This window comes from Urocitellus parryii, unplaced genomic scaffold (assembly GCF_045843805.1).
Source record: "Urocitellus parryii isolate mUroPar1 unplaced genomic scaffold, mUroPar1.hap1 Scaffold_45, whole genome shotgun sequence".
Taxonomy (NCBI): Eukaryota; Metazoa; Chordata; class Mammalia; order Rodentia; family Sciuridae; genus Urocitellus; species Urocitellus parryii.
In genome coordinates, this window is record NW_027554016.1 from 4,594,205 (window position 1) to 4,738,383 (window position 144,179).

At 34.3% G+C, this 144,179-nt stretch overlaps 1 protein-coding gene across 1 annotated transcript; it reads left to right on the forward strand.

The window, feature by feature from the left end:
• The first annotated feature begins 6,281 nt into the window (after window positions 1-6,281).
• On the forward strand, window positions 6,282-82,874 carry LOC144252525 (tubulointerstitial nephritis antigen-like). Its single transcript, XM_077794794.1, has 11 exons — window positions 6,282-6,636; window positions 17,839-17,902; window positions 18,597-18,686; window positions 23,638-23,752; window positions 32,585-32,708; window positions 37,289-37,439; window positions 39,574-39,758; window positions 40,792-40,836; window positions 42,837-42,960; window positions 65,297-65,342; window positions 82,746-82,874. The coding sequence occupies exons 1-11, from the start codon at window positions 6,282-6,284 to the stop codon at window positions 82,872-82,874; spliced, it is 1,428 nt and encodes a 475-aa protein (XP_077650920.1).
• Window positions 82,875-144,179: the final 61,305 nt, after the last annotated feature.

The following is a 144,179-nucleotide window of genomic DNA, read 5'->3' on the forward strand; positions in this document are numbered from 1 at the left end:
AATTATAATGCATATACTCCCTTAGGATCCCTCAGCAGCTTAATCCAAAGACAAATACATCTTACAGCTAAAAAGCTTTCTTTAATCCCATTGAAATCTTTTCATCTAAAATTTGAATTAACCCAGTGGAATTGAAATAAGATGGCAGCTTGAAATAAAAATTGACAGCTGGATGTATAAGGAAAGATCCCTGTGCTTTTTCAAGTCTTCTCTAAATTTGCCCTTTCCCTGCTGTCCCCATTGGCCCCCACCACATTATGAGACCATCCTAGACCTCTCACAGTGAAAGGATTGGGCCCTTAATTTTAAGAATGAGTTACTGTTACTCAAATTTCCTCAACAAAGAGCACTTAACTATCAAACAGAATTTTTGCCTTCTCTATAATTCAAAGTAATTCATCTTTAATGACAGAATTTAAGACAACCAAATAAATTATTTTTAACAAGCCTACCTTCTTATTCTGTCTCTCTCTTCTCTTCTAAGACTTTGTTCCACATTGATAAAAGGGACAATTCCATTTCCGAGCAAAAACACAGATTAGGGAGAGTGGTTTTGGTAGAATACAATATAATCCCTTTTGAGTTCATATTATATAGGTTTAAATATATCTAAAAGCTGACAGTTGAAGACAAAATTAGAATTTCTACTGTCCATTTTGTTTTCATGGCATCTAGCTAAGACCTTGTGGTAGGAGATCATTGCATTAACTTTATTCTTCTCCAGGTGAAAACAGGAGGCTACTGATCACCTCCATGGTTCCTTGTGCAATGAAGATAGTAAAAAAATAAAATAAGAAGCATAGCAGCTCTTTTCTTATCATCTAAAATGTGGCTCATCCAAGAAGAATGATTAGTTCTTTAGTACATTTTGACTTGTATAAGTCAGGATTTATCAGCAATAACATTATTACCATTTGAGGTCAGATAATTTTGTTGTTGTTGTTGTTAAGGTTATTTCCTGCACATTCCAGAATGGTGAGCAGCCTCCCTGTCCTCTGCTCACTGAATACCAGTAGCGCATCCCCAGTCGGAGTAATAAAATTGTAAAATCCTGAAGGGGGACAAAACCACCCCATGGAGAACCACTGGTCTAAGGGAATCCAGAAGTTGTAAAACTTGTGTCAAATATGTCACTTTTAATGTGAAATTTCTTTACAGGGGTTTTTTCAAAGCTTTTTTTTTAATCTTTCAGTTTTGAGAGGGCAAAATAGATAAAGCAAGGTATGGTAATCACTACATACAACTCACAGGGCACTGGGGAATGGAAGTATTAACTAGGTGCTATAAACAAGTGAGTAGGATGGTACTGTCATCTCTCTCACTATAGAACCCTCACTATTACCACAGGATATGTGCTATATAGATGTGTGGGTCGGAGACAACCCATCCAAGGGCAGGGGAAGTTTGGTAGCTATATGCCAACTTTTAAGGCATTGTTTATAAAGGCTACTTCTGAAAAGCTCCATGATATTGACACTGGTCTCAGCAATTCTTTTTTTCTTTCTTTTTTTTTTGCCTATGCAAAAACACAGGCAGCAAAAGCAAAACTTGACAAACTGGAGTATATTACACTGAAAAGCTTCTGCATATCAGAAGAAATAAGTGACAGAGAGAAAACACAACCTATAGAACAGGCGAAAATATTTGCAAACTATAAATCTGAGAAGGGGTTAATATTTAATTATATAAAAATTCAAATAATTCAGTAACAAGAAAACAATTAACCCCATTTAAATAGACATCTCTCAATAGAAGACAAACAAGTGACCAACAAGTATATGAGAAAATGTTCAACCTCACAAACCATCAGAAAAATACTCATAAAAATTCCAATGAATAATCACCTCAGATCTGTTAGGATGGGGTAATCAAATGGACAAGAGAAAACAAGTGTTGGTTGGGGTATGGGGACAAGGGAACCCTCGGACACATGCTGTGGGGTTGTAAGTTAGAACAGCCATTATGGAAAACAGTGTGGAGGCTTCTTAAAAAATTAAAAATACAATTAGCAGATGGTCTATTGATCCCACTTTGAAGAATGTGTGTGTGTGTGTGTGTGCGTGTGTGTGTGGTGTGTTTATATTCATAGGTGAAGAGGACAGCAAGTGCAAAGGTTCTAAGACAGGGGCTGCCTGGCATATGTACTTCAAAGGATACGAAGTCACTATGTTCAGGAGAAATCTGCACTCCCATGTTTATTGCAGCACTATTCACAATAGCCAACATACAAGAATCCACCCAAGTGCCATCAGAAGATGAAAAGATAAAGAAAATATTGCATACATACACAGTGGACTACTATACAGCCTTTGTAAAGAAGGAAGTTTTGTTATTTGTGACAACCTGGTTGATACTGAAGATATTGTATTAATAATCCAAGCACACAAAGGAAAAGGAAAGAGATTGAAGACATGTGGGAACTAGGAGGCAAGGGAAGGAATCAGATAAATGGTGTTAGACTAAAGTCATGGATGGAGGAATTATCTGGCACGTGGATATCACCTTAACCTTCTGAGTCTGGAAAGAAGATGGGAAGGATGGCTACAAAGTAGATAGGCTTATGAGTTTGATGATAGGAAGGTGTGGGACTAACTTTTCTTTGTTTTCTTTATAACTTCTGAGAGAAGCACATCTCTAGAAAATGAGGGAGTGGGTTAGAAAATCAAGTAGATTTATAATAGTTGCTAAGAAAAAGGAGAGAAAGTTTATAGCAGTACAATTCACAATAGTTAAGTTATGGAGACAACATAGGTGCCCTTACACAGATGAGTGGATAAAGAAATATATATATATATATATATATATATATATATATATATATATATAATATATTACTCAGCCATTAAGAATGTCATAAAGTCATAATATATTACTCAGCCATTAAGATATAATATATGAAGATGAAACCAATATAGTAATTTATAATATATATATTACTATATAGGTTTCATCTTCATATATTTTATCTTATATATTATATAGTAATATATATATATATGTGTATATATATATATATATATATATATATATATATATATATACACATATCTCAGCCATTAAGAATGACTTTATGCCATTTGCCAGTAAATGGATGGATCTGGAGACTAACATATTGACTAAAATAAGACAATCCCAAAAAACAAAAGGTTGAATGTTTTCTGTGGAAATTAAACAACAAAAAAGAATCAGGGTGAATAAAACAAGTTCAGTTGATTAGACAAAGAAGAATGGAGGGAATGGGAGAAAGATAGGAATAGGTAAGGTAAGACAGTGCAATGGATCTGATATAATTTTCCTATGTACATATAGAAAAAATACCTAAGTGAATCCCACCATCATATAGATCCACAAGAATGGAGTTTTCATTAGAGTAATATATAACCTATGTTTGTATAATTTTATCAAAATGGAATCTACTGTCATGTATAACTAAAAAGAAACAGTAAAAAAAGAAAGGTTAGACATATTAAAGAAATGTGAGCAGCATTTAAGAACTCAGATAAGATATAACCACCCCACCAAAAAAAATTGTAATGGTGCCAGTTCTGTGGTCTAGTAAATCATTTTCAATAGTACTCAATAGATTGGTTATCTGAGATTACAGGGTAAAAAATAGAAATTGTGAGATTTATTTGCTTATTAAATAAATATTTATTGAACACCTATTGAGTACCAGGCACAGTTGTAGATGCTAGAGTTAAAGGAATTAACAGAATAGACAAAATTTTATAACATTCAGATCTTACTATCTGGAGAGGAAATGCAGAAAATAATAAAACCAACAAATAAAATTATAATGTATTAGTGGCAAATAGAAAACTGGAAATGGGAGCACTGGGTCAGAAAAATGGTTGTCCTTTTCTATAAGGAGTGTGGGTGAGTCCTCTCTGAGAAGGTGCCATTTTCAAAATGAGAGAGAGGTGAGCTGTGGAACTATGTGAGTACCTGAGAAGGCATTCAGTAGGCAAGTGTAAAGGTCCTAAGATAGGAGAGTGCCAGGCATGTTGGGGGAATGGCAAGAACCCTAATATGAAGATGAAACCAATATAAGGAAGTGGTAAAGTGGTATGAGTGGAAGTCAGGAAATCAGGTTGAGGACTCGTCTTGCACAGGGTCTTGTGGCCCGTGGATTTTAAATGGATCCAGTGCTAGAAATTTGAGGGAATATAAAGTGTGGGGGCTGGTGGGGCAGGGAGGGTTGAGGTGGTTACTTAAAGCATATTTCTAATGATCATTGAGGATGGAAGGAAATGGACCCAAGAGCAAGCTGGTCAATTGAGAGCCTTATGAAGAACTAGATGAGAATCAGGAGAGAATGAAATCAAAGAAAACAAAGGAGGAAAGTTTCTACGTGAAAGATAGACAATAATGACTAACTGATTTTGTAATCTCGACATGTGATGTGTGAAGTATTTTATATTATTTCATTTAAATTTCCCATGCACTGCACCTACAATATTGTCCAAATGATATTATTACTCTAATTTTACCGATGAGGAAACTGACCCATTGGGGTAGTTGTCACCAAAGACATGCTGCCAGTAGGTGGAAAGACTTGAATTAAAGAATTTGAATTCCTTTAGGATAACACTTAGGCAACCTGTTTTGGTCCCCCAGATTGAGGTGTAATCAACAAATAAAAATAGTATATATTTAAAGTGCACAACTTTGTGTTTTGATGGACATTGTAAAATAATCACCATGATCAAGGTAATGAACATCCATCACCTCACACAATTACTATTTTTCTCCCTCCCAGTCTCGTTCGTCTCTTCTCTCCTTTTCTCCTTATCCCCCTCTCTTTCTCCCTTCCTCCTTTTCTCCTTCTCTCCTTCTTTCTTTTTCTTTCGGAGTACACTTAAGATGTAAACTTTTAGAATGCTGTAAAAGATTCATGCATCATAAAGATGATGTGGGGCAATAGGAATTGGGTATTAAGACATCATTAGTGGAAGTATTTGGCAATATAATACTTTGCAGTAATTTAGCGGCTTCCTGAGTGGCAAGGGGGTAGAAGCAGCATTTCTTGGGTTGAAGAGATAGGGGAATAATGGATAGTGACAGCAAGATGCAAAGCTAAAAAAAAAAAAGACACTTGTTTATATTCTGAGAAGGAAGTATCAGAAAAAAAGTAGCACATTGAGGATTATAAAAGTGAGTTGAATAAAATGTGAAGCCAGAAGTTTGAAGGATTAGAATTATGAAATAGCCTTAGAGAGGGAGACCCTTGTTTTATAGAAAAATAACTGAGGGCCAAAGAGGTAAGCGGTTATCCCAAGGTCATAGAGCCAATTAAACAGTAGCTTGGGGACCAGCGTCCAGGTTTCTCATTGCCAAGACAGCTCCTTTCCATGAGTCCACCCAGCCACTCTTGCTGAATCATCGTCTCCTGGTTACTTATCCCAAAGCCAAGTTATTATAGTTAATGAATAAATACAGTTTAGCAAAATCCACTGTAAATGCACAGCTCTACAGAAAGACTAAAGACATCGTGACCTTTGAGCTTCTTTTACAACTCCCCTCCTCCACAGCTGTCTAGCAGAGAATACTAAATTTTCTTGGTTATGAATTGCCTTACAGATACTGCAAGTTTCCCTTAATGCTAAGTAGGGATACCGGTGGGAAGAAATAAGGTCACCCTCAGGGAATTTCTAGATGAATCAGGCTCCACTAAGCCTTGAAATCAAAATGCTTTTGGTGTAAATGGTGTGCAGATGGAAAATCAAGCCAGTGTGGGACTAGGCATGATTTAGAGCAACTGTAACTGATATGACAGATCCTAGCAGGCAACTTCATGAGAGCCTGGATTTTAGATACAGTGCAAATAGGTGAAATGAATAACTGCATTTTTGACTTTTGAAATTCTTACACCTTGCCAGTAGCATTACAGCCATAATTTGGGCCATGGACATACCATAGAGGTTTTGACTTAAGACTCTAGACTTATTAGGGGCAAGCAATCTTCAATGTACCATTTATGCATAAGAATTTAGGTTTTATTTTGAGGGTAATATCAATCTTTGACATTATATGAAATATAAATTTTTAACTTTGTTATAATTATAATAGTCTATGTCTAACATTTGTATTATCTTGGGCAAACATTGAAATTCCTGATTAATATTTAACTATAGGAAGTATACTTGGTTCACATGAAGACTCAGTTTCAGGGGTTAGGCTGAGGTGTCTTGATAATCAGAGTTCATACTCCAAGGAGAAGCCCCCAAGACCAACAGTATCGGATATAATTGAAAGAGGAAGTGCTCCTCAACCTCCAGAGAATGTGGACCGGATATAAGATCTTAATCTTTTCTTACCTGACTACAGAAATCTGGATGGAAAGTCGTTATTTATCTCGAAGAGAAGTGGACCTAGGAGACTATTTCACAAGGAATCACAGCATTTTGGAAGGTACTCGATTCAAAAGGGCCATTTTCCAGGGGAAGTACTGTAGAACTTTTGGTTGTTGTGAAGACAGAGATGATGGCTGTGTTACTGAGTTCTATGAAGCAAATGCATTGTGTTACTGTGATAAATTCTGTGAAAGGGAAAATTCTGATTGCTGTCCTGATTACAAGTCCTTTTGCCAGGAAGAGAAAGAATGGCCTCCTCATACACAGCCTTGGTACCCAGAAGGTAGGTTTTGGGGATGTGATTACGCATTGTCTTAGTGCATGATAAGATTTGACAATCTTTTCTTTCTTCCTTTCCTTTTTCCCCCCTTTCTCTCCCCTCCTTCCCTCTTACCCTCCTCTTTCTTTTCCTCCTTCCTTTCCATTCTTCCTTTTTTTTTTCCTTCAATTAAGTAAACATAAACATTATGAATGCCGGGATATATTTCTTTGGATTATTAAAGTGCTTTGATTCAGTCGCAGGACATCTGCATCATACTGGCACTTTCAGAAAAGTTCTGGTCCGAGGGAAGTGAGTGCTGATCTGTCTCCAGTTTTGGTACTCTTCTTTCTTTCTTTATAAAATGTGCTGACGTTAGAACTCTCAAGCTTTATTGAGCATAACCTCCAGGAGACTCTCACATACCTGATCATCCACAGATTCATGTAACATTTTTCTTATTATTTCCTGGGCCAAATGGATCCTTAGCATTAGAATCTGTGGTATTAAAAATGCTGTCAAAACCAGGAAAAAAGCAAAATAAAGTCAGTCACTCTCCTTACCTAAGTAATACCAAGTAAATTCTTCATATGTATTTTTGTTTTGCCCGTGTGGGGCTTTTTAGATCATTAAAAGAAAAGAGAGCTTCATATAGAGTAGTGAATGCATAATATTGAATGGATAAGTGAACATGACCCACAAAGAGAATAGTGGAATTTACTGTACTACTCTAATTATATGAGAATAGCTAGTGATTTTGAGTAATTGATATAATTAAGCTCTGGGACAAATATACTACATATATACTTAGATCTGAGCCTCTCTCTCTGTCTCTTGTTGTATCAGATCTCCTCAGCAAAAGATCAGGGTTAATTAGAATTCTGTCATACTACTAAGTGGGTGCTCATGATGACAAAGTTTAGTTGGAACATAACATATATAAATCAGGGACTTGATATCCTTACTTAAAAACCCAGATCTCATTTTAAAATCCAAATGCAATTACTTTATTTTCAGTGATGTCAAATTGAAAAAAAACCAAAAAACTCCTTTTTTAAACCATATTTTTGTGCTTAAAATTTTCCATAGAGTTGCCTTTGTCTTAGACTTTGCATTTTATCAATAGACAGCAGCTCAGCAAACATTTATTTCATCCTATAAAGAGGCAGATACTCTACTAAGAATGGGAGAACTAGTCCTTCATCAACAATTATTCATTCAGTATCTGTGCTGTGGTAGGCAATGTGCTTGGTGCTGGTGACACCAAGCAGGAAATAATAATAATGAAAAGAGACAAAAATCTTAGTCTCTTGGAAGTCACAGTCAAGTTGGGGGCATGTGTAAGATACTTATTAAATTTGCTGTACAACTGCCAGTTGTGATAAATTCCCTGAAGAAAATATTTAGGGTGTTCTGAGAAGGTATAACACAATATAACATTAAGATGTAACATAATGTATAACATTTACCTGACTGGGGAGTCACCGAGGGAAAACATTTAAGCTGACAGGCAAGGAATAGGAATGAGGTGAACAGGAGAGCAGTTGATAAGAGTGTTGCAGATCTGAGAGAGAGGAACTTCTCATGGTCTTGGAACTGGACAACATCCATTGTTTCCAGAGAGTAATGAGGAGGAGAGGTGAACCGAGATGAGGTTTGAGAAGTGAGTAGAGGTCATATTGTGACAGGACTTTCTGACCATGTTAGGGATTAGAGGTTTTATTTGGTGGTGAGAAATCTTTGAAAGATGTTAAGCCAGAATAGGGTTGCCTCCTTAGATGTATAACATGCAATCACAGAAGACACCTGTGCTCACAGGCAACCTATGCTGGGTCTAATTCTCTGAAGTTACCATCTTAAAATTCTTAATAATTTTTGGACAAGAGTCCAAATTTTACTTTTTCACTTGTCCCCACATATTACATCTATATTGCATTTTGAGCAATATTGTTGAGGAGGAGAAAATAAAGTGGTGTGGACTAGTTTTGTAGCAATTATAGACTCAGATGGCACTAAAGTGGAAACTTCATAAGTTGTGGTCTTCCCCTAGAGACCTTACTAAAGATAAAGACACATCGGAGGGATGGCTACAGGAGCAAAGTTCTGAAACCAATGGGACCCAGGACATTAGAACTGAGTCACGAAGCATGAGTGGATGTCAGCTAGGGACTAGAGTGAGGGCTGATAGGTTTAAGACTGTAGTAGGTGCAGCGTGAGTTTATAAGAAACTGCAGAGTCAGTCATTAGGCAGGAAAATAAAAGAAGTTAAGAAGGATTCAATAAGAATATTCTTAAATGCCAACACTAGTGGTTGTGCAAGAGGTCTCACGTGGCATTCCAGTTGAAAGATGTAGTTTGTTTGACCCACACAGACAGTATTAAAACAAAATTAAAGGTATTATATAAGGCTGATGCTTTATACCCTCTGGACTAGAAAGTTGAGTTAGCTAAACTTTATTAGAGCACAGTATCATCTTTGGTCCATGAAGCTTTATGTCTTATTTTTCAATGGATTTCTTTTCTTCCCCCAGCCCCCTCCTTTTCTAACTCCCTCTCTGTCTTTCTTCACTTCTTCCCCCACCCCATCCCACCCCCATTTTTTTTTTATATCTATGACTCATTCCCATCTTCCTCCACAACCAATTTGCCCTTCTTTGGCTTTTATGTGCACTTTTATTCTGTGTGCTTGAATTAATAATTCATATAAGCTCTACTATGTTAGAGACTAAATTCTGCTTCTGGCCTTTTCCAGCCAGCACCCTGTTGAGGGAGCTCTCTGTTTCCAAAATGTATACCTAGTCTGTTGCTTTGGGCTGATGCCTATTTTCTGTGATGTTCCTCCCTGTCATTTACCAACCTGCTTTTTTTCATGATGGATGAGCAACTCAATTACCTACAGCTCTCTGGTACCATAAAGAAGTCCATAATGGACGACTTCATACATGTCTTCTTATGGATCTGTGTGCCAAAGATAACACGGGGATTTCTGGGCTTGGGATATATATTCCTTTAATCTAAGTCCTGCCGCATGGCTCTCAGGATTGGCTGCATTAGTCCAAACTCCCCCGGGACTATAAGGCCTTGTCTACCCCACATCTTTAGTACTTGGCACCATCTGGCTTTGTAATCTTTATTTCTATGATCAGGAATCCTTGATTTCTCATTGCTATTTTAATGTGCATTTTTCTGATTACTAATAGATTTGAACTTCTCAGTCTCATAAATACTGGGATTTCATCTTGAGCCATGCACAGACAGAAATATATCTTAATATTTAGCAGAGCAAATCTACTTATTTGCACCTTGTTATAGGGTGACTTAGGGCATGTAGACATTTAATCTTGCATAAACATTTTTTACTCTCTTTTCTTTTCTGCGTCTGGGGATTGAATCCAGGATCCTGCACATACTGGGTACATATTATACCACTGAGCTACATCCTCAGAAATATTTATTTATTTATTTGTTCTTTTCAGTTATACATTACAGTAGACTCTATTTTGACATATTTGTGCAAATATGGAGTATATCATATTCTAATTAGGACAGAGTCTCAATTATAGCTTCAAACTTGTGATCCACCTGTGTCAGCCTCCCAAACATCTGGAATTATAGGCATTCATACAGAGCTTGGCTCCATAAATAGTTGTGTGTTTTTTAAAAGAGTTTATCTAGTTACTCAAAACATAAGCTAAATTTTGAGCAATATTTCATAAATTTATAATTTTACTTAAATTTATCTTAATTTCTGCATAAAAGCATAAAAATGTATTAATGGGATGACATGATGTTTTCATGCATGCACATATTGTAGAATGCTTAAATCAAGTTAAACATATTTATCTCCTCAAATATTTATCATTTCTTTTTGGCAAAAGCTTTCAACATGCTTTCTTCCACCTTTTTGCAATCCACATTCTCTATGGACATTCTGTGTTGCAACATTGAAATTCTTGCTCCTATCTAAGTGAAACTTAGTGCCCATTGATCAACTTTTTCTCATTCTCCACCCCCCTCTATTCTCTGAAACTTCTGGTAAGCACAAGAATTTAAAACTTTATTTGAAGACAACTGAACTCTATCATCTTAGTCTTAAAAATACATCTCATCCAAGAGTGTAGAATATCTCTTCCCTTATTCTTATCATTAAAATGTCTTTAAATGGAATTAAATTTTTTTCTCTTTAGTGGCCTTAACTGTTCCATTAGTTTGGGATCATTTAAAGATTTGTTTTGAATTATATAGTTTAACAAATATATATTATATATTGGTTATTGCTATTGTAGATAAATGCCACTTATTCATGAAAGGTCATATACTATCTGGAAAACTTTCTCAATTCTCTTATTAGAAATATTAATACATTTCATTGTCACAGTACATATTTTCATATCAAAATCCTAAAATAAACAGTATGCATAATGACAAGTTTGCTTATGTGTTTCCTTTAAAATTAAGAACAAAATATCGATGTTAACTATCGTTGCTACTGTTTAACAAGAAGGTCCTTGTTAATACTTTAAGAAAAAATGATATAATATAATATGAAGGAAAGAGATAAAATCTCATTATTGATTCACAGATACATAGAAAATAGAACAATAGAATATAGCATAATATGTGTTAGAAGCATTTAAAATTCAGGAGTTTTCATTTTAAAATCCAAATTTCTAGTCCCTTTTGAAATGTTGCTAGATGTGACAATTATGGACCCATTGTCATGCATGACAGCCATTAGTTGGAGATGAGTTGTTGATGTCACTTTTGGTAACACATATACTTTCCATTTGGCTATTTACCCACCATTTGCTATTCCTTTCCTGGCCCACTTCTTTCATTTTCTGCCAATATCAATACATCTAAGATTTCTTTCTTTTTTTATTTATATATGACAGCAAAATGCATTACAATTCTTATTACACATATAGAGCACAATTTTTCATATCTTTGGTTGTATACAAAGTATGTTCACACCAATTTTTGTCTGAAGATACTTTGGATAATAATGATCCTTACATTCCACCATCATTATTTACCCCATGCCCCTCCCTTCCCCTCCAACCCCTCTGCCCTAGCTAGAGTTTGTCTATTCCTCTCCTGCTTCCTCTTCATATCCCACTATGAATCAGCTTCTTTATATCAAGGAAAACATTCGTATATCTGTAATTTCTGTCAGTAGAGTCTTCACTGTTATTCATTACCCGGCTGACACAAATGTACATGAAAACCCTCGATCACTACTATTGTATGTATTTTGGGTTTAAAGAGAGTGATAACTTTGAGTAATGCTCATGTATGTTTGTTGAATTTATGTATTTTATCACATTGGTATGATCATTGAAATAATTGGTGAACTTAAATAATATGTTGTATGCTAATAATGTAATATTACATGTCATTGTGTTCTGTATATATGTATTTCCATGTCTTATCATCATGTTATTACTTGGGGATCATATTCTTATGTAAGAATGATTTCTATTAGTGACAGAATCAGGTTCCTTGATCAAGGTAAATTCACCTCTTGGATCACCTTGCAAATAGTAGACAATTAATATATGTCTCTTTACCACACCTAAGTAGCATGTTTTTTTTATCACCTTATTGAAACTACTATTCATCTTCCTAACTTAAAATTTATTGAGCACTTATTATGGATTGAACAACTGTTTCAAGCACCCTTCTGGTGCCTTCATTCATTATTTTATTCTACTTTGTTGAAAAGGATTAGTTTTTTTTTTATATCAACTATATAGAAAGCTGATTAGAGGGGAAGTATGATGATGTAATTATTGTGCACTAATTACAGTGCCATGAGATGGGAGAATTTTAGTAAACATTGATTGATTTGGATTGAATTGATATCTAGAGTATTTTTATTTTCTGAAGTTCAGTGTTTGCTAAGTTAATACATAGATGATTTATAAATAATAAATAAATAATTTATTTCTATGTAATTTTAAAGAATATTTTCAAAAGTATGATTTTTTCTTCATACAAGAAGTAGTGTTAAAATATATTTGTAAAGTATTGTTTACCCATTGTTTCAGTCGTCAATACTTACCATCATTTGGAATTTGGCATTTTTACAATAATAATTTATATTTAAATTAGTTATGCATCTTTCATTGAATTAAGCATTGGGGGAGATAAGAAAAGAGTATTATAAAGCCTGGGATTTTGAGAAACATATTCTTTATGTGGATAAGAAAATTTAGGTATGTGAAAAAATTAGATATCATTGAAATTTAGTAACAATTAAATGTCCCATTTGTGTTCATTGTGGATGATAATATAATCCAACAATCTCCCCTGGGAAGTAGAGTATATTAAAATAGTTAGTACTTAATAAATACCATGTACTAGAGAAGATTATATCAGATTGCTGACAACATTAATTAATATACATATTTTAACACATGAGGTTGTTTTAGTCTGGACTTTTCATGTCATTGAAGCACCAGGCTCCATTGAGCTTTCTTTTCCCACACAGCACTACAACATGGCTCCCATGTTGTGTGGTTCCTCGTACTCCATACAGCACAGTTAAGTCCCAGTAGATGAAACTGAGAAGGAGGGTGTGGTCCCCACATTATAAGGAGTATTCTAGAGCACAGAAGAACATCTCCATTTCCTATCTCTTTTGCCAGAATGTAGTGACATGGCCATGCCAACTATCAAGAGAGGCTGGATACCAAAGCTTGTTTTATTTTGCTGTGTGGCAATGTGCCTCCCTACAATGGGGTCTGCTACAGGATTAAAAATAGTAAAGAATGATAATGAGAACAACCACAGCAGGCTGTGTGACAAATTAAGAATGTATAGTTCTCTAAAAACAATGGCTATCTAGATGATTGCATTTTAACTTAAATGATTATTTCAATTTTTAATATCTTTTTTTTTATTGCCCCTTTGAGCTGGTATTCTCACTATGTGGCTCAGGCCAGACTGGAGCTCTTAAGCTCAAGTGATCCTCTTACCTCAGCCTCCTGAGTAGCTACCATACCTGGCTTCAATCTGGAGTCTTGGCATAATTGTACAAGCTGTGGTGCTTTTGATGTACTAAAATATATTTAAGCTTTTCTTATTTAAGGCATATGGTCCATTTAGAAGAGCAGTTAGCACTTCTTCAACATCCAATTTTGCTTAAGAGCTAGAATTTTGTGAAGATTGCAATTTAGGCTCACATTTTAGGTAGAACTTATGTACCAGGTAAAGTTCTTGCTCCATTCATTACAGAGGTAAGTAATTAATCATTTTATTTAGTGGTAAAAAGTTCACATGAGACTATAATTGACTCTCAAGAAGGCAATTTTTCCTTTTGTTTTAGCATGCTTTGAGAAGTAATTAGTTGGAAAGAAAAAGAATACTACACAAAACTGAAAGAAAAGTGCAAAATTAAAATAAAAGACAGAGGTATATTATTTATACAGTTTTTTCTGCAATTTATGAAGAACTGTTCTCTGAGATACTATGTTGATCATTTATAATCTATTAGAGATTATTTTCAGTGATTTTCTTAGGTACTACTTTCTAATTATTTTTCTTATGCCTGCCCTAAGAACTCTTTAAATCAACAAGTTCAAACTATACATTTTCTTAAGGATTAAAAAATAAATGTATCAATTCTCCATAGCTGAAAGTAGAACAAACATATCAATAAATATCTTACTTCTGTGTTTGTCACCCGTATCTGATGGTAGTTTCCAGTAATTGAATATTCAAATGCCAGATACAGAAAACCTGAGATAGAATTTAAAACAGAGACAGAGGAGACATTCTAGGCATAATATTTTGGAGTAGCAGATCTTAAGAAAATAGCTGGTGTACCATCTGTCACCAACAGACCTAAGCTAATTTGATGATGTGGAGTTCTGTGTTTCTGTAGGTGATAAAAAGAATGTAAGCCAGTGACACATTTGATTCACTCCTTTGCAACATCCTTAAGCATATTATAATGAAGATAAATCACAGTTCAAATTCTGCTACACATATTGACCACTGCAAAAATACACTTTGGTAAAGAGAAATATCTAATTCATAGATCCTCTGTAAGCTCCATGAAAACTCTACTTTTTCTCCTTTTAGGTGTTCCCACATCTATATTGCATAAAAAAATTTCTTGGAGATACCTGTAATATTATGACAGAGATAGGACTGTTACCTCATGGTGGGTATCAGGGAAGGAGAAATTCTTCTTCTTAGTGGCTGACACAGGACACTGCACAAGATCAATTCACAGGCACCAGGACTAAAGGTTCAAGACTTTGACCTTGACCTTAAGATATATATATTAAAACTGTGTGCACAAAGATGGACTATGATATAATTATTTAACTAATCCACATAAATGAATATTATCCATTTAACCAATGAGAGCCGATAACTTAACAACTGTTATGCTGATTAACAAGCCCACTGATGTTTGCCAATGATGTTTGTCCGACATTCATTAACTAACTGTAGTGCTGATGAAAAAAAGGATAATGGAAGCTCTTGCAGCAGCTAGCCTGAAGGCTGGCTTTTCAGAATGAATGCCACTGACCGCCTGTGGGGTGTGCACTTCTTATTAGGGCAAGTGACTGCTTCCCTACAGTGCAGTTTAGACCAGCAAAGATAATTATAACACACTCTGATGAAGTATTTCAAAATATATTGTACCACCATGTTATCATCTTTCCTCAAACCTACAAGACCAACGACCAACTATTTCACTCTCCAAATATTAATTTACCTAATTTTGTCTTAAAGGCTTTTAAAGTTGCAAAACTCCCTCAATTTCAATAGTCATTAGTTTAATATTTTGTTTCACTTTTCAGTCAAGATGCTATGTGTGCAATCAATGTGACTAACTCCCTCTGAAGATGCTTCATATATATTTTACTGAAAAAAATAAATCTATCAGACTGGAATTCTCTCAACCCACCATTTAGTTTTCAACCTACCTCCTTCCATCCCAGTTGCTGCTTATAGTGAACTGATCTCCCCTCTTGGGCTCTGAATCCCATCTTCTCTAGTCTTCTCAAGTTCATCACTTATAATTCTCCCTAGGTCTCTGTACCCCTCTCTCTCTCTCTCTCTCTCTCTCTCTCTCTCTCTCTCTCTCTCACACACACACACACACACACACACACACACACACACACGGTAAAATTTGACTTTATTCTAAATTTGATGAGAAACAACTTGAGGATTTTAAGCAGGAGGTAACATTATATGAACTTTAAAACATTCTTCTCAGTCTGTAGGGGGAATGAGAAACACATTGAGAAGGAGTATAGCAAAGGATTGAGCAGAAGCCTGTGTCAGCAGTTTGACCAAGGTCAGAGGTAGCTGGTTATGGATTTTGTTAGAAAAACCAATACTCTGTGAGAGGAAAGTGAATGTAGTTTCGCATGGTACTTCTGGCTTGACATTAAGGAGGGATGAACAAGAAATGCTTCGGTTTACACTAGATTTAGTGCTAATGATGTGGGGCAGACCTCATGGTGGACTTCTTTTGACTTCCACGTTATTACCTAGAGTACAAGTCAGAGAAGGGACAGTCTTCTTCCCTTACGACTTTTGTAATTTTGGTTCCCTTTATCTTTGCAACCAGTATGCCTAATACTCAAAGATTCATGAGGTTATGATTAAAAATCTTCTGGTTTTGGCCCCATTCTCCTTTACAAATAGTTAGGGAAGTTCATCCCTTAGATTTACACCCAAACTTCGATTGTTCTAAAATTCTTTATTGCTTCTAGGTAGTAAAAACTTCTAGAGTCTCCATATACATGGTGCCAGTTATTAAAAATATCTAATTTATTGCTACTGTGTAGCAATTAAAATTTTAAACTTGAATGCAAGCTAATTCTTTCCCATCACCTGAGTTTGCTGCATTAAGAAATGTGGTCTCTCTCTTTCTTCATGATTGTGGAATATCAAACTCAATGGGAAAGGGCCAACAGATGCAAATATTAAAGGCTTAGATTCACTAAGCAGAATATTAAAAGGTGAAATGTAATATGAGCTAAGCAGGGAGAAGTTGTAAAAAGTTTCCCATGAAAAATTTTTTGAAAAAAAAAATCAAAGGAGCCAGGAGATGTAGGCTCAGGATGCTGAGGTGAGAAGATTGGGAGTTCAAAACCAGCCTCAGAAAAATCAAGGCACTGACCTGGGGTTGTAGCTCAGTGGCTGAGCCCTTGCTTCACATGCATGAGGCACTGGGTTCAATCCTCAGCACCACATAAAAAAATAAATAAAATAAAGATATTGTGTTCATCTACAACTAATTTTTTTTAATTTTAAAAAAATATTTTTTAAAAATCAAGGCACTAGTCTGTGAAACCTTGTCTCTAAAAAAAAAAAAATACAAAATTGGACTAGTGATGTGACTCGTGGCATAGTTCCCTTGGAGAATTTTTGAAGCACTTACTTTTCACTATGATGTTATAAATAAGTCAGGGATTATTTATATGGTACGTAGATTACATGTTTTTGTTAAAAACAACTGTTTTTTAAAGTTTCTTTTTATAATTCATCAAATAATATTTTCAAAAATTATTTAACTTGTAACTGGGGTACTAGTTTCACAGCAATTTATTCAGTTTTCATATGATGATGATTCACCATAGGTCTCTTGAATATTCAATTATATAAAACAGTTATCAATTAATTTCAGTTAATATTTAAGAAATATTTGGACTTTGAAGACAAATGGCTACAGTCTTACTGATTTCATAAATTTTTCTCCTGATCCAAATCCTGAAGACGAAAAAAATAGAATTTATCTTTGTAAGGTAAATTCGATGAATTTTTTTTTTTTTGTATTTTGGGCCACACTACTAATTACTTGCTCTAGTCATATTTAATTAATTATACTCAATTATGAGACTTGAATAAATTTTTAAATAAGTAGTATAAACTGATTCAAATAGTTGCACTCAAATATTTATATTGCTTACCTATTTAAACACATTATTTTTGCAGCATAGTTAGTGATTAATTCCTTGTTAATTGAGTTTTCATGCTTTATAAATCCTCTCTGTTGAACATAATACGCAGTTTAAAGATAAACAAGGCCAGAAGAATTTGATTTATCAACCTTGACATGAACAAGATGTGGATTAGATTGGCACTAAATGCTTTCTCATGTTTGAAAAACTAACCACAGTCTTACATTAATTGTAATGCTAATGCACTTTATCCAGATTAGAATTTTAATTTGTTTACATGTTACATTGACAGGTTGCTTCAGAGATGGTCAACATTATGAAGAAGGATCAGTAATTAAGGAAAATTGCAACTCCTGGTAATGAATTTAAGTGACACAGAACAGAATTGTACTGTCTATGTATTTTTTTCTTCAAATAAAAGGAAGATTTTTTGAAACAAAACATACATTTAAATACAAATAGACAAAATTAAGTATGTATACACAAAGTCATATTCCATAAGGCATCATACACTTGTAAATTTTATAGGCCTATTTATTGAATGTTGAAAATATAATCATGCATGTATCTTTTAATACCTGAGCTTGATGTTTTGTTTTTGATAATGAGCCTTGATCATACAGCAGTTTTGCATTAGGTATGCATCTTAACAACAAAAATTTTAATATACTTCAGATTTTAATATACTACAGACAAGCTGTGTTTTTAGCATGACTATATAGAAAAACATGCTACTTTAAAAGGCTTAGACTATAGAGAAAATTTCTCCATACAAGGAAATCAAATCTACTTGCCAAATGATCCTGTTTTAAAACTTTAGTATCTATGTTGCCATATCATTTATTATTTGCTGAAGCAGAGGTTAAGAGCCCATTGAGTGGTTGCTAATACCTGTTTTATGATGTATTTAGCCAATAATCAAACAGCCATATGGTTAACATTAATCATGAAATTATGTTTTATATCTTTACAATGTACAACTCTTGATGTTAATTCTGAAACGTACTCTATAAAGGCCAGGCCACATTTGTAATTCTTGTATCTTTATAGCACATGCTCAGGACAGCAGTGGAGATGTTCCCAGCACACGTGCCTGGTTCGTCCAGAGTTAATTGAACATGTCAATAAAGGAGACTATGGGTGAGCTGAATCTTGCATTACCAGTTTCTTGGCCCTCCTAATTACTCCTCATATCTCAAACAATTTTTTTACTTACTCCTAAAAATGGTCATTATTCAAAAGAAAGAGTGGGGAAATTGGGAGTGGAGATAAAAGGTGTGTACACTTAGAATGCAAAAGGTGAATAATAAATAATTAAATTAAAATTAACAAATAAAAAAGAATGGTACAATCTAGTATTGAATCATTTAGGAAAGAGAAGTGTCATGGTGTGGGTGTGGGGAGTAGAGGAAGTATTACACTGAATAAGTATATAGGCAAAATTAGAATATTGGCAATATTGATTTATCACACTCATCATTTTCTTTCTGCTGCTGTATCACCAAGCTAATCCTGTGCTCAGCTATCCTAGATAGGACACAACCTTCATAGGACAGTATTCTATCTGGATGATACCTCAAATAACAAGTTAATTTAGACAGTCTCTCTAAAGTGACTGATATTTAGCCAATTCACTTATAGCTCATTCAAAAGACAGACTGAACCACTTTGCTAGTAATATAAAGATAGGAATGACTTACACTTAATCATCGGAAAAATTGTTTGATGCTCTTCCATAGATTAAAAATTAGGTGGCTTCACCACTTACATAGAGAGAATGAAGATGTAGGCACCAGCACAATACAGAACTGAGAGAGGGATAGGCTGGCCAATACCTGTCTCAAAATTTCTCCACTACCATTGATCAAATCTCTATATATTTCTATGCATCCCTTGATAACATCTTCCACACTCTGTACAAGGCTTCATATAAAAAGATCCATTGTCCAGCTGCTATAAAAGTGAAGTCATTCTGAGATGTTTGTTTTTAAAAATAGATATCTCATTCTCTTCTACACGTAAAACACTTTGTTTCCCAGCACAATGGGGACACTGAAGTTCAATGTGCCCAAAGTATTTTCCTGGAAGACAAAATACAGAAAGTCACTTTTGTTGATATTAACATTTAAAAATTCATTCTCCATTCTTCTCTGTGTTTGTGGTTAATATTTTAGGTGATAACTTGATTACTGTTAAGTATTTCTAGGAAAAACCAATTACAGTTTTCTGTGGCTAGGTGACATATAAATTTTCAAGGAACATGGTCTTGACAAATGAATTGAAAAGGTTCCTAAGAGGATTTAAATGCTGGACGTAACTAGCACATGCTTCCAAGAAACTGTGGTAGATAAGCCCATTGTTATAGAGTACATAAGAATCCACAGTAGAAAAAAAGTATAATTAGGAGCACAGAAGTTGAGAATTTATTGGGAATGTTGCCTTCCTTGGGAGAAGGAACATTTTTCCCCATTATTTGTTTATTTTGAGCATGTTTTAAGGTTTTTTGTTTTGTTTTGTTTTTGTTTTTGTTTTGTTTCGTGTTTGGTACCAGAGATTGAACTCAGGGGTACTTAATCACTGAGCCACATCCCAAGCCCTATTTTGTATTTTAGTGAGAGACAGGGTCTCAATGATTTCCAAAGAGTACATGACTTAAAAAGAGTAATAAGGGAAGGATATTTGAGGAAAAGGAAACATGCACAGACCAAAAAGAAAAAGTTAAAAGAAACAAGATATGAAGAAAAGGAATAAAAGTAAAATCATTCACTGGGAAACAAAAGTGGAAAATTTCTTATATTTAAAAGAAAGTTCTAATTTTCTGCTGTTTGTTATTCTCTATTCAGGAAGCTCAAATTGGTTTTGTGTGAAAAAATATTATTATATTATATTATTCAATATTTATTAGTGCTTTTTAAAATAACTTATAAACAAATATAAACCTTTGCTTTAAAATATTTCTTTCCCGAATCTAGGCAGTATTTTAGATTCCAGCCTTTATTGATTCCACATAATGTCTATCAGTGCTTATTTAGTCCCTGCATTATTTTTCAAGACAATCAATTAACATTAATAAAATGTGTTCATTTGTGGTATTGATGAGGATGCAATAATTTCTGTCTTGGAGCAGTTAATTTAGCTGAGGCGCCAACATGTCAAGCTCTTGTAAAAGGATTTCTAATGATAGGGCAGAATGTAGGACCAAATCAATGGCACAAATCATAATCTGCAAATTAGTAGAATAAAGGGAGACCCACAACTGTTTTTGTTATTTGCTCCATGCACGAAACCCTTCTGGAACTTAGCACTTTAAAAGCCACAAGCTTTTCATTTGTTCATGTCAGTAATTTGGAATGGACTCAACTGAGGCTCTTGCTGGTCTCTTCTGGGCTTGCTCATATATCTATTGACTTCTTTGGGAATTGAGGCTGAACTCTCAAAGATGGCCTTACTTCTGTTTTTGCCTGCTGGTGCTGGTTGCCATCTGTCTCCAGCTGGCTTGCTTTGGCTTCATCACATGAGGGCATTGTTCCAACAGGGTGTGGATGGAATCTGTGCAAGCTCTGTCTTGAAGCTTAAGCTTGACAGCTACACAACATCAATTCCATTGCTTTCTTTGGGCAAAGCAAGTGAGTAGGCCAATCCACATCTAAAGACTAGGCAAGTAGATTCTCTCTTGATGGAGAAAGCTACAAATAATTTGTGGCCATTTTGAATCTGTCAAGTGTCTAAACTTGATTTTTTTTTAATGACTTCAAAATCTAGTATAGAGGACAATTTGGCCTAGATTTTGCATATGTTTCTCAAAATCAACATATGCCAAACTGAAGGGATCAACCTTGACCTATCCTTGGTGACTGTCATCTGCCTCCATCTGGCCAACCAAAATATTTGAGGTTAGCTCAATTCCCCCTCACCTTTTTTTTTTTTTAAACTATGTCACCACATCCTACTAATTCCCACATACAACATTTTAGTGCATTTCCTTATCACATATCGTTTGAAATGACCTGATTGTCTTTCTGTGTTCAGTTTGACTAAATTCCAGTCTATTCTTCATATTTTCATAGCTATCTTTCCAAAATAAAGCCTTGATTCTGCCACTTTTGTTCTTAAAAATCTTTCATTTCATTCCTTCTGAAAAACAATTATTCTTAGCATGAATGACTGTCTAGATGTAAAGGTTTTTCACTACCACACCTTTTATACCCTTTCTAGCCACCCCCCCATCCCCTCTCATCATTTAACTTATCTGCCACTCCCTATGTGTGCAAACTAATTCCAAATCTTCATGCTTTGCTCAAGAGTTACCTCTGTTTAGAATAAATGTTCGCTTTTCTTCACATTTGGCCTCCAAATTCATTCTCATCCTTCCAGGCTAAGCATTAAATTCACTTTCTATGAAAATGTGCCAACTCCTTCAGGCAGAGTTATGTTTGAATCCTCTGTTCTGATCACATTTTGACCTACTGCTAATGAAGTTGCCATATTGAAATCATTTCTTTCTTTCTAGTCTTTGTCAGGGTACGAGCACCTCGAGGGTAGAGAAAGTTTTTCATTTTTGTGTTTCTGGTATTTACCAGATGAGATGACAGATAAGTTAAGAAGGTTCTATAAAAGCTAAATTGGATTAAGGAAAAGTGATAAGTCCAGATCAAGGAGAACAATGCAGGTTAATAGGGCCTTTAACAGTTTTTTGAAACTATATCACAGTAAAACACACATTTTATTTTGTGATCTAGTATACATACACATACAGGAACATAAAACGGTTCTTAAAAATAGGTTCGTAAAGTAGGGTTCCTCCCTTTTTGTGGGGGGCACTGGGGATTGAACTCAGGGCCACCCAACTACTGAGCCATATACTCAGCCCTATTTTTTTTTTTTTAATTTAGAGACAGAGTCTCACTGAGTTGCTTAGCATAAAAAGCCTTGCTTTTTGCTGAGGCTGGCTTTGAACTTGAAATCCTCCTGCCTCAGCCTCCCCAACCCCCAGTGTTACAGGCATGCACCATTGCACCCAGCTCCTCCCTATTTTTAATGAGATCTAATATTTCCTATTATTTTCCTATATTTATTTAGTTTTTGTGGCCCTGGGGATTGAATTCAGGGCCTTGTGTATGTTAGGCCAGTGTTCTACCACTGAGAGCTCTGCCATTGAGCTACCTCTCCAGCTGCCTTCTATTTTTATCTTATTTTTTAAAATGCTTATTCCTACTCACTCAATTGAGTGCTTAATGAAGTGACCCACAGATGTCTCTGGCCTGATACCTGCAAGCTGTTAGTGTAGGACAATGAAAACATACTTTACTGATTTCACAATTTTTTCCAAGGTGGATCCTGTTAGTCTCTCAAATAATTCCACAGTATCTAATATATTCAGGGGTTTTCTTATTGAAATTCCTTAGGTGGAAGAAGATTTTACTTTAAAATCATAGCTATAAGGTGGTTTAAAATTTATGACTTAATGGGCCTTATGAAAGAAGAGCATTAACTTGCCAGGCACATTATTAAAACTTGAGTGGCATTTATAATCATTTGTAAGAACCTATCACATTGTACATAATTTTGATTATAAACAAAACAGGATAAAATTTATACTTGACTTAAGTAGTAAAACTATCTTGCCCTTGAGTTGTAAATGATTCAAATAGGCAATGAATAAATTACTTTTAACTTTCTCATTTTTCATCTACTGTCATCTTTTAAAGAAATTTTGCTTTCAAATGTCAATATTAAATTTGGAAACAGTACATTTATTTTTTCTAAGAACACAACATATATCTAGAAAGAAATCTACGTTTTGTTACCAAACTTCACATCAGTTTATTTTATATTATTAGTAGTAATTAATAGTATTAAGGACTTTACACAAATTAACTCATTTAACAAAAGGTAGACCATTTCAACATCTAATTAATTATCACAGATGTAATTTTTTTAAAAAAGCAACCATTTTGCTTGCAATTTTTCATGGCACTTCTTTTTATTAGCAAATTTCTTTTCAAATCTAAATTATAAAGAAAACAGATACCTACTTAATCAGCAAGTGCATTTGAGTGTATGTGTGTATATATTTTCGTTTGTAAGGCAGATGGACAGCGCAGAACTACAGCCAATTCTGGGGAATGACTTTAGAAGAAGGTTTCAAATTTCGCCTTGGCACCTTGCCACCCAGCCCCATGCTTCTGAGCATGAATGAGATGACAGTAAGTGCTTTTCCTGATTCACATTTGTGCATGTGTTTGCATAGGGGTATTTCATATGTATGTCCAAAGCAATTCAAAGTAACTAAAATATTGAGTTGTAAGCCTTTGAAGTTACAAAAATACAATTTCTTTATATCAATTTGAAAATATTTTCCCAAAATGGTTGTTTTATCATACAAAAGTCTCATGTGAACTTTGAAAGTTCAATTACACATAATGTCCTTTAATAATGAAGGGGGGTTGCCTATAGTTTCACAGAAAAGCATATTTTTTTATGACAGGTTGTTCAGCTTGTCAGTGCTTTCTCAAGTCCTCACTCTTATTTTATTTTTAACTACAGAGTTATTCTGTGAGTTTATCTAAACTCTGTTTTGATGCCTGTTGGACTACTCAGTATCATATAAGATTGAAATAAATGCTGGCAACTTTAAACATGCTTGTTACGATGATTAACAAAATCTTCAAAATCTTCAAAATTTCCATTAAGAAAATACCTTCACTTTTTCAGAGTGACCTGGAAAACTTCTTTGTAAAATTGCCTGAGTGTCCAATAGACTTACGCTTTGTTCTTTGTATTGGTTTTTGTTTTCCTTTGTAAGATGTATTATTATCTGCTAATGGAGAAGCTGCATAAAGAAATTTCTATTTCTCTAGGTAAACTTCTCACTCAGAGAGCTGCAGCTCTCCACCCCAGTGTGTGGTGTTACCCATTACATGTACTTTCTAGTTGAGATGTTGATTCTATGCAATGCTGTCACTGATGCCCAGGGCGGGTGGGACTTCAGGCCACTGAGTGCAACTTCTCTAGTCTGCAATGAAGAAATCAGGCTCTGGCTGCCTAGATGCTCTCAGCATCTGGAGACAGCAGGGTTTTTGTTTGCAGCTGGATGAGTTGTAAACCCACTTGTGACTCATTAAACATTTCACCTGAACTTAATTTCACTGAATTTACAGAGCTTTGATCACCTGAATTATTGTTCTAATTCAAATTCTAGTAGCAAGATCTGTTAAATTATAATTAATCTCAAAGAAGATAATAATAACTGACTTTTACTGAGTGGTGTGTTAAGCTCTTTTATTCTTTATCTCATTTAATTTCCTTAGCCACTTGATGTCATCAGTACTATCATTACCCACATTTTAAAGACAAGCAAATTAAGATGTAGAGAGGTTAAGTCACAATGATAGTCAGAGAGGCTAAGAGCCATCACAGAATTAAATTGCAGATCCAGGACATCTACAAGGATCTGTTCCCCAAAATAGTCCTTAGCATTCCAGTAGAGTCAGTTAGCTTTGGCCGATTCAGATTCAAAGCAGCAAAAGAAAAAAGAAAAAAAAAAGCCTTTTCACCTCTAACCAGAGATAATTTTCTGAAATGATCAGTTTAAAGATATTTTTGGACCTTTGCTACAATCAGTAAGATAAAATCTTTGGCGTAATAGTTCAGATTCATGATCTTTTAGTGACCTAATTAAAAGATCAGTTGAAAAGAGTCATTTTTATTATAACAGTTTTATTTTCTCTTTTTTGTCCCCATCTGGGAAAAAAAGAAGCAGCATTGTTAAAGAAAATACTTACCCATTATAAGTTCTGTTCTTCCACTTTCTTTGTTTTGAGGGCCATGTTGGACTAAACATTTATTTAGGAGTTTCCTCAGTATTATTCATAACATTTCCCTTCTAAATTTTAATTTTTGTAGCTTGGAAGGATTTATAGTCTAGAGAAATGAAGTATATTTCTTTCTCAAGTTGCCATTCATTGTAGCAGAAAAAAATCTAATTCTAAATCATTTATTGGCTCCTAGGGATTTATTTGCTAAAAGGTTCTGTGTTGATATATAAGTGAAAATTCTTAATGATTAATACTTTAAGAAAATTTAAAATTGTTAGTGGTATAAATTAATGCATATGGTTGCCAAGTAATTCCAGGAAAGCAATAAGGAAATTCCTGGCCTCTGGGGAGTTCCATTAACTGCTAATGATGTGAGGCAAGAAAACAGCTTCTTATTTCTAGGGCATGGTGGCTTATGGACTGTTTCTGAGTGATGGAGTTGTCCTAATAACTGGTCAAATAAAATAAATCCCCAGAAATATGACAAGGTAATTCGGAGACTTTGGAGAGGCCTTTCTGGATGATAATTGTTTGGTTTAGATATGAGGTATCCTCCAAAAGCTCATCTGTGAGACAATGCAAGAATGTTCAGAGGTAAGATGATTAGATTATGAGAGTTGTACCCTAATCAATGGACTAATCTACTGATGTGGATTAAATGGCTGATAACTATTAATTAATAGACAGGTAGGGTACAGCTGGAGGAAGTAGGTCACTGAGGACATTTCTATGGTGTTTATACTCTGTCCCTGGTGAACAGAGCTTTCTCTCTTTGCTTCTTGTTTGCCATGTCCTGAGCTGCTGTCATCCACCATACCCTTTTCCCATGATGTTCTGTCTCATCTTCCACCTGGAGCTATGAAGTCATTGGATAGATTGAACCTCTGAAACCATGAGCCAAAATAAACTTGTCCTCCTCTAGCATGTGTGAGGCACTGGGTTTGAGCCTCAGCACTGCAAAAACAAAGCTCCTTAGAGACAGTGTATTCAGTGCAGCCAGTATGCTTGGTTCTCATTCTGGCTGCTCCACTTGTTGCCTCTCTCTTCCTTCATAAAATGGGGACTGTGGTATTACCTAGCTCTTAGGGTTGTATGAGTTCCATGAAATTCTGGGTGAGCAGTGCTTATCAAAGTACTTAGGATACAGTTAGGCATTGTTTAGAAATAAGCATTGTTTCTCTCCCTTGTATTATTAACTTCTAGAGAAAAATAGGATTCTGAAACAGGTCAATTCTTCCAGAATTTAAGTATCCAAACCTTCATCATTTGTAGCATTTTATTTCATATAGAGAAGTGTAGGCATTGATTCATTGGTTCTGATGGAGATTACATATTTCTGATGAACCTGAAAATTTTTCTGTTATGCTCTCAGATCAAATCAAATCAACTCTGCATATGATTGTTTTTCAGACTAGCAAACAAGTACTTTTGAATTTGGAATATAGCTCTGAAAAGCCTCCCTGTGTTGTATTTCATTATAAATATTGAAAATATTTTGAATGAAAAAAGACTATTTTCACCCAGAAATGTGGAAATTAAAAGGTTACTTTTATATGTGGCTCAGTTTAAAAAATATAATAGGGTTTTTTATTATTATTGCTAACTCCTCAGAAAGAATAATTAGGTATTATATCTAAGGTGGAATGATTAAAAATTAAGACTAGCATGATATTTTAAGCCTATAGACCTATACTATGTCATGTGACTGGTGTAGGTAAAAATATTATAATTTTTTTAAGTTAACTAGCAAAACATGTTTTCTCAGTCACTCAGTATGAATGAGTTTAGTTGGATAAATTAATAAAGAAACATGTTATAATTTTTCTGTGGTTTGTTAGAAATTAAGATTAAATAACTTTATAAATAAATATATAATATTTATATAATATATAGCTATTATAAACTTTAAAAATCACCACCAATTTTTAGGTGAGAAATTTTTTTTAAAATCATTAAATCATTTGGATAATTTATCATTACCTAGATAACACATAGTTGATTAATTGGATTTATTTCTCTAGTAATTAGTTAAAATAGGAGAAATTTATTTATTTTTTCCTTACCTCTATGAAATATTTCAATGATGGCAAGTACTAAGACTTGAGAAATACCTTTGGAAAAGTCAAATCTTTCCAAGTTTAGGTTTTGACTAATCCTAGGTTATTGAAAACAAATTTTAATTATGAATAACTGACCAAATGAATATCTTCAACTTAACTCCAAGAATATGGACCCTGTGTAAATAGAAGCCTCTATAGAAACCAAAACATTGACTACAAAAGTAAAAAATACAGTTCTGTAATTATGTATTTTACATAACATTGGACAAAAATAACCATATTTTCCCATAAAATTGATCTTTGGCTCCCACATACATGCATATAAGGCATATGGGCTCAGAGTTCCAAAATACAGTCAGTGGCATTGGTGGAGGACATGGGCAGATTTGATAGAGTCCTTGTTTACATATATGTTCACTTAGCTCACCTCATAATCTTCTCATGTAGTTGAGAGAAAAGCCAAGGACAGAGGAGGATGACAGTTATTTTAACTGACATGGAATTAAGGATTTTAAAATTAAAAAATCATCAAAACATTTACTTATGTCTGTATCATCAAAACATTTACTTATGTCTCTCCAGTCTCTTTTCTGTTACCCCCCTTCTCAGAGTGGAACCCCAAACCCTTCATAACCTTTAGAAAAGACACATGCCACTTCACTCCTTGTTCACCTGCTCTTGTGGCAGAATGATTGTCTTGTGTCTCAAATCGGTTTTCCAGCTTTCAGTTTTGTCTTTCTATACTAGTCACAGTCAGATGAGTAGCACTGTGATATAATTGAACACGACTTGACCAACGCAGTGGGACTAAATTGATCACTGCAGGACAAATCTTCAAAAATAAATGTGAAAATTTATTTTTTCGTCTGTATGAACAAATACCTTGGGCTGATAAAAAGTAGATTCCTGAGGTGATCTCGTGTGTTGATTTAACAGTTACCTACTCTGGCTTTCCCATACCTGGGTCTGTCTTTTCCATATATACTGTTTCTTCCCAAAGTCTATTACACAAAACACTTGAGGCTTTGATCCGCTTCATAATATAAATGATAGGAAGTGAAAAGAAATAAAGTATTTTGTATTGGAAAAAATCATGAACATTATTTTCACTTTTTAGAGCCTCACATAATTTGGCATTTTGTAAAACCACATTGCAGAGAAGACAAATATCTATTTAATTTTCAAAAACAATTGTTCCTTAGAACTGTTTGATTAATCAGCTTCTTCATTTTTAATTACCTGTTAAAATCCCTCAGGGCTAGTGTTCTAAGAAACTCATTTTAGGAAATGTGGCTCATCCATTTTCAGATATATGCGTTCTTCACTTTTTAACACCTCTGAAATTGGAATGCTTTCTTAACATTTGATCATGTGATGGGGTCAATGAAAGATGGCATTACCCTAGTAGCTTTAATAATTCTGTGTGCTGTTTTGGTCATGACTGGGCTTAGCTGTGAGGCACAGAAACTGAAAGTGACAGTGACGTAAACAATGCAGACATTGATGTCTCACTAGCAAATCTAGAAGTGGGTTGTCCTACAATGGAATCGTACAATGGGGCTGAATATCCAGACTTCTTTCTTCTTTTTGCTCCATTGCACAGGGCCTTTATTTCCAAGGTCATATGAGGGTTCAACAAAATTGCTCCATGTCCATCTCTACTGCCCAAATTCCTGCCAGTAACAAAAATCAAAATATCCAGAAAAAAACAGTGAAAGTCAAGAGCCAGTCGTCTCTTAAAGAAACTTTTTATGGCTTTTTCATAAGCCTGAAAATGGTAATAATAGCAGAGAGGTGTGGGAAACAGTCATTTTGCTGTCTTTAGAAGAGGGGCTAGGACCTGCCATAGAACAATCACTGAGTATTGATATTTACAAGATCATTGAAAATTACTCTATATTTAGAAACCAGAGAAATATCAAAGGATAAGTCTTTAAATGTTAAGGCATGAAGGCAAATATCATTGAAGATGAGAGTTTCATTTAGCCACTAGCAACCAGAAAATTAGCCCTTTCTTTCTTAATATCAAATAGTTTAGAAAAAAAAATTCTTGATATTCATAGCCACTGACCTCAGACTGCAATCACAACAGAATTATATTTTCTGTTGCTTTATTTGAGTCTCAGATGTCTCTGATTATCCAATAAAAGTGGGACAAAAGTACAATTAGAGCTGGAGGGGGCAATCCACATAATGGATTGTGTATAGGTGTAGGCTCAACAGTAAGGATGTACAGAGTATATTCTGAGGTGGTTGATAAAATTGATCAGTTTGTCTCAAGCTGCTCTCTGATTGCATTCTCATTACTCCTTCAGAGATTTTACTTTAATAAGATGTGGGAGTTATTGGAGATTGTTTATCACTGTGCTTAATTCTCATATTTGTCCATAAGATCTTTAAATTCTAATTTTTAAATAAAAACATTAAAGAAAAGTAAACATTAAGTTTAACCACAAATTTGGCTAATACATACTTGAAAATATAATTAAATTATGATTGAACTTTTTTCAACGTGACAATATAAAGAATTAAAATTTCTCACATGGAAGAGTGGAAATTGTACTTAAAATTAAATTGATATTTTATTTGAAACACCAATTTTGGAATTTCTTTCACTCTTAGATGGTTCTTTTGATTCTTTTCCTTTATTAAATTATCATTTGACAAAAATACAAATTGTGTAAACTTTAAAAAAAATCTATCATTCATTGAAACCAGAGTTCTATTACCAGTTCCTAAAAGTTGTTATTTTGTAAGGCTTACCTTAATTTGTGAGTTATAAAAGCAATCTTATTTTTTAGAGGATTACAATATGTATGGAATAATGAAATATAAAATGTTCTCTGCATTTAGTATATTAGATTATCTGATATCATGAAAGAAAAAGAATCTCAAGATAATATGTGCCTGATCCACTTAAGTGCCAGAGGCTTATTTTTAGAAAACGCAATATTAAATGATTAGTAAAAATCTTTAAAAATTCAATATATGAACTTTATGAATTCATCTGGATTAGTGGATTCATAAATATGTTTTCAATAAAAATGTCATTTTGAGTGTTGTTTCTCTATGCCTTATTTTATTAAGAAGGATTACCCAGTCATACTTTTTATTTTTAAGGAATAAATCATAAAAGCAACAAATGCATGCTGATATAATAATTTAACTTAAAGTGCCTTCAGGGAAAATACATTTTTAAGAGATGAAATTTACCTGATATATATATCCTATTATTATTATCAGATTGATTGTCTCCCATGTGCAAAGCACTGTGGTAGTCTTTGTGGAAGTCACATTCTGAAGAACTTAATGCCACTGAAATGTGTATAGAGTAATAGTTATATCTTTATTGCTTCAGCAGAGCAGAAGGGATATATCCTAGGTGTTATTAAATTGGAATTCTAAAGTAATAAAATAATAACTGACGCTCCACTTATTTTTCTGGAAACTTGAGGCAACTTCATGATAAATGCCTAAATGCACACTGATTGGTTGATAATAAAAAAAATGTGAAGGTATGTGTATTTCTACCCCATTTAGAAAGATACCTTGGAGACAGAGTTTTTATCTCTGAAACTACTCTACTCAGAGCAATAAATTTGTTCTCCTCCAACTTTGAAGTTCTATGTTATCGTCCATCTAATGGCATTAGAATCCCAAGTCACGTTTCTTTTTATAAAACTACTCTTTAAGTTATCATGCAGGGACTGTACTGTGATCCGATGATGTTCTTGGCACTTTATTCCATTATCTAAGTAGCAGTGTTTTTATTAATGGATGCAAGATTTAATAACTTTCTTATCAGGTGGTAATAGTTCTCTAAATCAAAACTGAGTGCTCCTGTTAATGTTCAAATTTATAAATTATTTTGGATGGATACCTTTTAAAGAGATATGTAAATTCTAAATCTTCCTGGCTTTAGACTTAGAAGCTATTATGTACTTGTCAGAAATAATTCCTTGGAAGATATCAGATCAGTAGCTTCACTTGTTCAATTTATAATCAGAAAATTTTTAAACAGGTAAAATTTTATCTTTTACAGACATTTTACTTCTGCTACAAGGTAGTATATCTCTGTATTTCTGATAAAGTAGAAAAATTATAGAAATGGAGAATGATTTTAAGAACTCTAAAACCTGGATATAGTCCCAGGAGTAAATCTTATTTAGCTTAGAGTCCTTAGCATGGCTTAGCTTTCAGAAATCAGTTACCTTATCCACAAAAAAGAGTCAACAATATTTGCTCTAATTATGCCACACAGGGCGGCTAAGAATATTTTAAAAAATAATGAATATTAAAAGACTTTGAAAAATTTTAAAATACTCTCAAAAATTTATGAGCAAGCACGTGTGTGTGTATGGGTGTGGACATGTAACCTAAGAAGAAAATTTAATAAACAAATCCTCATTTGGTTTGATTTCTGATTTTTTGGGAAGTGAAAGTCATCACTCTCTAGTACAGTTTAGAAGAGAATATGGTATGGTGCTACAGATTTTGTTTGAGATATAAACAAAAAAAATTTCATAACATTTAATGTGCAGTCTTGGAAAGACAACAATAAAGATTGACTCAGGCTTTTAATGTGGACTTTTTGCACATTTGGTATTACACACTTTTTAATCTCCAAAAATTTAATACACATCAACCAGTTCATTTTGGTTTAGTTTCCCAATAACTGGTGTAGAATTGATGTGTTCCTTGGGCTCCAAGTGTGTTAATAGGTAGTTGCTATAAGTGCATCATCTCAAAGCCAATTTCACCTCAGAATCACACTTACTCTCCAAAATGGGAGAGACAGAAAAGAAAACATTCTTTATGAGGACAAATTTAAATAACCTCATGTGGTCTTTCACATGGATGAACAAACTCTGATTCAAGATGACAGAAACTGTGGCTGAAATTTTGCACTGCATGGTAACTCAGAAAAAACATTCTATGTATTGTTCTTGTGATTTTGTATTATAATTCCACACACTGAATTGCCATTTTTAAACACAGAGTGAAGTAAAAATTCTATATAATTATACTTTATTCAGAAACTTGAATATACAAGAAAATCGAAAGACAATTATAAGCTTTATTAAAAGGCATGATATCTTCTTATAAAGGCTGTTGGGATACATTTGAGAAAATCTGATTTATCTGACTTTCTTTACTCTAGGCTTCTTTACCTGCCAAGACAGATCTTCCAGAGTTTTTTATTGCTTCTTATAAGTGGCCTGGATGGACTCATGGGCCATTGGATCAAAAAAATTGTGCTGCATCCTGGGCATTTTCCACCGCAAGTAATAGTCATTTTAATTACTTCCTCATAAACTCCCTTTTCACTCTAGAGCCTAAGAGGGTAATTAAAAAGGTTTTTAAATTAAAATATTTAAATATTAACATATGGTCAATTAAAATAAAACCATACTCTGGCAAGAGAAAACTATCTGAGGAATATAAGTTTTAGTCTAAAAATTGATCATTAACATCTAATTTTAGATACAGAACGAATTCAAAGTTTAACAAAGTAAAGTTGCCAGAATTTGTTCAATTTTTGAGAGTTAAAGCCAGATAATAAGAAGAGTATTAAGGTTCCTCTGCACCCATAGAATTATCTGTACTCCTGACATGAATATACACACCCTCACATAATTATTACATATTTTTTAGTAAGTTCACCATATATGTATGTATAAATGTGCATATATACATATATATATTTAGCTATTAGACTATTCTGAAGTAAAGCTTAGAATTAAATTATCAAATATGTTTTGTCTCATCTGAAATAAAAATAATTCTGACTCTAAAGTGATATAACTGATGTTTACATAAAATTAACTTACAGTTTTATATTAATGTTGATCCAAAAATGTAAAGAATGCTTCTTTTATAGCTACTTTAATAGAAGTTCATAAGTCCACTAAATAAGTTACTCAGGCTCACCCTAAGATTTTATGTCCAAAATTATCCTCAAAAAAGTACAGATTGTATTTCAGCAATTCAAAAAAAAAATTGACATGATGAGAACTGGACACTATCAAAGATCTTGAGTTCTAGGCTTTAGAGATAATTTCAAAAGAGTGCTCAAAAACAATTTAAAGCACTGAAAACATTACAAAGTAAATGCATAGGCTCTTGGAGCAGCGAGCTGTGAAGTAGGCTGACATCTTTGTCTATATGTCATTGCTTCATGGTATCAGTGAGTTACTCCAGAGATGCCCTTAGCAGAACTGGAGTGTTGGCCACGCTCACCTCTGGAATGGCTGCATCTGTTAATTTAACATTGCTGCCCAGACCTCCTGTGTAAATGCTCTCTGGAGCTCTATTGTTTGTATTTACCAAGTTACGGACTTTTCTAAGACCTGTTTCAGATGGGTTGGGGAAGATTTAATCATTTACATCATTTGCCCACTTATATTCATGTGGTTAATGACTTACACCTCCAAGGTGATATATAACAACTTTGCCTTAAATTTAAGCTAGATTAGTATTTCTGGACATTTAAGGAAAGTTATTAGCAGTGAAAACTGAGAGAGACTTGCTAGGCTGATTTGGAGGCTGTCTTGTCCACTTATTTAGTGGACTTATAAACTTCTAGGTCACAGCTTCACAGATAGCCTTAGCACAGAGCCAAGTCTAGATTGTCCTCCCACCTAATTCAAATAGTTCCCACAAAGACTATTTGAAATTATTTTGTGGTTTCAGAGGACTCTGTTTTGTATTTCATGTAGTACGTATGGTAAATTGGATCTATTATATTTGTATGTGTGTGTTAAATTTTAAAAAAATGAACTAAGTTCTAAAGATATACAGAAAATTGTATCCGGAGGTAGAAGTTGAAATAAGATAAATATTTTAAAGAGAAACTAAAAGCTACAACATGGAATAGAAGAAAAACTCAAAGTATGTACATATATAGAAAAAGTTATGTAACCAAATAAAATTCAAGCATTTGACAGAAGCTGAAGAGGTAAAGGTGTTGGAATGGTGGGAGTTATATGTGCCACAGAGTAAATTTGGAGACAGAATAAAACAAACAGGGAAAATAATAGTGTGTCTCAGAGGTAACATTCAATAAAATTTTCAAAAAGAGAGCAGAAAACAATAGACTAAACTGAGTTATTCTTAAATTTCCTGACCTTTTTCAAGCATTTCAGGTAAATTTGGATGAAACTTTCAGTGAGATCCAGAAATGTCTATATAACATAGAGCAACATATTGCATAACATTATGATTTAACACACTTACCTTTTAGTGGAAATCTAGACTGATGGGGCTTAAGGAAATTTTAGAGGTCCTCCTTTTCAATCCTCACATCTTATAAAGAGAGCCCAGTAGGTTAGGTGACTCACCTAGAGCCAAAACAGGAGACACGACTACTATTGACACCATGAAAGTGTACTTTGAACAAATTAAATTTCACTAATATTTAAAAATTTACATTCGACTCTGAATCCTTGCAGTGAATGTCAAAGCATCAAAGGATTTCTATTTTCTTTTATGATACAAGGAATTATTCCCTTGAGGATTTCAGAAATATTAGTATAGTGCCATTTACTCCTAATGAAATGTATCCTAGCATCCTCAATAGACAGAAATTGAGAAGGAAGTGGAGGTTATAGATTTAATACTTATTAAGCATATAAACTGTATTAGCACTTGCACTATGGAAAGGTACACATGCTGTAGTTACATAAAATTCATATACAGAGACACTTTTGTAAATGCATTATTTAAAATGAATTATTTTAGAAAAAAACTTAAATGAGTATTTTGAGGGGTTCCAGTGCACACATAATTTTTTTTTAGAAAGAGAGAGAGAGAATCTTTATTTATTTATTTATTTATTTATTTATTTATTTATTTATTTTGTAGATGGACACAACACAATGCCTTTTTTATTTTTATGTGGTGCTGAGAATTGAACCTGGGTCACGCCTGTGCTAGGAGAGCACTCTACCGCTGAGCCACAATCCCAGCCCCCACACATAATTCTGATGGGAAGAAAATTGACTTCCCCTGAGAAAAAGAATGAATACAAAAAAAAAAAAAAAAAAAAAAGAAAAAAAGCTATCTGTTGGCTTTAACTAAAAGTGAGTAAGGGTTAGCCTGATAGTAAACATCAAAAATGATACTGTTATAGTTATCCAACAACAAAAAATCTGTTTTTAAAATACTACTCACCCTAATTTTTTCATGGTCGCATCATTTACAATATCATGAAATCATGTTCAGAATGATGACATGTAGATTTCTGCTACTAGTAGGTTAGTTTTTCTAGTCTATTATTCTATGAAGGCAGAATTATATATTTTTTTAATTCTTGCTCATTGTAATTTTTAAGGCTACCATGCTTTTGACCTAGTAGTGCTCAATAAGTGTATTGAGGGAGGGAATGAACTTATGGCTACTACAATGCCAAGGAATTTTTTAAACAGAATAGTCAATCATAAATGATCACTGTGTTTCTCAATATAACTAGTAACATTAATTAATAGCCATGATATTAATAATAGTTAAAACTGTATTATAAATTGTATAATACATATCACTAAGTATATGTAGTGTCGGACCGCCCTCTGACAGAGGTTGAGGAGAATCACTAGACCAGCTAGTGAGTGTCTCCAGGCTGAGCGAGAGGGTAAGTGTCCCGACCCAGCGTGGCCTGGCAAAAATCACACCGAGCCCGGAGTTGAGTCGCCGAGATGGCGCAGAAACTCAGTTTATTGTGGAGGGAGAGGACTTATATAGAGAGAGGAGAAGGGAGGTGGGGGCAAAGGTAAGGGCCAATCAGAGATCGGAGAGTCCCCCCGATAGGGGTAGCCTAGGCACCCCAGTTACAGAAACAGAGCCCCGTTACCCTAGTTACAGAAACAGTACCCCATTAGGTATGTGTGTCCCATTGCTGGGGAGTTATTCTTTGTGTTTGCGGAAGCCATATCTTGGGGCCGTTCAGGCACGTACATGGAAGCCATTTCTCAAGCTCTAACTGTCACATACATGGAGAATCACAAAATCAGAATCATAAGACTGGGGATTTCTTTCCCCAGCAATTGCACTTCGGTGGTCAGCAGAGGTCCCAACAATGTAGTATTATATATAATCTACATAATTACTGTAACTATATCATTGTGTGTCACTGACTAGTAATATTAATTAATTATAACAGTTAATGATAGTTTTAAGTATATTTAGCTAAAAACATACTCACTTTGTATATAAAAGTGATGTCTATGTTTACTGAAATAAGATTAAGATAATTATTTTCAACATATTACAAGCATAAAAGTGTGCTATGTAGCTTTAAGGTATTAGATAAATTTATAATAGTTTGAATTAGCTGAAGTATGTTCTCCTGGGTAGTTAAATTAGATATCAATTTAAAAAGAAAGGATTCAGTTTACTCCAATATATCAAATTAACATGGGTGAATTTTCAGTTAATATTTTTACAATCCATTTTCTTAATTTCTCCAATTTACTTACATTCATTTAAAAATGTATTTAACCATAATTACATGCAAGATACCATGTCAGAGATAGAAGTATAAGTAACATATTGGCCTCAAGAAAACTGGCACTTGACAGATTCCTTAATGACAGGTTCAAAAGTATACAGAACATGAAAGGAACAAGTTAGCAAAGCTTTCAGTTTCCTAAGTTAAAGGAGTAATATCAATAGAATACAAACATCATGACTGAAATTATGTTGTTGTTGAACTGACTGAAATACATAGATCTATAAATGACATTGGTTCTTAATCTCAAATAATGTACAATTTTGAAAACTAAGGTTCCAACAGAAAAGGATATGTGAATTACTAGAAGCATCATGTTGTGTACCATTTGAGTATTAATCAGTATTCTATTTGAAACAGGTGTGGCAGCTGACCGAATAGCAATTCAGTCTAAGGGTCGATACACAGCCAATCTGTCCCCTCAGAATTTGATCTCTTGCGGTCCTAAGAACCGTCATGGATGCAACAGTGGAAGCATTGATAGGGCCTGGTGGTACCTGAGAAAACGTGGGTAAATAGCTGCCCAACACGTGTTTCTAGGATTTTTATGAATGTTGTCTCAAGTGACAATAAGGAAAATGTTTTGAGATTTCTTTTTTTTTTATTTTTACAAAACACAAAAAAGAAGAAAAATCTAAAAGTATGACACACACACATATATAAATACAAATAAATTTTACTTTTCTATATATACTGTATGTGGTATTTTCTGAGATAAGAAGTCATTGGAAATAGTTATTAAAGAATGTGTATATTTTTATCTAAATTAACATAAATTTTTCTTTTGACGACTCAAACAAGCATTTTCTTCTTGCTGTTCTGCACCAAGTGGTTCCAGTGAGTTCCTTCAGAGGGAATGCAGTAATCAATGTTGCTGATTCCTCAATTGTGCCTTTTAGTTAGCTAGGTCAATGAATAGAGATAAAATTCGAGGAAAAATTATATTAAAAATCTCAGAAGAATAACACAAAAAAAGTAACTTAGAGTTGCTTCAGCTCATCAGTGCCATTACTGTGTTCATCCTAGTTGGTGAAAATTCTCAGGTTGCAAATCCTTACTCTCACAGCTGACACCAGTACAGCACCATGTGGCTACTGGAGAGCTGATCTGCTTCAGAGCTGATTATTTGGCTAAGGACTGCACCTGACAACTAGTAGAATGCGGAGTGACTCCCATTTTTCATCATCCAGTCAGTGGCCTTAACTTGTCATACAACAGTTAAATGTTATGAAAGAGGGAAAGTGTCAGATATTGATAGGTAGCATTAAATTGTTAACATTTTTTTTCATGTAATTTGCCTAATAAAATGGTGATTTGAATGGGCAGCTTGGGCTGAAATTTTCCTGGTATAGTAGAGTTTGACTGGCTTCTGTTTTATGCTATGATAAAGATAAAAGATTTTCGGGAGTTTCAAAATATAAATTATTATTGATATCAAATTAAATCTCATTGTATTAGTCTGCTTGTGCCCTCATAACCACATGTCAGAGTCTGGGTGACTTAAACAGGGATTATTTTGTCTCAAAGACTGCAAGGTCCAAGGTCAAAGTGCTGGATTATTCAGTAGGAGGCAGAGATTCTCTTCCTGGCTTGCAGGTGTTTACCTTCTTGAAGTGTCCTCACCTGGTGGTGAAAGAGCTCTGGTTATTTCCTTTTTCTTCTAAGGGCACAGAATCCCATCTATGAGGGTCCCACACTTAGGCTCTCATTTGAATTAATTATGTCTCAAAGGGCCTTACAACTCCAACATGTGAATTTTAGATTCACACAATTCAGTCTATACCACTCAGCATTTAATATCAATGTAAATGTGGCATATTTTATGCTTTGTTTTCATCATGTTTCTTGCTGAGATTTTCATACTCTGTTGGACACTGTCACATTTTTTTGAACCAATTTTAGTGGATTTTTTAACGGTCATTTCAGCACTAAATATATATAAAATCAATTATGTAGTTTCAGTTCCCTTATTATCCACCTTTGTATTCAATAGGATTATATTATATTTGGAATCAAATAATTTGCACTTTGCTAAGTTTACTTTCAAAATCAGAAATCAAAATATTTAAAAAAATTTTTTGTGCATTGTGTTTATCTCATAAGTTTCTACTTTAAATGTTATATAATTGTTATACTATTTCCCCCAAGTATCATGAACTACAGACATATAATCATTAAAGTCTTATGAAAGATAGTATCTGTAACTTACATAAAATATCAACAAATCATTAAAAAAACCCTTAAATGTACATAATTTTTCTGTAAATAACCAAAGTGATTGTCTTTTTATATCTAATTAGACTCTTATACATTATTATACATAATTATAATCTATATTTTAATATTACCACCAGCTTTATTAATGGCTACTTTTCATCCTCAGGTAATCCTATATTGAAGATAGAATTATTTATTAAAAATGGATTGAAATAAAATTTCAAAAATAATAATAAAGAAATAATACAGGGGTAGAGAGCAATGCAGTGTCATTGAGCTGCTATGTTGGAGTCAGTTGATATTTTTAAAATTATGCATGTAGTTAACCAGCAAAATTTATGAATGTTTAGTTAAGCAAAATTGAACATAGACAGAATATTATGGCATTTCCCTAAATACTACCTTTGTTTTTTGCTTATTTCTCATAAACTGGTATCTCATGCCTGCTATCCACTTTTTAAGGACCAAAATAGCACCAATAATATCTGTGCCATGGCTAGCAGGTCTGATGGGCGGGGAAAAAGGCATGCCACCAAGCCATGTCCCAACAACATAGAGAAGTCTAACAGGATTTACCAATGCTCTCCTGCATACAGAGTCTCTTCCAATGTAAGTCTAAATAGCAAGAACTAATAATGGCTGACATCCTCAAACATATATAGCTCTGTTGTTAATATTATTTAAAAACTTTAAAACTATTAAAAATGAAATATTATATTTTCAGATTTTTTTTCTTATACTGTCCATTAAAGACTTTGAGTACAGTTTCTGTTTTTTCCTAATATTAGTGTCAAAATGGGCTTAGTTTACAATATGACCAGGAAAATAAAGTTCTTAAATTATGTTTTATAGTGTGTGTGTGTGTGTGTATGTGTGTGTATGTATACAAACTTGATAAGTAAAGCTAAGTCAAACCTGCTTTCATTGAATTTTTTGTGGTGGTGCTAAATTTATCAATCCTTTACTCCCCAAGATAATGGAAGTGAGCATAGTCACAATAGGAAATAGTCTTAGATTCCAGTTTGTCATGTTAAAATCCTAGGCAAGTTTTATTCCATGATAGCAGTGTCACCTGGCCTTCTTGACTCCAAAATATCTGACTCCTCAGTGACTCACAGTAATCTCCAAAATACAGTCCAGTATTTTTACCATGGTAAACAGGTTTTCTATGAACTGAGTCTATTCTACTATTTTTATAGATTCATGTCCTGCCAGCATTTTTCCCTGTGCACCTGCACACAATGCTTCTGATGTATCTGTCTCTTTTCTCCAGATACATCACACTCATCCATGCATATGTAATTAGCTAGGTGATAATTTCTGTGACCCAAGGTGTTAACCCACTGTTCCATCTGGTGAAATGTTACACAAATGTCAAAGTCTAGAGCAAAATTTCATCATTTTTTAAGTTTTACTGGACTTCTAAGTGGGATTAATTTCCTTTTGTGGTTTGTCGCCATAACAATCTATGCTTCTCTCAATAATATCACTTATTATATAATAATGAAATTAGTTGTATGAATGTCTGTTTACACCACTGAGATATAAATACCTTGAGGATGGGTGCATAGTCAGTGTTTGTTTCTATCATAGTTTCTAGACTGTACTTTGTACTCAATATATACAGAAGGGAGGGAGGGAGGGAGGGACGGAGACAGGGAGGGAGGAAATTCCCTGCCTCCCTATTGAGGGTACAATGGGTAGCAACACAGAAATATTTGTACTGAAGCTGTACAATATTTGTACTGAAGCTGTTGTAAGAGTGGGAAACTTAAGGATCCAAGACTTTTGAACACTAGATTAACTTTTAAAGGTCCAACTTTGCTATTTGCCACTTAAATTATTTTTGGCCATTTACCTAACCCTTTTAAGTATTCAAATAATGGTTTTATTGTTTGAAGGGTTTCTTTCTCTATTTTTAATGACTCAAGAGAAATTTGAATCATAATTATTTAAAGTTGAGAACACCTTAGGCTTGCTTTATTACCATATGCATAAATTTCACATAATCAATCAAAAATAAAGATAAAAATTCAAACCAATAAAATAAAAATGTGAATTATTGAACACAGAAAATGGTTGTTGAGAACCTGTTTCTTGCCAACTCAAGCCAGGGGCAAGACAGCAGTAATCAATACAGCTCCTTCTTCTCCTCATGCATGAATGTTATAGTTTTGTACAATGAGTTTACTGCAGCTTTCCAAGATTAGAACTGCACTGCAGTAGTTTATATATTTATGTGTTTGTGGATTCATCAAATCTGGTTTGGTGTCAGAAATTGAAGGCAATGTCATCTTTGCATTGATTATGATGGTTTCTCACCTTGTTCTTTAGTTAGCAGTGTTTTTCAGCAATGGAGGATATATTTTATTCATAATGCTTATGGCAGAACTAAATCATAAGAATTAAAGGAATCGATGGTTCTATGGAGAAGAAAAATCACTAGCAATATCTTCACATTTTTATGAATGGATAGAAAGCTGTTTGGCTCTTGCTGTAGATGCAATGTGATTGTGTGCTCATTGTTGCCTGGTTTAACATTCTGCATTTCCCCCATCTCAGTACAAAAGAATGTCAAAAGAATAGAATGTTGAATAAATAAAACTGTGCATGCTTCTAAAATTGTACAATTGAAAATAAGTATAGGTGATGAAAAGAGAACAAAAGTAGAAATCTGCATGGAGTACAGTTATATAAATTCTTTAAATCCTATGGTAATGTGTTTTATAGTAGATAAAAAAGGCCTTACCTCTTTTGAGACTATTTGAACAGCATCAGGAAAAAAAAAATGGAACTTTAAAAAATGAAATAAAAAGTGGAAAACTTAAAAAGTTATATTTGACTTTGGAATATGAATTTAATTTTAGTATCTACCAAGTGCTAGTGAAATTAGCCCTTTTTTAATATAATCCATGTCAAACTAAGATAGACTAGCACTGTTTATCATTATCAGACTATATACATTTAGTCCCAATTAGAAAATCTTCAATTCACATCCTTTGGAAAAGAACTTTAAAGTGTTCACCCTGAACTGTCCAATTCCTTCTACAAAGTGGCATACAATATAGAAAAGAAATAGTGCAGGTGAGGGCATGAAGGAGAGTTTTAGGAAGCATCAGTTCTACTTTTTAAATAATACAACACTGGCTTAGCTCTGTAGAGCAGAGAGGATGAAATCCTGTCAGAGTATTCTTCTGCCAGGATTTTGCTTTTTGTTCAAACTCTGCAAGGAAAGGTTTGTATTTATTTGTAAGGGTTAAGGAAAATTGCTTTAAGCCCAATTTGCTATACTCACCTTTCTCTGCTAGCTTAATTGGGATTTTGAGAAGGTTGTGGTGAAGTACAACATTAGTGGAGAAATAGCAATCATTGATCTACTGCAGTGGCCCTTCCCTGCAAGGGGCTCCATTTCTGGTAACAGTGCCTTTGTTGAATAAGGCTTGAGTGGCATTTAAAGGTATAATGTGTAGTCAAGTAATGTTCTAAGTAAGTAAAACTTGTTTATAAGAGAATAGGAAAGTATTATAATCAATCAATTAAGTAGAAAAGAAAATTATGAGGGAATTAAACAATCTCTTCATAGATTTAGCTCCTTGAAATTTATTCATTCATTGTTTTGGTAGAATTTCTGGAGACTTTTAAAGATGATTTTTTTAAAACTCTGCCATTCTCCTGTTGGGTTTTATTTTAGCCATAATGCAAGTCCATGAGGATTTCTTTCACTATAAGACAGGGATATATAGACATGTTACCAGCACAAATGAAGAATCAGAAAAATATCGAAAATTTCGGACACATGCAGTCAAACTTACTGGGTAAGGCAGTTCCTTTTTCTTTTTTTAAATTAATTTTTTAAAATTTATAGATGGCAGTGTAATGCATTACAATCCTTATTACTTATATACAGCACATTTTTTCATATCTCTTGTTTTATACAAAGTATATTCACACCATTTGTGTCTTCATACATGTACTTTGGATAATAATGTCCATCCCATTCCACTATCATTTCTAACCCCATACCCCCTCCCTTCACCTCCAACCCCTCTGCCTTATCTAGATTTTATCTATTCCTTCCATGCTTCCCCATTCTACCCAACTATGAATCAGCCTACTTATATCAGAGAAAACATTCCTCATTTGTTTTTTGGGGATTGGCTAAATTCACTTAGCATTATCTTCTCTAACTCCATTCATTTACCTGCTAATGCCATGATTTTGTCCTTTTTTATTGCTGAGAAATATTCCATTGTGTATATATGCCACATTATTTTTTTATCCATTCATCCATTGAAGGGCATCTAGGTTGGTTCCACAGTTTAGCTATTGTGAATTGTGCTGCTATAAACATTGATGTGGCTGTGTCCCTGTAGTATGTTGTTTTTAAGTCCTTTGGGTGTAGACCGAGGAGAGAGAGAGCTGGGTCAAATGGTGGTTCCATTCCCAATTTTCCAAGAAATCTCCATACTGCTTTCCATATTGGCTGCCCCAATTTGCAGCCCCACCAGCAGTGTATGAATGGACCCTTTCCCCCACATCCTTGCCAGCACTTATTGTTATTTGTATGCATAATAGCTGCCATTCTGACTGGAGTGAGGTGAAATCTTAGAGTAATTTTGATTTGCATTTCTCTAATTACTTAAAGTCTTCTTAAATTCTTAAAAGCTTTGTTATTTAGAAGCTATTGGTACATTTATGGAAAATGAAACTGAACATAATAATACTTAAGGTATTTAGATACTGGAATTCCCCTTTGTGAGAGAGATTATTTTACCAATTGAAAAATTATCCAAACCTGGCCATTATTTTGTCATTATTTTAAAAAGAGTGGAATAAATCAGACATAATTTTCCTATGTTCAAATGTGAATACATGACCAGTGAAATTTCACATTATGTACAACCAAAAGAATGGGATCCTAATTAGAATAGGTTATTCTCCCTGTGTATATATTATGTCAAGAAAATACACTCTACTATCATGTATATCTAAGAATAAATTAAAAAAGAAGATCATGGAAGCCTAACTCAATATTCTAGGAAAGATGATCATCTCCTGCTTCCCACTTGTGAATATGTTCTTAAGAATCTGTTCTAAGGATAAGGGAATGGATTTCCCTTTGAAATATATTATTGGAGTAAATTCTTATATCTGACATAATCAAGGAGAAGGTGCAATTCTGAAGTGTATTATAATCAAGGGAGAAAATTTTTAATGGAGTTACAAATGTTAGTTATTAAGTAGCAAGAGAGGGTAAGGTCATCTTTAGCTTGATATAAGGTTTTTAAAAATATTTATATGAGAATTGAGGAAATTGCAGTGATCAAATTTGAAAGTAAAATATATTCACCTATGCAAGGGCAAGAAACAAAGTTTATAATTTTGTTTGGTGGTTGGGTCTCAGGGATAAATAATTTCACAAATAGGGCCTGAAAGACAGACCATTATAAAACCAATTCACCCCACCCCCCAAAAAAACACTTCCCCACTGAACCTTCTCAGTCTCATTCTGATTGTGTCTCAGTTTGCAAATTTGTTCTCAAAATATCTCACTCTAATTCGAAGAAAATGTTACAGAAAAGTTTTGTTTGTTTCCATCCAAAACTCTCTCTCTCTTCATCTTTCCTTTTTTGTAAATAATTTCATTCTTAGTTGAGCTTGTCATTCCCCCAAAATTTACTAAGCCTGCAGAAAACAACCTCACCTACAACAAAATTGTTATCTTCTACTGATTTTGGAAACCTGATTATAATTCTAAGGTATATTGACAATCTATCCGTCAGGTGTCTCCTTAACCCTCAGTTCTCACTTATTTAAAATACTCCAGTCTTTCAATTACAGAATTATCACATGTCTTTAATCAAGGATCCAAAAATCTATGACTTGTCTTGATTCAGGAATGTGAAAATATATGTCTTAGAATTGAAAAATACAGTACTTCATGTAGGATATTGATTTAAAAAACAAAAGCTAGGAGAAAAGATATGTGATATATGATTTTGCCATCTAGAGATAACCTCTATTGAAAATTTGGAATACTTTTATCTATATCCTAGTTAAATAACAATAAGGAAAATAAAGACAACAGAAAGAAAGAAAGGAAAAAAGAAAAAGAAAGAAAGAAAAAGAAAAAATTTTCATGTGAAAATAGGGTACTAGAGTATTAAAATTTTATAAGAAGGAAATTTTTGCTAATGTTTTCATTAGCAATATATAAAAATGGTAGCTTTTCAACATTCTTTCAAGTGATGGGTGTTTCCCTTTTTCATTTTATTAGGTCTATTCTGCATAGTCACACCATTTTAGAGTCCTATGGCAGTTCCTGGTACCTAGCTTTCTTAAGTTGAATGGAACAAGTGCATTTAACTAAATATATATATTTTAGTTATACATGACAGTAGAATATATTTTGATATATTTATACAAGAATGGAATATATCTTCTTCCTGCATTCTTTATAGAAATTTAATCACAAATATGTGCATTTCATCTCTAGCACTTCCTATTTTTCTACACATAACACTCTTCTCCTGTGACCCCAACATTTCTTCATATGCTTGCAATGTGTTATTATTCCATTTACCTTCAGCGCTATTTTTTTCTCTTCTCCTTCATGCCCACATAGTCTTCCTTACCTGGTTAAAATCCTACAGTGAATCTTCACTCTCCCCTTCCACACATGCCCTGGACTCTTGTCCCTTGTTTGACATAAATTAGCTTCCAGACTTCAATTCTGGATTCAATTTGAATCAATCTGTTTTGTACCTGCATCTGATCATATTTGATAAAACTTGCAACTATGTTGATTCACTTTAATTTATAATGACACATTTCAAGTAGGTGTCTAATACTATCGGTTAATCATGTTCTGAATGACTATTTTGTTTATTCTCCTACTCTTTAGGTGATTATCTCACAACTTGTTCTTTTTCCTTGAATCTCCCAACACCTCCCCGCCTCTTGTTCTTCATGATAACCTCGTGTTCTATTTCCCTGAAAAGACTGAAGCAATCAGAAAACACTTCCTGGAAACATAAATGCCACCACCAGTACATACTCCCTCATAATCATTCTTCTACCTTTTACATAATTGATCCATCCTCACTCCAGTCTGAATTTTTCTTTGCATATTGTACCCTAGTCCCTCTCAGCTATGCAGAGACAATTTCTCCTTTTTCTTCTCTGTAATCAGTTTTATTTATGTTATTACATGCTGGTGTTTCTTAGATTAGAAGAAGAAAAAGCTCCTTTTCTTTTGACTTCACCTTTTCCGTACTTCATTTATTCTCTTCTTACAGCAAACACCTTGCAAGATTAGCCTGTACTCACTTTCTTTTAACACTTCTCCAATTCTTTGTTAAACCTCCCAATTACTTTCTCACTATCCCTTATTTTCCTCTTCTCAAACAATTATTTCGAGGTTCTCAATGGCCTACACCTTGTTAAAAATCCAGATTTTAACAGGTTCCAGAGTTGCCCATCCCCCCATATGGTTTTTCCTTGTTGTCTACAACTTCTCAGTGTCTTTTGCTAATGCAATATTTTTTCTTTTCCTATATATCTGTGCTTCACAGTGCTGGGATGCCCTGGTCTTGGGTCTTTGTCCTTCCCTCCTTTCTGTCCTTACTCATATAATCTGGTGAATTTATCAGTTCCAAACTCATCCTGGCTTTAAGCACCATATAGAAGCTAGCACCAACTGAATTATATTTCTAACCAGGACTTGTCTCCTGAATTCCAAATTTACATGTTCCCAGGTCTATTTAATATCTCAAACCTGCATGCACATTATTAGGGAAAGAGATGCTTCAAACTTAGCACTTCTAAAACAGAACTCCCAATTATCCCTTTATCCTTGTGAAATAGCATCATTTTTTTCCATTTTAGTCGATGACAACTCCATATTTCCCTATGCTCTGGTGAGAAACCCTGGAGTTGTCCTTTATTCTTTTCCTCACAACTAACTTTTAACTTTTGATTCCAGAAGCCAACCATTTTTTCCCTCTGAACCTCCACTGCGGTGCCTGAGTCACCATTAGTCAATATTTTGTACCTGGATTTCTGAAGTCACTTCTAGCAGGTCTTTCTTCATTTACCTCTTCCCTCTGGCAGTCTATTTTCAACATAGAAACAATGATTTTCCTGTTAAAACTTTACTCAGGTCTTGTCACTCCTTTGCTCAGAACACTACATGATTTCCCATTTCCTTCAGTGTAAAAGTCAAGATTTTTACCATGGTCTACATGATCTGAGAACCTACTCCCACCCGCATCAACTTTATGATCTCAGCTTCTACTCCCCTGTAACTTGTTCTGCCTACTTTAGTAGTTCTGTACCGTGTCAGCAACACCCACCTCACTCAGGATCTTACTTAAAATGCTCTCCTACCGTATATTCAATTCCTTAGTTTCTCTGCCTCCATCTCACCTCTGCTCAGATCTCACTTCTCAGTATAGCCCTCTCTCTGAATTTCCTATTTAATCTGCTACTTTTTCTCTGCTCCAGCAATCCTGAACTCCTTCACTTGCACTATTTTTCTAAATGGTCACATAGTCATCGCTTTCTAACACAGTGTATAATTTAATTATCTTTTAACGTTGATCATTTACCATCTATCTCTAGTACTAGAATGAAGCTCCAAAGAGCAGATGTTTTTACTTACTCACAGATGTTGCCAAATCACCTAATGCATGGGGGAAACCATAATATACTTAATGCTTTTTCTATTCAACAAATTAATTTTTTTAGCTTGTATTTTGTGATAGTTCTCCTTTGTTTTTATTCATCTTTAAGTAGGGTAACTATTTCTTCAAAAGTAGAGTAGGTAGTAGTTGGAAAGAGCTGATGAACTCCTCAGCTTTGATTCAAGGTTGTATATGTTGAACCCAAACTCAACAGATGGACCCTTGCTTTTGTTCTGGAAATATTTGGTCCTTCATTATAACTCGGAAGGCTTGGTGGGACTTATAATAACCCTCCTGCAGGAATCTGCTGCCATGTGCTATTCTTTGCCTTCCTTTTCACTTCACCCTGTGTCCTCTTTCAGTCATTACCTCTGAAAGGCTGGTTGGGACTCTTTTGGTGCAACCAGCTTCCCTGTGATTTCTTTCTCAATTAGCCAACATGGGTAGTGCAAATGGGTTATGGCATCTCATTGTCATAGCCTGAAAATGGTCCTTGAGAATAGCTTGAAAAGAATTTCTGGAATGTCTTACATATTTTAATGGGAGAATTTTTTTCTCTTTAGGTCCAGAGGTAGAGGGAGAGGATAGTGGTGAGTGCCATCTCTCACCACCAATTCTTATTTTTTGGTACAGTACAAAATGAGTTTTTCTATTATTTCTCAAAGTTAGGTTTTATGATTATGTCTGCTGCATGATTCATTAAAGATAGAAACAAAAGATATTGAGGATTTGAAACTTGTTTCATTTTTCGGCTCTTAATTGATCAGTGACTTTTCAGGAAGATAAATGGAATGAAACTTCTTCATACTGTGACTGGTACCTGAAAATTCAACTCTACTTTGATTTCATTTTTTATCAGTCTGAAAGTTGCATTTTTCCAAACTCCTGATATATGTTTCATAATTAATTTTTGTTTTCTCAGTAATGTTCTTAATCTAGAAAATAATTTCCACTAAACATTAGGTGATGGATATAATTTTTCCTATCATTCCACAAATTCTCTAAATTACAACACTGACATGGAGCCTCTCTTGGTTTATTCAAACCCAAACCGATCCTTGGTCATCTCTACCACCTATGTAGTCATGCTAGTCATATTTTCTTCACTCTACTCTTATATTCATTAATGCTGAGTTTGAAAATGATATAAATCTGTTTGCATTTAATCTCTCTGCCATTGTTTCTATATTCCTCGTATCCAGTGTATCAATTGTAGTAGTGTTTTTTACATTTACTTTCAAAAACTCCTAGAAAATTGGGATCTTTATAAATTTGCCTCACAACATGACAATTAATGAGGCTAACCTTGTCAGTAGGGAAATCGCTTTGGGGGGATATATCTAGTTTTTTTCAAATTTTTTTTTTTTGTCACCTGGGCACTGTTATGTGCTCCAGAGCAGTAGATTTTCATTTATTTTCCCATTAACAATTCCATATTTGGTAATTACTGCATTCAGGAAATTAATGCATCAGTGAATTAGAGCATAATCAAATAGCTCAAGGAGGTTAATGTTCCTTATCAAAGAACTTAGTATACTCCTATGAAGTGCCTGACAAATTTATCTCAACAAATTGTTTTCTGCCCTTTCTGGAGAAGACAAAGCTATTAGGTTTGAACTTGGGAAGAAAAAAGGAGATGAATTTAAGCTTTTATCAAGTGCCCAACACTGGGGAACACAAGGAGGATTAATATTTAGCCTTAATCTTAAGGAGTTTAGAGAATGAGGCAGATACATCCACAACTGATTCCACCATAAGTTGATACAGCTTTATGCTCTGGGTATATATTCCCACATCCATAAAGCACAGGATGGGGGTAAACTGCACAGGATGCAAACTTGTAATTCCTGGCTTACTCCTTATTGCCATCCTTTCTCTTTTCTCCAAAACCTCTGTCCATCCTAATTATAGATGCTATATTTATAGAAGCATTTAATTGAATAAAAACCCACATATTTTGAGACTTTTATACACTAATATGAAGAAAATATTATTTATTAAACTGTTTTAATTGTAAGACATGAAAAAATTTGTTTTATAATCAACATTTGAAAAGCTCATCAAAGCTGCTATTCCCTATATTATGATCATATCCTACATCTTTATGCCCATCACAATCTATTCTATGTTCCTGTCCATCCAACATTCTGAGTTTTACTTAACCACCAAGTCTGAAGTTGATAAAGTATTGCATAAGTTCCTTTTGTTTTGCATATGATTCTCAAGAATCCCTGCTGGAATTCAAATGAGTAAATTCAGCAGGTCAAAATTTTAGAATATTAAGGGATGTAATTGGGATAAACATTGACTTTTCTTTATATTGTGATCCCTGCTCATGGAATAGAGTTGAAAATTACTCCACATGTCACTAAGAAAGAAAAATAAAATAATTTAAAGACTATTTTCATCATGTTAAATAATGTTTTATTCAGTAAGTATTGAGTATGTATGTGTGTGTCAGGTATTGTTTTAGGGACTGGGGTAAGTCCATGAATAAAATAGACAAACATCCTGGTCGTAATCAAATTTATATGCTACTGATTGATGTGTATTTTTTTTATTTTTAAAAAATTTATACATGACAGCGAAATACATTACAATTCTTATTACACATGTAGATGACAGCAAAATGCATTACAATTCTTATTACACATGTAGACCACAATTTTTCATATCTCTGGTTGTATACAAAGTATATTCACACCAATTAATGTCTTCATACCTGTACTTTGGGTAATAATGATCATCACATTCCACCATCATTTCTAACCTTATACCCCCTCCAATCCCCTCCCACTCCTCTGCCCTATCTAGAGTTCCTCTATTCCTCCCATGTTCCTGCTCTGTATCCCACTATGAATCAGCCTCCTTATATCAAAGAAAACATTTGGCATTTGGTTTTTTGGGATTGGCTAATTTCACTTCTCTAACTCCATTCATTTACCTGAAAATGCCATGATTTTATTCTCTTTTATTGCTGAGTAATAATCCACTGTGTATATATGCCACATTTTTTTATTTATTCATCTATTGAAGGGCATCTAGATTGGTTCCACAGTTTAGCTGTTGTGAATTATGCTGCTGTAAACATTGATGTGGCTGTGTCCCTGTAGTATGCTGTTTTTCAGTCCTTTGCGTATAAACTGAGGAGAGAGATACCTGGGTCAAATGGTGATTCCATTCCCAATTTTCCGAGATGTGTAACTTGAAAACTATGTTATTTTATAATGGCCAAAGTCCTTATACTGAAATTTATGTGTATTTCTAAAATATTAACTTTTTTTGATGTTCATCTATTTTACATATGAATACTGAATAGTTACTCAAGGAGAGAGGAGACCAACTATTGTGAGGTGTAGGCCAGAAGGTAAACAAATGTTAGAAAAGCCAAAGAATAACAAAGAAATATTTCCAAGTATAATTTGGATAATGATTACAGTTTTAAAAAAATTTGAATCAAATACCCCCAGCAAATACATTAAAAAATACTGTTGCAAAATGATATAAATTGGTTATGTTTCCAATAATTACTGTGAAGAAATCTGGTTTAAGTGAATCATCAAAATGTGAATCAGAAATTTATGTAAACTTTGATATAAATCCATTATATGACTTCAAATTGGGCATAATAGAATGATTTCTAAGTCATTCTTTTTTGTATGCCCAACAAATATTAAAAGCTAATCCACAGTGTTCCTGGTACAATGCTGAGTACTAGACACTAAATAAAAACACATAAAAATGTGAAATTATGAGACCTTTTATAAAGGAAAGATAAAAAGAAATAAAGTTTGAGCTGAGATTTTTTGAATTGCATAAAAACAAAGGGAACAGATGGTTTCAAGGCCCTGAGACTATAATGTAGACATTTTGTGAACAAGTTTGTGTTTGCTGAAACTCAGGAGGCAAAAATTTGGAGGCCATTATAAAGATTTCAGTGAAGGATATTAAGTATTTGATTAATAATCTAAGGAATAACAGGAAGTTATTAAACTTTTTAGGTAGGAAGGTGGCTTGAACTTTATTGCATTTTAAAAATATTACTCCGACTATAAAAAGTGTAATAAAAAGAGGTAACTTTTGATACCCTAAATAACTAATAATATTTTGGGCTGAGTAAAATGGTGAAAAAGTTTGGGACATATGGATAGAGCAAGAAATAGTTAAGAAGAAAAGCTAGTGGACATCATGTGAGGCTATAATGGAGCATGATAAGGGAAGAGTCTAAGATGGTTCACCCTTAGAATCATAGTTTCATAAATTGGATGAGGAGTGGTGTCCACATACAAGGTGATAGGGAAGGAGTGCACTATTGGGCCTGATGACTTGAGGATTACTTTGAGACATGAGATGAGGACTGGGGATGTAGTTCAGTGGTAAAGCTCCTACCTAGCACGCATGAAGTCTTGGTTTAGATTCCCAGCACCCCCATTCCAAACACAAGTGAATGACAGAACAAGCAGATAGATACATTTGATCTCAAGGCCAGGGGATATAAGGTTTAAAGATGGATGAGATTAAACAGAATCATAGTTGAGATCAAGTCATGAGAAAATCCAGTATTTAATGATGGACCACAAAATGATGTGTGCAGAAGACAGAGTAGCAGAGGCCAGGAAAGTTACAGAAAAGAATAATAGAAAGAAAAGTAGTCAGTGTGAGATTTCTTTGAAATCTGCAAGGCTGTAAGGGTTGGAATTCAAAGAGTATGTGTAGAAATGGACCCTGTAAGGGACTATGTGGTGACTCTTCTGTACTGGGATAGAAGGTGAGGTTAGATGACAAAGTCTTAGCATTTAGGATGAGGTATATTGATGAAGATTCCTATCACATTGTGTCATTTATCTATCCAGGAAGTAAAAGCTGAGGTTACCTGTAGAAGGAAGAGGTGGTGAGAGGTATGCTTTGTCAGAATTTTGCTGAAATAAAGAGGATTTTCAGTGGCCATCTAGATGTTCAGGAGAGGGAGGAGACCAGAGGAACCCCAAGGCCTGCCATGCAGTGGCAGCAGTGCCACTCTGCCCTCTGGTGTGTGCTTTCTGCAGTGGGGCCAACTGTGCAGCTGGACATGAAAAGACAGGGAATTGAGTTCATCCAATACTGATGGTTTTCTAGCTGGCTGCCTTAAAGAGTCAGAAAAAAAGTGGCTAGGACACAGAAGTTGATGTGCTACTAAAATGACAGAAAGCTTAATAAGGTATAAAAGGAGAGGATTTAGGGATTTAGAGAAAATAGAAAAATAATTGGGCTAGAGGCTGTAGTAATTCTAGTCTTTTTGATTTTATTTAATATCCTTTTCTTATTGGTGTTGTTTTTTAAAATATTTATGAGAAAAATAATCAGGCAATAATAAGTAAGTAATATTTTACAGGATGAGGAGACGGCCTTATTGCGTGACTGAAAGCCATGATTGTCTACAGTAGGTTCCTAATCATGTTGTCATACTACTTTGTTACCATAAACCTTTGATTGATTGATCCATCATATCTATCTTCATCATCCATCTGTCATCATCCATGTATCTATCTATAAAAATACTTGCCCCCTAAAATAGCATCAAACTAATACTTTATAACTGAAGTTCCGATGATGTATTTCCCCACATTTTCTACAGACATAAATCTCAAGGATTCAGGGAGCAGAAGGCATTAATAAGGGTGATTACACAATTATCTGACACAGTTTATTAGGGCCAACACTTGTTCTTCCCCATTCATCATTTTCCCCCTCTGTCTTTTTGAATAATAACTTAATACTAAGCCTGCATTTCCCTGCTATGCTATGTTTAACCACTGGCAAATTGGTAAAATTTGAGCAGATGTTTTAATTAGATGTTTATGATGCACAAGGAAGTCTAAGACAGCTGAATGAACACTTTTACTATGCTTATTTAGCAAATGCAAATGAATGTGTGATGATTAGTATAGACAATGCAAAACATTTAATTTGAGTACTGTGGTGTCTTTCAACTGCACATACTTAGTACTTTCCTACACTTTTCTTCCTAATGGGAGGTATGCATAGCTAATTAAGCTCCCTTACTAAACATTCTTGAGAGAAAACTGGTTTGAAATATATTTGTTTTATTTGAAGTTTTGTATTTTTGCATCATGCATTTGAAACCTATATAAAATAGTATATTAAATGAAATATAAATTTTATGTAGATATATATATTTAAAATAATGATTATTATTGTATGATGTAAAAAAGTAACAAAGTCGATCTTTGACTTTATTGAATTTAAAGTTCTTATTTTCATAATTTACAAGATATCCCATAAATTCAAGAACTTTTGCAATATACAATATTGCTAAGATTCAGATGTGAATCATGAGTTCTTTGGTTGGCAAACAGGTTGTAAGCAGGTCACCTAACACAATTTCTCTTCATTTGCTTGGTTATTTATCTTCCCACATGCAGTGATTCACAGAAGAAAAATTTAAAGCCTTTAGTTTTAGCTAATCAAAAGACCATATTGAGAGTAAATTGAGAAAAGAAAAATAAATTTGAGTATTGTTATATGCAGAAATATGCTATTGTACATGTTAAAACATTAAAAATAATCTTTTCTTTAGGCTTATTAAATTGCCCAAAACTTCTAGAACTCACCAATTGGAATAGAAGAGTAATTGTTCTTTTCCCCTTTAAGTTGGATGTTTCCAAGGTTTAATCCTCAACTGTGTGTTCATTCTTGATTCAAGATAGATTGTCTTTACAGTAATCAAGAAGTATGCATGTAATTCTGTTTTTCTCAAGTATTGTTCATGCACAGCAAGTTGCACAACAGATGTGTCATTTATTGATATGGAGATCATAAATATAGAAGGAGAACCAAGAGTTTAATTTAGATATATTGAGTTTGAGATTTGGGGAGGTATCCAAATGAAAATATCAGGTAAACAACTATGTATATTCTTTGGAGTAAAAAACATTGAACTTTTAGCAACCAAAGCCAAACCACTGAAAAATGGTCAGCATTTCGATGGCAGTAAAGTTGTGGAAGTGGAGGATGGCCCATGGGAAAGAACATGGAAATATAAAGGGAGAGTTCAGGACCAAAGCTTGAAGAAACCCTACATCTAGAGGTCAAGTGAAGAAAGTGTATGTAGCTGACAAAGCGAACTGAGGAGAAATGGCCAGTCAGGGAAAGAAGAAAACCAGATGATTTTATGTTACTCACTCCTGGGAGAAAAAGTGTTCTGAAAATGTAGGAACGGTTAGTAGTGTGTAATCATACTGAGAAGCCAAGTAAAAAAGGAACTGGAAAATGTTCTTTGAGCCTGCTGACATGGAAGTCTGCAGAAAAATAAAGAAAAATGACAGCTCTTCTTACTAAACCTTTGAATTTGTATGTGTTGTTATAACTGTATATGAAAATTACTTTATTTATACCTTAAATCCTGAAAAATTCAATTTTTTATATGGGTTTTTTTGACACTCACATATTTCCATATTGTGTGTATTGATCTTACTTGATGGAAGGGGAAGGAAAAAAAAAACTATTGTTATAATTATATAAAGGCTAAGAAAATTTTTTGGCTATTATGTTGAATGGCTTCCAAAAATATTTGAACCTTCGTGGAGGGTGAAAAAAGATGTGATCATTTAATTCACGTAGATACTTCTCACATTGATTTTCAACTCAAACTTTTAATAAATTTTATTGAGCAATGATGTTAGGTATTGTTAGGTGCTAGAAATACAGAGGTGAATAATATGAAGAGCCTTAATAAATAATATAAAAGAAAATAAACTATGACCCATTGACTTGATGCAGCTATCAGTCAGTCACCTAGAGAAGTCATTGGGAGGTCCCCTAGGGCTGCTGGGATCTTTTGATGTGAAGGTACTGACATGAAAGTAGATGTGGAGTGGGACATTGAACTGATAAATGGGTTTTATTTTTGTTGTATTTGAGTGATGATTGAATCCTCTCTTGTCTGTCAGTACTGAATCAAATTGACAGGACAGTTTATGTTCCACTTGTTTTCTCTTGTTTGACTTTGTTCTTTCACTGATTTGTTATCTCTAACAAGGACCAGCTGTGTTCTACTCTGTCACCCCTATTACTATGAACTAACTGTCTTTGACACGGTACAACACAACTAAACAAAAAAGCAACCATTGCAAAAGGAAAAAGGTTTATTTTAATTTAGGGAAAGGTATGGTAGGAGTGTTATAAAAGTCATTCTTAGAAAAATATGGTTTACAAAACTGTGTGTGTGTGTGTGTGAGAGAGAGAGAGAGAGGGAGAGAGAGAGAGAGAGAGAGAGAGAGAGAGAGAGAGAGAGAGAGAGAGATCTTTTTGCTCCAGGTTAAGAGCTGACTAATCTTGATTGTGAAGAAATGCTATACAGCAGAAAATAGGAGGGAACTGGAGTCAAGCTCAGATTTAAATGTAGTTGTGTCCTCTCTGGGTGATCCCTGGGAGGTTACTTACTCTCTACATCTCAGTTTTCTCAGCAGTTCCATTGATATCATAATGCTTTCCTCACTGCCTTGTGGTGAGAATTAGATGGGATAGTAAATCTGTCACATCATAGGCTGCTCATTATACACTTAAAAAAAATTTGAATTCATGCTTTCTCCATGTTTTTTCTTTAGTACTTCTATTTTCATTCAAGATTATTTTTAAAAGTACAAAATAGAAGTGATTTTAATTATTGTATTAATGAGGACTTATCTATGATATGATATTCTTTTACATTTTTTTCAATTTATCATTTATTTATGTATTTATTGTCTAGCTTACTATGAGAATGTAGGTAGATAGGTAAGGACAATAATGAAAAGAAAAATGTGACTATAGGAGGAAATTTTTTCTTTGGGAAATTCGATGTAATTTCTCATGATCTTTTTTATATAACTTTATTTTATTTATTTACTTCTATGTGGTGCTGAGGATTGAACCCAGTGTCTCACATATGCTAGGCAAGTGCTCTACCACTGAGCCACAACACCTGTCTCTTTCATGATCTTAGATAATATGATTCTATTTGTAGCCCCAGCCTCTCACCATATCACCAGCTTTATCTTCCTATGACCAACTGCAACCCTCTTCCTTCCAAACTCTTATCACTTCTCTATGAGTTCATGAGGCCAACTCCTTACACTATTTCATGCTCATGTTAGATGTGTCCTCATTTCTCAGAGTCATTTTCTACAAATTATTGAAAACCCATTGTACTTTTCTTCCTTATTATAGCCAGAAATGTTTTCACTCTTTCCTTCCTTCCTCAGTTCCTACTTTTGATTGCTGTGCTATTACTTGCTTCTCAGACACCTGTGAGAATTTAGCCATTTGACCACACAGTCTTGGAATGGTACTACTCTTTTGGGGCCTCATTCCCTCTTCTGTGAAATAAAAAAATTAGATTACAGTCAGATTAATTGTGTGGGTTATATGGTCTTACTGTATTCAATTATGCCATCATCAGACATAATATTTAAATGAATGAGGATAGATTCCATAAAATATTATTTAGGAAAGCTAGACATTGGGCCAGATATAGGCTGTAAGCCATAGTTAGCCAAATCACAGAGTACACTATAACCTCTGAGCCTCCTTCTAGTGCTAAGATTCTTTGAGCCATGTCTAGTCCTAATATAAACGGGCTAAAGTTCTGCATTACAGAAGCTCTTCAGAAGACATTACCCTAGTTAATTATCATTAATTGTGATTTATTCTATTGAACATTTCCTGGAGTATACCATGATCTCTGAGTCTCCTTCCAGTGCTACAATTCTATAAGAATATAAAAAACGTAATTAATATTCCTAACATCAAAAGGCTGAAGTGCTTCTTTAATGATTCTCTTGGTAAGGTACCACTTAAGGTGATACTTAAGGTATCACCTTTCATCAATTTTCTCTATATTTCTTTTGATAGGACAAATTACAGATGATATGAAACGTGAAGTTTTTGCTTCTTGATGTATTAGATATGGCAGAACATTTAATATGTAGGCACTCCAGAGTGTTGGTTGGATGATTAATTAATATTAGATATACATAATAACTTGCAATATTTTATGCAAAAACAATCTTTCCAAAATCTACATCTGCTTCTCAAATCTATGATAGAATTTGTATTTTCTTGGCAGAACATACCAATAAATGAACTCAATCTTAGAGTTAGTGAACTTTGGTTTGATTTATGTTTTACTTAAGTAGAAAATAAATTTTGGGGTGCAAGGAATGCTCTCATTTCTCTTTTCTTTCCTGTGAAGTCTATTTCCATTCATCTTTGATCTAGCATTAATTAGCACTTTTTGATAGCTCCTTATCATTTTCAACACTGCCACACTCACTAGGCATGAACAGCTTTTAAAATGAAGTTTCTAAGCATCTCTGGTAGAATATTCATAAGGAAATAAAAGCCTGAATATCTCTGCCTCATTCTTACTGCAGTTATCTTTAAAATCTTTATGCACAGGGAGCTGAGATTCTATCTTCAGTCTTACCTCTGAAAGCAAAATATTATGTCCAGAGTATTATATTATTGTTATTGACCCAAAGCCTGTCTCTTTATACTTATTTCCTATGTAACATTAATTTCCTTAATAAAAAGTGTTGCGGTTTGACATCAAGCTCTCTGGTGTATTTCTTCCCTATTTACTCCAAAATTTCCTGTTCAGTTAGACTCTACTACATAAATTTTCTTTATGTGTACATTATCTATAGACTTTGTGTTTATCTGTTTGAGTCTATATTTGCTAATACAGAATTGGCCTACAAAGAAAACATAAATTGAAATTCTTGTTTTCAAGTCTATTGGGCATGTGCTAGGACCCCAGAAATAGCATATTTTCAGAGACATTGCAACAGTTTTGTCTGGGTGATTCTGCTACAAAGTGATATACCTACTGTAGAAATAAAATAAAACTTTTTTTCCCTTATTCTTACAACTTCAGATTCTTGGATGTGAGATTTACTGTAAGGATCTCAATACTTAAGCAATGTGATTTTGATACATAAGTTGGAAAAAATAATTATTCTCATTACAAAAGAATTTTTCACTGTGCAGAATGTCTCTTTCTGAATTTCTTTTAACAGTCAACTTTCCTTGGTTCTTTGATGAATTCCCTTAGCTGAATTCCTTGTCAGTGATCCTGAAATGCCTCCATTTAAAGGTTAATATGTAAAACCACCACCACTAGAAAGAACTCAACAGAAGGTGAAGCAAATTTTTAATTTCAGTCTTTGGCAATGTTAAGACATCCTGATTGTCAGGAACATGTCTCTGTGCAAGGTGAAGTTCACCTCAACTACTGCACATTAGACAGACCTACTAATTTCACCTTGAAACTTTGGGTAGCCCTTGATGCTTTCTTCTCCTTTCTTGCCCATGTAAACTAATCAACAAATTCCATCACTTTTATTTCCTAAGTATTTCTTAAATGTTTGGCTTTTTCTTCATTCACATTGCCAACATACTTTAATTTACCAGTTCAATATCTATTTAGAGACAAATGTTGAGAGTCACTATTCTAGTGTTGGGAATAAAGCTGTCAAAAGAATAAACAATATTTGCTATAAGGGTTTTATAGTCTTAAGCAGAACTTCTTTACTTTTTGCTTGAACTACATATTCCTCCTTTGCTTCTATTCTCCCCTTCCCCAAATCCATGCTTCACACTAATACCAGAGTTGCCCTTCTCAAAGCACTTCTGGATTGTGTTCCATCCCATAGCTGGGTGACTCTTACTCACAAGATTGTAAGCTCTGAGCTTGGTGGCCCTGGATGTTCTTTCCAGTTGAGTTACACAGCTCTTCTCACTTCACTTCCTGCTTCTGCCATTGTTGCTCCACACAGGACCAAGTGCTGCTCCTAAAACATTCTGAGATGGGGTTTTGCATGCCTCTCTTATGACTTTGCACCTATCATTCCTCAAATTCTACACTCCCATTTCAATCCAAAAAGCTTCTACTCAGATCTGTGAAGGAAGTTATCTTTGCCATCAGCACAGTTCGTATATTCATCTACACCTGTGGACATTTATAAAACATGCTTGTGTGAATTCTAATTATTTGTATTTGTGTTTATTTTCTATTTCCCAGCATCACTCTCATGAGATACTCTGCTTCTTGAAGGGAAAATATGTATCTTTTCTGGAATAAATTATACTTTGTTGAATAAAGGCAGAAATTAATGGATAAAATTCATAAGACATTCTGTGTTCCCTTCTAAGGGATATGTATGGGAATGTAAATATTATTTCAATAAAATTTTATCTTCAGCTATCTCTTATGTTTAATCTTACTATCACCGGGTATATGGGCCTCAATGGTAAAATCTACAAAAATCAAAGGGGAGAAAAATCTATCTTTTAAAATCTCACCCCAATTAATTATTCTGTTCTGATCATTTTACTATCTAGACATAGCTTAAAATGGGATTTTAAGAAGTTTAGTATCACTTAATGTTGTTGTCTAAAAATGTCTCTTTTAAAGGGAATGGGCATAAAAACATCAATAACCTTAGAAATACAAAACCTTATATCATTCTTTTTAGGTACTGTAAGGCTTTACTTGAGGAACTTCAAGGAAAAGTCTTTCCTTAAAGGCTTTTCATATTATAAAATAGAATTCTGTTTTTTAGGTATTCAAAAGTGAGGAGCAAGATAAAACCTGATGGACACAGGCACTGAGGTGATGTACCTGCATCTAAGTGCAGGGGGAAAAGAGGGCCAGAAGACACTCCTGGAATGTGGTACATGGGCTAAGACCTGCCCAGATTTTTTTCAAAACCAGCTTTTCCCAAAGCGTTCCTCAATTTTGAGAGAAAGGATATATTAATAAATCTTGAATAGTTGAAAACATTGAACTTGATGAGGTAGAAAAAATTAAAAAAAATAGTATAAAATTCAAATTAATTGGATTCCCTTCAGGCAAGAAAAGTCAGTGTTAAGATCTCTCAAGCTGGTGAACCTACTTAGCAAGGTTATGGAAATAATCTCAGTCAAATAAGGTGCTAGTCTATCTGAACTCGTTTGTATACAATTCTTAAAATTAGTAGGTATATATAAAGAGAAATAGTTATTTTTTATATCGAATATAAATGTAACAAAAAAAATTATGTCCACAAAGATAGTCATTGATTTAAAAGTGGAGATTGGGGAAATATATGTGTATTTCTAGAATTTTCAGCCCAATGGTATAAATGTCAGTAAAAGTCCACAATTCAGAAACATACATAAGTATATTAAGAAAAAATGTTTTCCACAGATTAAGAAAATATAAATTTTCTTCTAAAGTGAATAAGCAATCTTGTTTTGCACTAGTCAAGCTTATTTGAATAAAGGTTTGAACCACATAAATTTTTCTATAATACCAAAAGGAAATCATTTAGGACAAAGTGACTTTTCCTAGTCTTTCAGAGCATGGGATATTTAGAAAACCATCCACAGGTTTATTTCTTTACAACACCCCAATGTAATTCTGAGATACTTGTTTACCATCTTAGGAACTGTCTTCAGAAGATGAGAGACAGAAGTGATAGTCGAGGGTCGTAGTGCAAATGTTAAACTCTGTGATGAATGGATCTTGCTTGTCATTTCACCCAGATACTATAACATAGGTGAACTGAACAATGTCTTCTATAGTGATATTTTTTTCTGTTTGTGGTATGTTTTTCCTATTTGAATTTTGCATAATGGTTAACACTCTTTTTTTTAAATGTTTCTTTTACAAGCAAATCTCTAAAACTATTAAATTCATTCAACTGCCTTACTTTCCTTTTCTTCTCTCACTTCTAGTTGAATATTTGACTAACTTATTTTGTTGTCCATTTTGAAAAGGTTTATAATAATCTGAATCCTGATGTTCTTTCTTAGTTTAAAATGAGTGTATTGTTCAATAAATGCTGGTGAGAATACAAGAAAAAGGGAACCCACATGGTCATTGGGATGTAAATTATTACAGCTCCTATGGAAAGTGGTATGGTGATTATTTTAAAAACAAAAAAAAAATGAAAGTACTGTATGCTATACACTCCTCAGAATCTATCCAAAAGAATTGAAGAATTATTTTGAAATATATGCGTTCCCATGTTATAGCAACAATATCCATAATAATCAAATTATGGAACCCATATAGGTGTTCATCAACAGATGAATGGTTAAAGAAAACGTGGTATGTATAAAAAAGAATTATTATTCTGCCATAAAAAACAAGATTATGTGATTTTCAGGGAAATGGACAGAACTTGAGAGCATTATGTTAAGGGAAATAAGCAAGACTCAGAGAAGTGTGTATGTTTTCTTTTGTTGATGAAAGCTAGAGAGAAAAAAAAAGTGGAGGGATTTTGTGAAAATAGAAGGAAAACCAGTAGAATAGAGCAAGAAAATTGGAGAGGCAGGAGGAGAGAGAAAGGGGGAAATACTGGGGAATAGAATTGCCCAAATTGTCATAGGCATGCACAAATATGACATAACAAAACTCACTATTTTGCATAAATTATATGCATGAATAAAAAGTTTTAAAAATAAAATTATTTTAAAAATAAATTAGTTTTATAAGCACTTTAAAGTTATAATAAACATGCTTCTGGAAAAGAGTTGATAGATTTGTAAGATAGGAATTATTGCAGTATTTTACATCATCAAAAATATTTTTAGATAATCACAATGAATTATATGGAAACATAATGAATATGTTGGCATGTGGAAAGAAGTTCATATTTCTTAAAAGCCCCTGAACTAAGACAATTTATTTCACATAGAACTTATTTATTAATCCTAAAATTAAAAAAAAATTACACAAGTATGTTACAAAATACTTCTTCCCCTTTGTGATGAAATGTTTTGTTTAATTTGTTGATAGAGGAATTATGTCTGGTTTTCATGTTGCTGAATCTTAAGCCCATATGATATTGTGACTCTTCATCCCTTAAATATTATCTCAATATTTTTTAGGGTCCCTGGGATTATATCAAATGGTTATATTTGTAAATGCAGCACTTATTCTATGGTATATTTTTCTTGTTCATTTTTTTTCCTCTTTCCTCTATTAAATACTATTTTGTCCTCTTGTACTTCACTCTCGGTACACTAGAGTTCAAGAAGTTTGAACAGTCTTACAAGGAGGGAAAGAAACATTGATCACTTTTGGTTTATCCTTTATTTGAGTGTTATTAAAAGTGTTCCACAAAATACAGTATTTAGTGAAATAGCTCTTTTAGTTTCTAATGACAAGTCTTTGAGTCCTTTCCCAAGTCCTACCTTAGTCAAGTCCAATGTGGGAGCTGAGCTTGGACAGCTCTGAGTGATAGACAAGAAATTGGAGTCTCAGTTGCTATTCTTCCCTTTAGACCAAGGCTTCATAATTGGGCCAAGCTTGTCTTGCTTGGATAGCTGTTTCTTAATTGAGAGATCTTTCTTAGTAGGAGTCTTCATAGTGGTTTAAGCAGGACTTTCCATAACTTCTTACCGTTTTTGTTGGAATCTCAGATAATATGAGGTCTCTGCCCTGTGTGTATAATCTCAGCACTGAATGATTCTGTAGATGGTTCTGATTTAGCCTTGGATTTTATATTTTATGCAAATGGCTTTGTATGAGATCACCTGGAAAGATCATCCAGATCATCTGAAAAGAAAGTTTGACTAGTAAAGATCTTGGAAATTATATTGAAAGTTGTTTTATAAATAAATAGAAAATAAGTAATTGAAGATTTCAGATGTGGTCTACTAATTCAAATAGGCAATGGGCTTTGAACATTTGGGGGCACTTATATTATGATTGATCAATTTTTTTCCAGTGGTAATGAGTTTTTAAAGAAAAGTTGCAAAAATGTAAATCACTTATAAAACTATGAATTGGTTTTGAAAATTGAACCAAACCCGACTTACACAAGCTGCCCAGAACATTTTGAACAGTGTAGTAAAGCACAAAAAGAAATGTGATCAGTGCAGTTACCACTCTGTATCAGAAACAAGACAAAAGAAATTTGTGCAAAGTTTGTCTTTAGAGTTTTCCCATCCTATCACTTTTTTGTCTATTTTGCTTTTATGATAAAGGATTCAGAAGACCTCCTGTCATCTTTAGAAAGTAACTTTTTGCTATAATACCATCTTTCTATTCCAAATTCCATCAAAGACATACTTCAGCAAACTGACATATTGAAAAATACATTTTAAGTGTATCTCTTTTTTTATTGGTTGTTCAAAACATTACAAAGCTCTTGACATATCATATTTCATACATTAGATTCAAGTTGGTTATGAACTCCCAATTTTACCCCAAATACAGATTGCATAATCACATCCGTTACACATCCACATTTTTACATAATGCCCTATTAGTAACTGTTGTATTCTGCTACCTTTCCTATCCTCTACTATCCCCCCTCCCCTCCCCTCCCATCTTCACTCTCTACCCCATCTACTGTAATTCATTTCTCTCCTTGTTTATTTTCCCTAGGAATGGTTGTAGTGTAATGGTGGGTCATAGTTTAGTGCAAAGGAACTCTGATGATGGGATTTGGGATATTAAGAATAGGTAATGAGATGACAAATGGCAGAATTAATTATATTCTCACAATACTTCAAACTCCATGAAAGTGGTACTCAATGTGCTTTCTCTATTAAAACCAGTGTTGTTTAGGACATACTGCAGTTGGAGATTACATAAGGAAAAGAGCAATATAATATGTTAACAAGAACATTGGGTTCCTGGCCCAACATTTCCTACTATGTGATTTTGGACAAATGTCCATTAACTCTGTTAATAGAATTAAATATTAAAAGTTTAGGTTCCTTATGAACTGTTATATGCTACACTGACAATGAACCAGTACTGTCAGGCATGAAGGGAAGGTACATCCCAGTAACTTGGGAAGTTAATGCAGAAGGATCCCAAGTTGAGCCAGCTTAGCAAAAAACACTTTTTCAAAATAAAAAGGATCAGTGGTAAAGCACCCAAGTTCAATTCCCAGTACCTGGAAAAAACAAAAAGGAAATGAATTAATACTGGAAACATAAGTTTCAATAGTCACACATATATACTGATGGATATATAAATTTGGCATATTACCAGTTAATTAAAGAATACATGAATATAAATATTTTATATAAAGTTCCTAATCTACAATTATCTACATTTCCATTATGATTTTCATCAGTAGTGTTGAAGATTTCTTTTTGTTTATTTCTTTTAGGATAGCATTTCAGAGGGCTAGATAGAGAGGGGGCAATATTTAAGTACTTGAAAATCACTGTACCCCATTGCCTTAGGACATCTCTCTTTTGGTCAATGAATTATATTTCAAAGTATTTGGATATAGATGAATCTTCTATGTGCACATAAATGATGTTAGAATAAAGAGGAAAGTTATACAAAGACTTTCCATAAGGCAATGATAACATCTTCATTTAAAACAGAGTGGGGCAAATGAAAGTTAAATGACAATAAACTGCATACAAAGAAAACATTCATAACAACACTAATGCCTATTATTATTATTTGTAGATGGGGCATACTGAGAGGAGCACAACAGAAGAAAGAAAAATTTTGGGTATGTAACTTTTATTAATTGAATTTCTGCTGTGAAGTGTAGACTGTTGGGTCCCTCTGCTCTCTGCTTTGTATTATATAGTCACAGCCTAATCTCTGTTCTGTTTTTCATAACTTTGGAGTCTTCTCTAGCACAAAGTTCACTGCAGTCATCTACACTATGAGGGTTTTCCTCAACTCTTCTTATTTCAAATCGTACAAGAAGAATCAATATTTTGTTTTCAAATTGAAAATCATTAGGACAATTCTTTGTTCATTGTAATATATGTTAAAATAATGCTTAAGCTTTTTCATATATGCATATGCATATGCCAATCAACTTGATTTTTTATATTATATCATATATAGTATATAGTACGATATATCCATATATATTTTCTAGAAGTTAAAAAAATATTTTGCTAATTATAACACACACTTATATTTTTATTAAGGAATAACCAATCTCTAGCCTCAAAAATAGCATAAAATATAGGTAAGAAGTAACTTGAAAAATATTGGAATGTGATACTGCAAGCATTCATTTAATTATGAATTTGGACAATTTTCTCAAGTCTTTATTTACTTTCATTGCAGAAATAGTATAAAGTCTAAGTAATGTTACTTGTCAATAGCTGCAAGTGTAATTCTCTAACAACTTGTAATACACAGTACAAAGTGTGTTGTAGCTTACAAAACACTAGGTATCAGTATGCATACTCACCAGAATAACTTGGTAGATTTCATAATAAAGTAATTTCTATAATTAATCCCTTAAGTATGTGACCATACCTTACAATTGTCTGGTTGATATATAAAGTTATTATGTTTTAAGTATAAAGATTCTTTAAACAAAAACTGAGATTTTAAAAATATTTTTCTCACTAAAATAAAACTTTTAGTAGATAACAATTAATGTCTAATGGTTAATATAAATGATTATAAAAAAGATACAATATTTGACTAATGTATCGTCTGACAATTTCTAACCAGAGCCTATAGGTGTTGTATATGTACCCCACCCGCCACTACACATCTGTGTTCATGCTCACTGTGATTTATTTATTACATACCTACACACCGCCCTTTTCAATCATTTTTTTGTGGCTACTATCAATTCTGAAGTACTATTTATCAAGCATTTTTCAAAGAAAACTTTACTTCATTGCCGCAAACTGCCCGGTCCCGGGCCGGCTGAGTCCCGCTCCTGCTGCCGAACACTGCCTGCGGCACCCCTGCTGAGCGATTCCCTGCTGAGCTGTCAGTGCACGCGGGCTTGCAATCTTGCAACCCGGTTGGGCACAAGAACACAAGCCAGTCAAACTGAGACAAAGTTTTATTTAGAGAGAGGCCGTGTGCGTCCCCTAACAGGTGGGTCCGCCACGTGTGTGTTCTACCTGAGCCGGGGGGGGGGGGGGGGGGGGGGTTCCCCTTCCCCCAGAACACCCTCCTACCATCCTTTCCCAACCAATGGGAACTCTCCCATTACAAGAGTGACATGAGTAACCTGAGTCCTGAAAATGGGCCCAGCTAGACAGCATGAGTCCAATTACCATATGAATGTGAATTGCTGGCTGGCGGTCATAAAATCCAAAGGTGCCTGTATCAATATTTTTGCTGTGGCTCCTAACATCTGCCCCCTACTGTTTAAATAAACAACAGGCAAATGTGGCTAGGGACCGTGCCTGTTAGGTATGTCCAATTCACATATGGTTCTTACCCGTCATGGGAAAACTGACCTTATTGCGTCAGTCTCCTGGCTTAGGTTGATACCACTGTAACCGAATCATACCCGTCACTGACTACCGGTCCAGTATATAGCCATACCTGTGTAATAGGCCTATGCACCAGTGGGGGGGTGAGGTTCTTGCCTCACCTCTGTTGGCCCCCAAATTTAACCTTGGTTCCAGTGGGGGGGTGAGGTTCTTGCCTCACCTCTGTTGGCCCCCAAAATCAGACCATCACTAGCAGAAGGGAGAAAGACGCAGAATTGCCACGACACCAAGCCAATTGACGGCTCCTTTGGAAACACTGGTGACACATCGGCTAAGATATTTAGCACTACCAGTTCGCTGTATCAACAAATAGAGCACAATGCATACAGGTGATACATAGTCCAGGCAAGTTGTGTAAGCAGTTCAAAGTGGAGGAGTCTATCAATATGTCCATTTCCTCCCAAGGTAAATTAAGTCCTTGATTGAGCAGTTCAAATTGGAGGAGTCTATCAATATGTCCATTTCCTCCCAAAGTAAATTAAGTCCTTGATTGAGCAGTCTTATTGAGTTATTTTGATTGATGTATCAATTTATACAGTTTATAGTGATAGCTATCATAAAAGTTGTAGTTTGGTCTTAGTCTTCACTGGCACTGGGATGGAGATGGGAATTATGGCCATGTTGCTAAAGAGACATTATCCTGAACAGAATTATGAAATATAATGAAAAGGAAAGGTGAAAGTAAACAAACATATCTGTTAACCACCTTTAAAAACAAAATTTAATAACAGCTGTTTACCTAAAGTAAATTAAACCATATAAGTCACGTGACTAAATTTTTTTTTTGAATACTTGTATCTATATATACATGAGCGCTCCTTATAAATGAAATATGGACATACACACATACAGACATACAACACAAAACAGCATACATAACATAGAACATATAAGACAATAGTAAATAAAGGCCTTGTAGCTATAGCTAGGTGAAATCTCCATTGCAATGTTTAAAAACTTTACAGTTAAAATAAATAAATAAATAAAACACAGTCAAAAAAAATAAAACTGATCAGAAAAACATTAACCTAGGTTTGTATGAGCTTAAAAAATAAGGTAAAATAAAATAAAATAAAATAAAATAGAACTTTATGATGTGGGAAAAATGCAAATAATAAAATAGATATTGAAAAAGGCACCGTGGTAAATCACTGTCACAGATGCAAGAATAGCCAGGCTGGAACTCTGGATATCAGCTGTTATGGATTTGAGTCAAATCATCTTCTTTTTCTGTAGAAATTGTTTTAGTTAATCTCTCTGGAATCCAAATTGGTTGCTGTTCCTCCTGTGGAAAAACACAGACGGAGCCCCGACTCCAGACTATTACTGGGTCCGGACCTTTCCATTGTCCTGTTAGAATATCTTTCCAAAGTACCTTAGGCTTCTGTACATTTTTCGGATACATATGTCTTTCCGCAGCACTAAGTCCTGATGAATCCAAATTTAGAAAGTTTAGAGTAAAAAGGGTTATTTTAAGTTTATCTTTGGGGCATATATACCCCTTACTAATTCCCTCCCTTTGCTTTAATAAGTACATTTTTATAGTTTGATGAGCTCTTTCAACTATGCCTTGTCCCTGTGGGTTGTATGGGATTCCTGTTATATGAGTAATGCCAAATGATGAGCAAAATTGTTTAAAAGACTTGGAGATGTAACCAGGACCGTTATCGGTTTTTAACTGTTTAGGAACACCCACAGTGGCAAAATTTTGTAAGCAATGAGCTATAACATCTTTAGTTTTTTCTCCGGGATGAAGGGAGCCCATCAAAAATCCAGAAGAAGTATCAACTGTAACATGTAAATATTTTAATTTTCCAAATTCTGGCAAGTGTGTGACGTCCATCTGCCAAATATGGTTAGGTATCAGTCCTCTAGGATTGACTCCAAGATTAACTTGTGGCAAAAATGTCACACAATTTTGACATTGTTTTATTATATGTCTGGTTTGTTCTTTAGTTATTTTAAAATGTTTTTGTAAAGTATTAGCATTGACATGGAACCTTTTATGAAAATTTATAGCTTCTTCTATTGTGGAGAAAATATGTATGTCATGTGTAGATTTATCTGCTAGTTCATTACCCAAACTAAGGGCTCCAGGCAATCCTGTATGTGCTCTGATATGTCCTATAAAGAATGGATCCTTTCTATCCCAGATTAGACTTTGTATAGCAGAAAACAAAGAGAAAACAGTAGAGGAAGGAGAAATCCTACCAGCATCTTCAAGAGATACGATAGCATTAACTACATACTGACTATCAGAAAATAAATTAAATGTAGAATCTTTGAACATCATAAAAGCTTGCAATACTGCATTGAGCTCTACCTTTTGAGCTGATTGTTTGGGTACTAAAAATGTAAAAGTTTGATCAGGAGTAACTACTGCTGCTGTACCATTATTTGACCCATCAGTGAATATATATGGAGCATTTATGATAGGGGTTTTTCTTGTCATTTTTGGAAAAACTACAGGATGCTTAGACCAAAAGGACAACAAAGGATTAGATGGCAAGTGATTATCAAATGCAACACTAGATTTACACATGATTATTGCCCAAGTATTTAACTCATTAGCTAACTCATCAATTTGATCCATAGTATATGGAGTAATAATTTTATTGGGAGAAATCCCAAACACTCCTTTTGCTGCTTTTATTCCTTTGAGTATTAATTGCCCTACAGCCTCAGGATATCTAGTAAGAATAGTATTAGGAGAATAAGATAAATGTATCCATAATAATGGACCTTCTTGCCAAAATACCCCTGTAGGAATATTTTTTGTCGGTAATACAATAAATAATAAAGGCAAACTTATATCAATTCTATCCAAATGCATATTTTCCATATATGTTTCAATGATTTTTAATGCCTTTCTAGCTTCAGGCGTTAACATGCGGGGTGAATTTGGATCTGATGGACCTTTTAAAATATCAAATAAAGGTCCTAATTCTCCTGTTGGTATGCCTAGATAAGGCCTTATCCAATTTATATCTCCCAATAACTTTTGAAAGTCATTAAGTGATTTGAGTTGATCTACTCGTATTTGAATTTTTGGTGGACGGACCATGGTTGAGGATAATAGAACTCCTAAATAATTAATTGGAAGATTTAATTGTACTTTATCTATTGCTATCTCTAGATTATAATTTTTTAATAAGTTTGTAAGCGTGGCATAACATTCTAGCAATGTGTTTTTATCTTTATGTGCCATTAACACATCATCCATATAGTGAAATATCTGTAGTTCAGGGTTTTGATTTCTAAGTGGCTGGATTGCTTTATCAACATAAATTTGGCACAAAGTTGGGCTGTTAGCCATCCCTTGAGGGAGTACTTTACATTCATATCTCTGATCAGGACCTTCATGATTCAGTGCAGGGATAGTAAATGCAAAATGTGGACTATCCTCGGGGTGAATTGGAATTGAGAAGAAACAATCTTTAATATCTATAGCTAGAACATGCCACGTTTTTGGTAGAGCAGACAGTTGGGGAATCCCTGATTGAGCAGGTCCCATAATAACCATCTCATTATTAATGGCTCTTAAATCTTGTAATAATCTCCATTTACCAGATTTCTTTTTAATAACAAAAATGGGAGTATTATGGGGAGATACGGAAGGTTGTATATGTCCTTCCGCTAATTGCTGTTTGACCAGATCATGGGCTACTTGTATCTTTTCTTTAGTTAGGGGCCACTGAGGAACCCACACTGGTCTTTCTGATTTCCAAGTAATTTTGATTGTCTCAGTGGCCCTTTTTGAAAACCCAATCCATGTTTATCTATCTCTTGATCTACTTGAATTGGTGCTGTTATATCTTGTTCTTGATCTCTTAATCTCTTTTCTTTTTTAAAGCCTTGTTTTGCCCTAGTAGTGGGCGCGTTAGGATTGACGTTATTTGTTAATGTCAATCCTAATTGATCTAGGAAGTCTCGTCCCCATAAATTTATGGGGAGATGGTCCAATACATAGGGCTGTATAGTTCCTTCACATCCTTCAGGATCCCTCCAATCTAATACCATTGCACTTCTATGGGGATTAGTTGCCACTCCTAGGCCTCTAAGCGTTTGTGTCGCTTGCTGTAATGGCCAATGTTTAGGCCATTCCTGGCGAGATATGATGCTGAGGTCAGCGCCTGTGTCCAGCAGTCCATTAAAATCATGCCCTTGAATATTTAATTTTAGCATAGGGCGAGAATCTAAATTTAAAGATAGCATAGCCCAATCTACACCTGTGGAGCCTAATCCCTTGGAACCTCTTTCTACATTACAACTGGAAAATTTATCATGTAGGCTTGGTATTATTAATAACTGTGCTATTCTATCTCCTGATGAAATTACTGATATACCTCTTGGAGAACTAGCTATGATTTTTATTTCACCCTCATAATCGGGATCAATTACCCCAGGACTTATCATAAGTCCTTTAAGTGTAGAAGAACTGCGTCCTAATAATAAGCCTACTGTTCCCTGGGGAAGAGGTCCTTTTACTCCTGTGGGAATGATTTGAACTCCCATCTCTGGAGTTAATACTGCTCTGGCAGAGGCACAGATGTCCAACCCTGCGCTCCCTCTAGTCTGTCTGATGAGGGATCTGATGGATAATGTGTCCTGGGCACCACCTTGATGGTGCTGCTGGGTTCCTCCATTGCCCCGTATATTTGTGGTTTGGGGCCCCGGGGCATTGGGCCCTCCAATTCGTTTTTTGACAACGGGGCCTGATGCCTTTCTCCACGATATCGTGATAATGGAATACCCTCTATGGTGGTTTGAGAATGGCATTCATTAGCCCAATGTCTCCCTCTATGGCATCGTGGGCAAATACCCGGGATTCTACTCTTTTGATACTTAGCTTTGTTAAACCCTCCTCCTATGGGGCAATTTCTTTTAAAATGCCCTTCTTGATTGCAATTATAGCATGTTTTTGGCTTGGTACTTAAAGCCTGTTTTACTTCAGCTGCCATGACTTGTCCTTGTTCATTAATGTCTCTACATAATTTAATATATGTGTTTAAATCTTCCTGTTTCCACGGTCTAATGACCTCTTTGCAGCAACGATTTGCTTGATCGTAAGCCAGCTGTTTTATAAATGGCATTGCCTGTTCTGTATTTTCAAATGTCTCAGAGGCTGCTTCAATAAGTCTAGCTACAAAGTCAGCGTAGGGCTCATTAACTCCTTGTATTATCTTAGATTTTGACCTTGAAAATCCCCTTGTCCCTTCAAAGTTTTCCATGCCTTAATTGCATTTATAGCGATCTGAGCGTATACGCCAGGATCATATCTGAGCTGTTGCATTTGCTCTTGAAATTCCTCTTTTCCCAGTAACATTTTGAGGTCTCGTTCAGGGTAACCTGCTTCTGCATTTCGCCTAGCTGTCTCCTTGCAAAATTCCTCATTGGCAATTTTCCATAATAAATACTGTCCTCTATTTAGCACAGAATTACACACATTAGCCCAATCTGCTGGTGTTAAGTTCCAGCCGGTAATAGATTCGACCATACTGACTGTGAAGGGAGCGGCCGGGCCGTAGGCTGCTACAGCTTCCTTTAATTGCTTTATTATTTTGAAATCTAAGGCACGGTAAACTCGTTCTTTTTCTTCTCCCTGCTCAACTACAGGGCATGCTAGTTTTTGGGGTCCCGCCTCAGGATTCCGTTCATCATCTATGGAGGCAGGTAAAGCTGTTGGTTGAAGAATGCCCTCTGGTGGTGGAACGGAGTTAGTAGCAGCCTCCCTATCTGACGACCGTTTTTTCCCTGAGCTTGCCTTGTTCAAATTTTCTTCTATCTGACTAGCTTGAGAGACCTTTTGTTTTGCTTGACCTAATATGTTTTCTGCCATGGCCTGTACCTCTAACAATTTACTTAACAGTTTTTCGGTTTGTTTTTTACTAGATTCTAATCTACTATAAAGGTAACGTAACCCAATAAGATAGGATAGAAGAAAGCCAAAACAGAATGAAACAGAAACGGAGAGGAGGAAAATGATTATGTCAATTTTCTCTCTCTCAGGGCCGAATAACTTCAAACCTTGAGTTAACCATTTATCCCAACTCGTCTGGAAAAATTGTAAGGCTAGAGAGCCTGAAATAAGAGCAGAATAAATCAAAACAGAAATACCCATTCTGTCGCCTTTCCTTAGGGACGAGCGATATTACTCACCTTTAAATTTTGGGCGTTCCCGGTACAGGGCCACCAAAATGCCGCAAACTGCCCGGTCCCGGGCCGGCTGAGTCCCGCTCCTGCTGCCGAACACTGCCTGCGGCACCCCTGCTGAGCGATTCCCTGCTGAGCTGTCAGTGCACGCGGGCTTGCAATCTTGCAACCCGGTTGGGCACAAGAACACAAGCCAGTCAAACTGAGACAAAGTTTTATTTAGAGAGAGGCCGTGTGCGTCCCCTAACAGGTGGGTCCGCCACGTGTGTGTTCTACCTGAGCCGGGGGGGTTTCCCCTTCCCCCGGAACACCCTCCTACCATCCTTTCCCAACCAATGGGAACTCTCCCATTACAAGAGTGACATGAGTAACCTGAGTCCTGAAAATGGGCCCAGCTAGACAGCATGAGTCCAATTACCATATGAATGTGAATTGCTGGCTGGCGGTCATAAAATCCAAAGGTGCCTGTATCAATATTTTTGCTGTGGCTCCTAACACTTCATGGGGTGAAAGCAGGATTTCCTTCTGCTGTGATTCTTTTGGGTAAATTGTTGAATGTAAGTTGCAGGAATATAAAAATCAGACAGAAATTTGCAATAAGTTTTTACGTCGCACATTTTGGCTGGATTCTTCCTCTATTACACTGTATACTCATGTATACTCATCTTGGATTAGGGGCATGTTTGCCTAATTCAGCAATGTATCCCAAGGGCAAAATTAGGGTGACACACAGTGAGAATATGAACAATAGTCATTGAGTGAGTGAATAGTTTTGTGCACTTGGGAAAAGTTAGTCCATTCATTAATGTAATCTTAGTTTATTGTAAAACTTAAGAGTGATTTAATGAAAATATGAAATCTGTAAGTTTTATAGAACTGTTGTATAAAAAAGTTGTAAAATGTCTGAGATGTTATCCTACACATGTACACACACACACACACACACACACACAGAGAACACCTGGATCAGAAGCAAAGCATTTGTAATTGATAGTAGAACCAGATCAGTAGGAAGAAGAGCATCACAGCATTGCATTGTGGGTACCCACACAATAGTCATGTAAGTGATGTGATGAGAGCCGATGAAAGTACTATATGAAGCTAGCAGTATGTGTCCTGTAACTGAGGGACAGAGAACAATGGATTATCTCCAGTTGTATACTGAAGAAAGATAGTTTCCTCCTTTCCCAAAGTAAAAGAACAAAACGTTTATTCTATTAAGATGTGATGGAAAGGATCCTGTGTTCTCACCCTCACCTTTAGAAACATAAATATGTCTTTCTGAGAGCTAGATAAACTCCAGATAATGTGTGCAAATACTGGGTTTCCTCCCTTCTGACATGTAAATACTGAGGGAGATAATGTTCCAGTACTTCTGGCACCTTGGGGCTTAATTTAGGACCTTGTTTGTGCTCACTTTAGCTCTCTAGAGGAGATAAGGAGTTTCAATATCTCTTCAGATCAGATTAGTTAACTAGACAAATGGCTCTAGATTTAATTCCCCTGGCATGCAGAGAGTAAATATTTCTAAGACAAGTGAAAGCAAACATTCCTTATTTTTATATTATATACATTTTGTTTGTCATGATTCTAGGACTTTTTGCAAGAGCACTAAGAAACTCAGGCAAGTTTTATTTTCCCACTTATACACAAATGTTTCAAAATATTTACAAATAGACCTACAAAATAGGCTTTTTATTATAATACAATAATTGGATGGTTTCTATTGCTGAATAAAATATAATAAATAACAACAAGCTATAAATTCCACTAAATAGGAAGATAATAACAGCATAGTTTTCCAAACTTGTGTTTTAAAAGAAATGAGAGATATGAATCTGGAGTTTTTCTGTCTTGGGAGAGTTTAGTAGGTCGGGGCTTAAGCTGAGAATTGGGTTTGTAACAGGCTGAGAAAACTTCTAAGAGAAAGAAAATCCAGCTGGATGGGAATCCAGAGGAACCCCAAACACACAGCCATTTCTTCCCATAGACTATTTACTGAGAGAATAGAGTGAGGAGCTAAGGAGAAGGAATGGAAAGGCAGGGAGAAATCTCCTGCAGCATCACAGAGCCTGGGAACAGATTTACCTGAAGAACCTAGAAAAAAACATACTTATAAAACATTTAAAACCAACTATGGACAAAAGCTTCTCTCCTGTCCTAACCTCATTGAATTCCTGATGATACAGATATGGTGATTTATCCCTTGAAATATGTACCTGGAAGAAAATGCTAGCCTTCTTTTCATTAATAATAATAATAATAATAATAATAATAATAATAATAATTTAAAAGCAGTCTTTAAGCTGTCATAAATATTCTAGTATAAATTTTAAAATTATGAGACAAATGAAGAAGAAAAATGTGACCAATGTTGAAGATTAAAAACAATCAAAAGTAATAGATGATATTTTTGATGTTTTGATGTGGGCTTTAAAATAATAACATAATAAAAAATTAAGGGAAATATAAATGAAAAGATAGAGACATTGATCAATAAAAAATTAAATCAAATAAATTCTTTGTCAGTGGCGCATGCCAGTAATCTACAGTGACTCAGGGGGCTAAGGTAGGAAGATTGCGAGTTGAAAACCAGCCTCAGCAATTAGGGAGGACTTAAGTAATTTAGTGAGATCCTGTCTCAAAAGTTAAAAAGGGCTGGGGATGTGATTCAGAGGTTAAGCACTCCTGGGTTCAATTCTTGGTACCAAAATTAATTAATTAATTAATTAAATTTAAATGAATTCTTGAATTTGTGAATGTCATGTTCCATAGTATGGGTTAAATAGCAGAGAGAATTAATGCTCCTAAATAAGGTTCAATGAGATATAACCATACTATATTAAACAGAAGAAAATGTAATACAATGAAGAACAAAATAAATCCAGAACAATGTGAAAATATAGGTTGGACGCAATCAAATTCTTTAAAATGGCATATAATTATAGTCCCAGAAGGACAATACAAAGAAGGAGACAGAATTAATATTTGAATCCCTACTAGCAAAGTTTTTTTTTTTAAACCAAAGATATCACACAAAGGATTCAAGAAGCTCCATAAACTCCAAGCAAGAGAAGTAAAGAAAATTGTGCTCCAAAATGTCTCAATCAAATATTTCAAAATAAAAGATAAAGAGTAAAAATTTAAAATATCCCAATTTAAAAAATATAATGCTTTACCTTTCAAAAAGCAACCTTAACCTGTAATCCCAGCAGCTCGGGAAGCTGAAGCAGGAGGATTGCAAGTTCAAAGCCAGCCTCAGCAAAAGCTAGGCCCTAAGTGACTCAGTGAAACCCTGTCTCTAAATAAAATACAACATAGGGCTGAGGATGTGGCTCAGTGGTCCATGGCCCTGAGTTCAATCTTTAAACAACAACAACAACAACAACAACAACAACAACAACAACAAAACCTTAGAAATGATAAGGGACATTTCAACAGGAAAAAAAAAAAAACAAACAATATGACCAGGCTGAAGTACATCAATGACACTGATGATGATAATGATGATGAAGTTATACCTGTCTTCCTAGAATTTTATATCTGGTGACAGTTTTCTTCAACATAAAATCAAAATTAAAACATTTAGAAACAAAAGCTGAAATAACAGTTTCAAAAATTACAAATCAAAACTTACAGAACAAAAGTGAAATAGATACAATATTTTAACACACTCAGTCTCTCATAGAAAAAGCAACTAATATCTAAATAAAGATATAGAAGATTGGAAAAATAATTAGATATTTTATGTAAACAGAAACCACAACAGAGTTTTTCTCTTAAAGTGTACTTTAAATATTTGCCAATATTGACCATGTGCTAGGCTATAAGGCAAGTTTGATTAATTAAAATATTGAAATTTTACAGAGCATGCCATGTCAAACTTTGTTATTTAGCTAAAGCATTATGAAATTTAATAGAAATATGTGTGTGTTAGAAAAGAAGAAATATTCACATTGGTGTATTTTAAAAAAAGAGATTTAAATATTGATTTTATAAGCTAAAACAAATTCAAGATAGAATGAAAGACATAATAAAGTTAAGAATAGACATTCATGAGAAAGAAAGCAGACATGTAATACAGAAAATCAACAAAATAGGGTTGATTCTTTGAAAAGATTAAATTCTTAGGAAAACTAAAAACGAAACAGAGAGAAATCAAATTAACCCAGAGATGGAAAAAAGTACTACTATATACTCATAAATAGTAAGTAGATAATAAGAAGATATTATGAAACAGTTATGATGATCTCTTTGAAAATATAAATAAAATTGCTCACTAAATTCTTTGGAAAACAACGTATCAAAATTTTACGAAATTAAAATAGAAAGCATTAACAATTATGGGTTGATGTAAAAAAAGACTCCATTCTATCTAACAATCATGTAAATAAACTCAGACTCAACATACTTTACTGGCAAATTTTTCCATACGTCTGGAAACAAATAAAACCAATTTTATATCTAGAGCAACAGAAAATAAGGAAGAGTCCCTGACTCTTTTTATGAACCAGCATAACACCAATATCAAACTTGAAAAGGACAGTACAAAAGAGGAAAATTACAAGTTGATATTTCTTAGGAGCACAGAATTGCAAACAAAATACTGCACTGAGAAAAATATTAAAAGAATACTATGTTTTGTCAAATGAGATTTATCTCTAGAATGCAAAGATAGCTTTAAATATTGAAATTTATATATATGACCACATAATCACAAAGAGGGGCAAAGACATATTTATCATAATTGATGCATACAATGAATTAATAATAAAAGTCAGCACTTTAATTAGTTTTCTATTGTTTAAAGAATGATCACAGATATAGAAGCTTGCAATATCATGCATTTATCATCCCAGAGATCCATGGGTCAGAAGTCCAGTCAACTTAGCTGGGTCTTGTACTCAGAGTGTTACAAGGGTAAAATCAGAGTGTTGACTGGGGGCTTTTTCCATCTGGAGCTTGAGGTCCACTTCTAAGCTACACGTTATAGGTAGAATCCAGTTCTTATGGTAATGGGATCAAGACCTCATTTACTTGCTGGCTGAGACTACTCTCAGATCCTGGAGGATGATCGAAGTTCCTTTCATGTGGTCCCTTTATAGATATTCTCACAAGTCCTCTCACAAAGCAGCAGGTTACGTCTTCTAGAACATTAGGGAAAATGTAGTTTCTGACTTCAAGTTGGATTTTTCAAAGGCTTACCAAATTTTGGTTAGGCATGTGCAGAATAATCTCCCTTTTGGTTAAGTCACAGTTAATTTGGGGGGGAATTTGAATCATATCTTCAACTTTGCAATAACATAATATAATCACAAAAGTACATTCCATTGTATTATACAAATCCTGTTCACACCAAAGTGAGAGAGACCATACTGGTAATTTACACCAGGGACAGGAATTTCAGGGCCCATCTTAAAATTCTGTATACTACAGAACCCATTCATGATCTAGGATTTTAGCCAATTGAAAATAGAATGGAACTTCCTTTATCTTATAGTCTATAAAAACTCTACAAACTAATATCACAATTAATTATAAAACACTAAATGCTTTTATCATTGCAAAGTAAAGTATGGACATTCATTATTATCACCTCCATCAGTATTTCACTGGAGTTTCAACCTAATGGAATTAAGCAAGGAAAAGAAATAAAGGAAAAGTTTGATGAGAAATATAACTGACATTATTTGCAGATGATATGATTATATATGTGAAAAATGCAAAAATAATATAGAAATAAATTATTGGGAATAAGAAGCATATTTAGAAAGGTTTCTGGATATTAGGTAAATACATAAAAATAAATTTTATTTTTCTATAGTAGCAAGAAACAATTGTAAATCAAAATAAAAAAAATAAACACTATCTAAAATTACATAACTACTTAAAATTCTAGGAAATACTCGAATGAAATTTGTCTAAGATTTTTACTCTGTTGAGAGAAATAAAAAAAAAAGACTAGGGTAGATAGAAGGAAGACACCATGTTCATAATTGAGAGTTCTATATTAACATGTTCCTTTTCACCAAGTCATCTATAAATTTAAAGAAATCTTAACCTAAGTTGACCTCAGTGAAGATGAATAAAGTTGGAAGATTTAGACTACCAGAATTCAAGGTTTAATGTAAAACCTCAGTAATTAAGAAGACATTCTATCAACACATTAGTAGAGAAACGGGCTGATGCAATAAAATAAATAATGCAGATTTGAAGCACAAAATATAGTCACTTCTTTAACAACAAACACCATTGTATCTCAAATGAGAAAAGAGATAATTTTTAGTAAATAATGCTGGTACAGGAATCTGCAAAATATTTGTTGGTACACAGTTTGCCAGCTGGTAAATACATTACGCTTTTAGGTCACACATAGTCTCTGTCACATATTTGACTTTAAAAAAAATAAACTCTTTAAAATATAAATAAATGAAAATTATTCTTAGCTCATGAGGTATACTGAAACAGGCCACTGGCCAGGTTGACCTATGAGCCAACTTAACCCATGCCTTTCTACAGAAATTTTATATATGTGAAAGAAACTAACCAGTTTTCCTACTTTAGAATATGTACTTAAAAACAATTTGGGGTGGATAATATTACCTAAATGGTTTTGCAAATTAATAAAGTCTCTCAAAGGAAACATAGGCAAATACATTAATGGTATTTATTAGACAATCCTCTCACAAACTGGACACAAAATGAATTAACTTTATAAAAAAGGGTTATCAGACTTTATCAAAATAAGAACACCTATTCCAAATACAGAATTTTGAAATAGAAAAGGTAAGCATAGACAAGAGAAAATCTGTATGTCCACTTACCTACCTACCTAGAAAGATATCCAGCAAGAATTCACATATAGAATATATGGAAATTCTTACAAGTATGTAGGAAGATCCAAAAGAATTAAATAGAAATTAGACAAAAGTTCTGAACAGGAATTTTATAAAAGAGGAAATCCAAATGGCCAACATATGAAAAGATGGTCAACTTTATTAGTTACCAGGGAAATGCCAATGAAAAACACAGATATCTCTATACAAACACTACATTGGTAAAATTTAAAAGATTGATAATACCAAGTGTGAGGGTAGAGCATAACAAGAACTCACATACTATTGATGAATATGAAGATGGTGTATTTATATTTATTGTTTATCAATAGGAGAAAGGATAAGAAATCTGTGATACAGTCACACAATGAAAATATACAACAATGAAATGAATGAAATGCGTGGACATTCCAAAATATGGATGAATCTCAGAGACATTTTTGAGGCATAAAAGAGTACATACTGCATTATTCAGTACTATAAAGACCAAGGAGAGGTACAAGTGATAGGAAGGAGGAGGGTAGATGATGATAGGAAGGTAACATGGTAGACCTGGGCACTATAAACTATTTATATCTTGACATGAGTGGAGATTACACAGGCATAAACTTCATGAACATGGGTATGAATTCACTAAACTGTACACTCGAGATTAATGCACTTCATACATGTGACTACACTACAACTCAGTGCAAAAGTGTTTATAATGAAATACAAATTCAGGCTTTTGAAAGAAATGAACAAAACAGTTAAGTAAAGGGAAGAGATGAGAGTATGAAGGATAAGATGAATAAATGAAATATATGTCTTGAGATGCCTTTTATTAGTGCTAAATTACAAAGTCACATTCTTTATCATTATGTTTACTTTTTTGCAAATCCATGGCTAGCTCTCAGTAGCACAAAATTGCTTAAAAAAACCTTCTGATACCCTTCCCAGACTCGCCAAAGACATAATGATAAATTTTGGATGTCAATAATCTCCAGTTTCAAGAATTGAATAATCTTAATATTCTTAAAATTTTATCTTAGGTTGTGACTATTTTTATTTTACTTCCTGGCCTTTGGAAATATGTATATTGGTACTGACTAGAAAATATGGAAATTGTAATTTAGTTTAATTCATTGTTGCTAAAGCTCTCACACACTTTGATGTTGTCCCATTTCCAGCTATTCAAAGTCCATTTCATCTTTGAAGTGGTAAATTGAATTCATAATTTTAGACACATCTTTGCAAGTGTTCCATAAGGTGTCAGGGCTGATTAAGGAGGCAAAGAGTCAAATCTTAAAAAAGAAATATTGATGGTAATCTGCTCTTTCTTAAAGCAAATTTTGTCATGACAATTTTTGAAGTTGAATGGATCTGTCCTCTCTTGTGTGGTAAGAAATAGAGAAAGCTCAAAGCACCAGCATATGCCTTGAAAATATCAGTGTAGATTGTGCCCTAGACCATTATTCCATTTTAGGCCTAGTGCAAAGTGAATATGAGTCAGTGTGGCAGCTGTTGTAAAGTCTCTGATTTACTGGGCTTGTCTGTTTCATTAAGCTATGGTCAGCTAACTCCCTCTGGTACGTTTCTTTGGCCTCCATGATATTCTCCATAATGTCTTGGCTCCAACATGTACTTATTCACTCAAGCTTTAAATCCACGAGATATTTTGGACCTATCCCAACTCTCTAACCATCATCATAGTTTAAAAAGAAAAAGAATAAAAGAAAAAAATGCTAATTCCTTTTGATTTTACCTTCTGAAGTTTTCTCAAATACTTTCTCTATTTTCCCTGCCCCAATTTGCTTACCCATCTGAAGCATTATAGGCATTTGCAAGCTAGTCTCCCTGCTCTGTCTCTCTCTTAAATCCATCTACCTCATATCATATAGGACAATGTAGTAAAAACATAAATTGCCCATCTTCCTCCTCTGTTGGGGAGAACTCATGACTTCACATCATCTTTACCACTGTCTCTGAGTATCAATGTCCTTACCTCCCCTTTTTGCCTCATAACTGACTTCCGCCTTAGGATCTAATTATAACAAGCTCATTACCTCAATTCACTACTTCATGCTGCTTCATGCTTTTGTACTTGTGTTTTTATTGGTTCCCTTCCCCAGAACCTCCCTTTCTCCTTTTTTAATCTGGTGAATTTATGTTTAGGCTTTACTGTGCATCTCAAGTGGCAATTCTTCCACAAGGATTTTCTGAACTATCTAAATAATTGAGATGTATTTACACTGATTTCCATAGCACTTAATGCTCATTTCTTCCTTACCACTAGCCTTATGTTGCCCATCCTTTATCAGATTATAAACTCTCTGAACACAGAATCATATTTCTTTGGTCTTCCAGTGCCTAGTACATGATTGTGGAGACTTCTGTATCTATAGTTTGTGTGTCATCCTCTGATGTAGCATTTCAAACTCTCAAGCATGTGTTAAGTCACACCAGCTCTAGATTCTGCCAACTTACACACATATGCCCATATTGATAAAGCATAAGTAATAAAACTGATTATTATTTTGGCAACATTTAGGTTCTTAGCTATTATCATCTATAATGCCAAAGGCAGTTAAAGATACATATGAGTTTCCTGTGTTTTTATAGATAGAATTTAAAGATACCAAGGTATTAAACTCACCATTCTCAATTTTTGTTTTTCTTTAGATTGCTGCCAATTCCTGGGGAAAGTCATGGGGAGAGAATGGCTATTTTAGGATTCTTCATGGAGTAAATGAATCTGACATTGAAAAGTTGATCATCGCAGCTTGGGGCCAACTGACAAGTTCAGATTAACCATAACATATTAAATTTCCATAAGGCCATGCATTTAAGTAACTTCTTAAATTGAAGTTTCACAATGTGGAACTTTGTGTCTTCACCCTATATATATATAATTTTGCCTGTTTGCTTGCTTTACCTCAGGCTCTATACTTTTGCTTTCTTTATATTACTGAGTATATGAAAACATTAATAAAGGCATCAGCATGGCTAATTGCCTTTAAAGTTCTTAGGTTGTCTTTATTCTTCTCTCATGATAATGTCCCTTTGTCTTTATAAGCAAGATGACTAGATCTGTCTTAAAAGTCATTGCACTCATTTACAAAGACGATATGGCTGCTTTCCTGGACCAAAGAAGATTTCAGACAACAAAAAGCAAATTGGAAACTCATCAATATGTCATATCTATGACTTTCCTTTTTTCAACTAAATAAGCCTTTCTTAATCCAAACTTGATTATGTTTTGCTGATAGCAATGGAAATAGATTATTATTTGTTTCTATCAATAAGCTAACATCTTGTTTCTCTTCGTTTACCTAAACGTGCAATCTAGTCACAAGAGAAAAGCAACCACGCACAGAAAATAGCTACTATTCACAGTCCTATGGAGTGGTCTCCAAGGTAGAGAATATATTGAGTAAGGAAATAGAAGCACAGTGTGGACACACATACACCCTTACTTTTGGAAGCAAGTATACTTTGCGCAGCTTATTAAAATTAGCTGTAAAACTATATTTAGAAAGATAACATATTTACCCTGAAAACAGCAACATGATACCATGACTCAGAAAAATAAATACACTTTTATCACAAGTGTTTCACAGTTCACTGCTTGAGATTTTTAAAAGTAAGCTAAATTGGCACTAATTTGCATCTAATTGTGATTTTATTTCTCTATAGTTAGACAAGCAAAAATAGCAACAAACAAAAACATAATAATGGTTAGGAAAGGATATAATCTCTTAATAATTCACTGCCATCTAAATGGCAAACTAGTAAATAAAGAAGTAAGGCTGGTCTGTAAGTGAGCACAGCCATTTGTAGTCAATGGCAGTACAATCAAGACCTGAATTTCTGAGCATTATATCATCTTAATTTTCAGTGCGGGGATTTTTATGTTGTTTGTCCAAAGTTACCCTGATTAGATAAGCCAGACATGCTGAAAATGGGAGGAAGCAGAGAAGAAAAGTGATGGTTGCAATTGTTCTTTTCATTAATCATTGAAGTTTTATCAGAAGTATCTATTCACTCTGTTCTCTCACAGAAAACTTACAGGAGGGCAATTCACCTTGTCAGCATTGGCCAACATTCCCCAGAAGACTGAGAAATAATTTGTTTTTTCTCAGTCTGGGTTCCTGTAGAAACAGCCCCTATAAAAAGGTTTTGTGTACAAATAATTTGTTTGGAAGAGAAGACAGTGGGGAGTGACTATCTGTCATTGTTAGTGATAAAGGGTGCATCCACAGGTAAAATCCACCCTGGGCAACTCATTCGTATCTCACTGGGGACTGTTAATTACATTTCATAGATCTATGCCACCCAAGGAAAGGGCTGTTCTGGGGTTCATGAATTCTCCTGTTTTCAAGCATGGCAAAAGAGTGGGGCAAAATACATTCCAGTCTCTCTCCCTCCCTTTCTTCCTTCCTTCCTTCCCCCCCCCCTCTCTCTCTCTCTCTCTCTCTCTCTCTCTCTCTCTCTCTCACACACACACACACACACACACACACACACCAAACAAATAAAAGCAAGTCCTGGTCCTTGCACCATGTCAGACTGAGGTCCACTGAAATAGTACAAGTGAGGCAAGTAGGCAGGGCTTTGAATGGGTAGTAAAGCACTTTAAAAATATTCTTCAGATGTTGAAAACCATGGAAGTAACAAATTTATAATACCAAAATCACCAGATGACTAACATTCCTTTTAAAAGCACTTATGGGATTAAGTGACTCCACTTCCGTCTGTTATTCAACTGGATAAAGGTATTAAAATCAAGTTTTACATTGTGGCTTGTGGGCCCTTATTATGCATTTTAAAATTCCCTACCTTTCTAATGATTCCAAATAAGGAGAAAACTGTACCCAAAAAAGAAGAAAAAAGAAAGAAATCAAATTCCACCATAGTAAACCTCATAGAAAAGCACAGAAGTGTGTTTATCTAGCAATTACAGAACAAGAACTGAAAGGTATTGAAACTAACTGGGCCAGGAGTGTACCAGTGGGATCAGAATAGTGTTATTCCTGAAGTCTGTTGAGTCAGAGCCTTTCCTTCTATAATGTCGCTTCTCATTTTTGCAACTTTCTTTCTTTCTCTATTTCTTCCTCTCTTCTTCCCTCCATCTGTCCCTCCCTCCCTCCTTCTCTCTGTCTCTCTCTCTCTCTCTCTGTCTCTCTCTGTTTTGAAGTACTGATAAAATCCAGAGCCTTACACATGCCAGGCAAGCACTTTTCAACTGAACCACATCCCCAGCCCCTACCCAGCTCTTTTATAAAAGTATTTCTTGCTATGTTGTCCAGACTGCCTCAAATCCTCCCTCCTCAGCCTTCTGAATAGCTGACATTACAGGTGTACACCACCCCACTTGGCTTAATTTTTGTAACTTTAAAGATCATGTTTGGTTCTATTTATCATGCAAGAACCTTGAGACAACTTTCAGATGTTGGCATTGGCATATTCCTTGACCCAACCTAGGAGCTGAAGAACTATGGGTAGATATCTATATGGTCTTCTCCTGAGCTGTGACTTTGGGGGCCTGCAAGTGGTCCCTGTTCACTTCAGTCTAGACTAGGCAATGAAAGGAACAATACATTTGGTGTATGTCATTTCCAGTCTCTAATTTACATTAATGGGATTTTATCATTTCATATCATGAGAACTGGAGAGAAACACCGTCCATAAAGATAATTTGATTTATCCAGGACAACATGTCTCAGATTGGATGACACTGTGAACATTAAGACCTGGTTTTCTTCCTGTTTAGTCAGAAATATGTGACAGTTACATGTTTTTATGGGGTGTAGTTTAAACTAGTTACTATATAAAGGTTTTGTTGGGGAAAGATGAAATACTACTCTTGTAAGACATTGAGTTAATGATTAGCCACTCCCCTGAACAAATAATAACTCTTTCTTCAGGAATCACTAAGAAATATGCAAAAGGAAAACATAGAAAAGACCTTAAAGTCGGGGATCCTGCATGCTGGTTTCACTGCATTTACATCTTATCTCATTTGATTCTAAACAATGAAAAAGGTTTCTTCAGTTTTTAAAATACACATTTACAAATTCTTTTAATCATGTATAAATTGGAATGACGTTCATTAGTTGGGGTACAACCAGTATAAAGGAAATTTTTCTCAGTATTTCCAATAGAGGGAATATAGAGAAAGCAATTGGTTACCAGGGTTGGTCAATCAGCCCAGAGGCGAGCAGCAGTGGGAAGCTGCTTTCATTCCTAGAGTGAAGGACAAAATGAAGATAAAGGTGAGTTGCTGGAATCTGTGGGCTGGGTTTTTCACAGCAGTATCTGTAAACATGACCGAACAGTTCGGTCTGGTGGAGCCATGGAATGACATGGGGCTGTCAAATTTGCCACTTTGAGACAGAAATGGAGGCGAAATAGAGGCTTCTCCATACTGCACATTTTCTAAACTGTCATCAAAAACTTGCATTGAGCTATTGAAAGGCAAGCATAAAAGAGGTTATGAAATCAAGCAGTCAGGGTCGGCTCCCATACTTTACCAGATACAGAGTACAGTGAGGACAAGATAAATCACAGGGTAAACATGGAAAACAAACTGTTGATTGATCTCATATAGATATTAGAAATTAAGGCTATATAAAGGAATAGCTTATCAGTGGTTGACAGTTTATGAATTCAGTCCCTTAGTTCATACATGTGTCTTAAGTAATGTAATGCCTGAGTAATGTAATGCTTGTTGTTACACGATTTTATTCTCTTGACATATGGGGAATAAATTATAATCTGTACACGGAGAGTTTTGTAGTCAACTTTCTTTGCCAATGTTTCACAGGACTTAATATGATGTCTACCACCATTTCCTGTCAGAAAGATTATGATCATCTGTCTCAGGACATTTATTTTTCTTTGGATGGAGGTTGATTGTATTTTTTTTTTCTTTTGTGGTACTAGGGATGAGTTTATGTCCTACCTCATGGTAGGCAAGTGCTCTACTCTGAGCTATATCTCCAACCCTTTTTTATTTTGGGGAGAGTGTCTTGATCAGTCACTGTGGCTAGTCATGTACTTGTGACCTCCCTGTCTCAGACTCCCAGGTAGCTGGGATTACAGGTGTGCAATACCATCCCTGGCTCCATTTTCAAAGATAATGAAAGGGAGAAAAAGAAAGTATAATGTCATAGCAACCATTTTATAAAATGTTTCAGGAGAGTAAAACATCATTCTTTCAGGTGCCATTGTACCAAAATGGGAACTGATAAAGGATTACAGAAGTATCCTCTCCAGAGATGTCCATGAAAGTGTGGGAAATCAGCCTAACACCATCAAGAATGGAGTGATTAAATTATGTGGAAAAGCTTCACATGTTCAACTGTGAATATTATTGTGCACAATTTTAATAAAATATATAATGGAAATGTTTAAAAATCCATTAACAAGTAAATTTAGCCAAGTAGGATTTCTCACCACCAGTAGAAGCCCCATTAGTTAGGAAATGAACAGCAATAATTATTCCCTCTGTCTACAGCCCCCATCTCCCACACCCTCTAAGGTAAGCAGTTTAGTTCGATCTTTCCCAAGATGTGGTCCATGAAAGACTTGTCTTCTGAGACTCTAAAGAAAAAGTTGTAGAGACTATAATACCTTTAATACTTTATCTGCCGGAAAGAGCCACACTCCATAGTTAGGCTGCTGAGGAATCCAGGAGTAAAGTTTAGCTCCAGCAGTTTTTCTGCACTCACTCACTTTAATCATGCACTCTGTGGTGATCAATATGTTCAGTTACACACAGTAGTTCCACATATGACCTCAGACCCTTTTATGTGGAAGAATTCCATTAAGCATGTTATACTCACAATATTTCTGCAGTGTGGTAGCTACCATGCCAGGTGCTATGCTTACAGCAGGCAACTACCAAGACAGTCCCTGTCCAGTCTTACTCACTAATTACTCTTTTCTTTTTGGGAGATACTGGCCTAGATGCAGTTAGAATAGAAAGTTCCTTAATGAGTATTTAGGGAGACACTGGAATACTCTAACCTCTGAGTCTTAATATAGCAGGGAGCATTTATGATTTTCTAAAAATTACCTTTGGTTCCACTATCAAAATACAGCCTTAAATAAAAGTACCTTAGGTCTGAGCTGCTACAAAGTTTCTTATGACAATGCATTGGTGTATAAGGTTACAGATAGAACTGTATTCATTTCCGTAAAAGAATATTTTCCATTTAGACCCAGGAATCATTTATATAAATAAGTTACCTCAAGGATTTATTCTTTGTAAATCTTAGACCCTAGACTTGCCTGGTTTTAGTGAGCCATTGTGGAGGGCCATATCAGCTGCAGTTCCACAGTAATCATTTTCATTGCTTCCCAATGTCCTTGTATTAGAAATGAGAAGGCCAGAGAAAACTTTTAAAGATGGGTTTATGGTTGGGAGACCGATATTCTTATTACCAAACTCATCAAGTTAGACAATGTTTTGTATGCGAATCATACTTCAATAAAGTAGTTTCAAAAGGAAAAGATTCACTTTAGTTGTAAAAACCCATTGTATAGTAATCCTATAACATTTTAAACTTAGCAAACTTCATATTAGCCAATATTATTTTATATTATCTTTTATAGCAGTCTCCTAAATGTATTATGTTTTTGATATATAGTAGAATATTTGCAACAAGTGCATAACTACTGAAACATAAAAATAAAGTGAATGTTTGACAAATAAAAGAAAAACACTAAAAATATGATTTTATCTACCTGGGCACTCCACTTACTATTCTTAATGCCTTATTTCAGCCCCAGAGGGAACCACAATCCCGAGATTTGTTTATCAGTTTAGATAGTTTTATTATATATTCATGACACTTAAACAATATATTGTCTAATATTGTATGATTTTTACTTTTTAAAAATTGTAGTCATACTGTATATAATTTTCTGCAGCCTTCCAAGATTTATCCATGTTGTTGTGTGTAACAGCAATTAATTCATTATGCTGTTCCATGCCAGTGAATATTTAGCATAAGTCTAGATTTATTGGCTGTAGTGAAAAATATCATCATAATAGCTCGTGGCTTGTGACTAATTTCTTGAGTGTAGTGGTTCTAAAATATGGTTCTGGGATCAGAAGAATTAACACATTTTATCCTATAATCCCAAATATGAAATACCTTTACAAATATAAATTAAATAAATAATATACCACTTGTGGTAACTTTGAAATGTCATTTGAATATTTATTATGCTTGCAAAATTGAAAACTTGGGACTTATTGAAGAATAGCATCCATGCACTTGATAAAAATGCAAATTCATAGGTCCCCCCACTAAACTACTGCATCAGAATCTTTGATGGGGGCGGTCCAGAAAACTTTCATAAATCTGCCAGGTCATTTATGCATTTTAATATTTGAGAATAACTGCTTTGATGGGTATGTGTGTGGGTATTGTATATATTATAAAACCATCAGGTTTGAGACATCTAATTGTTAACTTTATAAGACAACGACAGATTGCTCTTTATTCATAGTCTTAGAGCAATATATGAATTTCCATTAATCCTCATTCTTGTCAACACATGGCATTTTCAATTTCCTAATGTTTTCCATTATTTTAGCTATAAAATAATATACCATTATGCTTGTAGTAGGAAGAGAGAGAGAAGAAAAATGAGCACTATTTTGGATGGTCTTACTATGTATGCTGTTTTGTTATCTGCTATTTTCATTTATCAATCTCTTTCTGTATCAATAAACTTTTATACCCAGTCTGTGTTTAAATTTCCTTATGTATCCCCAACATATTCAAGACTGCTTCTTTGCCAATTTTTGATGCAAACTATAATGATGTATTTCATTTATATGGTCTTATCACTTTAAAAGCTTTATTGGTACATACTAAATATAAAGAATAGTGGGTTTCATATGCATACATTCAGGCAATATAATTTGATGAAGAGGAGGTTTGGGGAAGTGAAGTCAATCAAATTAGTCATACCACTTTGAGGGATCTTTCCTTTATTTTTCTATTTTAGTATATTATAGTTACAAATAATCCTGGGGTTCATTCTGACATATTCATAAATGCATATAACACTGTTTTCTCCAATTCAGTCCCCAGATATTTATGGCACTAATTGTTAAGTGTTAAGACCAGTCATCATGTGCCTGGAGTTTTTTCTTCTTCATGTGTTTTTGGATCATTAATAGGGATCCAATTTTTATCAAATGAACTTTTCTCAAATCGAAAGAGATAATTACATATTTTTGTTTTATTCTATTAATGTGGTAAATCATACTTGCATTTTCTATGTTGATAATCTCTTTCCTTTTCAGAATTAGGCCAACTTGGACATAGAATATAATTTTATAAATCTGTAAAACACCTTTTTGATTGTGTTGAGGATTTCTACATCTCAGTGCATGAGATTCTCCTATAGATTTCTTTTTTTATTATATTCTATCCTTGACAGATTTTAATAGTAAGACTATTCTGATTTCGTTGAGTTGGAAGAATTTCCCCTTTTTTGTTCAATTATTTTGGAGAGAGGGTATAAGATTATAATTTATTTGTCAATAGTATAATACAATATGTATTAAAAGTAAACATTAAATGAGTATATTTATATTTTTCCTGAATTACTTTGAAGTAATTCATATATAGAAATATATTCACTTATTATCTATGGTATTAGTATATATAGTATTATTAATATTGGTACAATCTTTCTTAATTTATTTCTCAGTTTTCCTTCTAACATTATTTATTCTTTATGCATTCTCTCTGTATTTGTTACTTTCTGGAACAAGCTCATTAAATACTTATCCATTCATTTTCTCTTTCAAAGAAATTGGTACGGTTTTATTGATACTCTTTATGGACTTTTGTTTCAGCTCCCATCTTGATTATTTTCTTTCAAAATTTTTGCACTTATTCTGACAATTTATTCCTGGCTTCTTAAGTTGGACTCAATTCATTAAACTTGAGCTTTTTTTTCTAAGTTAGGCATTTATGTAGTGTGCTCTGTATAAGATACTTTTCACTATAATCTTTGTATCTTTTGGCTGTTTAAAAGTTTAATTAGTCAATTTTCTTAAAAGCACAATTGAGTAATTAAACCTGGAGAAAAGTTGTGTCAATTCAACTATATGTATTTCTTTTTTTAATTTTAATTTTTAAAATTTATTTATTTATTCTTATTTGTTATATATGACAGCAGAATATATATGGTTGTACACAGAGTCACACCATTTGTGTCTTTTTTTTTTTTAGAACCTCCGTTTCTTTATTGAAATAATCTTTGCTTCCTGTATTTGCTTATGTAGCTCTTTATCAAAATGATCTTTTGCTACCTGTATTTGTTCTCTTACATAATCCTTTAATTCACAGAACATTTTAATTATGTACATCCTGAACTCCTTCCCTGACATTTCTTCCCTGACATGTGCTGGCCATGGATTCTAAAAATGTAGTATCTTGTTTGTTTGGGGCACTTTCTTCTCTTGTTTTTTTCATATTGTTCATGTGTCTTCCCTTCTAGTACTGCAAATCTGAGGTGTTAGATTCTATGCCCTATAGTCTCATAGTGTCTCTGCAGGGTTCCAATGCCTCTCCTTTAAGGGAGAGAACAATATTAACAGATCCCAATACAAACAAGCTTTACACCAAAAGCTTCTATTAAGATGTTTATGGTTTTGTCACAATATACAGAAATGGTGATTTCACTTATTATCTACAATATAAACAGTAGGCTTGCAAAAGGGTCTATAGTGTCTGATGGTGGTTACAAGGAGTAAACTCGGGATGGGGTGTAGGATGAGATGTTAAGGAGGTAGTAGGTGAGGATATAGAGTTTTTAGATCTTAGGAAACGTGAAAGAGAAATCTCAAGAAGTTGGCTAGTAGCAAGAGAAAAGAGAGAAAGTGTTTGGGGGCAGACAAGTAAGTGGGAATACAATAGAGTGTACAAAAAACAAACGTAAAAATTAGGACAAATAAAAAATGTAAAATAGGAGGTAAAAGAATTCACAGCACGACTGTAATATAAAATTCAGACATCCCAGTTTACAGTAGCCTAATCCATGAAAAGGACTTTGTTTCACAAATGTTGGGAATGTGACCACAGGAGAAAAAAGAGAGAAAAGAAAGAGAGAGAGAGAGAGAGAGAGAGAGAGAGAGAGAGAGAGAGAGAGAGAGAGAGAGAGAAAAGAAAAAAAATCTCGGAGGAAAATACAAGGATTGTTTTAGTTGGAGTTCGTATGTTTCGTGTTTCCCTTCAGAGAAAGAAAAGAAAAAAAAAAAGTGAGTGAGAGAGAGGAAAATAAAAATCTCAAAGAAAAATACAAAGATTTTTTTTTTGTTGTTGTTGTTGGAATTCATTATCTTCCCTGCTTCCCTTATCATCCAATAGGTGGGTTTGTTTGTTTGCTGGTATCTCCACCCTCAGGATGGTGAAAGTTATTAGAGTGGGAAGGTTGGTCTTGGGGGCGGAGCTCCTAGAGGTCCCAAAGGGAGAGTGCACCTCAAGGATCTCATTTGGGTCCCGCTCTTAGGATGTGGGTGCCTGGTCTTATCTCCTTATATCGCCTCCAGACCTCACAATTCCTGGTCTCTAATTCAGTCTCTAAACTGTATCTCACTCACCCGATCCCTTTCTACTTTCCAATCAGGAACCTCTATCTCTGGAAGTCTTGTGGACTGTGCTCTGGGGGCTGTGAACCTATCACAGAGAGCTGTTTTGTATTGGGCAGTTCAGGACCAGGCTTTTAGAGCTATTGACTGGCTGCAAGCACTGTGCCATGTTAGTGGCTGCAGGGGAGAGGGGAGAGTTGGGGACTATAGGTACTTTGATACTGCTTCTAGGCCCCAGCCTGTGTCCTAAACTGGGATTTGTCTGAACTAAAGATTGCGACAAAGGTGTCCCAAGATGGAGGCTCCTGCTTTCAGAGATGGGGTATTGGGTCAGGTGGGGCCAGGTGGTGGCACTGGGCAGCATGTTCAGAGATGCAGCTCTGCGGTGTGCAATGTTGTGGCTGGAAGCTGTCTCCAGACCCTGTCCGATGTCTCCTGGTACAGGCTTCCGCATGTAGGGGACTATGGAAGTGGTTGCAGTGTCCCCAAATTGAGGCGATTGTGCTAGCCCCACATTGGTAGATGAGGGTGCACACAGGAGTGGCAGTCAGATGTTCTGTGAGTGGGCAGTGGCCAGGATTCCTGTGTGTGTGGGCAGCCAGGGGTCTTGTGCAAGCTGATGGCAGTGGTCCTGCTTGGCAGGAGGTCCTGTGAGGGTGAGTGGCTGGGGGTCCTTCGCTGATGCTGAGATCTAGGGACCTGCGCAGACACAGTGGCTAGGATTCTTGTGTGGAAGCAGCTGTTGGGGGTCCTCTAATAACTCTCAGAGAAATAGTATTCCCACTACTTAAATTCCAGGTCAGGGAGCAACAGAATGCAGCCTCCCTCTGGCCCACCATCCTGGATCTACAACTCCATGTATTTCATGTAGTCCTCAGATAATACCTCTCAGTAAGTTTACAAATACAGTGTAAAAATAATTCAATAACATAAAAAGCAGTGATTTGATTACTTAATTTCATTGATGTATTTTGCTCTGAAAGAAACCTGTTTTATTTATTTAAGTCTCTGATATGTATTTGAAACTAGAAAATTCACAGTGGGATAGCTCTTGAATGTGTTTACTCATGAAAAGCCATGTTTCCAAGGGTAGTTCACTATCTGTGGCCAGATGGTTGAATAGTAGTTTATGAAGTTAAGGTGACAATGTTCTCTCTCTCTTTTATTTTTATTAGTTATTGATGGACCTTTCTTTATTTATTTATTGGTTTGTTTGTTTGTTTTTGTTTATATGTAGTGCTGAGAATTGAACCCAGTGCCTCATACATGCCAGGCAGGCATTCTACTGTTGAGCTACAAACCCAGTCCCAATGTTCTCTTTTTTAAGAACTGTAAGATATAGGTCTTTTTTTTTCTTTTTTTAAAAACTTTTTTCCTTAGCGAACTAGGTTCCCACAGAGACAAAAGAAGAAGAATAGCAAAAAATCATCTGAAATGTAAATGACTTTGGCATTTACTGTTCCAGATTCTGCAGCATGTTATATTTCTTTTGAAGCTATTTTAGTATTTTGCTATGTTAATTCTCAGTTATGTTTCCAGAACGAGGAAATTTGGCCAAAGGAAGTAAGTTTATTCTTAACTTTGCAATCATTGCATATAATTGCCATTTACAATCTCTTTAGTGTTTAATGAACTCTGTCTAATTTTTGCTTTTGTTCATGATTTAACATGGCATGAGATAGATTTCTTTGGAAAAAATATTATTTTAGATTTGAGAAGCTCCATGTGTAGATCAGGCCACATTTTGATTATTTGGCAGAATATTTCATTTATTTGCATGCATATGAACAGTGCTGAGAAGGATTATGGAATGATTTAGATGTAGACAGAGTGAAGCAATAAGATTAGCATTTTTCCTATTCTAATCCAGTGTTAAAAGCACCTGTGAAATACAATAAGACTCCTTATGTGTATTTAATTACCAGGAAACGTAGCTTTGGAATTTTAGGGAAGTGACTAAACTTCTGTTACTTGTTTATTTTATTGTTCAACTCAATTAATATATTAATTGTGTTAACATTTATTGGCTTTTGGTATGTCCTGAGTGATATGATAAATACAGTTCATAAAATTTCTCACTTAATTTGGGAGGTGTTCCATGCAGCTGAAGAAGATATAGTTTCATCAGCACATAGACTATAGCACCACTAATGACAGAGCTTTCTTCCATCATAACATAGTGCCAAATGCATATATATATATATATATATATACACACACACATATGTATGTATATATGTGCAGACAGAGAGTAGAGAGAAAGAAAAACTATGTTTATCATGTATATTCCTTTCATTGTTCATAGAAATCCTGAGAAAGGAGATTTATATCCTCAATAATTCTTAGTGTAGTTTTTGTTGTAGGCAGATGTTTAATATACTTTCTCTGATGAATATCCAGTATTTTAAAGCTCCAATAATATAAATGAACCGTTGCAAAGTTTTGGTGTGCATTCCAATATTTAGTCAAAATTTTTCCTTAAAAGTAATGTCTGAAGAATGAGATAATCATGATTAATCCCAAGGAAACAAATAAAAGTTGAGTTTTAATAGCTCCTGGAATTTTATAGAGCCTTACATGATGAAAATTTGTCGTGAGCCATCCATGGGCTGCACGTGGGCCACCACACATTGAGCCTAGTGGATAGGAATATCTGGTGTCTGGGAATGACCAGTGGACATCTCCTCTGGTTAACTACCCTGACACATTATGAATTCCTAGGCCCCTCTGCCCCATCCCACACAGCACCTGAGATGGGTGTAACCTGCTAAGATGCCAATCAACCTGCTGACTGAAAGACTTCATAAAGCAAGACTCTGCCCTTGAAACCTTATCTCTGCCTTTGATGTACCCCCTTAAATAAACCACTGGAGCCATCTTTCCTTTGTCTAGTTCTAGCACTTGTGTGAAATGGATCTATCAGGGTCTCTGCTTTTTGTAAATATGACTCTTTGTCTTTTGTTCTTCAGTAATTATTTTAGACTTCAGGTGGCTTACACCGTCCTGGGCAGAAAGAAACTCCCCCTACAATGAGAAGCAGGCCATGGTTCCCTATACAAATACATAGAAATTGTTTAATAAAAATTTAGGTAGCTCATTCCTGGCTTACATACATACTTCTTGTTGATGACACTCTATATATCCTTTTGAAATCTGGACATGAATAAAATGTCTAATGATGAGTACTATCAAAACTGAACACTTTTGATATTTTGGGTTTAACAAATGATGAATTACAAATGTGTGATTTTTTAAAAAAAAGAAATGGGGAAATAAACTTCTGAACTGCCATGCTTCCTGGTTTATATACACACTAAGTAAAATAGCAGAACAGCATGAGCTCTGCCTTTTGACTTTGTAATGCTCTGTATGAAATCTAATTTAGACTTGGGAAAAATTATATCATCTCCAGAGCAAGCTTTGTACTTAAAGCATTAATGAGAAATGAAGGACTTTTCAGTGAAGTGTAAAGAAAAGATTCTTAAAAAGGGGGCAAAATAAAAGATGAAAAGGCTTTGATTCTGGCTCTGTGGGGGAATTGAGAACTCATGCAAGGAAGGCATTCTTATTGTGTTAATTAACTAGCAGGATCATCAAAATTCTTCTGCCCTTCTCTGCACCACTCTCCCATGTCCTCCCACCTTGCTTTCTGGAAATGAATCTAGACTTCTGTGATTGGAGTCACTTGAAAATTAGTTAATCAGATAGTGAAAATATCCAAAAATAACAGATTCTCCACTTATTATGGGCATCTTCCAAAATAGGGTGCTGGAATGTATATAAGTAAGTGAGATATTACTACTGTCCCTACATTATTACCATTTGAACTCTGCCAATGAACTCTTCAAAACCAAACTGAGATAGAGAAGCAGAGAAAAAAATATATGTTGAAATTAAATATTACTTTAATGGTAAATCAAAATAATTATGTGTATCTATTTCTTAAGACATCAAACACCGGTGAACTAATGCTTTATACTACTGAATATTTTGTAGAGTTTGACATGTAAAATTGGTAAACCTATTTGAAAAACTACTTTGGAATAAAATACCTTTATATATAAGTTGTGTGGATATTTTCTTCCTACAGCATCAAATGTGGCCATAATGCCATATACTTTCATGGGACATTTCTTAAGTAAAATTTAAATTATTAAATGATGCTGCCATCAAATGAAATTTCCTTTTTTTGAAACTTTAAAATACATGGATAAATTAAAAAAAAAAACAATTATGCAGGAAAAAGAAGATGGATCACAGACTGGATTAATTAGCAACAGCAAAATAGCATGCCTTTATTGATGAAGAATATTTTCTAAAATAACCTACTAGAATTAATTGAATTCAATAAAGTTTTACAAAGAAAGTGAAAGCTGAAAAGTATATATTAAAGGTAAATAAAGTTTAGTATTATATTTTAAATCCATAGAAATTGAGTTTTGAAAGCCTAGACAGCAGTATACCTCATTAATGATCTTACCATCAGACAGATTCATTTCAGCTAATCCCAATGATACTTCAACTTTTAAAATCACAGGTTTAGAAATCTGCTTTGATTACTTCTAAAACAACTACAACTAAGATATTTGAACACTTAAACTTTACAACTTAAAAATAAACTTTCCTCAGAACTTTTTTCTAGGGAAGTACCTGAGAATAAATGAGCTATGGGCCATTTGCACAAAAACAAAGTAAAACAAACAAAAACTTGGAGAATGATTAGTATTTAATTTTTTTCTTCTAGATTTTCTATATATGTTTACAAATAATTTTTTCACAGATGTAATGATGTCATATCACTCAGATATGCTTCAAATAATTTGAACATTTCCTCCACATTTTGATAGGCCTCCGTATTTGAATTCTCTCTTAATTGAATGCTAGACGGAGGCCCCTTCTCATTAAGATCAAACAGAAGATTTAGTTTCCTCCAATGTGGTGCAACCTTCCTACACTTTGATTTATAATTTCATTGTATAATGGAACAGGCCCACCATGGAAAATGCACTTAAACTGTCTTGAGACTTGATTTTTAATGAACATCAGTGACAAATCCCTAATTGAGCCAGTTCAGTATGGAATTTCTCAAGCTGGCAGTTTGAAATGTGACAGCATTTCAAATTCTGACCCTCAATTATGGTATGATGCCCAAAGTTCTTCTGGAATTATAAGGGTCATAAAGAGTCTTCTCAATCCAGTTCTGTAGCAGGAGATATTTGTTCCTAGTACTGGAGTCTGAGGTCCAGTGATTCTCTGAGATTTCAATGTGGACTAATATATTCCTTTCTACATGAACCTTAAACTAGCTAAGTTTTATACTGTTGACAGAAACTAAGAAGTCAGAACAATATGAAGAAGTGAGACATTCTGACAGATGGTTGCATATTTAACTGTATTATAATTGATTTTTATTTTCCCCAGTGCTATGTAAGTGCATATGTTGAGATTAATTGGATTGGTTTTAAAAACTGAACATCAACAGGGATGCCAAGGTGATTCATGTATTTTACAATGTAATCTACTCTAAAGAACTTACCTCTGCTCTATCAAGGACTTGTATATTGTGTATTTATTTGCCTCTTCTGTTGGATTGGTATGATACCTTTTAATGTTGATTTTTATCATAGATATGGATCCAAAAGAATATGCTAGAAGGGGAAATAAACCATAATTATAATAGCATAGGTTCAATATTACCATGAAAGTTAAAAAGAAATGAGATTTCATAAGATATTTGTTTAGGAATTATAAATGTCCATCTTATTCTTGCTTCATGTTTTTGGTTGAGTTACTTAAACTCACTGGAACTCAGTGTGCTCATCTATAAAAATAAGAATGATAACTCATTTATTTTCTATCTATTGGGACATTCTGATGAGAATTGGCTTTCAAAATATTTGGCATCAAAAAGTAATATAAATTATCCTTGTGTTTGAGCAGAATATCTTCCACAAAACAAATGTCTCTATTTCAAAACCAAAACAAGAAATGAATTGCTAGAAAACTGAGGGCAAATATTCCATATTGTCTTTTAAAATGTAAATAATTTTTGAAGGTGAAGGGACATGATCTGACCTCAATAAAAAATATAAATTATTTGGAAAATATACTTGAATGTAAGAATTGATTAGAATAAGATTATTTAGCTTATTAGGGAAAAAAAACCCTGTACCAATAAAACAATGTGGAAAAGAGAAAACCAAAAACTCAAAAAAGAAAAGCCTAGGGAGTTAAAAAAATACACACACACACACACACACACACACACACACACATTTGGTTAATAAGTATATATGAGGTAAAATGTGACTTTTTTTTTTTGCTGTGGTACTGGGTACTGGGGATTGAACTCAGGGCACTTGACCACTGAACCACATCCCCAGCCCTATTTTGTATTTATTTAGAGACAGGGTCTCACTGAGTTTCTTGGCGCCTTGCTTTTTTTGCTGAGGCTGGCTTTGAACTCAAGATCTTCCTGTCTCAGCCTCAGAGCTCCTGGGATTTAAAGCAAGCAGCACTGTGCGGGCAAAATGTGATGTTTTGATCCATGTGCATGCTGGGTAGTGGTGGTGATCAACTAGGAAAATTATCATATCATAACCATAAACTTTGATCATTCCTTGTGGTTAATACATACAAATTCCTCTACTGTTCATTTCAGTTTTGACCTCTTAAACAAAAAATAGAAATTATAATTGATAATCTTTTATTTGCTGATTTATTTTTCTGCCATAAGAATTAAAATCTTCTGCAACCTGTACATTCAGAAAAAATGAGAAATTATACTCCATTTGATTCAAATGTATGATATGTCAAGATCATTGTACTGTCATGTGCAACTAATTAAAACAAATTAAAAAAAATACTCCTCAAAAAAAAGAAAAAAAGAAAAAAAAGTTAAAATCTTCATATTTTTATGTGGTTCCAGGGACATTATCCTGTTTATGGATACAATTTATCTTTAAGGACTGAGAAGCTCCCAGGATTAATCAAGAGCAAGACCCCAGGGATAAGTAGTCTCACACACCAGGCAGGAGAAATCAATTTTCCTTTGATGGTCACTTCCTCATAGATGCATCAAAAAATTGTCTATACTTTAAAAAAATAAACAAATTAAAGTAACTTCAGTTATGCTCTATTATGAATCTTGTGAATGTTGGATGGATCAGGGAAAGTGGAAATGGAAAGAAATTTTTAAAAATTCATTCCTTAAAAATTTAAGGACAAGAAAAGCTCTGTGACATAAATAAAAAGATGAAAAATAAAGTTGAATTAATAGTAAATTTAAAATTATACCTAAAATTTAAGGTCTCTAAAAATTAAGATCTCCATTAAATAAAGAGAGAAAAAAGAAAATGACAGGAGGTAAGGTAAGAAAAGGAAAGATATTGTAGAAAGGAAGTTAGAAAAAGATAAAAGTGAAGAAAATGTAGCTTAATACCAGTAGAATGGTAAAGGCTTAGGTGTGTGATTAAGATAATGGGGAATTCATCAAAATTTCGGTACTCTGACTCAAGTCCTTTCATTGCTTTTTATTCATTCTATTCAAAAAAACATTTATTGATGACTGTGCTAAGTACTCATTGCGAAGATGGACAAAACACCACTGCTGACCACAAATTTTGTACAAATAAATGTCCAGAACAAAATTCTCTTTGTCCATGAAGGAAGAAGCAATAATTTTTCAGGGTAGCATAGGTTTTATCAAAATAGTCTCTCCATGGAGGGAACAGGCAAACAGACATTGATTGAAAAGTTGGAGTTCTTTACACTCAGAAATGCAACGAAGAGGAACTAACAAATGAAAAACATGGCACAAAGAACAGTTACCAGAACAAGCAAGTTATTTATCTATGCTCATCTTTGCCCAGGCTGCCTCTACCTACCCTCTTGTTTTTGCATCTATGAGGATTTGACTACATTTTTTGCCAATTTATTGAAATTCATGGGGAGACTATAGGATCAAATATTTGAAGGTGAATCTTTTTCATAATTCATCAATTCTCCTCATTCCCTAGCCACTAAGAACCTCATCTGAATATTCAAGTACATCTTTTTTAGGTCCTATAGGGATAGGGTGGATAAGAACTCTGTCAAAAACCACTACATTGTTCTTATAAAAAATGTTCATATCTAGTGACATACCTTGTACAGTGATATATTTCATCATAAATATATGTTATCAGATACAATTCTACTGGTCACTAAGATTACCCATGTTAATGTAATATCACCTGTTCCCATTCGCTATTTTTCAGTTTTTAATATGAAGGCATAAATGTTTAACAGAACATCTGAAAGGATATATGAGCCCATAGTACATCTCACCTTCTCATCTGTCTAGTTCTTGGGCAAATTCCCTCTGCTATTCCTTATAGTAGATCCCTCAAATCCTGTTCCAGGTCTCTGTATTCTTGAATCCTTCCTCTTTCGCCAGATATTTATTGGATGTAGCAACACCTATTGGGCTAGAAAAGAACCAAATTCAACCTTGTTTCTGTTGGCAAAAGAAAAGCACAGAAGTTTATCCCCACTGAGATACTTGTTAACAAGGAGTAGCTTGTTGCCTCCAGAGGTTTTCATCTATTATCCAAATACTCTTTCTTTTCCATCTCTCATATATTCTATACTTAAAATCCAATAAAGAAAGTTCTTGGTAACACAGTACACCTAAATTATACTTACTTAGGAATATAGGCCTTTTATGTGTTCTTGATATGAAATGTATTATCATCATTTGAAATTATAAATTTCTTCCTGCCTAAAAATTGCTTTTCTAACTTTAAGACACCAGAAACAGTTCAATAAGTGCTATTAACATGCATAAAAATATTCTTCATTTTATGTAACTGGGTAGACACTATCCATTAGAGAACAAAACTAAATGGACATTGATTACCCATAAATGTGGGGAAGGAGAACAGCATGCAATTCTGTTTGCCCTTTGATGGAGCTCTATTTCTCACAGGGCTCAGGCTTTATATGGAGCTAAAAGGTCCACACAGTTGATAAGACCTTCAGCACAAAAGGATAAAGTGGAGGCAGTTAGCTCCCTGTAGACAAGAGAAACCACAATCAGGCCCACAAGTACTAATCACCATGACTTTGGCAATCACTAACTCTGAAATAGGAAAAATGGCTGAGTCCCATTTAAAATTGAATGTTGAAAGACAATGATGGCTTTTGGTCAGTACATTATCAAAGCATAGTCCACTCACAGAATTAAATCCTCTTAAACTAAAAAGTCCTAAGAAACTTCCAATGTTTCTCTGATATAATTTTAAGGCAATTAGATGAATCATTGGAATCATTTGTCCATATATTTTTTCCCAATGGTGAACAATTAAGTTACAATAAACTCTACAACAAGCTTGTCTTTACAATTTAGAATAAAATACATATGGTTATGCCATGGATTGGATTACAATAGGATTGATTTGATAACATTTGCTTTGCTAATAAATAATGCAATTTGTTTTTCTTTACTTTATTCAAGGAAAGATGTCTCATATGACTTGAATATAGCTGAAAAAATGAGGGATAATTATAAAGTTTGAAAGATTACTAGAAACATGGACAAAGTCTGAAAATTGCAGCTGAGGAAAATCTTAGATTGCTGTTCAATACATTTCTCAAAGTCAAGTGATTTAGTTTTATTTCTTCTTTTTAATAATAAATGCCATGGTGTTTTTATTTAGAATGAGTGACCTATTGAGAGAGCTGTGGCTGTATAATAATTTTCATTATTAAGTTTCTCCTTGTTGAGAAAGAGAAAAGGCAGACTATAGAGTGGGGACGATAGAGTCTTCAGAGAGAGCCCCAGATTCACAAATCTAACAATAAAGTAGGCACCTAGAGCTGGGGCAGGCCCAGATGAGATCCAGTGCTGCATCCTTGTCCTAAGAAGAGAGGTTCTTTACAACATCAGAGGATACTGAAGGAATTAAAAAGTGACTTCAGATTTCAATCAGCTCATGTTCAGTTTTGGGTTCCTGATGTTTTATTTTCTTTTAGCATCAAAGTATAATATGAATATTTATTTTTACTATAAAAATTGGCTGCAGTGGTTGGTTCTTGGTAATCAAGATACATATTTGGTTTGAGAAGTTTGAGGATAAAATTTTAATTCATATTCATTTATCCTTGAGAAAATTGCTGTTTTCTTTGAAATACTTCTAATTTGAGCACATTTATAAGGAAATCGAAAGCTTTCATGGTTTAAGAATACTTTGCCTGTCAGGGATATGACTCTAGTGGAAAGATACTGATTTGACACATCTGATTGCATATTCATGAAGCATCCATAGTGAGCCACATAATATTTTAGAAAAAAACATTATAACTAAAATTATAATTGGATTTTTTTAAACAAGGATTTAATTTCCCTAACAGAAAAATATGGGTCAAGATATTTAAATTACTAAAACTTATTATAAAAAATCATTGAAGGTAAATTATTTATTTAATCATTTCATGTGGACATGCCCAGAAACATGACATTAAAATTTTGTCATGATATATAATACAGTAGATTTATGAAGATATGTCCAGGCAATAGTATGCTGGCTTTTTTCAAAAATGCCTTGTGTTTTCTCACCTTTGTGAGGTCATCTTCTTCTTCTTTTTTTAAAATTTCATTGCCCAGATTTCCTTCTATTTTTATTAGTGAAATCTGCTTATCCTGCAAGACTAGGCTAGGCTTCCCACAGCAAGCCCTTCCTGAGTATTGCTCACAAGAAACCTTCCCCTTTGCTTTGCATCACCTTGGATCCTATCCTGTCTTATTTTATGACACCTGATATATATTTGCAAATCCCATATTCTTTCATAATAAGCTTCTTTGAAGACAGAACAAATGTCCTATTCATCCTTGATTCTTTTATTGTCCTCCCACATAATTGATATAAAAATATTTATTATGTAAATTAACACACCATAAAATTATTTTAACAATTAAATAACAGTTGTTGTTAGAAGAATATTTGTCATTTTAAAACTAATAATTTGAATGTTACAACACTGACCAATATTTCACCTGTGTAAAATAGGATGTCTTTGCAAAAAGACTCATTTTGCTAAATTATGTTTCATTCTAAAACGTAGTGACACTTACTATTCCCATGTCCATTTCAATTTACTTTTTTTCTTCTCACTTGTTTATATCAAATTTTTTTAAAAAAAATTATCTATACTCATGGTTTCTACTATATCAAAATATTTAGTTGCCAATTCCCTGCAATGTGGCTTTCAATCTGACAGTTCCACCATTAGCTAGATATTTCACCCTATGCACATTAAGTCAAAACATGAAAAATAAGTAAACAAAACAACAACATCAACAAAACCCAGAAAACAAAAACACAACGTTGCCTAAAAACTTCAATGGTGGAAGAAACAACTTATAACCTACAAATGCTAGAGTTCTACAACTAGGGGGGAAATACTTTTAAATGGAGTTAAAGACACTTTAGAGAAATAAAAGTTAGTATGTTATTGCATATCCACACTGAAGAAAATGCTAAAGTCTATACACTTCAGAAATAATAAAAATAATTTAGTATAACAAACCCAAGTATATCTGTTATCCTAATTAATTTCATTGGCCTAAACTCTTTCATTAAATATAAACAAACATATTTGATGGCTTGCCATTTATTTAACAGCTATATTATACAAGAAAATATTAATATTAAAGCAAATATGATTTGAATGTAGAGATATATGTTATCCCTGAACTATACAGTAAAGAATTAAAACCATAATTAATCATATCTTAATATGAGTAGGGTACATACTGGCTCTTACGGAACTATGACCAGAATGGGTCCTCGACAATGGCAATGGAACCTGTTATGGTTTGAATGTGAGGTGTCCCCCTGAAACTCACATGTGAAATAATGCAAGACGGTTTAGAGAAGAAATTATTGGTTATAACTTTAACCTAATCAGGGAATTAATCCCCTGATAAAAATTAACTGAGTGGTAATGAAGTGGTAGGCTGTGGCTGGAGGAGGTGGGAATTGGGTGTGGATTTGGAGTTTATATGTGTATCTGGCAAGTGGAGACTCACTCACTACTTGATCTGCCACACTCTCCTGTCTCACCTTGAGCCTTGAGAAATGGAACTGGCCTTCTATGGACTAAGACCTCTGAAACCATGAGCCCTCAAATAAACTTTTCCTCCTTTAAAATTGTTCTGGTCAAAAGTTTTAGTCACAGCAGCGAAAAAGCTGAGTAAAACAGAACCATTCCTGTGGCTTCATGTACCCCAAATCACATTATGTATCTTTTGTAAAACAGGGTAAAGCAAACATCATGAAGTTTCTTTGAGGCAGGAAAAAAAAAACTACAGTATAGCCTAAAAGATGAATGTAGCACTTTCCTCAACTGCAGGTCTAGAACTGACTCTTTACTTTTGTATCTCCTCTATCTTTCAAGATAGCCAACTGGAATACAGATGTTGGATTTTAAAAAAGAAAGATTTTAGAGGAAGAATTAGGCTAGAAAATGTGATCATATTCAGCTGTATATAAACCTCTATAAAATAAAAGGTCTTAGAGTTCTTGAATAAAAATCTTCTATCTGAAATGGGAGCTCAATGATGGATGCATGTAGTTCTATTTGGTTACAGTTGAAAGCACAAATATGACAGCCCTGTTTTGAGAGCTTCTGCTTTTGTCTGATGCAAAAAAATATTTGATTCTTGCTGGAATGATTGCACAAATAACAGAACAATATTGTAATCCAGCATGAAAAATCTTATTTTCCTATAGAGGTGATTGAAAGAGAAAATATGGGCCATCCTTGGAAAAATATAGATAGGTGATCTTTAATTTAACTCCTGCTTTTTATCTTCCTTCTATCATTTTAATGTGTACAGAGTGTTCTTTGCACTCACTTGAGGTTTCAGTCATGTCCAGTGAATACTTTCTTATCAATATAATGAAGTCTGCTTTAAAAAAAATACACCCTGAACCTTCATTTGATGTGTCTTTTAAATTACTTTCATTTCCTTTGAATTTTATGACTCTCATTTATGTACTTTGTTTTTTCAAAACCTTCTCTTTACAAAAATAATTTTAATTTTGACCAAGTGCTAAATTAAATTTTAAATTTATTTAGGTCTGAGCAAAAGGTTACTTCCTCAGAGAGTTTTCCTTGACAACTCCATTCATAGTAGCCCCTTATGCTCAGGTCAATTTCTTATTTCCATAGACTTTATCACAATACTTCTATATAAATATAAATCTATACTTCAATGTAAATATAAATGTATGTTAAATATAAATGTTTATACCAATTAATTTCATTTGATTTTCCTCCTATAAGGATGTCAATTTCTTGAGATTAACAGCATTGTCTTTTTTGGCCATTTTTTTATCCTCAAAACAATAGGCATTGCTTGATACACACTAGGTATTTATGAATTAATGAAAATTTTATATATTGGGTAAATTAGTATTTATGGAAGATTTATTGTCATTGTATATAAATATTCTATTTTAAATTATACTGTTTAGACAACTTTTTATAGAATTTCTTTGGATGAAGCCTCCTTAGGTTATAAAGTAATATATTTCAATTAGAAATTGGTTCATCTGAACCTAGTATTCTTAGAATTTATAGAAATATATTTGTTTGTAAGGATGTCAGTATTTTCTCTATGCATGGTCTAGGTTAGTGGTTCACTGTTGGAGGATTTTCATGGAATAGGTCTTGATGTGAAGTAAGATGGTCCATCTGATAAAAATGTTATCTAACTTGTGGTTGAAATTTTAAAAAAGTATATCATCTTTTATCTTTTTAAGTCCTTGGAAGGAAATGAGGAAAGTAATCAAATAACTGAAATAAAATTTATTTTGTAGAAAGCATATGGAAATTTAAGGGTCTTTCCCAAAATATAAAGATTTAGAATCCTGCAGTGAATAAAGTTGTTGATTTATTGGAGAAAGTGAACTCTTGATTAAGACAAGAAGGCACTGGAAGAAGAGGAGAACATAAATTCAGAAATGCATAATGATTTTGAAAAAAGAGATACCAAAGAAAAAATAACAGCTATACATATCCAAAAGTAGTCCTAAATAAGAAGCAGGTGCAGCAGTACCTCTAAATTTTAGTCTTGGACCTTTTAACTGTATTGATGTTCAAGTACCATTTTTATGTATTTAAATGTGAATAAATTCATAGAAACATATGACCTATAAATACTAAAGAATGAAGAAAAAAATCTGAAGGTACAAATGACAAGTAAACAGATTGAATCAGTATTTACAAATATTCAAAGTCCAGGACTTTTCATGGATAAATTCTACAAACATTTAAAGAAGGATGAATTTGATCCTTCTCGTTTTTTATCCTGAAATTGATAAGAAGAGAACATTTTCAAACTCATTTTAAGAGGTAAGCTTTACCCTATGCCAAAATTAGATAAGGACACTAAAGAAATTAAAACTATAAGTCAATATTCCTAAAAAAATACTACAAGCTTTTCCTCTAAGATCAAAAATGAGAGAAAGATTGTCCTCTCATCTCTTTTAATCCTCAATATACTGGACATTCTAGTCAGAGCAATTGGGCAAGAGAAAAAACAGAAGACATACAAATTAGAAAAGAAAAAGCAAAATTATCTCTGTTTGCAGAGTATTTGATTGTATATATAGATTATAAACTACATATAAAAATTCTATGAAAAAACTCTTAGAACTAACAAACAAAGTCACTTTTCAGGACACAAAATTAGCACAAAAGAAATCAACTGTGTTTCTATAGACTTTCTATGAAATATTTGAAAAATAAATTAAGAAAATATATCATTTATAGCATCATAAAAATACTTAGGAATCAATTTAACGAAGGAAGTAAACTAAAAACTATAAAAACTAAAAACTATAAAACACAAATGAGATAAATTGAAGATAAATTGAAGATATGAGTGAATGGAAAGGTAGTCTGTGTTTATGGATCAGAAGACTCAATGTTGTCAAAATGCCCATCGTATTCAAAGTAATTTATAGATTCAATAAGAATTCCAATGTGATTTTAAAATTTTTTTATATTCATTCTAATTTGTTATATATGACAGCAGAATGCATTACAATTCATATTACACAAATAGAGCACAATTTTTCATATCTCTGGTTGTATACAAAGTGTATTCATACCATTTGTGTCTTCATACATGTACTTAGGGTAATGATGTCCATCTCATTCCACCATCTTTTCTACCCCCATACGCCCTCCCTTCCCTTCCACCCCTTTGCTCTATCTAATCCTCCCATGCTCCCCATTCCAACCCCATTATGAATCACACTCCTTATATCAGAGAAAACATTTGGCATTTGGTTTTGTGGGATTGGCTAACTTCACTTAGCATTATATTCTCCAACTCCATCCATTTACCTGAAAATACCAGGATTTTATTCTATTTTATTGCTGAGTAATATGCCATTGTGCATATGTATCAGATTTTCTTTATCCATTCAACTACTGGAGGGCATCTAGGTCGGTTCCACAGTTTAGCTATTGTGAATTGTGCTGCTATAAACATTGATGTGGCTCTATCACTGTATTATGCTGTTTTTAAGTCCTTTGGGTATAGACCAAGGAGTGGGATAGCTGGGTTGAATGGTGCTTCCATTCCCAATTTTCCAAGAAATCTCCATCCTGATTTCCATATTGGCTGCACCAATTTGTAGTCCCACTAGCAGTGTATGAATGTGCCTTTTTCCCCACATCCTTGCCAGCATTTATTGTTGTTTGTATTCTTAATAGCTGCCATTCTGACTGGAGTGAGATGAAATCTTAGTTTTGATTTACATTTCTCTAACTGCTAGAGATGTTGAACATTTTTTCATATATTTGTGGGATGATTGAGTATGATTATCTGACAAGTGTCTGTTCAGTTCCTCAGCCCATTTATTGATTGGGTTATTTGTTTTTTGGTGTTTAGCTTTTTGAGTTCTTTATATACCCTAGAGATTAGTCTTCTATCTGATATGCAAATGGTAAAAACTTGCTGTCAAGACGTAGTCGCTCTATTAACTTCACTGATTGTTTCTTTTTCTGAGAAGAAGCTTTTCAGTTTGAATCCATCCAATTTATTGATTCTTAATTTTAATTCTTGTGCTATAGGAGCCGTTAACGAAGTCAGGGCCTAGTCTGGCGTGATGGAGATCTGGGCCTACTTTTTCTTCCATTAGGTGCCAAGTTGCTGGTTTAATTCCTAGTCCTTTATCCACTTTGAATTGAGTTTTGTACATGGTGAGAGACAGGGGTTTGATTTCATTTTTTGCATATGGATTTCCAGTTTTTCCAGCACCATTTGTTGAAAAGGCTATCTTTTCTCCAATGTATGTTTTTAGCACCTTTGTCTAATATAAGAGAACTGTAATTATGTGGCTTAGTCTCTGTGTCCTCTATTCTGTACTATTGGATACAATTTTGGTGCTAATACCATGCTTTTTTTTGGTTACTATTGCTCTGTAGTATAGTTTAAGGTCTGGTATAGTGATGCCACCTGCTTCACTCTTCTTGCTAAGGATTGCTTTGGCTATTTTCGGTCTCTTATTTTTCCAGATGAATTTAATGATTGCCTTTTCTATTTCTATAAGAAATGTCATTGGGGGCTGGGGATGTGGCTCAAGTGGTAACGTGCTCACCTGGTATGTGTGGGGTGCTGGGTTCGATCCTCAGCACCACATAAAAATGACATAAAGATGTTGTGTCCACCGAAAACTGAAAAATAAATATTTAAAAAATTCTCTCTCTCTCTGTCTCTCCTCTCTCTCTCTCTTTTTTTTAAAAAAGAAATGTCATTGGGATTTTGATTGATATTGCATTAAATCAGTGTACTGCTTTTGATAGTATGTCTATTTTAACAATATTAATTATGCCTATCCAAGAACATGGTAGATCTTTCATCTTCTAAGATCTTTTTAAAATTCTTTCTTTAGTGTTCTATAGTTTTCATTATAGAGGTCTTTCACCACTATTGTTAGGTTGATTCCCAAGTATTTTAATTTTTTTGAGGTTATTGTAAATGGAGTAGTTTTCCTCATTTCCCTTTAAGAGGATTTGTTACTGATATACAGAAATGTCTTTGATTTTTGAGTGTTGATTTTGTATCCTGCTTCTTTGTTGAATTCATTTACTAGTTCCTGAAATTTTTCTGGTGGAATTTTTTGGGTCTGATAGGTATAGAATACTATCATCAGCAAATAGTGCTCATTTGAGTTCTTCTTTTCCTATCTGTATGCCTTTAATTTCTTTCATCTGTCTAATTACTATGGCCAGTGTTTCAAGAACTATGTTAAATAGAAGTGGTGAAAAAGTGAATTCTGTCCTGTTCCAGTTTTTAGAAGGAATGCTTTCAATTTTTCTTCATTTAGAATGATGTTGGCCTGGGGCTTAGCATAGATAGCTTTTATGATTTTGAGGTATGTTCCTGTTATTCCTATGTTTTCTAGTGTTTTGAACATGAATAGGTGCTGTATTTTGTCAAATGCTTTTTGCATCTATTGAGATGATAATATAATTCTTATCTTTAAGTCAATTGATGTGATGAATTTCATTTATTGATTTCCATATGTTGAATTAAACTTGCATCCCTAGAATGAAACCCACTTGATCATGGTACACTATCTTTTTGATATTTTTTTGTATTTGATTTGTCAGAAATTATTGAGAAATTTTGCATCTATGTTTGTGATGGGGACTGAAGAGCTCTGTAAGACAAAAGAAGAGACATAGGGGATCCAAAGCTTGGTGCAGCTAAGGACAGTTATTATTGGCAAGCACAGCTTTTTATAGTTTACAGTGTGTTCCCAACCATGGAATGAAACCTTGAGGTTAGGAAGTCAAATACCAAAATATCTTTTTTAAAACAATGCTACATTTACATTTATTTCCTTAATCTATGTCCTAGATCTATACTAGCAGCTAAGCATAAACTAACTGGAACATTCTTCAAATAACTTCACCATAAGGGAAAAAAAATGAAGCAAATCCACAGTTTCAAGAGAAACTGATGGCAAGCTAACCACAAAAACTGAGCATGTCCTGAGAACAGACTGCTGTTCTTTCTTGCTATGGCCTGCCAAGAGCTCCGAGGACATTAACTCCTTAAGATCTGCAGATCCACTATAGTCCGCAAGATCTCAGACAACTCCATCATATGTTCATTAGAGATATTGATCTGAAGTTTTCTTTCTTTGATGTGATTTTGGAATCATGTTGATACTGGTCCCATAGAATGAGTTTGAAAGTGCTCCCTCTTTTTCTATTTCATGAAATAATTTGAAGGGTATAGTTATTAGTTCTTCTTTAAAGATCTTGTAGAACTCGGCTGTGTATCCATCCAGTCCTGGGCTTTTCTTGATTGGTGGGTTTCTGATGGCATCTTCTATTTTATTGCTTGAAATTGATCTGTTTAAATTGTGTATATCATCCTGATTCAATTTGGACAAATCATATGACTCTAGAAATTTGTTGATGCCTTCAATATTTTCTATTTTATTGGAGTACAATTTTCAAAATAATTTCTAATTATCTTCTGTATTTCTGTAGTGTCTCTTGTGATATTTCCTTTTTCTTCACATATGTTAGTGATTTGAGTTTTCTCTCTCCTCTTTGTTAGCATGGCTAAGGGCCTATCAATTTTATTTATTTTTTCAAAGAACCAATTTTTTGTTCTGTCAATTGTTTTCAATTTTTTGTTTGTTTAATTTCATTGATTTCAGCTCTGATTTTAATTATTTCCTATCTTCTACTGCTTTTGCTATTGATTTTTTTCTTCTTTTTCTAGGGCTTTGAGATATAATGTTATGTCATTTATTTGCTGACTTTTTCTTCTTTTAAGAAATGAACTCCATGCAATGAACTTTTCTCTTAGTACTGCCTTGATAGTGTCCCAGAGATTTTAATATATTGTATCAGTGTACTCATTTACCTCTAAGAATTTTTAAATCTCCTCCTTGATGTCTTTTGCAACCCATTGTTCATTTATTATTTAGTTCATTATTTAGTCTCCAAGTGTTGGAGTAGTTTTTATTTATTTATTTATTTATTTTAAAAAATATGTTGTTGTAGTTGTAGTTGGAAACAATACCTCTATTTTATTAATTTTATTTTTATGTGGTGCTGAGGATCAAACTCAGCACCCCACACATACTAGGTGAACACTTTACTGCTGAGCCACAACCCAGCCCCTATTTTTTATTTTATCACTGATTTCTAATTTTATTCCATTATGATCTGATAAAATGCAGGGTAGTATCTCTACTTTTTTGTATTTGTTAAGAATTACTTTGTGGCATAATATATGGTCTATTTTAGAGAAGGTTTCATGTGCTGCTGAGAAGAAAGTGTATTCTCTCATTGAAGAATGAAATATTCTATATATGTCTATTAAGTCTAAGTTATTGATTGTATTATTTAGTTCTTGAGTTTCTTTTTTCAGCTTTTGTTTGAAAGATTTATCCAGTGGTGAAATAGGTGTGTTAAAGTCACCCAAAATTATCGTGTTGTGATCAGTTTGACTCTTGAAATTGAGAAGAATTTGTTTGATGAACATAGATGCTCCATTGTGTGGGTCATATATATTTATAATTGCTATGTCTTGATGATGTATGGTGCCCTTGACCAGTTTGTAATGTCCATCTTTATCCCTGTTGATTAACTTTAGCTTGAAGTCTACTTTATTTGATACGAGGATGGAAACCCCTGCTTGTTTCTGTAGTCCATGTGAGCGGTATGATTTTTCCCAATCTTTCACTTCAGTCTGTGTATGTCTTTTCCTATGAGATGAGTCTCCTGGAAGCAGCATATTGTTGGGTCTTTTTTTAATCCAATCTGCTAGCCTATGTCTTTTGATCGATGAGTTTAGGCCATTAACATTCAGGGTTATTATTGAGAGTTGATTTGTATTCCCACCCATTTTTGTTATTTAACTTAACTTGGTTTCTCCTTTGATTAGTTTTTCCTTTAGTGTAATATCTCCCTCTGCTGATTTTTATTATTGTTTTTTTATTTCCTCTTCATGGAACATTTTGCCAAGGATGTTCTGTAGTAAACGTTTTCTAGCTGTAAATTCTTTTAAGTTTTGTTTATTATAGAAGATTTTTACTTCACCATTAAATCTAAAGCTTAATTTTGCTAATACAAGATTCCTGCTTGGCATCCATTTTCTCTCAGAGCTTGATATGTGTTGTTCTAGAATCTTCTAGCTTTCAGGATCTGATTTGAAAAATCTGCCTATAACCTAATTGGTTTCTTCCTATATATAATCTGATTTCTTTCTCTCATGGTTGTTAATATTCTCTCCTTATTCTGTATGTTAGGCATTTTCATTATAATGTGACTTGGTGTGAATCTGTTGTGATCTTATACATTTGGAATCCTCTAAGCCTCTTGAATTTGGTTTTCCAATTTGTACATTCTTTTCAAGATTATATATTTTGTCCTGTCTTCCAATAGTCTAATCTGTTGGTGATGCTTTCCATTGAACTTTTAATTTGGTTTATTGTCTCTTTAATTTCAATTATTTCTGTATTTATTTTTTAGAACCTCTATCTCCCTATTGAAATAATCTTTTGCTTCCTGTATTTGTTTATGTAGCTCTTTGTCAAAATGACCTTTTGCTGTCTGTATTTGCTCTCTTATATCATCCTTTAATTCACAGAACATTTAAATTATGTACATCCTGAACTCATTCTCTGTAATTTCTTCTGCTGTGCTGGCCATGGATTCTAATAATGTGGTATCTTAATTTGGGGGGACACCTTTTTTCCCTTGTCTTTTCATGTTGCTTGTGTGTCTTCCCTTCTAGCACTGTGGATCTGAGGCGTTACTATTTCTACCCTATAGGCTCATAGTGCCCCTGTAGGGATCCAATACCTCTCCTTTGAGGTGAAGGACAATGTTAACAAATCCCAGTATAAACAACATACACCCTAAAAACAAATGTTTGTTACTATGATGTTTTACAGTTTGGTCACAATGTACAGAAATGGTGAATTCAATTATTACAATATACTCAGTAGGTTTATAAAAGGGTTTACAGTTTCTGATGGTAGGAAGATATGCTGAGGAGGTAGTAGGTGACAATATTGAGTTATATTGTATCTTAGCAAGTGTGAAAGAGAAATTTAAAGAAGAATGTTAGTAGCAGGAGAATAGAAAGGAAGTCATTTTGGGTAGACAAATAAGTTGGAAGACAGTAGAGTACAAAAAGCAAACACACTTATATATTAAGAAAAATAAAAAATGTTAAAATAGTAACAATTGGAGGAAAAAAAGAATATTCAATGAAACTATAATATTACTATTCAGACATCCAATTCCTCAAAATTCTAATTTATGCAAAGTACTTGGTTTCAAATACCTTGGGGATGTGAGGGTGGGAGAATAAAGAGGGAGCAGGAAAAAAGAAATCTCAAAGGAAGAAATAAGGATTGTTTTGGTTGGAGATCAGTATCTTTCCTGTTTCCCTTCTCATCTGATAGGTTGGGTCATCTGTTGTTAGCTGGTATCTCCACCCTCAGGATGGTGAAGGTGACCAGGGTGGGAGGGTTGGTCCTGTGTGGAGGGCACCTGGAAGTGAGGTGTAGCACCCCTGGTTTCTGAAGGGAAATTCACCTCAAGGATCTCTTTTTGGGCCCTCTCATATGATGTGAGAGCCTAGTCTTATCTCCTTATCTCACCTAAAGACCTCCAAGTTTCTGGTCTCTATGTTAGTATCTAAACTGTATCACACTCACCCTCTCCCTTACTACTTCTTAATAAGGGACCTCTCTCTCTGAGGGTCTCGAGTGTGATGCTTTGGGAGTGTTGCACACCTGCTGCTAAGAGCTGTTTTGTGTTGGACAGTCACCATCCCAGGTTAGCGGCTTCTGAGGAAAGGGGGGAGTTAGAAACTCCAGTTTGTAATGTCCATCTTTATCCCTGGGTACCTGGCTAGCCAGAGTTCAAACTGGGAGTTGACTCCACTAAAGATGGTGATGAAGGTGACTCAAGATGGAAGTGGCTGCTTTCAGCAATGGGGTGTCGGGTCAGGTGGGGAGAGCCAAGAGATGGTGTGGGGAGGTGTGTTCAGAGGTGCGTTCTGTGGTGTGCAGTGTTGTGGCTGTAGGCTCAGAGCCTGTGCAATATCTCCTGGTGCGGGCAGGACACCTAGCATTGCAGACTATCTCTGTTGCTGCAAAGTCCCAATATGGCGGCAACCAAGGGAGCCCCACATTGGTAGATGGGGATCCACATGGAAGTGGTGTTTGGAGTTCCTGCATGTGGGTAGCTGCCCAGTGTGCTGCGTGGGGTGAGGTCTGGAATTTCTGCTGTGGTACGTGGCTGAAAATATTGTGCGGGTGCTGATGCTGATGGTCCTGCTCGGGCACCCAGTAGTCCCGCATGGGTGAGTAGTTGGGAAACCTACTCTGACACTGAGGCCTGGAGCCCTGCATGGGCACAGTGGCTGTGATTCCTGCACAGGAGCAGGAATATTGCTTGCAGAGAAGCAGTATTCTCACGAGACCCAGGTCATGGAGGGACACAGAATGCTCCCTTTTTCTGGCCTGCCATCTTGGATCTCTCCCAATGTTATTTTTTTCTTAAATTTTATTTTTTTTATTGGTTGTTCAAAACATTGCAAAGCTCTCGACATATCATATTTCATACATTAGATTCAAGTGGGTTATGAACTCCCATTTTTACCCCAAATACAGATTGCAGAATCTCATCGGTTACACATCTACATTTTTCCAATGTCATTTTTAACAGAAATAGTAGAAGCAATTTAAGATTTATTTAGCATAGAAAATCCTACATAGCTAAAGTAATCTTGAGCAAAAAAAGCAAATATGAAGGCATCACAGGAACTGATTTTAAAGGAACTATAAAGCTATAATAATTAATATGTTATGACACTGTCATAAAAAAGACCCATAGTCCATTCAACAGGAGAGAAACCTCAGAATTATGACCACACAATATGAAACAGGGAAAGAGCAATCTCTTCAATAAATGTTCTTGGGAAAAATGGATATACACAGTGGAAAAGAAAATAAAGAAAAGAAATTGCATACTATTCTCAACAATTAAAACTTGATTGAACCCTTAAATTTAATGTCTAAAACCATAGAATTATTAGGATAAAAACACAGAGGGGAGCTCTATAACAGTGGTCCTGTCAATGATTTTTTTAAGATATGTCTCAGAAAACGCAGGCAACAAAAGCAAAAATAAACCAGTTGGAATACACCAAACTGAAACATTTCTTCACAGCAAGGAAAATAATCCACAGACTGGAAAATTAGCCAGTAAAATGGAAGAAAATACTTTCAAACTATATATCCAATTAGGAATTGATATTCAAATTTGGGCAGAGACTTTTTAAAAATTTTTTTATTAGTTGCTCAAAACATTACAATGATCTTGACATATCATACATTTGATTCAAATGGGGTATGGATACTTATTTTTCCATGTGTACAGATTGCAGGATCACATTGGTTATACAGCCACATGGGCAGAGACTCTTAATGAACATTTCTTAAAAGAGGACATATAAATGCCCAACAAATATATGAAAAGGCACCCAATTTCATAATCATCCAAGAAAGACAAATTAAAATCAGGAAGTGATAACAGCTTATATCCATTAGGATATCTATTTTCAAACTGTCAAAATCTAACAGGTGTTTTCAAGGTTTTTGTAAAAAAACAAATACCAAAAATACCCCTACAACCTTTATATATTGTTGGTGAATATGTAAATAGGTAAATCAGAAATGTTAAAAAATGGCATAAAATCTCCTAAAAAAGTAAAAACAGAACTACCATATGATTCAGTAATCATTCATATACATAGTTATCTATCTGTATCTATATCTATATATATTATATATATAAAGAGAATGAGACTAGAATAGCAAAAAAAAAATCTGTTCCCCATGTTCCTTGCATCTTTATTCACAATAGTGAATATTTGAAATCAAATTGTCTATTTACATAAAAGTGGATAAAAATATGGTATAAATACAGTAAAAAATATTATTCAGCTACAAATAAAGAAAAATACCGCCTTTACAACAGCATGGATGAACCTTGAGGACATTAAGTGAGATAAGCCAGACAAAGAAAAATATTGCATGATCTCACTTCAGTCTAAAGTTTAGAAATGTCAAATTCATAAAAATTGATAGCAGAAGGGTGTTTACCAGGGCTCAGGGGATAGCACAAATAGGGAAGCGTTGGTCAAAAGGTACAAATTTGCAATCTCAAAATGCATGACTTATGGAGACATAATGTGTGGCATGGAGACTATGGTTAATAATTATTGGATGCTTAAAATTTGCTAAGAAATATGTCTTAAGTATTTGAAATTCATGTGAGGTGATGGGTATATGATGTGGCAGTCATTTCATAAGATATGCATATATCAAAATGTTATGTTGCACATGTTGAATATAAATAATTTTTGCTAACTACACCTCAAAAAAGCTGAAATACAAACAGAAACTTCACAGAACACACACACACACAATGTGGATATTATTCTATTTCAAGATTCATGTAAAGAAATAATTTTTCATTAAAAATTGTGGACATGATCCTTTATAAATTTTATTTTGCAATCTCTACTGTTATAATAAAAAATACCTTAAAAGATAAGTAGATGTATTATGACAAAAAGCTGTGCAGGAAAGGAAGATGGTGGAGTACAGGAAGCTTTCAGGCTGTGCTGTTTTGCGAGATCAAAGCAGCAGGTTTCATCTCAGCCAGGTGGGTGATGGAGGGATTTCACTACAATTGAATATTAGACACTAAAATCAGTTTTTGCATTCAGAAATTTGGGGACAATAAACAAAGAAGAAAGAATACATTGGAGCTAATGCACAGCTCCACAGGTGCCAGGATGTGGATACACCACAGGCAGAGGAAGAGGAATCACAGTCTTGATTCACGTGATACCTGCTATAAAAGAAATGCTGCCTAATCTTATAGCTGATCCAGAGGCTGAAGAGCATACTGATACCAGAATCGTGTGCTCTATATCTCAACTGGACAAGGAGAGCAGAAGTGGCAGCTGTTATGGGGAAAGCATGCTGCTAAGGCATGTGTAAAACCGAGGAGATCTGGAAAAAAAAAAACAAACCAAAGCAAACACAGCCAGAATATCCTGGCAGGCACTTATCTAGTGATCTAGGCTTGGCATGGTGGAATGTGAGAACAACAGGTGAAGAGTAGACCATAAGCAGGGGGATTCCAGTTAGAAGGGCAAGGAGAGCCCTGCTTGCTTCTTTTTTGTGTTGGGTGTCCAATTCAACCAGCTGGAGCAGGCCAGGAGTCCAGGTGTGAAGACACTCAGGAACTAAGCCAGGGAAAGCTGTGCTCATGGGCAGCACTGAGTGGAATATCTGCACCCTCTACCCCACAATTGGATTTCAGGGGGAGACTCCTGAGCCTGGGAGTGAGCAAACTGGTCTAACTGGACAAAATGACATTGCTTCCTAAACCATCATACCTCACAGTGGTGAGAAGGGAAGCTAAAGTTTATATCAAACAGCTTCGATCTTATGCCACTCTAACTGGCAGCTCAGACAGCAAAATGAAAATTAGAAGGGGTTAACACCCCTCACCCCTTGCTCTATAAGCAATAATTCAGGAAGAATTGAAAAGAAAAACTGTTGGGAATATACAGTGACCATGCAATCTGGTCAAGGAGGTCCTGGAATGAACTATTCCAAGCCCTAGATAAAAGGGACTCACAGCTAAGTTTAATAAAAACAGCAAAGCTCAATTTCAAATTTCCAGAGAAATAAAATCTTTACACAGAAGACTAAAGTAAAAGAATCCATAAGTACCATGCTATCACTGTAAAGAATACACAAAGAAAAACTACATGCAGAGGAACTATACTAAATGAAAATCAAGACAGAATAAAGTATAGCAAAAACCCAAAATGGCTAGAAACCACAAATGCATATAAATACTATCATTGCATGTTAATGGTCTCAACTCCCCAATTTAAAGACACAGATTGGCATAATGGATCAAAAAACATGATTCAACTATAGGCTGCTTACAAGAGATTCATCTTATAAGGCAAAGACAACCACAGGCTGAAGGTAAAAGGATGACAAAATATATTCCCGGAATACGATCCAAGAAAATAAAGAGGAGTAGCTATTTTCGGATCTGATAAAGCAAAAATAAATCAGAGGAGACAAAGACGGTCACTACATCCTAGTAAAGGAAATAATCCAACAAGAAGCTATAACCATAGTAAACACTTATGTCCCAAATATTAACACATACAAGTACATGAAAAAAATACTCCATGACACTAAATTCCACATAGGCTCCAACACAATAATACTGAAGGATTTCAATGGAACTTTATAACCAATAGATAGGTCATCAAAACATAAAATTAGCTAGGTGTGGTGGTTTAGGCCTATAATCCCAGGAGCTCAGGAGGCTGAGGCAGGAGGATCACAAGTTCAAAGCCAGCTTCAGAAAAAGCAAGGCACTAAGCAACTCAGTTAGACCCTGTCTCTAACTTAAATACAAAATAGGGTTGGGGAAGTGGCTCAGTGGTTGAGTGCTGCTGGGTTCAATTCCTGGTACCTGCCCCTCCTCCCAACAAGAGCATAAAATCAGTAAAGATATCTTCAATATAACAACACTATAAATCAAATGGTTCCTAACAGATATCTACAGAATATTTCACCCCCAAAACTGAGTTTACCTTCTTCTCAACCTGGCATGAAACTTTATTCAAAATAGATGCTATTCTAGACGACTAAGAAAATCCTTACCAAATACAAAAAAAATAAAAAATAAAAATAAAAAGGTGTAATTCCATGTATCCTATCAGATCTTAATGGAATGAAGCTAGAAATCAACAGCAAGAAAAATAATAGAAAGCACAACAACACATGGTGATTTTATAAAAAAAGAAAGAACAAATGAGAATAGAAATTAAGTAATTTTAAAAATAATGAAAACAGAGATACAACATATCAAAATCTTTGAGACAGTAAGAAAGCAGTTCTAAGAGGAAAATTTATAGCACTGAGTGCCTACATCGAAAATTTAGAGAGATACCAAATAAATTAGATTATGATTCACCTCAAGGCCTTAGAACAAGAAGAACAAACTAACCCACAAACCAGTAGAAGAGAGGATATAATTAAGATCATTGCTGAAATCATAGAATTGAGAATAAGAAAACAAGAGGCAGTGATTGAGTGAAGGAATAAATCAGGAAAACCATCTCATTCACAATAATCTCAAAAAAATTAAATATTTGGGAATTTAATCTAACCAAGGGGGTAAAATAGCTCTAAAATGAAAATTATAGAACACTGAAGAAATAAATTGAAGAAGACCTTAGAAGATGGAAAAACATCCTATGTTCTTGGATAGACAGACATAATATTGCCAAAATGGCCATACTACCAAAAGCAATATTCAGATTCAATGAAATCCCAATAAAATACCAATGTTATTCTTCACAGAATTAGAAAACACAATTTTTAAAAGTCATTTGGAAGAATAAGAGACCCAGAATAGCCAAAGCATTGCTAAGCAAGAAAAGTGAAGCAGGAGGCATCACAATACCTCAACTGAAATCATACCACAGACCTGTAGTATCAAAAGAGCAGAGTATTAGCATCAAACCAGACATGAAGACCAATGAAATAGAAAGACACAGAAAAAAATGCACATACCTATAGCCATCTGATATTTGACAAAGATATCAAAAGTATACCTTGGAGAAAATATAACCGTTTGAACAAATTATGCTGTGAAAACTGGATAGTGTATGTAGAAAAATGAAATTAGACTGTATATCTCACCCTGAACAAAACTCAAATAAAAATGGATCAAAGACTTAGAATTAGATCAAGACTTTACAACTGCTGGCACCAATTTCCTTAACAAGACCCCAAAGCAAAAAAAAAAATAAAACCAAGCATTAATAAGTGGGATGCCATCAAACTAAGAAGCATCTGTACAGAAAAAGATTAAAGTGTGAAGAGAGAGCCTACAAATGGAAGAAAATCTTGGCCAGCAACCTATCTGATAGGGGGTTAATGTCCAGAATATATAGAGAACTCAAAAACTTGAGAGAGAGAGAGAGAGAGAGAGAGAGAGAGAGAGAGAGAGAGAGAGAGAGAGAGAGAACAATTAATAAATGGGCAAAAGATCTAAACAGAAATTTCTCAAAAGAAGAAACACAAATGACCAACAAATTTATGACAAAATGTTCAACATGTCTTAGCAATCAGGGGAATGAAAATCCAAACTACACTAAGATTTCATCTCACTCTAGTCAGAATGGCAATTATAAAAACTACAAACATCAATAAATGCTGGTCAGGTTATGGGGGAAAAGTTACACTTGTGCATTTTTGGTGGAACTGCAGACTAGTACAATCACTCAAAAAACTAGGTGGAACCACCATAGGCCCAGCTATTCCACTCCTTGCCATTTTCCCAGAAGTTCTAAAATTGGCATAGTAGTACGATATAGCCACTTCAATGTTGATATCCACACAATTCACAATAGCTACATTATGGAATCAACCCAGATGGTCTTCATGTCTATCTTGATACCAGTACCTTGCTCTTTTGCTACTACAGGTCTGTAGTATAATTGCAGATAAGGTATTGTGATGACTTCTGCCTCACTTTTCTTGATTAGTAATGTTTTGAATATTCTGGGTCTCTTCTTCTTCCAAATGAATTTAATTATTGTGTTTTCTAATTCTATGAAGAATATCATTGGTATTATATGGGGATTTCATCAATATCTATCAATCAATATTTGAATGAATTAAAAATTGTGATATATATATATATATATATATATATATATATATATATATATATATATAATTGTGATATATATATATATCCAAACTCCAAAGGAGTTCCATCCAGCTATAAAAACAAGAAATTATGACATTTTCCAATAAATAATGGAAATAGAGAATATCATGCTAAGTGAAATTAGGCAAACTCAAACTCAAAGGTCGAATGTTTTCTCTCATATGAAGAAGCTAGAGTAAAATAAATGAAGTGGGGGGAGAAGAACAAGATAATATGAGGAACCAATCAAAAGCAAATTAATAGACAAGCAAAAGGAAGTCTATTAGGTGTAAGGAAGGAAAATAGGAGAGGGGAGAGAGGATAGCAGGGAAGGAGGGGGATCATGAATTGAAGTCGATTTCCATGCATGTATGAGTTTGTTGGAATAAATCCAACTACTATGGATATATAACTATAAAGCTTTAAAAAAGCTGTGGAGGAGCTCGTGATGATGGCACACACCTGTAATTCCAGGGACTTGGGAGGCCAAAGCCAAGGCTGCAAGGCTGCAAGGCTGGATTTATTATTCTTAAATTTCTGGAGGACTAGAAATTTAAGAATACCCTGAGAAACTTAGCAAGACTTTGCCTGAAAACAAAAAATAAAAAGGGGGTAAAAATGTAACTCAATGGTAAAATGTCCCTGTGTTCTATCTGCAATACAAAAATAAATAAATAAATAAATAAATAAATAAATAAATAAATAAATAAATAAATAGCAAGCTATGGGAAATCTTATGTCTTCATTTGGGGGCCTCACCTCTTTGTTGATATTTCAGGACAACAGCATTTGAAGGAATCATGTGAATCATAGAGGTCACCCAAAAGTTTGAGTTTCCTCTACTCTCCCATCATATCTTATGTTAATGCATGTCCCTTCAATATCTAGTAGCTATTTATCAAAATTCCTGGATGTGTAACCGATGTGATTCTGCAATCTGTATACGGGGTAAAAATGGGAGTTCATAATCCACTTGAATCAAATGTATGAAATATGATATGTCAAGAGCTTTTTACTGTTTTGAACAACTAATAAAAAATAAAATAAAAATATCAAAATTGCTAGGGAAAACTAGGTTTCTCTTCCAGAGATCAGTAATCATTGTAGTTAAGAAGAAATGCAGGGGCTGTGTGGCTCAGCGATAGCGCACTTGCCTGGCACGTGTGAGGCACTGAGTTCCATTCTTAGCACCATGTAAAATGAATAAAGGACTATTAACAACTATTAAAAAAAAAAGAAGAAGAAATGCAGAATGACAGAATCAAGAAAGGACAGATTTCTGTAGATACCTGTTTAAAACACACATAATAAGGAAAACCTTTTTTTGTGGGGGAGAGGTAAGAAAGGGTTAAATAATTTGTGAATCATCAAAAACAATTTCAAATATCTTTGAGTGCCAGAACTGCATGTGTAATATTAAACTATAATAATCTTTGCAAATTTCAAAGTGATGAGCTGAGTCATTGAAAAAAGGCTTTAATTTCTTTTGAGAAGCTTTTATTTAATATAGTTACATTAGGTGTAATAAAACTTCTTGGTTTAACAAGAGGTAGCCATGAACTATGAAGATATACCATCTGTGGTTTATAATATCATTAAGTTTCTATTAGAAAGCTCTGTGGTATTGCATGAGTTATTAAACAAAGAAAAGTCTGGCTTAGTATACAGAATTGCTGGGAGGGTTAGAAATAACGTACGTGTAACTCTTAGCACAGTCACTGGTACATAGCAGCCTTAATGTTGAAGTAACAACTTTCACCATCCACCCCACTAATTCACCTATTTCTATAACTATATAACTACTTCTTTTTTTCCCAATTAGACATCAATCCTTCATTATTTTTTAATAGTAAGTCTATCTCTTTTTGAGAAATCTGGCCACCAGCTGCCATTGTCCAAAACGTCCAGATGCTTGCTCAATTCAAAAGGAGGTTAGTAATATTTTCAGACACTAAGCAGTCAGAAAAATAATTGGTCCATTGTTGCTATCAGTCACTTCCTCTCAAACAGCATGGGAGCTGATGGATGACAGTGTGAGGGAGGATGATTCTTCATTGCAGCACGGATGTTTCTGCTGGTTCAGGTTCCTGCCAGTGCCACAGTGAGAACCAAAATTATAACATTTTTCATTTATATGTCCATCCTCAGTTATGGATCCACAACCAATATGCCAGTGAGACTGGTTTTCTAATATATCTCCTCCTATGTACTTGGGTTCTTAGGTTGAGTATGAGACAGTGTTCATATAAATACATTCCTGGAATCTTATTTTACCCAAAGATTTGATTAGGAGCCTTTAGACCCTAGGAATTGTTTTCTGCTGTGTCCGTGGCAACTAGATTTGTGTTTGGCCCTTGCTGGATAAATGATATAATAAATTAATGAATACATTCATTTATTTAAATCTCACTGGTATTGAAACTAACAGAGCAAGGCCACAGGTTGTTCTTCCAAAATGCCTTAAACAAAATGGTTTAAAGACTTGCTCTTCCAAAATGCCTTAAACAAAATGGTTTATTTCTTCCCCTAAGTCTATCTCTGTGTACCAAAGGGTTTGTTTTTGTTGTTGCTTTGACTTTTGCTTGTACATTCTTCTTTCTTTCATTTTTTCTTTTTTTGTAAAAGGCCTGCTCACTTAAGGCTGTAAAATTTTTTATTACACCCTTTTTATTAGACAAAGATGCTCCTTCCTATCACAAAAGCACAGTAGCTTTTAATGATGACATATGATGCATTCTTCTCAGCATATAAGTCCTTTTCTGACCTAATGTCTTGGTGTTTCTAAGCAAGGTAGCTAGCAGGTCCTATTGCCTTCATAGGGCAGGTTGGTTATTTGCTCACTTAACAGACATGCTATTACTTTTAGAATGAGAGCCATTAAAATAGTTTGATGTTACTGCTAATAGGATTTTTTTTTATTTTTCTGGAAATTTAATATGTGAAAAATATCTCATATTCCATGGTGTTAGATGAGTGCTGCACTAAAATATAGTTTCATCAAAGATAATTTTAGGGTCAAGTGATTTATTAGAGTTCCTAAAACACCAGCGACCCTCTAGCAGCCACATATACACCCCTAAGTTACAACCATTTATGACAGAATTGCATGAATATAAAGTGAATAACTGCAATGGAAGATATGCAGACAGGATCTTCTTTTAATATCATCTATTGTATTATAATAAAGCACTCTTGTGACCAACTTTTCGAGGATCCTAAACTGAGGTTATTGTTGATCAAATGACACATTGTGGCAACTATATCAACTAAAGTTCAGACAAAATGTCTGATGATTATGTTATTCCAGGGAAATAGATCTGCCTCTTCTCCCTATAAATCTTCAACCAAGACTTAAGGACCTGTTACTACAGATGCAGAAAAGGGATTTCTGCATAGACTGGGTGTTTAGAATCTGTGACCATTATTACTCCTTCCAATATTAAAATTCTATGGTTATTCATGTGGTTTTCAGAGTAGTTACTGTTCAGTTTCTAGTTTAGATTTCTAACATGTTTCTAATATATATTTCTGCCTAAAATTAAAAATAAATAAAAATTTTTAACAGATGCACATTTGAATCTTCACCCAATCCAGAGTTTCACATTAACCACATTGCCAAATATTTTTGTGGTTAGCTGTCAATAACATTTGTTTTCCATGAAGATAAAACATACCAGGTTGAAATGAAATTTTAGTTTTCCTAAGTTCTTCATGAAAGCACTTCTCTTAGTACAACTCCATCCATCTCTTTCCTTTTTCTTGTTCCTTTTCATTTGCTAATGTTTCATTTCCTTGAGGACATTTGCTGTAATTGCAAGAAGGTTTTCTCTCTTTTAGATTGAACTATTTTCTCTTTTTGTAAGTGCATTTTTAGTGTGTTTTAAATCTGAAGGAAGGAAATCTGTAAAATAATTTCAAATAAATAAGTAGCATAATGGACCCTTCTAAGGATTTTATATGAATTGAAATTTGTCTTTTAGAGGTTTTTTTGATGGATGTGCATGTGTGTACTTCTGGCACAGTGAAATGGAGTCCTCTTGGGTATTTTGTAAATTAGTTTTTCTCCTTGTATGTAGAGAACAGTCAAATATGACTTAGTTCTACTATGTAAATGCAATGCAGTTTAATAGTCCATTTAAAAAATGTGTTAATATTGTGTTTATTTGCTTACTTGTCCATTTTTACCTGCATCACCCAAGAGACTATCATGTAGATGTGTCAGTGATGCAGCAAGTCATTGGATTTATAAGACTAACAATAGTGAAAGAATTCCTCAAATTGTAGTTTGGGGCTTCTACTACCCGCTCTCCTGTGCTGAGCTTGTGCTCAGAAAATGGTGCTGGTTGAGACTGCATTGACTCTAGCCTACAGGAGGCCTGGCCAAAGCAGCAGGTTACAAAACCTACTAAGTCAGAATCACCTGAGAGTCTTGTTAAAATACAAGTGTGGAATCTACTCCCTGGAGTTTCTGATTTCAATAGTTTGCCTAACAAGTTCCAGGTAATGCTGATGCTTCTGGTCCAAAGATGGACTTTGAGAAAAGACTTAGGTAAGGACTTTCATAATTTTGTATGAATCTGGTTTTGACCTGTAGTTGTGGGGCTAGTAAACATTGAAATCCTCTCTGCCTAGTGATATCTTCAGACTACTCACCTCTTTCCTTAATGTCACATATACTTACAGGGAGTTTAGATCTTGTCTTTATTTTATTTTTTTGATGAAGCACCCATTGCCAAACACATTCCATGCTGGAGTGGGAGTAGCTAAATAGGAGAGAAGCAGAGAAATACAACTTTCATCGTATACTTTGATTGCCTTCAATGATTCAGTTGCAGTCATAGAGAATCACCATTTCATCAATAGGGAGTGTTTATCCACATGAAGATATTCCTACTTTCAAAGTCATGTTGCCTTGGGGATTTAAAGGTCTACTGCATTCTGAATATTTTACTTGGCCTGAATACATAACTGAATATTTTATTTTGTCAAGTCCATCTTAGTCTATTCAGTGCCTTCAGTAATTCCACTCCACCTAGGCTAACTCCAAAGGTGACCTATGAAAGCCTTGCAGCTAAGCCCTAAATCCTCAGGAACCTCATTCAAATCTGGGATTTTTCCGCACCAGTTTAAAATCTTCTTGTACTGGTTTGGAGATCTGTATGGTTTTTGTGCCTCTTTTTTGTAATCTGACCTACTAATTGGCCTCTGTGATTTGATGCTCTTGTTGGACTTTTACTTAGGTTTTAAGTTCCAGTTCTCTGCTATTGTCTATGCCCTGAGTTCCATACCAATCCTATTTTACCTGTGTGTTCAGTCCAGGATTCCATCCTAAATCTAGGTCTCTAAGTTTCAATTTTAATTTGTGTTTTGAATGAGTTTAATCCATAAATAAAATATATGAGTATCCCTCCCATGTACATTATCCCATTATTCTTTCCCTCTCAGTTTGCAAACCATCTACGCTTTTGATAAATTTTTTCTTGGTTGAATGCAAAGACAATGCTTTTCATTGCTATCAAGATTTATGAGAAGTGCAAATTAAGAGATGAAGCCTTCAGATAACAGACATTTTGCTATTTAAAAAGTCAGATCAGAACTAGAGTTTGAACACAAGACTTTTGGAGGATAGAAAATAATTACATCAATGGCAATTTAGAAAAAAAAACTAGTATTTCACTTTATTGCTGGCATCAATAGAATATCATATAAGCTTTAGGATACATCATGCTAAAAATGTATAAATGAGAACAAGAAAATTAACTAAATAATAAGAAATAATTACAACTAAGTAGCAAATAACATTGTCTATGGGTATAGCCTCACATCTTAGGGGATCCTTCACATTCCTGTGCAGGATCCTCAGAGCAGTTCCTTTAAAATAAAATCAGATTATTTTGCCTGCTAATGAAACTCTCTGGCTTTATTTTCCACTTTACTTAGAATTCCAAGGCCTACAAAACTCTTGGTGCTGTGGCCCTGTACTTCTCAAGCCCACGTTCTGTGTCCCTGCTGTTCATTGCTCTGCTAGAGCTACACTGGCTGGCTCACAATTTCTATTGGTGTCACACACACAAAATGCACATGTGTTGCAGAGCTTTCCCCTGTCCTATTCTGTCTGTCCCCTATAGACGTATTTTTGGTCTGCTTTCTGGTTTCCTCCTTCATTTTACAATTCTCTGTTCCATTGTTCTCTTTTCTGAGCCATCCTCCATTTCTACCCCACCTAATGTAGCACCCCTCAACTCAGGTTCCTGATCATTGACATTTGCTATATTTTTTCCCCCATGCACCTAAATATATGACAATGTAACTTATATGTTTTATTTTGGCTTTAAAATCTGTTCTCCCAGATTTTGTCTGGGAGATTGTCAGCCCCAGAAAACAAAGATTTGCTTGGTTTTGTTAGTGATGTACACTCAGCTACAACAGTTCCTAGCCTAATGTTGGCTCTTTGTAATTATTTGCTGACAAATTAAAATTAGCTTTAAAATTTTCCTTATTTTTGGTAGCTTGTAACGGTTTTCAACATATTTTACCACAGGTAAAAATTTATGTGTTGTACAGAAATATCTTCCCCAGTTAAGGAGTGATAATTCTGGTTCATGTAGGTTTCCAAGGAGACGGATATTTTCTTCCATAACATGGTTTAGTCACAGTTTGAGCCTCTACTGTCATTTTGACTTCTGGACCTGGGAAACAATTTTTTTTTGGAGGTTTGGCAGTCACATTAGGTTGAGGCCTTTTGTAAGACCTGTCTTGAAACAAAGAATGATGAAAGACTGTCTTCTGGAAACACATTTGTAACTTATTTCAAAGAAGGAATGCTTTTTCCTATATTGACAAGATATCCATGTTGGTTTGGTTATATTTCTGCCTTTAGAAATAACTTACACTTTAGGTACTTAAAGTATTATTATTATCTAATTCATTTTACTTCATTCATTCTACTTCTTCTGTGGGATACTTAATTTATCATTAATTTATCATTATGACGTTAGGATCAAGTCTTTCAGTTTCCTTTTGCTCTATAGGAGTATGGGATTAGCAACTCTTTATAAAACATCTTAGGTGTTCACCCCTTACATTTATGTAATTGAAACTGAATGTTATGAATTTATTAACAAACCAATTGTATTTTTCTCTCCAACTTGGATATTGAGTGAACAATGGCCTTAGGTAGGGACATTTCTCATAGGAAGCCCTAGATTAGAATCTACATAGATATGAACCAGTTGTTTGTAGAATATTTGAGTGCCTTTGCATACAAAATTAGAACCAAAAATTGTCAAAGTTTAAAGAGGAATCCTTCTGGTTTGTGGAAATTTTAATCATATCATGCAGGTTAAATGAAAGCATAGGAGTGAAGTGAGATCTGGAGTAGGGAAAGCTAAACTTATTGAAAATGCTTATCTTAGATTTTAAATAGGAGTTTTAGCTTCTTTTCAGCCTTCCCAAACTTTTAGGACTTTTCCTTTGTTAGCAGCTCAAGCTCCACAGCTGATTTAAATTTGTAAGGAAGCATAGATTTCAGAAAACCAGTCAATCATTTGGCTAGTTTTTGGATGTTTGCAAAAACTGATTCATAGCATATCAGAAAACAAACTTTAAACAAAGTCATGTCAAAAAACTTTCTTACACTATTACCCTCCAAGTTTATGAAGGAAGAAATTTTTGCAGGTTTTGTTTACTACTGTACCCCAGTTTCTAGTACTGGAACACAGTACATATATTCAATAAATATTTGTTAACTAATTTAGTGGGTTGCTGTGTCCTGCCTTCACTAAGGGAGCCAAAGTGGGTAATCATCTCCATTTTCATATCTGCCATCAAGGACATGAGTAGGTAGCCTATTCACAGCCTACAAAACAGTTCCTTCAGGGAGTTTGAACCTGGAGAAAGAGATGCAGGTCAGTTTAGATACTAAACACAGTGGCAACAATAGCATCGAATTCCTGGAGTGGTGCTTTCAAATCTCTGCTTTAGCAGATTCAATGGTTTTCAAACCCAAGGTGGCAGAAACAGACATCACGTTCCAATAAGCCCTCTCCTTGGTTGTGGATTGTGGTTCTCAGTACCAACCCTCCTCTGAAGTCTAACTCTCTTTTAAGACTGGTTTTCTGGCTCTCGCACTCAGTCTTTGTAGTACATATTTTTCTTACCTCACATTGGCCAGAGTTGGCGTTAGTTGTTTCACAGTTCTGGAAGCTGAGAAGTTTAAGATCAAGGTCTGGCAGTTTCGGTCTTAGGTGGAGTGTTATTTCCCGATTCACAGAGGGCACTTTCTCTCCTTACATGCCAAAATGAGTAAGCATGTTCCTTCGAGAATCTTCTATAAAGCACTAATTTCATTTATGAGGGTTTTAACCTCATAACCTATTCACATCCTAGAGGTCCAGCTTCCTAATGCCATCAACTTGGAAGTTAGGCTTTCAACTTATATATTTGGGTGGGGAAAACAAATAGTCAGACTATAGCAGGGATCAAATAACATGAACTTTTCAATGGACTTTGAGGATTAGAGAAAGCACCCCAGTCCTTGGAATTGAAGAAAAGCCTAAAATGAGCTGGATCATTGAAAGTTCATAACAACAGGATCAGTCAGGAGTCAGGTAAAATCTGAATTACCAAATATATGTATGAGGTCAGGGCAGGACTGTAGGAAACTTGTACTCTAAGACTGATCTATTTTTTTGCTAGTCTCCACAGTTGGGATGCTCTATTTATGGTTTTCATATCAGATAACTCAGACAACTATGGATTAAGAATATTTTAAAATCATAACTATACTGAACATACATAGACTTCTCTATCATCATTATTTCCTGAATGATACATTACAATAATTGTTTATATACTATGTAATTGTATTGTGCATTAATAAGGAATTCGGACATTAAAGTGAACAGGAAGATGCACACACGTTGTGCTCAAATACTATACCATTTGTGTAGATATTTGAACATCCCAGGATCATGGTAACCACAGGGGTCCCGGAGCCACTCTATCATGGATGGTGAACGATGAATGATTTGAAATCAGAGAGTAAATTTGTTTCCTGAGACAGTTCAAATAAACATATGGAGAAAAATTATCTTTCTCTTTTATTTACTATGACAATTCATGCCATTGTCCTCTCTCTGTTACCCACAATAGAAACCCAACATCATTTAGACCAGCTTTCACCACTACCTTCTCTAGACTTTTATATAATTAATCATCTCTAACTCTCCACCCCAGCTACCTCAGGTCAAGCAATTATCATCTGTCTTTTAAACTATCACAAGAGTTGTTTAGCAAGAATTTTAACACCATCTAAAAACAATTCTGAAATGTATAGTATATCTTCATTACTTCAAGAATCATTTCTCTAAAACAATGAGATCTCTTTTTTTATCATCCATTAATTTATTTCAAAGTTTGCTTTTTTCTTTATTGCATAGAAGTAAATGAAAAAGACTTTATTGTAAAACATAAAGCTAAAGTTCTCATCTTTATCACAGTGAGAACTGAAAGAGTATGTTAACTGTATGAATATTTTAAAATTTTTGATATTGATAAAAATATGTTTTGATATGTTCAAATATTTTTAGTATTCATAAGACCCATTTCCAAAATAAAATAACTGTTGAAAATCATGAGGTTGCAAAGATCTCTAAAAGATAAATGTACAAAATTGCAGGAAAGGAGTGACCTTCATAATATAAAAGTTGGATTCAATACACAATTTTTAAAAAGGCACAAAAAGAGTATATAATGGAAAATATGCTACAATAAACCATGAAGAAATGACAGATAAAGCTTTCTATAATAAGAAAAGCAGTATTAAAATAGCTAAGGAAAAATTGTTAGATACAAAAAGCAAAACTGGCAATACAAAAATCCTAGTGAATAGCTTTAACACTGCCTTCAAAATTTATAATTCATGTAGACAAATCAAGAATAGCTGGCTTCACTTTTTTCAAGCTTCTGATTTTGGTGAGAAATTGTAAATTGTTCAGGTGTAGAATATTTTATACATAAGCTTATTTCTCTCTCTCTCTCTCTCTCTCTCTCTCTCTCTCTCTCTCTCTCTCTCTCTCTTTGGAAGTGGTCCAGTTTTCTTCATGTCCGGTTTTGTCAGTGATGATGTTTGCTGGAGTGGGTCATCCTAAGTTCCATGAACTGATCACTCACTCAGTAGGCCCTGCTTATTTTACAAACCTGTGTCCTTTAGTTCTGAAAAAATGTCCTTAAATTATTTAAGTTAATTATTGACATTTTAATACCTATTGAGAGTTTTAATATTGTGATATGATTTGCCCATTTCTATTATTTACATTTCCTTACTTCTGTTATTATTTGTTTGCTATTACTTTGTTTTGGCATCAGACTTTTGTTTTCTAAATCCTATTTCTTTGCTTTCATTAAAACCTAGATCTATCCATTCATTTACATGTTGTCTGTAGCCATTTTCACAGTTTAGAACCATGGTTGAACAGTGTAACAGAAAACAGATAACTTACATCTGAAATAATCACTATCCAGACCTTTATACAGAAGGTTTGAAAATTCTAGCATAAAGCATATTGTGTAAAATACTTAATATGGAATTTTCTTGATGAATGCAGCTCATCTTTGTTCTTATCAAGCATTTTTAGAATCAATAAAATTGTATATAATACTGAAAATGCATGTTTGTATCTTCCCCTTTAAAATATTTGCATGTTATTTGTGCTTTGTAGATAAAATTTATTTTCTTATTTTCTCAATATGATAATAATTGTGAGTATTTAAAATGTTTTCTTCAGTCTCTTTGATTTCTTCTTCTTCTTTTTGTTTTTTTGCTTGTTTTCATGCTAAACTATTTTCTTAAATACCTAATGTTTTTTTGACTATTTATAGTTAAGAGCAAGGAATTCAAAAGCATCATGAACTATGTACTGTGATCAGCCAGAGTTTCTGCTGGACCTTAACTGTGTGGCCTTGGACAAGCAGCCTGAACTTTCATTTCTTCATTTGTATAAAGTGGTAGATAATAACATCTCAGTTCAAAAGGCTGACTTAGAGATCACATGGAATAGTAAGCTTGCAGTGTGTTGAGAATAGGACCCACCATGGTCACTGTAGGAGTGTTTGTTACGATGTACATGCTTTGTCTGCAAAATAAGCACAGCGTTTTGAAAAGCTTCAGGGTCATACAGACATTGGGTGTTCTATAATCCTTTATATATTTCCCCTGTCTGTAAGTTGCAGATTTGTGTATATTTGGCTTTTAACACCTACCCTCTCTATTCCTAAATGTGTATATTCAGGCAAGATTCTTGAGCTTTCTACTCTTCAGTTTTATTACTTCAAAAATTGAGATTATACTGTAACAGCACCTACCTCACAAGTGTTTCTTTGTGAAATAAATATGACATTGCATATAAGGTCGGCTTAACACAAACGTTCAATAAACTTCAATAATAATGATAATTAAACAACAATATTAAACTTTAGCAAAGTTGCAAATACTTGGTAAGACTTACTCGTTAACTCAATACAAACATTCATTTTAAGTATCATATAACTTTTTATTGATTCTCAAAATGCTTGATAAGAATAAAGATGACCTGCATTCATTAAGAAAATTCCACATTAAGTATTTTACACAATATGCTTTATGCTAGAATTTTCAAACCTTCTATATAAAGGTCTGGATAGTGATTATTTCAGATGTAAGTTATCTGTTTTCTGTTACACTATTCAACCATGTTTCTATACTGTGAAAATGGCTATAGACAACATGTAAATGAATGGATGTATCTAGGTTTTAATGAAAGTATATTTACAAAACTGGTAGAAAAGGAAGGAATTTAGCCCATGGTTTAGTGTGCCAACCCATGCTTTGCACAATATGGCTCAGTATTATAATGAAAACACAAGTGACAAGATGCCTAATTCAAACAAACAAACAAACAAACAAAAACCAGATTTTCTGGACACTGTTCTGCATATGACATGATTATTGGCTAGGTACTTCATATTAATAATGCCAACTATGCCCTTTCTAAAAGGTTCCTATAAAAGGATATCTTCAGAACCTCTGTACATTAAAATGCTCTGGTGTTGCACCAGGAAGTACAGGAAGGACATAGCAAGATATTTAGCATGCGGAAGTTTGTGGGGTTTTTTTTTCCCACTGGTCTTTCTATCTGTTACTAAGGATGATGTCAAACCCACAAACCTCTAAAACCACTTTGAACCAATTTGCAATTGATGGGAAATGAACAGAAGTGTTTTCCCCTCAAAACTGTTCTTATAAAAGAGATTCTTATTTTAAGGGACTCTGTAAAGGAGAATTATGAATCATTATGAAAAAAAAATGACTCACCTAGGAGAAAAGCAAATCCCTGTCCTGGTGCAATTTGGGAAAACATTCTTTTAAAAAGTAAAGCCTACATATAGAAAACCTGCTAAGTTCTGTATTTATTTGTGGGAGAAATAATTTATATAGCATTACTACTTAAATATTTTATCCATTCAAGACATATTTTAACTGGATATTGTTTAAGAAATAATTATGCTAATTTGGCATCCTTGTTAGGAAAAATAAGGATGTGCTGTCCCTACTGATGTACCTAGAACATGATCTGTTTTCTTTACCTCTTCTCCTTTTGGTAATAATAATGTACATGTTGTAAGGCTGTATTTTTATGAAATAGAAATATGGAGAATTCAAAGGAACTGAATGCTTATTCTTCAATAAAACAACCAACAAGCATTAATTATTAAGTCCCAGAGAGAGTTAAGTGCCATACCAGATTTCAAAGTACTTGTGATGACTGTGTAAGAATAATGGCAAGTATAGGATTTTGCATGAGAGAAAATGTGAAGGTTGAAATATCTGAGTAGATTTCATGGAGAAGATGGGAATTGAAAGGACTAAAATGAAGGGAGAAGGAAAGATCATGCAGAGACACTATATAGGCATATTATAGCAGTCCTGCCAAAGGGACCGGGGATGACTGGAGCATTTGGAACACATGGTAACAAGCGAGAAATAGCCAAGTAAATTGTCTACACTTCAAAACCAACCTTGGAATGTGTGTGTGTGTGTGTGTGTGTGTGTGTGTGTGTGTGTGTGTGTGTTTGAGATATGGTCTTATTATGTTGCTAACCCTAACCCTAACCCTAACCCTAACCCTAACCTATGTTGTCCAGGCAAGTCTCAAACTCCTGGGTTCAAATAACTCTTCCACCTCAGCCTCCCAAGTGCTGAGACTGTAGGTGTCTAATACTACACCTAGATTGGAAGTGAATTTCTAATGAATTCATGTGTGCATACATATGTACACACATATACATCATATGTGTATGTATGTAAATGTGCACATATACACACATGTATATGAACATGAGTTCCCTATATATGTGTGTATATATGTGTGCATATTTATATATATGACATTAGAAAAATTTTAGTGGTTTTAAAATACGGATGTTAAAATGAATTAAAATAACAGAGAATCAGGGCAAAGAGTAGACAAGTGTAAGCACACTACATAATTACTGTTCATAAATATACATTAAATATATGCAATAATAAAACTGGGAATGATACAAATAACCCTATGGTCTTGCAAATGTATATAGTCTTAATTTGCATAACAAAATATAATATTTGTTATTTTTAACTATGTCAATACATAAAAAATTCTTAGAAAAATAGTGGGGTCTTCATGTGTTGACTATTATTTTTTATACTCTACTTGCTATGCAACATTTTTTTAGAAACTCTAAGGAAATAAAAAAATCTTATTAAAAGTGTTTAAATTTGATTTAAAATTATTTTTATTATTTGATGGCTTGACAGACTTCATAGAGCTGCCTTTGTAATTTAGAATTATATAATTATTATATAATTCTTATAGAAATACCTCAAAGAAGCACAAACTTGGCAAAAATAACTTAAGATAATTACTTTGTGTATCCACTGTCAGGAAATTCTTCACTGCTTCTAGTAATCTTTTCCTATTTATAACCTGGTAAATTGAATGAAAAGTGCACTAGAAGAGGCACATAATAAAAATTCAAGCCATATTTGGCAGTTCCTTTCTATGAGAGAGAGAAATGATAATAGGCTCAATAGTCACATATTCCCCCACACTTGAAATGTGTCTTTTCAACTTAAGCTTATTATTGATCAGATGCTGGAAGTGTCAAAAGTAATATGCTTGGTATAAATCAGTGTGTTCAAAACTAAACACTATTTGTGAGCTAGTTCAGATTATGTGTGTACACATGTACATGCAGGTTATCTCTGTGACTTCAACTGTGAAAATGAGATTGTCCCACAATGCCTGGACTGTAAGAAGTTATTACTGCCTCATTTTATGGAAACATTCTCTTTAAGAAACATAATCTCACAAAGAAAATTACTCTGATTTTTTTCTTATATATCATAATAAATTCAGAAATTGGAAAATAGATATACCAGAAGGATGCAGTTGGCACATCTAATATCAGAATTATGTCCCCATTGGTCAGTGAGACTCCTCCTCCTGTGTTTATATCTTGATGAAATACAGTGAACTGGTCACTTAGTATATAAAGTACAGAAAGGAAGAAAGAAAAGACACCTCCTCCTGTCCTTAAGAAGATTCAACTCTGGCTGGAGAGACCAATTGCATGCTGTGGAGCCACTAGTAACATAGCACGGAATCTGCTAAGAATCAGCATTTTACTTTTTCAATGATTTCAGAAGAAAAAGAACTCATTCATTGTAAAATCAATAAGGCTTCCAGTGGGGAGGTACAATGAAATCATGACTGATTACATAGAAGAGAGAGTCAGGAATCATAACATGTTGTAGGGGGGTTATGTGAGGAAAGTCACTAAGCCAAATTGTGCCAGGCAAACTAATAAAATCTCAGATCTAATGGCTGGAGTGGAAATTGTGTCTTCGATACCATAAATAGCTGCCATTTATTGTGTGGTTACTATGAACGAGGTGCATAATCTACTTTACTTAATCTGGCCATCATTGCAAGTAGTGTGCATTATCTTCCGCAATTTACAGATGAAAACAAAGGCTGGGAGAAATTAAAGTGTTCTCAAGTTTATGCCACTGGCTGAGATTTGAAGTATGCTAATCTGTATTCAGAGTCTGAAGTCCAATTAATGCACAGTATTGCCCTGTCAAGATTGTGATAAGCCTACTTTGAGTGGCAGACCCAGAAATGTGGATGATCTCTCATAACAACCAACCAATCACTGAAGGCTATGAACAGAGGAGTAGCAAGTAATTCATGTAGAAAGAGTTTCCTGTCACCAGTTTCTGAGACTGTCACACAGGCAGGATTGTAGGATTCAAAAGACCAATATCAAAGTGATTAGGCCACAAACAAGTGTGATATCTTATAGGTAGAATGAAACCTAGACTGTTGGATGCTATAAGAAAGAGAAAGTGTTATTGGTAGAATGGTGGAGGTTGAAAGAAATGACAGAATTAAGTTGGGTTTAAGTTGATACTAGAATGTTTAGTCAAAGGGCTCTTATGCAATTCTGAATATAAATACATTTTTTTAAAATTTCACCACTGTTAACTATATTTCCAAAGAGATCAATTTATTTTATTATTTATTTATTAATTTATTTATTTATTTTTCGGTGCTGGGGATCAAACCCAGGGCCTTGTGCATGCAAGACAAGCACTCTTCAAACTGATCTATATCCCCAGCCCCTAATATAATTTTGGAATGAAGTATTGTTTAGTGGGAAAAATCTCCATAAAAATCACATTTCAGCCTTGAGTTAAGAGGAAAACAAATTGAGGATTGAGTTTTAGAGAAGTCTTCCAATGTGTTGAGTGAGAATTATTAAATGGTAGAAGAGAAAGTTTGTTGGAGATGTGGGAAGAATAGTAATCTTAACTCAAAAGAAAAGAATATTTTAGGAATGAATGCCAATGATAACCAGAATTAGATGGGATTCAATGGATGCATGAATGCAACAACAATAGGAACAACTGCAACATACACAACTACTGAATGACTTATCAAAGGTACCAAGAACTGTTGAAAATGAAAGTGAAAGTATGGGGATTAATGCTACATTTTCAGGAAATTCTTATACTAATACTAGTGATGTTTGAGCAAAATTAATTATTAACGTGTAACCTAGTACAGCATCAAAGTCAAGAAATTCTTATGACCCCAATCATCTTGAGCTTCATGAGATCCTATGCAAGGGAAAAAGGAGTCTGTAAAGGTAAACTAGAAGGGTAAAATAGTAACAATACATAAAATGCACAGTAATAGACATAAACTGAAGCAGAATCCATCTCTCTACAACAGGGTATAAGGAATGCCTATATAAAAATGGCTGCTTTATAAGATCAAAGATCTTAAACAATACTCTTGGTTTCTTTGGAATCTTAATTTCCTCATCTTTACAATGAAAATAATACCTGTTCATTTATTAACTATATTTATTAAGCAACCACAGTGTTTCATATACTGTTCTAAAAACCAAACAGCATTCTAAGGATCTGGGTTTAGGAAGCAAGTTGATGAGTAAATCAATAATTAAGATGACTGAGTTAAGAACAGTAACATATATTTCAACAGGGTGCTGTGAGAACACAGAGGCAAGACATTTAAATTTAGTAGGGCTAATTATAACAATAAAAGCTGAGATATTATTTAAATGATTAATGTAGGACAGACCATTCAGAGTAGAAGGAATCATGTGCAGGAAGGTACAAAATACTGCAACCCATTTGTCACACAGACTTGTAGTTTGGCTTGATTACAGTGAGGAGCACGTTTAAGAGATTTGATAGGAAATTACCAAGTGTCCTAAAACGATCCTGCCTCCTAGTGTCTGCACTATTCTGTGATATTCCTTCTATGAGTGTGGGTTGTTCTCTTGACTTTCTTTCTGACATAGGATACAGCAAAAGTGACGGGATGTCATTTTCATTATTAGTTTACAAAGAATTTTAATTTGACTCTTGATAGTAGACTATCTTCCTTTCTGGTTTTCATTAAGTTACCATGCTGGAGAGGTCCACAAATTGAGGCCAACAACCAGCATAGAATCAAAGCCCTCAGTGCAGTGACCCACATAAAACTGGATTTTGCCAACACTCAGTGAACTGAGAAGCAGATTCTGTCCCTGTGGAACCTCAATCACAGCTGGTGAGGGATCCTGAAGCAGTGTCCAGCTAAGCAGCACCCAGAGCTTGACTAAGACATGAAATAATACAGGAATTTATAACTCATTGCTTTTCTATTATGGAAAAGCAGGCATCATAAAATATATCAACTATTTTAAATGTATGCTTCAGGGGTATTAAGTATATTCATGATGCTATGCAATCATCACCCTTAAGCATTACCACAGCTCTTTTTGTCTTGTAAAACTGAAACCTGTATGCATTAAACAATTTCCAATTACCTTCCACTTGGCCCTTAGTAAATATGACTCTACTCCCTCTAAATCTTTATAATTAATTACTCTAAGTACTTAATATTTGTAGAATCAGACATTATTTGCCTATTTATGACTGGCTAATTTCACCTAGCATAATGTCCTCAAGGTTCATCAATGCTGTAGCATGTGTTAGAGTTTCCTTCCTCTTTAAGGCCTTAATAATATTCCATTGCACATATATATCATGATTTATTTATTAATTCCTTTGTTGGTGAGCACTTGGGTTGCTTATAAACAATGCTGTTACCAACATGAGTATATAGATATCTCTTTTAGACCCTGTTTTCAATTTGAGGGGTGTATATCCAGAAGCACAATTGCTACATGATATGGTAAATTTAATTTTCATTTTTTGAGAAATGACCAAATCATATCTCACAGTGGTGAGCCATTCTACAATACCACGAATGGTATACAAGTGTTTTATTTTCTCCTTCTTACTTTCTCTTTTTAAAGAATAGCCATGTTGGTCTAATTGTAGTTTTGATGTACACTTCTCTAATAATTTTTGATGTTGAAAATCTTCTTATGTGTTTATTGGCCATTTGTATATCTTCTTTGGAAAAGTGCCTATTGAAGTCTTTTGCCCATTTTAGAATTACATGGTTTGTTTTGTTGTTGTGTTGAGTTTTAGGATTTCTCTTTATATGCTTGGATATCAGTCTCTTACCAGATATATGATTTTCAAATATTTTCTTCCCTTATATGAGTTGTCTTTTAAATCCATTGATAGTACCTTTTACCTACAATTTTTAAAAAATTTTCATGATATCCACTTTATCTATTTTTACTTATGTTGCCTATGTCTTTGGAGTAATATCCGTGAGATTGCTACCAAATTCAATGCCATGAAGCTTTTTGACGTATGTTTACTTCTAAGAGTTTTACGGTTTGGATCTTGCATTTTATTATCTTTGATAAATTTTGACTTAAGCTGTAAGGGTCAAATAGATTATCTTGCAAATAGATATTAAGTTGTTTCTGCACCATTTATTGAAGAGATTCTCCAGTCTTCATGGAATGTTCTTGGCACTCTTACTGAAAATCATTTGTGGAAAAGTGAACAGAGCCCAAAGGACTATGGGATACCATCTAATGGACCAATATACACATTGAGAATTTCAGAAGGAAAGAAGATTGAGAAATGGGCAGAGCGAATATTTTTAGAAATAATGGCTGAAAATATCCCAAATTTGGTAAAAGAAATAAATAAAACATCCAAGTTAACATTTATTAAGTGCTACCCAAAGACCTCATCAAGATACTTTCTAATAAAATTAGTGAAGGATAAAGATAAACAAAGAATCTTTAAACCAGTGAGAAGCCATTCATCATATTCAAGAGATGCCATATAAGATTATCCAGAGATTTTTTTTATCAGAAACTTTGGAGGCCAGAAGGAGTACACATACATATGCAAAGAGCTAAAAGAAAAATAATGCTCAACCTTAACAATCTTACACATTGTAGAATAGTTGTTCAACAATAGAGTCAAAATTAAAACATAATTAGAAAAAAATGAGGTGGTATGTTACCATTAGACTTACTCTGCAGGAAGTGCTCAAGGTAGTTCTGCATGTTGAAATGTAAAGACACTAGACAGTAACTTGGAGGCATTTAAAGAAATAAAGATCTCAATAAAGGTCAGTACATGGGCAATTATAAACTTAGTATTCTTGTAATAACAATTTGAAGTACATGTTATGTTTTATTAGTCTAAACACTGATGGGATTTTAACTTTGTTTTATAAATCCACATTTTGTCTTCTGGATAATTTTAAGAGGTTAATACATTTTAAAGACTTATTTCTGGTACTCAACATTTAAAGATATAATTTTGTGACATCAACAACCAAAAGAGGAGTGGACAGGGATTTTAAAGAAGCAAACTTTTTGTATGTAACTGAAGTTAAGCTGTTAAAGTTAGAGTTAAAACTTCAGAATGTTAAGCACAATACAAATAAATTAGCTATAACATTCATCCAAAGAAAGCAAGCATTTAAATGTTTTAGAACAAAAAAGTAAAAGCCTAAAAGAAGACAGTGATGCAAGAAATGGGAAACAAACAAACAAACAAAAGCTATAATGCAGATGGAAAACACATTGCAAAATGTTAAAAGTAATACTTTCCTGCCCACTAGGTTTTCTATGATCAAATGTTCAACTTATTGCAGGGAAATCCAGGAGTGACCCTCAACAAATAAATTTCTGTATCCTTTGGTAGAAAGAATTCCAAGATACATTATACTTGGTTCATCAGAGAGACACCAGCCAATGTACCTCAGAGGTCCCCAGTCACCCATAGCTATAATGTACCCTTTAATGACATTCTTTTTCTTTTAGTTTTTCTACTCTCACACTTTTGTCTTCATAGATAAATTGTCATTAAACTGTATGAACCCACATCATTGCCTCAGGATTTTGGATTATGACTACATACTGAAAGTTATGGAAGAGTGATTAGACAGAAGTCAATGAAACAAGTTCTACAGAAAATAGAGCAGAGTGAAAACTGATGAGAACCAGAAATAAAACAGTGACAGTAAGAATATGAAGGAAGGTATTAATATTAAGATATGAAGAAGGTAAGCACCAACTGTGGAATGATAATTAAGTTATTAACAGGAGAGGGGGTATGTGGGATGATTCTAGGTTTTCTGACTTATGCAATTGAGTAGATAGGTAAGGGAAAACCACAACAGGAACAGAAATATCTGTGTGTGTGTGTGTGTGTGTGTGTGTGTGTGTGTGTGTGAGAGAGAGAGAGAGAGAGAGAGAGAGAGACAGAGACAGAGAGAGAGAGAGAGGAAAGAGAATGTGTGTGTGTGTGTGTGTGTGTGTACATTTGTGTAATTGTGGAGATCATATAATGCATATTATTTAGATACCTGTGGAAATTCCACAAGGCAATCTTAAGTAGACTGTTGACCATCCAGTTTGACAGTCTGGAATAAATTCAGAGATAGATATTAGGCAGTGTATGCCCATGGGACTAACTTTGACCAACACAAGATAGAAGTTGATAGACAAATATTTTTGACTTTTGTCCTATGAACAGAAAATTATTGTTTTCCTGAAGGTTTCTGAGAAGATTACATGTGGACCAGAAACAGCTGCTTTACTGAGAACCAACTCAAAAGCATAATTCTGCATTTGTTTTTCCTTATTTCCTCTTTCATCCCCCCATTCCTCATACCCTCTCTAGATCACATTTCCAACAAACTACCTGCACATAATCCTTTGTTGCAATCTCTCTTCAGGTTGACATAGAGCAAGCTAATGCAGAGATGGGATTAGAAGTGTGGATGGGAAGATTAACTTGGGGCAGGAGCAGAAAGAGACTTCTTCTAATGAATAGGTGAAAGGGTAGCAATATTAGTGATTTTTCACAGGAGAAATACTTTTCACATCAGACTAAATGTTCTTGGTAAAATATAAGGTGAGGTATTTTTGCCAAGTTTGAGAAAGGAAGTAGCTGTGGAAGTAGTTTCTGAGAGATGTGAAAATTTAGAGGAGCAAAAAGAGAATGCAGAACATGCTATCTAATGACTAAAAATTTCCCAAAGGTTTTCAAGAGCCAGCTGTGGTAGATATTATGATCTTCTTGTGTCATCTATTCTCCTTCATTGGTGACTTACTCCAGCAGAATATGTAACAGCTAGGGTATAGTTTTCTCTGAGATTGGGATTTTCCAAAGTTGGTGTCATGTGTGGACTTTATTGTAAAAGAGAAGAGCACGTTGGACTTTAAAGAGTTTTGTGTCTTGGGTCAAGACCGGATAGGTAGGGAGTGAATCTATAGAAGTTGATAAATTTGTAACAAATGGTGTAGTTAAGAAACTACAGGTTCTGATGCATCTAATCATAAGTTTACAGGTCAAAGGCCATAGATAGAGATAGACTTATGTGAGTAAACGTTTTCAAAGGTGAAGCAGATTTGAGTCTGGATAAGGTACAGGATTTGACAATGGAAGTGGACAGGAGGAGGGTCACAGAAAATGGCGGTAGCCTTCAGCATTCACCCTGCTTATGAACTTTGATATCACTGAGAACACCTGTGAGACCACAGGCAGACCAGGAGGAGCAGGAGAAGAAGGTTGTGGTGCTGTGAGAAGAAGGTTGGTAGGTGATAATGCAAAACAAAACTAAATAAGATGAGAATCAGTTGTAATTTTGCCAGACAAGAGCACTGAAGAGGGTTTGTACATGGAAATAGAGACCAAGAGGAGGACTAAAATTCTTCTGGTTAGCTTCTGCAGAGCTTGGGTGATAGAAATGGTAAGCAGATTTAGCATATAGGGCACTAACATTAATTTTACTTTTATTTTAATTATGAGGACTTAGTGTATGTAAAAATATTTTTCCAGTAGAAAATTATTATTCTTACATACATTAATAAAGTATAGAGAAAGAGAAATTGAAAAAAAGTCCAAAAGAATACTGGATGAAATTAAAGACCATAGGTAGAAGTAGAGAGCAGCATTGTGAAGGATGGTGATGATTTTTTTTTTCTTTCTGGGACTGGAGGGCAATTTGAGAAGGTAAGGACAGAAATGAGACACCATTGTTACCCTCATCCATCTGAGACTCATTCCAGGTTCATTTTGTGCAATCTGGACATACTTGTCAAAGTGACTGGCCTATGGAATCATTAGTCTGGGAAAATGGCTTTGATTTTAAAGCCACTTACTTTTTTGTATTTATATTTAGTAACACATTTCTATTTAGAAGGATAATAGTTTCCTTGTGCAACAGTTCAGAATCTTGGGAAACAACATTTAAACATGTTTTCTAGTTTTGAATCAATGTTGAAGACACAATGAGCTTTGTAGCCACTATGATTAAATGCTAATAGGACAGTGAAAGATGGAGATCTTAGCTCTTGGCTGATGCCAAGAAGCAGAGAAAAACTGGTCCTTTGCAGAGTTTTAGTCTTGATTTATTGCTGCCCCTTTTCACCTTGTTTACGACCATGAAAATACAATTAAATGGAAAAAGTTGAACTTTGGAAAGAACATTAAATGATTCAGAACTACTATGTCTCTGTATTTCTTGGTATTTCAAATGGAGGTAAAAACATTTTTTAATGTTTTAAAATGATTTTGAACTCAAAATGCTGTCTATTTTATATATTATTACTATCATCGAAAGCATGAATTATGGGAT

Excerpts from the sequence above, each read along its gene's own strand:
- LOC144252525 (XM_077794794.1), top strand. The coding sequence starts at position 6,282 with ATGTGGACCGGATATAAGATCTTAATCTTTTCTTACCTGACTACAGAA. Across the intron at positions 40,837-42,836 it reads TCCCTGCCTCCCTATTGAGG|CCATAATGCAAGTCCATGAG; the intron begins GTACAATGGGTA and ends GTTTTATTTTAG. Across the intron at positions 42,961-65,296 it reads CATGCAGTCAAACTTACTGG|ATGGGGCATACTGAGAGGAG; the intron begins GTAAGGCAGTTC and ends TATTATTTGTAG.